The sequence below is a fragment of the Phalacrocorax aristotelis genome, chromosome 3 (genome assembly GCF_949628215.1).
Source record: "Phalacrocorax aristotelis chromosome 3, bGulAri2.1, whole genome shotgun sequence".
Lineage (NCBI taxonomy): Eukaryota > Metazoa > Chordata > Aves > Suliformes > Phalacrocoracidae > Phalacrocorax > Phalacrocorax aristotelis.
Window position 1 is genome coordinate 90,754,290 of NC_134278.1, and position 134,344 is coordinate 90,888,633.

At 45.0% G+C, this 134,344-nt stretch overlaps 4 protein-coding genes across 4 annotated transcripts in view; all 4 read right to left on the reverse strand.

Annotated features, from left to right (window-relative positions):
- LOC142055627 (myelin and lymphocyte protein-like) overlaps window positions 1-5,606 on the reverse strand; it is a 38,098-nt gene extending 32,492 nt beyond the window's left edge. Inside the window, exons 1-3 of the mRNA XM_075089744.1 lie at window positions 5,520-5,606; window positions 1,920-2,087; window positions 1,604-1,738 (exon numbers count right to left, since the gene is read on the reverse strand). Of these exons, the coding sequence (XP_074945845.1) occupies window positions 1,604-1,738; window positions 1,920-2,087; window positions 5,520-5,606 (390 nt within the window). The remainder of the gene's footprint in view (window positions 1-1,603; window positions 1,739-1,919; window positions 2,088-5,519) is intronic.
- Window positions 5,607-5,950: 344 nt separating this feature from the next.
- On the reverse strand, window positions 5,951-54,676 carry LOC142055629 (myelin and lymphocyte protein-like). Its single transcript, XM_075089745.1, has 4 exons — window positions 54,590-54,676; window positions 50,990-51,157; window positions 50,674-50,808; window positions 5,951-5,956 (listed from the first exon to the last, which is right to left on the reverse strand). Exons 1-4 carry the CDS (start codon window positions 54,674-54,676, stop codon window positions 5,951-5,953), a joined length of 396 nt encoding a protein of 131 aa, XP_074945846.1.
- Window positions 54,677-61,395: 6,719 nt separating this feature from the next.
- LOC142055630 (myelin and lymphocyte protein-like) lies at window positions 61,396-97,975 on the reverse strand. Its single transcript, XM_075089746.1, has 5 exons — window positions 97,889-97,975; window positions 94,289-94,456; window positions 93,973-94,107; window positions 61,703-61,828; window positions 61,396-61,422 (listed from the first exon to the last, which is right to left on the reverse strand). The coding sequence occupies exons 1-5, from the start codon at window positions 97,973-97,975 to the stop codon at window positions 61,396-61,398; spliced, it is 543 nt and encodes a 180-aa protein (XP_074945847.1).
- Window positions 97,976-125,053: 27,078 nt separating this feature from the next.
- LOC142055631 (myelin and lymphocyte protein-like) lies at window positions 125,054-129,406 on the reverse strand. Its single transcript, XM_075089747.1, has 4 exons — window positions 129,320-129,406; window positions 125,719-125,886; window positions 125,403-125,537; window positions 125,054-125,149 (listed from the first exon to the last, which is right to left on the reverse strand). The coding sequence occupies exons 1-4, from the start codon at window positions 129,404-129,406 to the stop codon at window positions 125,054-125,056; spliced, it is 486 nt and encodes a 161-aa protein (XP_074945848.1).
- Window positions 129,407-134,344: the final 4,938 nt, after the last annotated feature.

Sequence of the window (134,344 nt, forward strand, 5' to 3'; positions counted from 1 at the left end):
ACAAAACACTTGAAAGCCAAAACAGTCTTTGTAGGTGCTACTTTGTTTATTTGTCTTTGAAAGAAATACGTGGCCCTTTGAATATGTTATCCACACCAATTCAACTCAATTTGTTGAAATTCAAACTCTAAATCTAAAACATATAAAAATCCTAAATAAAAAACCATAGCGCTATGCTCATAATTTTTCAAAGATGCTTTTTCAGCATCTTTTGCTCAAAATATTTGTCTTCCAATTATATTCCGTTCTTATCTCTTGGAAGTTATACAGCACTTTTTTCACTTCAGTGCAATTCAGTTAGCTTATACCCTAAAAATTCTTCACTCCTGCTAACAAAATTCACGGTGCAACGGGAGATACAGGCTGTCCATGTGCAATGCTAGGTGCCTTGGGCAGCGGTCCTCAGAAACAGGACAAACGGACAGTGCCCAAGCCTATGAGGGATGAGCAGGAGAGGAAGAGGCATCTAATTAGACTTACTTGAAGATCCAAGTGTGATCTTCAAACACAAACTTTCTTCCGCAAATGAATGTCTAAGACTGGGTTTCCTTTCTGTTAAACAAAACAAAAAAGAAAAAAAGAAAAAGAAAAAGAAAAGAGACAGAAACCGTACTTGGCTTCAGTAAAGGCTAACAGCAGAGCTGTCATAGACCTGATGAGGAACACAGGAGATTGGGGTGGGATTCATCTGACTAAGCATGGATGTCTCTAATGTAGACACCCATGTCTGAGCCAGCCTCGGTCCCATATTTAGGCAACCGAGAGTTCGTCAATATAACCAGTGAGTTCAAGGTACTCCCTCACCCCCGAAACAGCTCCCACAACGGCCAGGAGAGAAATGGCAGATTCACCTGTTCAAGCTGTTCCACTTCTGATCAGCGATGGGACCAGTCACTGGAGCAGACAAGGGGGGCGCCCCCCCATCTGCAGCCCACAGCTCCTGAAGGTTGTCTAAGGAGACCCGTAGATTCGGTTTTCACCTCTTCTGAATCACAAATACCGAGGGATTTACCCCAGGCAGAGGAGCCCCAGCGGGATCCGCCGCCTGCGCTGGGTCCGTTGACCCAACTGGCAGGGACCGGTCAAAAACTGCCACAGGGGGGACCCAGGCGTTCCGATGCACGCGGAGGGGGCTGGGCTATGCAAATGAGGGAACCCCCCAGCAGCCGCTTCCCCCCTGCTGCCAGCCGCCAGACCTCACAGCACCAGCTGCTACAACACACCAAGCCTTCACAGGGTGACGCCTCTCTGTGCTCAACTCCGGGATGCAAGCTTCGAGGTTAGCGCGGGCTTCAGCCTGGGCACGGCATCCTCGCTCACGGAGGGCGACATGCGCGTGCTCATTTCCCTCTGAAAGAGTTAAAAATAACATTAGAAACCCTCAAGCTGACACAACAACATCTTCAACTCGTTTAAACTAGACACAGGAGATGTTTCTGTGATCCTAGTTTTTAAGAACAAAAATACATGCTTTTTTGAGCCTTCAGCCGTTTTAAAAACCATTAGGTGCTGCCACCTCCTGCACATCAGCCCTCCTGCATTGCTTTGCCCTCTCCTGCTGCGTTGCTTTGCCCTCTCCTTCCCCTGCTTGCCAGGCACTCACCACAGCAGCAACGTTCTCCGGGTAGACGGTCATCATCACGGCGTTGGCAGGACCAAAGCTGATATAGGTGGAGTAGGCTTCCAACACGGCCATACTGAGGTAGAACAGAGATGCTGTCTCCTGGCAGATGACAGCCTAAGAACCAAGGATGACACAGTCATTCCCAGGAGGGAGCACACTGCAAAGGGGGGAAAAAAGGAACCCACACAAGCAAGCCCCAGCCGGCAATTTGGTGTGCAGTAGCAGCAAAGGAGACCATTGTATACCAGTGGTACCAGGGAGGGGAGAGGCCCTGAGGTTTGTCCCATCCACTTACCAAGGTGACCCAGGAGCTACTGCCCCCATGTGCACCGCAGATGTAGAGGCACAGGAGGGTGATGGACATGACAAAGCAGAACACAGAGACAAACATCACCCAGCCTTGCAGCATGGGTAACTGGACCTTCGAGGATGCCACCAGGATCCAGACAAGGCCCCCAAAGATCTGCAAGTGAAAGTGGGAGAGAAAGCAAGCATGGGGCAAATCGGCTTATCCAGGGCAGAGCCAAAGGCCACGCACACCTCTGGCGCTAGCACTGCACATGGCAATAGCCCAGGGATACCTCTGAGTTCTTCCCAGCCTCCACTTGAAACTGGGTATTTAGCTGGGAGCACCTGCCTCTGATCTTGACCCAAAAAAAGCCTGCCTGTGGCCCTGCCTCCTGGTGTCACTGCCATTCATGCCCTCCCCACATCAGTGTGCTCAGGAGGCTGGTTCAGACATTTCTGAAGGCTGGTGTCGATGAACAGGGAAGCTTATCCCAGTAGGGCATGTTTGCTTCACACCCAGTGTGGCAGATACCTGAAAGGAGTGCTGTCAAAGGCAGCTCAGCTGCACAAACAGCACAGACATGGCCTTAATGAAGGCCACGTGAAAATGTTACCCTGAAAGGAGAGAGAACAAGCTGAAGAGAGGTAATACCGCCAGTTTTACTCTCTGGTAGGGGAAATAAGGTTGGGGCTCCCAGCTTCTCCTGGGAAGGAGGACTTGTATTGCTGCTCCAGCTATTTGGGTCTTCCTTCGCTGGCTACACCAGAGCTGCACAATGCACCAGCTGCTGCTCCAGTCGCAGGTGGGACCCCATTCTTCTCACCCAGGCTTGGGAGTTTGCCTTGGGTTTTTTGGTGGGATGGGGAACGCAAGGACAGCTACATCTAGGCTCTACCTTTTCTCCACCAGCAGATTCCTACACCAGAGGATGAGAGCACAATGTCCAATGCTGCAGAGTGTTGAGCTGCAAACGGTGTCTTTGCACTACAACACACTCAGCAGCTTTTCTCTGCCTCAAATCAGCCCAGTTGTTTCTTGAACCTGTGCAAAGTTTAGTCTATGCAGCATCCTATGATGAGGAGTTTCTCGGCTGAACGCACACTGCGTGGAGACTGGTGCTGCTGTGGGGACCTATCCCTCATCACTGGCTGGTCTTGGGCTCGCAGGCAAATCTCCAGAGGTAAGACAGCCTCACTGACTCTAAGAGCATTCTGATCGCCAGTGTATCCCAGGCCAGCCTTTGCCACCATCCAAGTGCCAACTCATACAGATCACGGCATTTCCATTTCCTTGGAGGCTTTTTGCAAGTGGAGAAAAACGTTTCTGATTTACAATACTCAGAAAATGTTACATCATTTGTGTCACCCACATTTGTAGGAAAGTTCATTGGTTACATTACACAAATTGATACATTAAATCAAGGATGCGGTTGAGACCTTGCAAATATCTGAGTGCAAATAGGTTGGCCAAAGTGCTGCTGTTTTGCTGCCTCTAATAACAACCAAAGACTGACACTTGAAAACTAATCCAGTCCCTGTAATAAATCGTGCAATGACACCATGAGTGCGTTGCAGCTAAAGGTCCTGGAGAAAACCTCACCGCTGCTCCATTCAAATCCAACACAAGTGGGGTGAGATAAGAGGTTGGGGGAAGAAGTATCACTTCTCATTTCTTACCACTCCCCAACTCTCCTTTCTGCAGGATGCGATTTCTCACTCAGACAAGTATGTTTGCGTGGTTTGATTACTGGCTTTGGTTCAGAAGAGTCATAGAAATGAGGAAAGGGTCAAGAGGCTTCCAATAAACACACAGCAGGTTGGGGACAACAGTCTAAGGAAAAAAAAGTCTTTTAAATAGCCTTTACAAAGCAAACATATCTGCTTTCAGCTCGTTTCAGCTTTTCCACGTAGGCCTGGCTATCCAGATATGCAGAAGACTCTTCAAATGAAATAGATTACAAGAATGAAACCCAGCCTCACAGAATAAAAATGGTAGCTCTTAATCAGCACACCCCGATGTGGCAATCGTATGAGCTGCGGGCAGGACCTTCTGGCTTTTTCGCATCTGTCTTAGCAATTGAAATGACAAATATTTTTGTGGTTACCATATTAGTCCACTGAAGGCAACCTTGGATTCCGCTACGGACTGAGAAACTCTTTGTCCTTCTGAATGCTGTGATATGAGGCAGCTGCCCCTTTTGTACACAGAGATAATACAGCTGGACGACCTAGAGTCATAACGCCTCCAGAGATGGAGAAATCCAGTTATGCAACATTCTTCTTTCCCAGGTGGTTCCTTAGCCTTTAGGATGCACATTTCCAGATCTTACCCAAACCAAAGGATAGGGTGCTTATTTTCGTCTCATTAAGCAAGCTGCCTTGCCAAATCCCCTGGAGAAAGGGATTACAAACAGTTCAAGGCACAGCCACTACCGTAATATGCTGATGCCAACAGCATGTTCAGCACCAGGACCACCGTAACCCAGTGGTAGAGGTGGCTGGCAAGTGTCTGCCCCACCAGAACCTCCACAGGGACTTTGTACCCACCTTCATGCAGCTGCAGGAAACCTAGACCATGCTCTCAGGCCCTGGGCAGAGACCAAGTCCCCAGAGCGTATTTGGAGGAGCTGAGGCAAACTTCTCCTTATACATCAGTAACGCCTGCTTTACTCCAATTCTTCTTTGCTCGACAGCTAGGAGAATGAAGTAAGTGCTGTAAATCCCAGGAGTGTGGACTGACTTGGGTGGCAAGGAAGGATTTGGTCACAAAGGGCAAAGTTGAAGTTTTAGCATTAAGTGATCTGAGTGCCATTCTACAACCCTCAGCCAAGCCCCTCAGTGCTGGATGAAAGTACTCAGGCTTTGGAACAAGCCTCTCAAACTGTTGTGAGAAGAGCAGGCTTCATGGGCAGAAGACACAGGAAAAAGACTTTAGTTGAAACTTTCCATCTTCTAGTCAGTGCTCGCAGCAACTGCTTTTAATCACCTGTGCCAAACCTATTAAGGTTATGATCTTCTCCTGCTTAAGGAAACTACAATATGGGAAGAAGTTATAAGGTGTTTGTTCACTCTTTGCTCACCCACTGTTGCCCACACACCCAGGTCCAGCGCTCTGTGTCTTCAGCTCGGGAACACTGCAGCTGAGCAGAACGGCTTCAGCAGCCTTGAGTCTTTGCTGCTGTGAACAATTACTTCAGCTTGCCTTTAGCCCCTGCTTTAAGCAAACCGTTTATCTTCTGCCTGTTTCAGCTGCTAAAATCATCTTCCAATTAATTAATCGGCTCAAATTGGCAACCTACTTTAAACCTACCAGCAACCCCTTCCATTTTGTTAGGCAGGAGATTACAAAATGTTTACAGATACACCACAAAAATCCCTTGCAGACTAAAGGAGAGCTTCAGAGCTCCCAGCTCAGGGCTTGTGCTTTTCTCTGAGAGTGAGCTAGGCATCAGGGGCTGCCCTCAGACCCCTACGTCTCAGAGACCTGGCACGGGTCCTGAACCACATGCTTTGTATGAGGTCTCATCCCTCAGGCACCTGCAGCATGAAGCGTGCTGGATGCCCTGCAAACAGGATCTGCCCTCCCCAGGAAGAAGCCAGAACTCACGATTTCAGGAATGAAGAGCACATCTGGAAAAGTTGTCAGAACAGCCAGGCCGCTGGGCAAAGAAGTGGTGGAAGTTGCTGAGGACATTGTGAGCCTCTCCCACGGTGACTGTCAGCTGCTCTGGCTCTAGCTGCTGGAGGTAGCTGCCAAATGCAACCTTCTTCCTTCCCTCCCTCTTTTCCTTCCTTCTGTCCCTCCCCTTCTTCCTGCTCTTCCTCCTGCCCTCACTCCTTCCTGTTGGCAGATGAAGAAAGCTGTGAATGGCACGGGTGTGGCCAAACCCTGTGACCAGGGGCTACTTGGTGGCTGATGGGAGCCACATGGGAGGTTTTCAGGAGATGTGAGGAGCCCTGAGGCATTTTGAGCACAGCTGTCTGTACACAAGCTGAGCGTGCAGGGCAAGTCCCTGGGTGGTGGTGGGTGGCACTGCCTTATACCTGAGGGCAGTAGGGAAGACCTGTACACATCCAGACAGGCAACCTCTCATCCCCTTTATTTGCACAGTAAATCAGCTTGTCCGCCACCCACATGAGCTGTCCACAGCAGCTGCCACAAGGGCAGCTGGTGGACAGGGCAAGACAGGACATGACAGCTACTGGCAAAGAGCAGGGCTGAGAAACCTCTCACAGATGGACATGCGTCCCAAGTGAAGGGCAGCTGAATTGCAGGATGAACCACTTCTATCATCTCAGAGGGAGATTGGATATGCCAAGGTAAGAAAAATGACATAAAATAATGAGATTTCCCAAGCCATTTGGCTTTTTCCATGACATCAATCCCTTGGCAGCCCTTTCACAGCCACACCAACACTGGAGCTCTGTACTAGCCTAGCCTCCCAGTGGACCCAACGCTCTCTCTCACTCTCACTACAGCCCAGCTTTGCAATTAAAATCTTCCAGCAATTCCTCCCACACAAAAGGTGCCCTGAATACCAACTACCGCTGGTCCTCACCTTCCCTTGGCAGCCCTTTCACAACCACACCAACGCTGGGCCTCTGTGCTTGCTTTGCCATGTAAGTGGCAACCTTGCCAGAGCCCAGCAACAAAGTGGACACTCACCTGCTAGGGCTCCAACAAATAAATGACCGGGACTGAAACCTGTTGACAGTTCATCACTGCGCAACCCTGGAAGCGTGCATTTTAAATCAGCTTCAGTAAAATGTCTCTTAGATTTGTAAATCGTTAGGAAGAACAAACATTGCATAATGCAGGTGAAGTGCTTGGAAATGTTCTGACTTAAATGTTGTTGACATGTAAAATTGTCTGAAACCTCAAAATTGAATGTTACGGTTAAAAAAGGAGGAGAGAATTGTTGGGGTTTTCCTTGCTGAAGAGTAGTAGTGCTGTGTTAATTTTTAAGGAGAATTTCATACTGAAGGGGCTAAGATTGTAAACCTTTGAAAAGCCCACTCGTGATTTGCATTTTGGATTTGTTTTGAAATCTAAAAATTATTAATATTTTAGCGCTCTGTGTTTGTTTTTTTCTCTTGAGCTGTGGAGTTGTTTAGGACACTTGATGTAGTATATGTACATAGATCTGTCTTGTTCTTTTGTGTAATTCTTTTTGTAAGGTATTACGCTTACTTGTTACAAGTACAGTAATCAAGTACTCCATACAAAGTCTCAGATGATTTTTTTAGCAAGGTTGATAGGCAATACCTTCTGGGTTTACAGTTTCTCTTGCAGTATATATCTGTGGTGTAATTAACTTCTGACATTTAACATTTTGGCATAGTACACATATGGCTGTAGTTCATCATAGGTGCCTCTTTATTGAGAAACGAAACCTTTTCTGAGCCTGAAAGGTCGTAGCTTTATGTTGAATACGCATAGGAAGTTTGGAATAGAGATCAATGTTTGGAATAATGACCAAGTAAAAGAGCAGTGAAAAGGTAATCACTTTGTGGTTGTATTTATTGCTTGTATTTATTTTTCAGTGACTTCAGTTCCTCTGTCTGAGGTAATGTGAAGGTCTCCTCTCATTTGGATGCTACTGGAGTCCAATAAAATTACTCAGCCAGCGGAGTGCATGGAAACCACCTCTCTGTGCAGAGGAGTTGTGTGTTGTGCAGTTTATAGGGTGGGGCAGAAACATGATCTGCTGTGACTGTCCTCACTTCAGAATTGCAAATGAATAGCAGCACTGCTTAACGCCTCATGTGGCTTTTTGGAATACCGCTGCCTTTACATGCAGGCTAGCGCGCATATACCGTCTTCCTTTCTGCATCAGTTCAGAGGTGCAGGGAACTTACAAAAATCTGCTACTGTAAAGTGGCAAACATTATTACTCTGCATATGCTAGACTGACAGCACTGTCACCTATCTGGCCTTCTGGTGGAATGTACAACAGTGGGACATCACCTCAAAAACACCGTTGGGAATTCCGTTAACCTGGGAGGTAGATCCTGATGCAAATTACTAATTTCACTCTTCCATGACAGACAGCAGAGCAGCTTAACAGAGCATAGGGAAACTTCTGGCCATTAATAATCAATGAAGGGAAACCGTGAAGGTACTGAATAAGTGCAGTCCTTCTCCTGTCCTGCCCAGTCCAAAGATAACATGAAGCCTTTGTACCTCAAATACTTCTAAGTTTTGTGTGCCCAGTTTGTCCATAGTTGGCATCTACCAGACACGGCTGCATCCAATGATGACAGCTTTTAATTCTCTGCATTTTACACACTTATGTGGATGCGCACGGGTAGTTTAGGCATGTTGAAAGTTAACTCCTTACGGCCTTGTCAATGAGAATTCTTGATTCTCTTTTAATAAGCACATCTTTATTCTTACCGAATCTGTGTTAAATTTCACCTTTTCAAACTAATGAAGCTTCATTTTTATTTTTAAGTCCTCTTGCAAGCAGCTTGACAGATTTTTCTAATCTAATAAACTGAATGCGAAGCCGGAGCGACCTCCTAACATCATTCTGTTACTACTTATGCAATCGAGGAGAGAGCTGCAACGTGCCACTTGGAGTATGGATCCAGTTGTTGCCCCGGCGCCACTCAGTGATGTGTTCTAGCTGAAGTGGGGAATAAAACAAGTGGATTTGGGGGTTACTTTTTTCCTTTGCTCTAGTCAGCCATGTATTTGTTGAAATTAGAAACCTATTTCTGTCGACAGATTCTCTGAGCTAGCAGATAATGATGTCTGGGGTTTTATAGCAGTGATAAGAAATAATGCTAAAAGGATACACAACTGTAGGCTTTAATTTTTTTTTCCTTAAAGGCTATTGTTTCTATCTGTACTGAGCAATAGAATACAACACGGATGCCGAATACATGAAAAGGAACATTAGAAGTTGTCACCTCATCTGATCATGAAGAAAATGTTTGTAGTACTTGCATTACAAAGAGGATAGCTTCTGATGCCTCTGCTGAGGGGAAGAAGGGACACAAGCCAATGTCCTAGGCAAGTCAAATTGTTTTGGTCTGATTTTGAAAAAGACAGCTAGTATTGTTACTTGAAGCATTAGATTTGTCTAAATAGCTCTGGGCCTTACAACTGTCCTACGTTCTCCCTGACACACTGAATCCTTGAGAACTGAGTGGCTTTTAGATCGTAAAATATTTGGGCAAATTCTTAATTATAACCCATTTCTGACAGGAACGTAAAGTATGCTGAAAATTGGACTCGTGTTCTTTAGCAGTTCACATTTTCTTTAATTGCAGACAACAACAGGTAGCAGAAAGGGAAAAAAAAAGAAGAGAAGCAGCGCAGCAACGAAAGAAAATGGGGGAAGAAGCCCAAAGGCTAATGAAAGAAGAAGAAAACAAAACTGATGTAGAAGTGTCCGGACACAAGCCAGGCATCAGTGGCACAGTGCCAATGAAAAAGAGAATTTCAGCTCTACAACATACATATTGGTATTGATTTAAGTATTTCTAGGGCTGCAGCATTTCTAGGACTCCAACTGTTTGGTTTCAGTACATTCTTCAAGGCATCTTGGAAGGCAGGGTTCTCTCCGAATATCTTCAACGACTAGTAGGTGGTTATTAAAGGAGAAAAAAAGCCTACAGAAAATCATGCCTTGATGGAATGAAGTTTCCTGCAATAGTCCTATTCCAGCACCCTTCTTTGCAGCAAAAGTGATTGAGCAAGGATGTTGACTGAAAGACATCCTTAATGAATAGTTCAAGCCTGGAGAAAAGAATGGAAATACCTAAGAGTGTGGTAAATCTCCTGTATTGTCTGTGCTTACCCGAAACATGTAATTAAACAGTTTTAAAGAACCCTTTGCTTCCTGCCTGATCGAGAATGTCTGCTTTTGCCTTTCCATAAAGGTATTTATAAATGTTTCACATTTTTCCATGGGAGATAATATTGACGCGTGAGAAGAAAATTACTTGTTAAAGGTGACCTACGGCTCTCAACGTACTCCTGGTAGAGTAGGCTCTGGTAGAGCACAAGTTACAGCTGAACACAAAAGTGGATTTCTTGTCACTTTGTCACTTGCAGCCCCTGTGCTACCATGCCCCTTTACAACACTACAGTGGTTAACAGCAGGGGCATCGCTACACAGCAGTGGTGCGTGCTGCTCCTTTCTTATGAAGGCTAATGTTGTGAACGTAGGGGAGCAATTCAATTGCTTACTTGTATTGGTAAATTTGTATTTCTAGCAGAAATTCTTCTACTTCCTACATTAAGGGGAAAAAAAAGTCTCACGCTGTATACTTGTTGCATAGGTAGTACAACTGAAAAAAAGGTGTCCTCCTGTGAATACATCTAAGTGTGAAAATTCTCAGTTCAGTTAACAGCACTTCTCAGGTTCCATTTTTGTACGCTTACTGTATGTATTTACAGTGGGATTCCTCTCAGAAAAGCGTGCAAGGTAAATAGGCAGTAGAAGACAACAGTACTTTAATGAAGAAGAAAAGTTAATGTCTGCTGGAGGGCAAGGTGTGTGGGAGGAGGAGGGTCCATGTGGTTATTAGGTGCAGCTCAGAACTTCAGTGAATACCTCCTGCATCTTCTGCTGTGCGGATGCTATTATCCCTGAATTCATGGGCTGTCTTGTGGCAGATGAGTGAGGACAGCAAATCCTGTGCCTGAGACAGGTTCCCTGTGTATCCAGGGTCCTGTGAAGTTGTAACAGAATGGGAAGGGGCAGGGGGACTAGACCACCTCTGCCTCGAAAAATAGAATTTTTAACTAAGTTAACAATGTGAAATAGGTGCAAATAGATGTTATTTATTAAAAATAACAAAACATTGGCTAGTGAAGAAGTTAGAAACAAAGCCCCTGACTGCGTCATGGGAATGCTCGTGTTTTTTGAGCCTTCAGCCGTTTTAAAAACGATTAGGTGCTGCCACCTCCTGCACATCAGCCCTCCTGCGTTGCTTTGCCCTCTCCTGTTGCGTACTCACACTGTTTTGCTGTTCTTCCCTCCATTTCCCTGCCTGTACTTGAGCACAACTGCTCTAGGAATTGCTCCCATCTACTCTACCAAGTCCTGACATAATGCCAGAAAGGGTACAGTGCTCTTGTAGGTAGCAGTCTGTATGTCAAAACAGCATGCATTGGTTTCATATGTTTTCCTGCGCTATAGTTGCTTGTGTTTGCAATGCCCCTTGTTCATTTGTCTGAAGGGTTTTGGAGGAAAATGCTCCCCTGTTCTGCTCATGTAGGACATAAATAAAACAGTGGTTCAATTTTAGCGCATTTCTAGCGGTTGGGATTTAGGTGAGGTAGTTGATTTGGGGGGGGAAAGAAGGCAAAATGAGGAAGTGATCAGAAGTGAAGAGCCTTGTGAGTGGGTGGACCTAAGTAAGCATGCAGGTGAATCTCTGGTGAGGCGGTGGGCAGTGCCTGTGCCTCGGTGTTTTCAGCAGCTGAGAGGCATGTTGGGTACCTCTTCAGCTGAATATTAAAGAAAGGCTTCTTTGAGCCTGGATTAGAAAGAGAAATGCATAATGGGATTATCAATAGGTGTTGCTTCAACCAGGGAAGGAGCCGCCTTGGTTCCTATGCTACCCTGTAAGCATGAATTCAAGCAGCCACCTGCTACCTGACCCTTAACCTATGCCCTGCTTGTCCTCCCCACCTGCACACTTTGAGGCAAGACTTCAATTTTTGCCTCAGTATGGTATGAACAATTTCTCAACTCAGAAAAAGGAGGAGGTTTTATTGAACTCTTTGGAGGCTAATGGTCCTCCCCTAGCTGCTCCATACAGCAGCAGCAGGATCCAGGTGAATCATGACTAAGAGTAAAGCCAAATATTAGATGGGGAAAAATCGAGATGGTACATTTGTCACAACAACTGGGATAGCCTCTGTGGATCGGGGAGCAAAGGCCAGTCCCACAAAGTCTGGGACGGGAGCATTTATCGTGGTACTTCAGGCCTCTTCTTTCAAAGGGTACCTTGAGCTGTCTACATGCTTGCAGGATGGAGGAAGAAAGGTGGCAGCTTGGAAGCGAGCTGTATTTCAGGTAGAGATCAGAGCACGGACTTCTATCAGGAATGTGACGGGAACTCTCTTGCTGAGCATAGTTAAATAACTTACGAGAGTTGAGCGGACAGAAGATTTTTAAGGGCAAGAAGCAATTTTGACGTTATTGTGGTGTTAGCGCCTTGTGTCTTAAACATGGACCATGTCCAAAACATGGTTTGAAATGAGTTCAGCCTATTGACATTTTAAATGTAAGTGTGGGTTCATACTGCTTTGTTGCCTGCCTGCTGCAAAAGACACCCACGTAGTCACAGGTGAATCTCTCTCCTAGAACTGAAGATCTAAACTAGTCCTTTAAACTATGCTCCATTTCACCGCCACTCAAAGCAAAGATCACTTAAACAATAGTGGCTGTTAAAGAGAAACCCAAAATTGTGATAAAGATGGTAAAATCACATATAAAATATTGCGCTCTCAGCCTTGAACAGACATGCTTTGAAGTAGCAATAAGGCATGTTGTGTCATGTGTTCCAGTCCCATCCCCTCCACCCGCCAACCTATTAATTTTGGCCCTTGTGCCCAGGTACTTAAAAGAAAAGCTTTTGAAAGTGACTTTGCAGCAACTATGTATTGCAGTAGTGTCATAAGGCAAGTCAAGTGGCCTGCAGGAACCCAACAAGGTAGGTGAGCATGGAAGAGGAAGTTGCTGGCAGAGGAAGCAAGGCGCTCTCGTGTTCTCATCTTTGTGAACTCTTGGAGCCTGTGTTACATCAACATGCCTGTTTGATTCCTCTTCCTTAGTGAAATGCTTAATGAACACTAGGGAATCTGTTGCAAACACAAGTAATTCAGAACCCAGGCATTACAAGGATGCAAAAGGTCTCTCTCTGAATTGCCTCTGTAAGCATTGGTGCATGTCACCCTCTTGAGTGTTGCAAATGCTCCCCACATGCTGGCCAACTATTCCTCCTTCCTTGTGGCTAATAACTCCATTCTTCCCCAAAGCGGCAGGGCAGCGCATGGCGTTGTCTGGCTTCACTAGGCTTCTTCTGCTCTGGGTTGCACAGAGAAATATTACACTTGCTTTGCTGGAGGGGAGAACAGGAAGCCAGTGAGGTTTAACCGGCCAGAGGTGTTGTTGAAAGGTTGGGTGGAGGCAGGCAAACACCGCTATGTCGCCTGTTGGTTAGCATTGCCATCCTCTGAACTATGCACGGATTTCAAGTTTTGGACAGGAAGAATTTGTGGTTTGATGGTCACAGTGGCATCTCGGTGGGCACACTGAGACTGCATGGCTCTCAGATTAATTAAACAAGGTATTCTGGACTTCTGTTAAATGCCGGGAAGACTGACACTCTCCTGGCAGCACAGAAATGAGCAGTTACAAGCTTCTGGAAGATTGCATTGAATTAAAGATTAGGCACTTGCATTTGTTAACTCAGCATGGGCGCAGTCATGCAGGTGGCATGTGTGTCCACAGACCAACTGGAGCCTTTTTCTCTGCCTGAGTGCTTATGCTTGGAGCTGTAATGAAGTTTTTCTCAGCAGAATTCTCTTCTTTGGGTCCTGATGGTTCCTTATGCCCTGATACAGTGCCTCCGCCAGCTCTGCCTGTGCCCAATAGCTCAGCTGAGACCGGCTATTTTATATGGCTTTGCTACAATAAAACACTCACACATTTACCATTTCTAACAGGCTTCATTGAACTTGTGATTATAAAGGTAATTTACAATGAAACAATTAAATAAACAATAAGCTAAAGCACAATACATTTCAAAGGGCTCATATGACTACAACATTCCAACACATTAAAACTTTAAAACAACATTAACACTCAAATTGTACCTACACCTATACTTATCTTTCTAACACGTTTCAAGACTCTCAACAAAGTACCTTTTTGGTTACAGTCCCTGTAAACACACAAGACCGGTGAAACACTCAAGCAATTGTACAACTGAGAAGAACACTACACAAGACAGGAACAAACAATGTGCTGGAAACTGCCTGGGGAATAGGGGGTTTACCTCTAAATTGAACTGACTCTTTGGACAACGAATGGATAACACTAGCATGCTCTCTGGAATACATGTGTGACATCCTTAGCGGGAACAAGCCTCCGTGTCACTCAACACTGTAATTTCACAAAAGCTTTAGGTTAGTGCTGCCTAAAGAAATAGCCCACCTTTCTCTGGCCGTTTGCTCCCGTGCACGTCTCACGCTACTCTTGAGCCAGTGCAAAGTGCTGGTATATTTGCCCAGTGAAGCAGCCAGGGAAACTCATTGAGCTTAACAAACAACAAATTAACATTCAGCAAACAAACATGAAAGAGAACTCACTGTATTCTCCTTGATCTCCCTGGTCATGTTCACTGTGCAGATATGTTGGCACCAGAAAGACACCAGCGCGGTGGGGTGGGGGGGTGGGAACATGGTGACTGGGAGCAGGAGGACTATTTCTGTAGGCAGCAGTACTCTCAAAAAACACCAGTTACAAACATCCTGTAGAAAGGCTTTACCTTTTCCATTCTGAAACAAGTAACATGTTTTCAAACCGATTTATAGGGCAAATCAAATAGTCAAGAGCAAAACGGTGGACTAGGACAGAACTGCAAAACAACGCTCTAGTACTGTAAATGAGATCTGTTCCTGCTCCATGAGTACTGAAAGGCCGCATGATAGTTGGTACAACAGGGGCTGCTACAGCCAGATCGCTGGCGAGTCTGCTGCTCCAGTATCTCTTCTTTATTCCTGTCTGAGAAACAGTATTGACGTACCCAAAGACTTCATCATCATGAGGTTCTGTAAAATCAAGTTCTTTCACAAAATGGTTTTCATTAACTCCGTGCTCCACCTTCCTGCATGGAGGTGTCACAGGAGACAAAAGGATGGTCGAGTTTGGCTCACCTGGAGTTAAGTCCACTACGATACCAGAATCACTGAGGCTTTCGAGAGAAATTGACCCAATTCCTTCAGTGAAGAAGGCGGGCTTAGAGGACAGGCATCTTGAGCTCTGAGCTCTGAACATGTTTTGAATAAACTGCTCCCCTTCTAGGCTATATGGCACCACATCAGTCTGGGTGGTCTGCTCCACCATCATGTTTCTGACTTTCTCCTCCTCCTCCTGGGAAAAAGTTAGTTTTTCATCCAGAACATTTTCAAGCATCTCTTGATTCACAGTAGAATTGGAGGGAGCTGGCTCACTCAACTCAGAGGTTGTGGTGGTCAAACTCTCTTCAAATAAATCAGTCCCGTTAGCTGTGTCCTCATGAAGAAACAGCCCACTATCTGCCAGCTCCTCCAGAGCTTGGTCCTCTGTGGTGGGGCTGTCTGGCATCGTGGTACACAACGGCTTGCCCTCAGAGTCACACGTGTACTCCGGGCGCTGCTCATCTCTCACAGAGCTCTTCAGGGCCATCTCCATGCTCGACACCAAAGATTCCAGTTTCTTGTTTTCAATGCTTATTTCTAGGAAGTATTTCTGAAATTTTTTGTCTTTCTCAGCCAAGCTGTTCTTCATGCTCTCAATAACTTGCTTGAGTTCTTTGATTTCCCTCCTTGCTTCCAAGAGGCTCAGCTCCATCTCCACATGATTACACTCGTCTTCGATCCAGTCTTCCTTCATACGTTCCACCTGAGCTTTGAGCTTTTCGATTTCTCTTTCCCTGGAGCAAAATAAAAATATCGTAACACTTCTGGTGACTGCCTAGTTAAAGAGTCAACGTGAGGCTCCACCTCACTGGGGTGGCTATGCTGCAAAGATGCTCCAAGGAAGAAGCAAATTCCTCCATGCATCATTTGCTGCCACCTCTGGGAGAACTGGCAGAGATGACAGCTGGCTGCCAAGACACACTGGCTGATTCCTAGCCGGAGTCACCAACCTTGCCACACAGCCAGCAGCCTTGTGGGCTATGCTGTGGTCCTGGACACTTTGAGGTGAAAGTGGTGGCCTCTGGGTTAGGTCCAACCAGTACAGCGCTTGACATCTCATCTACTGCCTCACCCTGGAGGAAATGACAAACAGCTGCCTGGATGTGTCCCCTGTGCCTGCCAGCAGCTCGTCACGTATAGCCAGAGCCAACAGTGGCCTCAGACAGCAGGATGGCTCAGGGCTGCAGGCACCTGGCTTGCTTTGCACCCGGCTTGCTTTGCACCCCCCCAGCCCAGCATGGATCCAGAGGCTTCTGCCTTCACTTGCAAGCAAGTGGGGAGAAGGGCCCCCTGCGTGAGATCCAGCCCTCACAGGTACAGATGTCGGGCCACCCAAAGCAGGACCAAGGGGTCCCTGGGACTCTACCTTGGGGCTCCATTCAAACAACCCTTTGTGCCCGCTTGGGTTGTGTGTGCTGGAAAGCCAGTTCTCAGAGCACAGCTTTAGTAAAAGAGACAACATCTGTTGCTGTGTAACGTACATTGTTGCTTCTTCGCTTAGCATCCATACAAAGTGCTATTGCAAAAAAGTCCATATCTAAGCAACAAAACCACAAGCGGGCACACTAGTTTGTGTCAGAGCTTTTCTTTCATTAGGGGAAAAGGGGGACATTTGTCGTCATATTTTCTGAGTGAGGTGGAACTTTTTTTATGTATAAAAGGTCTCAGTGCTAAAGTAGGCTGGTGAAGAACTATCCTTTGAAAGTCTTCTATCGGGAAAGTTCAAAAAAAGGGAAAAAGAGACAGCCATATTTGTAACAAAAGTGCACGGTACATATTCACTGAGCACACAATGAAACCTTAAATACCTGAAAACAACCTAATCAGCCCGATCATATTTCAAATCTCTTAATGAAAACTTTACATGGTCAAGAAAAGAGTAAAAATGATCAGGACTCCCATCCCTTAATGCTCCTGAATAAATCTTGTCCAGTCTTATTTCTGAAGTGAAATATACCTTTCTGTAACTTTGCACTCGGATTCCTTCAGCTTTTTTTTCAAATGCCGTATTGTAACTTCTTTCTGCTGCAGAGGAGTCAAATACCGCTCCGGATTTTCTGGCTTAGTGCTGCAATTGTGACCACAAGAAATAGATTTCCCTGATCGCCTGAAAAGAAAAAAAACCATCACACCATCACATAACATCACTCCTACAGTTCTTCAGTCCTGGCAAAAAGGAACACATCCCATAGACTGATATGGCGCTTGACTCATTTTGGGCTCCTCAGTGTCCACACAAGTGACTCCCTCTGGCAAACCAAAGTACTTGAGAAAATGGCTGATTTGTGGCTATAGTACAAAATTTACTATTTATCATACTTGTTTTCAGTGCCATTACCTCAAATGAGACATTTAACTTTAAAACACCTAGCCATCTCCTCACCCAAAACGGTGCCCAAGAGCAGGCAGCTGGGCCATTGGCAAGGGCACCCAGCTGCAGACACAGCCAGGTAAGGAAGCGTACAGACTGAGTTCAGCTCCACATGTGAGTTAAGAAGCCGAGCACCCTGAAACCTACATTAATCCTGTCTAGCTTTAGGTGTGTATCTGACATGCTTGGCTGTTGAGTTGCCTGGGGTGGGAGGAAAGAGAGAGAAAGGGAGGGAGAGAAACAACAATTTCTTCTCTGCAATACCTGTCGCACACTCCCGCAAGTATTAGTTTTCTTCCCTGTAGAGGAAACTGCACACAGAGGTACCTAAGGCCGGGCAGGGTGAACTTTCACCCGAGCATACAATATTTTCTATACAACCCCACCCAACTCTCTCCAAAGGAGAAAGGACCTTTCTGTGAAAGAACCAGGAAAGCCACATGAGAACTGACAGCATAAAACCACGGAAAGGAGCCTGCCTTGGAGTGAAAACCAGCTACAAAGCGCTTTGACTAAAAGTAACCTTGAATTTTACAGTACTGAAACAGTAAAACTTTTACATGGGATAGAGCACACTGTTGATTGTCGAGCCACCAATATGAAGAGTCACACCCATGCTGAGGAGCAACATGACCCCTTTGGCAAGCCAGACAACCAGCTGATGCCACATTTGAGTGCAGAGAAGGTAAGTCAGTGTGCTGAACACCAGGATGCTGAAATAAAGACTTGCCTCGTCACTTGGCTGCTGTCACTTCCTTTGTTTGAGCCTGAGTTGCTTCTGCTGGCTAAAGAAGCCCCATAATTCTGACGGGTGTTCGCAGGACTCGGCTGGTTTTTGCTCAGTGTTGACAAAGGGGCCTTTTCACGGGAAGCAGGTGGGCTGGGTCTGGACTTGTTGGATAAGGATCCATTATTCTGACCATGAAGGCCACAACTGGAGGAGAACCAACATGGTTAAAGCATACTGGATTATCTTTATCACACAACTCATTATGTGTCTTATTTCACGCACAAAGTTGTCTACACACTAAAACAGGTAGATAACTGTGAGTGGCCGGGAAGAAAGTCCTGAAGTCATCAGCCACTGCACACTCTTTCACTGACTGTGGGGCTCTCAGTCTGAATTATGTGATCTAGGGAAACGGTGGCCATTTTCACGTTTCTCTGTGGCTAGCACGGTTCCCACTGACTCCACCAGATCATCCACCTTCCCTGAACCTCTGACTCCATTAAGTAATGAGAGGACTGCAGCCTGGGCTAGTGCCAAAAGAACCACGCTTCAGCCTTCCCTGGCCAGACCTGCAGAGAGATGCCTGCTCGTGGAGGTTTGCTCTAAGACTGCTTTCATGCTCCTTGGCAAGCAGCCTGAGGGATCACAGTGTGTGATGAAAACAGATTTGTTTGAGCCACTGTTCCTTTCTCTCTTTGGCATAGAGGGTGCTTCAGCTGCCACTGTCAACTATTCATAGAATCATAGAAGAGAACCATAGAATCATTAAGGTTGGAAAAGACCCCTAGGATCATCAAGTCCAACTGTCAACCCAACATCACCAAGTCTCCTAAACCATGCCCTGAGGTGCCACATCTACACATCTTTTAAGTACCTCCAGGAATGGCGACTCTGCCACCTCCCTGGGCAGCCTGTTCCAATGCCTGACCATTCATTTGCTTAGATATAGTTCAAAGCCCACTGTGAGCAGGCTGAAATAGTATTAAAATAGACAAAGAAAACCACAGATTTTTTTCTTCCTTCCTTCCATCCTTCCTTCCTTCCTTCCTTCCTTCCTTCCTTCCTTCCTTCCTTCCTTCCTTCCTTCCTTCCTTCCTTCCTTCCTTCCTTCCTTCCTTCCTTCCTTCCTTCCTTCCTTCCTTCCTTCCTTCCTTCCTTCCTTCCTTCCTTCCTTCCTTCCTTCCTTCCTTCCTTCCTTCCTTCCTTCCTTCCTTCCTTCCTTCCTTCCTCCCTTCCTCCCTTCCTTCCTTCCTTCCTTCCTTCCAGTTTCCCTCATACGTATCTACCTTTCTTTTCCCACTCTTTATTAAATAACCTGACTGTCGACTGTGGGCTTGAAAGCAACTGGTATCTGTGCTGCTGGCAACTGCCAAAGGACTGAGGTGCTCTGAGCACAGCTTCCCAAGGCGGGTTCCTCGCTTGCTCACTTGGTTTGTCTTCCTGCACTGCTACACTGCTACCTACATCCTCTCATGGAATTGGTTCTTCTAAACTGTAATGAACGGGCTGGTTTCAGAAAAGAAAAAGGCAAATCCAGCCAACCAAAGAGGCTTGAACATAAAAATTTAAATACCACAGCACTATGAAGCAAGAACTCTTCTCAAGATTCCCTAACTTGGTTTTGTCCCTCCTCTGAAAATGGAACAGTTTATAAGGAAGGTGGCTGCTGCAAACCTTCATCACACTGCTGTGGTTTGGGTGATTTTATAATTATTTTACAATGAAGTGCTGGACTGTGGTTTGTGACAACACTGAGATTTTTCAGAGGAAGTTGAGTCAAACAGTTAAAAGAGAACATATCGCAAAGGAGACCTCTCCTTCCACTTCGTACAGTACAGCATCAACTCTTGGGTGAGGCAGAATTCACATAGACTGTGCGTAACGCAGCAATGCAATTGAAGCAGCATTATTACAGAGGACTTCTGTCTAATTAAGTGGGTCAGGATGCTCTAATTTAAAGTTACATTTAAATGCACAGAAATACATGCAATGATACAGAATCTTACTGCAAGTAAGGTGATTTTAGGGCTTCATATTATACTTAGTATTTTTCACACACACACACACACACACACACCCCCGGCCAGTACCTTTACTGGTTAGATTTAATCTAGAGAGTGCTTAGGTAATGTTTATTTTTCTAACAGTCTCATGACACAGATAGGAAACCGCTCATTAAGCATCATTCTGCCAATCTCTGTGCACTGGGGCACACTCCGACCTCAGAGACATCTGTGTGACTTAAGCATAGAGGTATCCCACTGCCAGTCCCGGCCTGGCCTACCTGCCAGCACTTCCACAAAGGGCAGGAAACCCGTCCTGTCAATCTGAACTCTTTCCACCTACTCCAAAAAATGTAACCAGCAGGGATTTTGTGGGTGGAGCACAATGTGCGCTGCTCCACCCAAATGTCCTCACCCTTGCATTCACAAGCTCTCTGGATTTGCACTTCACAAATGATAGGGAGAAATCTTACAGAAATCTTTCTTGAAAGGTTTGTTTAGATAGATAACTCATTTATATATTTTTTTTTATTTGCATATAGTTTTAGTTACAGAAAGGTTGGGCAAGGGTGTTGAATACAAAAGCATCAAAGGCAATATTGTCTACTTCTTCCTACAAAAAATAAGGTCATGACCTGGAAAGGGACATGCCAAGCTGACAGTTTATTACAAAGAGAAAACAGTGATAAGACCAAAAGGTTAAGGTTAACTTCTTAGAGGTACTGCTGTTAAGCAACATACACCCAGTTGTCTCCTCCTCCACTCCAGCTGAAGTCTTTTCTGTCTTACCTGAGGGTATCTCCCATACTTGTTATGAACAAACAACAAAAAAATACCTGTCGGCTGATCTGGCCTACTGACATGTTTTGGTCTCAAAAAATATAGCTTTTTTTTCCCCTTTCTCTTATTACAGTTCTCATCAGTGTAAGTGCTGCCCAAGAGCATAGTGTTAGCCAAATTGTTTCAAAACTCACACTAGTGGTATTTTATGTATTAGCTGCAAGACCTTACATAGTAGTCTCTCTCTGCACTAGCAACTCTCTCACTCTTCAGGAAAAATTGCTTTGCTTACTTGTGAGAAAAAGACCTTTTGCTTCCAGCAGCCGACACACGGGCTTCAGGCACTGAGGTACAGCCTGTGTTGCTTGAAGAGCTAAAATTGGTTTTAACCCCTGGAAAAGAAAGGGGACGAGTAAAAACACAGTGGAAATCATAACTCAAAGGCTGTTTTAAAAATGACGATGAACAACAGGCATCATCCCTTTGCCCATCCTGTGTGAATTTTAGCAGTTGCATGAATTTTCCAACATCCCTGATGTCAAGCACGTGATTTGTTCTGGATTTGCAACATTTCTTCAGAAGTGGCACTTAAACAAGAGCAGAGAAAAACCATTTGGACACAAACCCCTCACACTAAAGAAGCCCTTTTAGGACACGGCTAGGAACATTTGTTGTGACAACCTGTTTGTTTTCTTACAGCTGTCAATATATTTAATAAATTTAAAATTTATTGAATTAAATTAAGTACATTAATTAAAGCCTTAAAATATCTCTAAGCATTCTAAATATTTTAGATTGAAGATTGTCTTTGTTCAGTCTGAGAGAAAGGCTTTCTTTAATGTTTTGATTTGGTCAACAACAATGATGACAGGATTACAGGGCACTGTTTATGAAGGAAGATTAAGGGAATACAATTTGTGTATTCTAATCAGTCCGGCAACACTCTATCATGGGGAGGAGGAATACAGCTGGAAAACTGTAAAGAAAACCATTTAACAGCAACACAGGATTCTGGCTATGATGCATGTTATGTCATGAAAAATTACTTTAAATAAAAACGGATGTTTGGTGGAAGTGCTCATAGTAGAATGTAGCTGGAGTATGTTCAGAATATTTTAACCAGGGCATCAGAAAACTATTTTCAACATTGGCATAAATAATACAGATTGTAAATTACAAGCAGAGCACCAAGAAAAAAAAAAAAATCTCCTAAGAGAAGATTTATAATGGCCTTTCCATAGGCACAGTATTTCCTTCCGTACAGGTGAAGTGGGCTGAAAAACACGGAAAACAGCCAGAAAGAGCAGAACACTTGCTGCAGTAGATACACAAATTGCAAAGCCTGCTCCAGCTTGACCTCACACATATTTTAAAACAAATACTTAAGAGCGTGCAGTGTGTATAGCATCGGTTTCTCTTATTTGACTCATATTCCATAACGAATGAGCAGAAGAGAGAAAAAAAGCTTCTTAAATATAAAAAAGACTTTTTTTTTTTTTTTTACTAAAGATCACAGCTCTTGCCATCTTCCATACCTGCCTCAACTCTGACCTCTAAACCTCAGTGCCCTTCTTACGCCAGGAGCTCAGCTATCTTTTCCAGATGGAGGAGGAGCATGTCCCCACAGTCCCCAGGAGACCTGCATCTCTATCAAAGAGCATTTGGCACTAAAAGGTGAATTGGCTGGCACAGGTCTCACCTTGTCCAACAGCCCAGCAGCTGAGGCGCTCCCTGCAAAAGTCCCATATCTGCATCCCCTACTTACTCAGATTTGCAGTTGGAGCCATGGTTTTCTCACGGACCACGTGCAAGGCTGAGCTTGAGGTTGCAGGCGTCCTGAGGCGAGAATCTCCCTTTAACAGTTGGCGTCCCACTTTCAGGAGATCTGGAGTGGTATCAGGACAATTAATGGGCCAGAGAGAGAGAGAGAGAGAGAGAAGAGTTATGGTGTGCCTGCTGGGTACTTGGCTTCAAACCCCCAGTACAAGAGTAACTAGATTATACAAAGTGGAAGAGCTTCCCTGGGAGCAGACTCCCTGCATCCCCTCAGCCTGCTCAGCGGCCTGCTACTAGGGCACTCGTCTCCTTTGTGCTCAAGTCCAGCCTCCAAAAGAGGCAAACAGATCTAAGTAGAAGTTTCTTTTCCCTTTACTGAACTAAGTAACAGGCATCTCCTTTTAATGTTCTTTTCCTTTGTGAGGAAGGACATAAGCACCTAAGTGCGCAAGATTTGTGCCCGAGACCCTGAATTGTAGGTGGCCTGTGCCACCAGCCCAGAGCTGAGCAGATCATTGCTTAGGACAGATGGGATTCAGGCTTTCGCCTTTTACTTGCCCATTCCTCCTTTGTAACTTGCTGACTTCTTTTCGGGATCCTCTATTATCTCTGTGATGTCTGGGTGCCTGCTGCAGCCCGAGAGTCTTCTGAACAAAAGGAGATATATGTCTTGAGGGGCCTCAGCCCAACCAAGCAACATCAACAATAATTTTTTAGAAAGGGTGGATCATGCAATCTGTGACATTTTTCTAGAACACTTTTATTTAACAGGAACTTGCAGATTTGGGTTCAAAAATACAAAACACTTGAAAGCCAAAACAGTCTTTGTAGGTGCTACTTTGTTTATTTGTCTTTGAAAGAAATACGTGGCCCTTTGAATATGTTATCCACACCAATTCAACTCAATTTGTTGAAATTCAAACTCTAAATCTAAAACATATAAAAACCCTAAATAAAAAACCATAGCGCTATGCTCATAATTTTTCAAAGATGCTTTTTCAGCATCTTTTGCTCAAAATATTTCTCTTCCAATTATATTCCGTTCTTATCTCTTGGAAGTTATACAGCACTTTTTTCACTTCAGTGCAATTCAGTTAGCTTATACCCTAAAAATTCTTCACTCCTGCTAACAAAATTCACGGTGCAACGGGAGATACAGGCTGTCCATGTGAAATGCTAGGTGCCTTGGGCAGCGGTCCTCAGAAACAGGACAAACGGACAGTGCCCAAGCCTATGAGGGATGAGCAGGAGAGGAAGAGGCATCTAATTAGACTTACTTGAAGATCCAAGTGTGATCTTCAAACACAAACTTTCTTCCGCAAATGAATGTCTAAGACTGGGTTTCCTTTCTGTTAAACAAAACAAAAAAGAAAAAAAGAAAAAGAAAAAGAAAAGAGACAGAAACCGTACTTGGCTTCAGTAAAGGCTAACAGCAGAGCTGTCATAGACCTGATGAGGAACACAGGAGATTGGGGTGGGATTCATCTGACTAAGCATGGATGTCTCTAATGTAGACACCCATGTCTGAGCCAGCCTCGGTCCCATATTTAGGCAACCGAGAGTTCGTCAATATAACCAGTGAGTTCAAGGTACTCCCTCACCCCCGAAACAGCTCCCACAACGGCCAGGAGAGAAATGGCAGATTCACCTGTTCAAGCTGTTCCACTTCTGACCAGCAATGGGACCAGTCACTGGAGCAGACAAGGGGGGCGCCCCCCCATCTGCAGCCCACAGCTCCTGAAGGTTGTCTAAGGAGACCCGTAGATTCGGTTTTCACCTCTTCTGAATCACAAATACCGAGGGATTTACCCCAGGCAGAGGAGCCCCAGCGGGATCCGCCGCCTGCGCTGGGTCCGTTGACCCAACTGGCAGGGACCGGTCAAAAACTGCCACAGGGGGGACCCAGGCGTTCCGATGCACGCGGAGGGGGCTGGGCTATGCAAATGAGGGAACCCCCCAGCAGCCGCTTCCCCCCTGCTGCCAGCCGCCAGACCTCACAGCACCAGCTGCTACAACACACCAAGCCTTCACAGGGTGACGCCTCTCTGTGCTCAACTCCGGGATGCAAGCTTCGAGGTTAGCGCGGGCTTCAGCCTGGGCACGGCATCCTCGCTCACGGAGGGCGACATGCGCGTGCTCATTTCCCTCTGAAAGAGTTAAAAATAACATTAGAAACCCTCAAGCTGACACAACAACATCTTCAACTCGTTTAAACTAGACACAGGAGATGTTTCTGTGATCCTAGTTTTTAAGAACAAAAATACATGCTTTTTTGAGCCTTCAGCCGTTTTCATGCTGACTGTACTCCAGCAGTGCTTATTGAGAATGAAATCCATGTGCAGAAAAAGTAAGGATCTCCCTTAGCTGCCTGTGTCTGGGTACCTATTGGTGCTCAGTTAATATCTGGAAGTGTCTTAGACTGGAATCATTTTTGTGTAGTAATGGAGGGCTGTGTTCCGTTAAGTAACGGGGAAGACTATATCCTGTGACCTTTTCTCTGGTGGCTTGGTATTTATGTGTAGCAGTTGAAATAAGCCCAATATGGCTTCCTGGAAACCAAAGCGTTCTGGAAGACAGTGCTGAGCAGTAGGCTACTAGTGCCTGCAAAGTTCCTGTAGTCTCTTTCTTCCCCACTCCCCAGCAGATTCTGGGCTGAGATGCACCCAAATTTTCCAGGCAGTGATCAACATAGTGGACGATAAAATGGATTTTACTTTAAACTGGATTTTCAGTTTTTGAAGTTAGTTAGAACTTGGTTGCTTCTGCAAATTGTAGATACCTATCTGCACCTTTAGACTTTCTAAATGCCAGCGAATTTATTTTTTTTCCCAACAGGAACAGTCAAGCTAAATGCTCTTTGGCTGAATAAGCAGCACTGTATAAAATGTCTCGTGTGTGAAAATGTTTTTTGTACATTTATAATCGTGTTGAAGTAAAAGAATAGTATGAAGTCGTTCTTCTTACAGTTATTCAGTAGGTCTACAGTAAGTAAAAACAGGCTGGAATAAGAAGGTCTGCTAAGAGTGTGCTAACAGTGATTATAATTAGTGTTCTGTTAACCAGTGAGTTGGGTTTTTCCGGGCATAAATTGTGTTAGGAATGCAAAGCAAGGCTCACATCAGGAATGAATACTTCCCTGGTTTAAACAGCTTGCATCATTCCATCCAAACTCCGCTCAAATTCTTGCTTTGGAACCCAGAAAGAATGAGTCACATGTGGCTGTAGTTCATCATAGGTGCCTCTTTATTGAGAAACGAAACCTTTTCTGAGCCTGAAAGGTCGTAGCTTTATGTTGAATACGCATAGGAAGTTTGGAATAGAGATCAATGTTTGGAATAATGACCAAGTAAAAGAGCAGTGAAAAGGTAACCACTTTGTGGTTGTATTTATTGCTTGTATTTATTTTTCAGTGACTTCAGTTCCTCTGTCTGAGGTAATGTGAAGGTCTCCTCTCATTTGGATGCTACTGGAGTCCAATAAAATTACTCAGCCAGCGGAGTGCATGGAAACCACCTCTCTGTGCAGAGGAGTTGTGTGTTGTGCAGTTTATAGGGTGGGGCAGAAACATGATCTGCTGTGACTGTCCTCACTTCAGAATTGCAAATGAATAGCAGCACTGCTTAACGCCTCATGTGGCTTTTTGGAATACCGCTGCCTTTACATGCAGGCTAGCGCGCATATACCGTCTTCCTTTCTGCATCAGTTCAGAGGTGCAGGGAACTTACAAAAATCTGCTACTGTAAAGTGGCAAACATTATTACTCTGCATATGCTAGACTGACAGCACTGTCACCTATCTGGCCTTCTGGTGGAATGTACAACAGTGGGACATCACCTCAAAAACACCGTTGGGAATTCCGTTAACCTGGGAGGTAGATCCTGATGCAAATTACTAATTTCACTCTTCCATGACAGACAGCAGAGCAGCTTAACAGAGCATAGGGAAACTTCTGGCCATTAATAATCAATGAAGGGAAACCATGAAGGTACTGAATAAGTGCAGTCCCTCTCCTGTCCTGCCCAGTCCAAAGATAACATGAAGCCCTTGTACCTCAAATACTTCTAAGTTTTGTGTGCCCAGTTTGTCCATAGTTGGCATCTACCAGACACGGCTGCATCCAATGATGACAGCTTTTAATTCTCTGCATTTTACACACTTATGTGGATGCGCACGGGTAGTTTAGGCATGTTGAAAGTTAACTCCTTACGGCCTTGTCAATGAGAATTCTTGATTCTCTTTTAATAAGCACATCTTTATTCTTACCGAATCTGTGTTAAATTTCACCTTTTCAAACTAATGAAGCTTCATTTTTATTTTTAAGTCCTCTTGCAAGCAGCTTGACAGATTTTTCTAATCTAATAAACTGAATGCGAAGCCGGAGCGACCTCCTAACATCATTCTGTTACTACTTATGCAATCGAGGAGAGAGCTGCAACGTGTCACTTGGAGTATGGATCCAGTTGTTGCCCCAGCGCCACTCAGTGATGTGTTCTAGCTGAAGTGGGGAATAAAACAAGTGGATTTGGGGGTTACTTTTTTCCTTTGCTCTAGTCAGCCATGTATTTGTTGAAATTAGAAACCTATTTCTGTCGACAGATTCTCTGAGCTAGCAGGTAACGATGTCTGGGGCTTTATAGCAGTGATAAGAAATAATGCTAAAGGATACACAACTGTAGGCTTTAATTTTTTTTTCCTTAAAGGCTATTGTTTCTATCTGTACTGAGCAATAGAATACAACACGGATGCCGAATACATGAAAAGGAACATTAGAAGTTGTCATCTCATCTGATCATGAAGAAAATGTTTGTAGTACTTGCATTACAAAGAGGATAGCTTCTGATGCCTCTGCTGAGGGGAAGGAGGGACACAAGCCAATGTCCTAGGCAAGTCAAATTGTTTTGGTCTGATTTTGAAAAAGACAGCTAGTATTGTTACTTGAAGCATTAGATTTGTCTAAATAGCTCTGGGCCTTACAACTGTCCTACGTTCTCCCTGACACACTGAATCCTTGAGAACTGAGTGGCTTTTAGATCGTAAAATATTTGGGCAAATTCTTAATTATAACCCATTTCTGACAGGAACGTAAAGTATGCTGAAATTTGGACTCGTGTTCTTTAGCAGTTCACATTTTCTTTAATTGCAGACAACAACAGGTAGCAGAAAGGGAAAAAAAAAGAAGAGAAGCAGCGCAGCAACGAAAGAAAATGGGGGAAGAAGCCCAAAGGCTAATGAAAGAAGAAGAAAACAAAACTGATGTAGAAGTGTCCGGACACAAGCCAGGCATCAGTGGCACAGTGCCAATGAAAAAGAGAATTTCAGCTCTACAACATACATATTGGTATTGATTGAAGTATTTCTAGGGCTGCAGCATTTCTAGGACTCCAACTGTTTGGTTTCAGTACATTCTTCAGGGCATCTTGGAAGGCAGGGTTCTCTCCGAATATCTTCAACGACTAGTAGGTGGTTATTAAAGGAGAAAAAAAGCCCACCGAAAATCATGCCTTGATGGAATGAAGTTTCCTGCAATAGTCCTATTCCAGCACCCTTCTTTGCAGCAAAAGTGATTGAGCAAGGATGTTGATTGAAAGACATTCTTAATGAATAGTTCAAGCCTAGAGAAAAGAATGGAAATACCTAAGACTGTGGTAAATCTCCTGTATTGTCTATGCTTACCCGAAACATGTAATTAAACAGTTTTAAAGAACCCTTTGCTTCCTGCCTGATCGAGAATGTCTGCTTTTGCCTTTCCATAAAGGTATTTATAAATGTTTCACATTTTTCCATGGGAGATAATATTGACGCGTGCAGAAGAAAATTACTTGTTAAAGGTGACCTACGGCTCTCAACGTACTCCTGGTAGAGTACGCTCTGGTAGAGCACAAGTTACAGCTGAACACAAAAGTGGATTTCTTGTCACTTTGTCACTTGCAGCCCCTGTGCTACCATGCCCCTTTACAACACTACAGTGGTTAACAGCAGGGGCATCGCTACACAGCAGTGGTGCGTGCTGCTCCTTTCTTATGAAGGCTAATGTTGTGAATGTAGGGGAGCAATTCAATTGCTTACTTGTATTGGTAAATTTGTATTTCTAGCAGAAATTCTTCTACTTCCTACATTAAGGGGAAAAAAAAGTCTCACGCTGTATACTTGTTGCGTAGGTAGTACAACTGAAAAAAAGGTGTCCTCCTGTGAATACATCTAAGTGTGAAAATTCTCAGTTCAGTTAACAGCACTTCTCAGGTTCCATTTTTGTACACTTACTGTATGTATTTACAGTGGGATTCCTCTCAGAAAAGCGTGCAAGGTAAATAGGCAGTAGAAGACAACAGTACTTTAATGAAGAAGAAAAGTTAATGTCTGGTGGAGGGCAAGGTGTGTGGGAGGAGGAGGGTCCATGTGGTTATTAGGTGCAGCTCAGAACTTCAGTGAATACCTCCTGCATCTTCTGCTGTGCGGATGCTATTATCCCTGAATTCATGGGCTGTCTTGTGGCAGATGAGTGAGGACAGCAAATCCTGTGCCTGAGACGGGTTCCCTGTGTATCCAGGGTCCTGTGAAGTTGTAACAGAATGGGAAGGGGCGGGGGGACTAGATCACCTCTGCCTCGAAAAATAGAATTTTTAACTAAGTTAACAATGTGAAATAGGTGCAAATAGATGTTATTTATTAAAAATAACAAAACATTGGCTAGTGAAGAAGTTAGAAACAAAGCCCCTGACTGCGTCATGAGAATGCTCGTGGTTTTTGAGCCTTCAGCCGTTTTAAAAACGATTAGGTGCTGCCACCTCCTGCACATCAGCCCTCCTGCGTTGCTTTGCCCTCTCCTGCTGCGTACTCACACTGTTTTGCTGTTCTTCCCTCCATTTCCCTGCCTGTACTTGAGCACAACTGCTCTAGGAATTGCTCCCATCTACTCTACCAAGTCTTGACATAATGCCAGAAAGGGTACAGTGCTCTCGTAGGTAGCAGTCTGTATGTCAAAACAGCATGCATTGGTTTCATATGTTTTCCTGCGCTATAGTTGCTTGTGTTTGCAATGTCCCATGTTCATTTGTCTGAAGGGTTTTGGAGGAAAATGCTCCCCTGTTCTGCTCATGTAGGACATAAATAAAACAGTGGTTCAATTTTAGCGCATTTCTAGCGGTTGGGATTTAGGTGAGGTAGTTGATTTGGGGGGGGAAAGAAGGCAAAATGAGGAAGTGATCAGAAGTGAAGAGCCTTGTGAGTGGGTGGACCTAAGTAAGCATGCAGGTGAATCTCTGGTGAGGCGGTGGGCAGTGCCTGTGCCTCGGTGTTTTCAGCAGCTGAGAGGCATGTTGGGTACCTCTTCAGCTGAATATTAAAGAAAGGCTTCTTTGAGCCTGGATTAGAAAGAGAAATGCATAATGGGATTATCAATAGGTGTTGCTTCAACCAGGGAAGGAGCCGCCTTGGTTCCTATGCTACCCTGTAAGCATGAATTCAAGCAGCCACCTGCTACCTGACCCTTAACCTATGCCCTGCTTGTCCTCCCCACCTGCACACTTTGAGGCAAGACTTCAATTCTTGCCTCAGTATGGTATGAACAATTTCTCAACTCAGAAAAAGGAGGAGGTTTTATTGAACTCTTTGGAGGCTAATGGTCCTCCCCTAGCTGCTCCATACAGCAGCAGCAGGATCCAGGTGAATCATGACTAAGAGTAAAGCCAAATATTAGATGGGGAAAAATCAAGATGGTACATTTGTCACAACAACTGGGATAGCCTCTGTGGATCGGGGAGCAAAGGCCAGTCCCACAAAGTCTGGGACTGGAGCATTTATCGTGGTACTTCAGGCCTCTTCTTACAAAGGGTACCTTGAGCTGTCTACATGCTTGCAGGATGGAGGAGGAAAGGCGGCAGCTTGGAAGCGAGCTGTATTTCAGGTAGAGATCAGAGCACGGACTTCTATCAGGAATGTGACGGGAACTCTCTTGCTGAGCATAGTTAAATAACTTATGAGAGTTGAGCGGACAGAAGATTTTTAAGGGCAAGAAGCAATTTTGACGTTATTGTGGTGTTAGCGCCTTGTGTCTTAAACATGGACCATGTCCAAAACATGGTTTGAAATGAGTTCAGCCTATTGACATTTTAAATGTAAGTGTGGGTTCATACTGCTTTGTTGCCTGCCTGCTGCAAAAGACACCCACGTAGTCACAGGTGAATCTCTCTCCTAGAACTGAAGATCTAAACTAGTCCTTTAAACTATGCTCCATTTCACCGCCACTCAAAGCAAAGATCACTTAAACAATAGTGGCTGTTAAAGAGAAACCCAAAATTGTGATAAAGATGGTAAAATCACATATAAAATATTGCGCTCTCAGCCTTGAACAGACATGCTTTGAAGTAGCAATAAGGCATGTTGTGTCATGTGTTCCAGTCCCATCCCCTCCACCCGCCAACCTATTAATTTTGGCCCTTGTGCCCAGGTACTTAAAAGAAAAGCTTTTGAAAGTGACTTTGCAGCAACTATGTATTGCAGTAGTGTCATAAGGCAAGTCAAGTGGCCTGCAGGAACCCAACAAGGTAGGTGAGCATGGAAGAGGAAGTTGCTGGCAGAGGAAGCAAGGCGCTCTCGTGTTCTCATCTTTGTGAACTCTTGGAGCCTGTGTTACATCAACATGCCTGTTTGATTCCTCTTCCTTAGTGAAATGCTTAATGAACACTAGGGAATCTGTTGCAAACACAAGTAATTCAGAACCCAGGCATTACAAGGATGCAAAAGGTCTCTCTCTGAATTGCCTCTGTAAGCATTGGTGCATGTCACCCTCTTGAGTGTTGCAAATGCTCCCCACATGCTGGCCAACTATTCCTCCTTCCTTGTGGCTAATAACTCCATTCTTCCCCAAAGCGGCAGGGCAGCGCATGGCGTTGTCTGGCTTCACTAGGCTTCTTCTGCTCTGGGTTGCACAGAGAAATATTACACTTGCTTTGCTGGAGGGGAGAACAGGAAGTCAGTGAGGTTTAACCGGCCAGAGGTGTTGTTGAAAGGTTGGGTGGAGACAGGCAAACACCGCTATGTCGCCTGTTGGTTAGCATTGCCATCCTCTGAACTATGCACGGATTTCAAGTTTTGGACAGGAAGAATTTGTGGTTTGATGGTCACAGTGGCATCTCGGTGGGCACACTGAGACTGCATGGCTCTCAGATTAATTAAACAAGGTATTCTGGACTTCTGTTAAATGCCGGGAAGACTGACACTCTCCTGGCAGCACAGAAATGAGCAGTTACAAGCTTCTGGAAGATTGCATTGAATTAAAGATTAGGCACTTGCATTTGTTAACTCAGCATGGGCGCAGTCATGCAGGTGGCATGTGTGTCCACAGACCAACTGGAGCCTTTTTCTCTGCCTGAGTGCTTATGCTTGGAGCTGTAATGAAGTTTTTCTCAGCAGAATTCTCTTCTTTGGGTCCTGATGGTTCCTTATGCCCTGATACAGTGCCTCCGCCAGCTCTGCCTGTGCCCAATAGCTCAGCTGAGACCGGCTATTTTATATGGCTTTGCTACAATAAAACACTCACACATTTACCATTTCTAACAGGCTTCATTGAACTTGTGATTATAAAGGTAATTTACAATGAAACAATTAAATAAACAATAAGCTAAAGCACAATACATTTCAAAGGGCTCATATGACTACAACATTCCAACACATTAAAACTTTAAAACAACATTAACACTCAAATTGTACCTACACCTATACTTATCTTTCTAACACGTTTCAAGACTCTCAACAAAGTACCTTTTTGGTTACAGTCCCTGTAAACACACAAGACCGGTGAAACACTCAAGCAATTGTACAACTGAGAAGAACACTACACAAGACAGGAACAAACAATGTGCTGGAAACTGCCTGGGGAATAGGGGGTTTACCTCTAAATTGAACTGACTCTTTGGACAACGAATGGATAACACTAGCATGCTCTCTGGAATACATGTGTGACATCCTTAGCGGGAACAAGCCTCCGTGTCACTCAACACTGTAATTTCACAAAAGCTTTAGGTTAGTGCTGCCTAAAGAAATAGCCCACCTTTCTCTGGCCGTTTGCTCCCGTGCACGTCTCACGCTACTCTTGAGCCAGTGCAAAGTGCTGGTATATTTGCCCAGTGAAGCAGCCAGGGAAACTCATTGAGCTTAACAAACAACAAATTAACATTCAGCAAACAAACATGAAAGAGAACTCACTGTATTCTCCTTGATCTCCCTGGTCATGTTCACTGTGCAGATATGTTGGCACCAGAAAGACACCAGCACGGTGGGGTGGGGGGGTGGGGAACATGGTGACTGGGAGCAGGAGGACTATTTCTGTAGGCAGCAGTACTCTCAAAAAACACCAGTTACAAACATCCTGTAGAAAGGCTTTACCTTTTCCATTCTGAAACAAGTAACATGTTTTCAAACCGATTTATAGGGCAAATCAAATAGTCAAGAGCAAAACGGTGGACTAGGACAGAACTGCAAAACAACGCTCTAGTACTGTAAATGAGATCTGTTCCTGCTCCATGAGTACTGAAAGGCCGCATGATAGTTGGTACGACAGGGGCTGCTACAGCCAGATCGCTGGCGAGTCTGCTGCTCCAGTATCTCTTCTTTATTCCTGTCTGAGAAACAGTATTGACGTACCCAAAGACTTCATCATCATGAGGTTCTGTAAAATCAAGTTCTTCCACAAAATGGTCTTCATTAACTCCGTGCTCCACTTTCCTGCATGGAGGTGTCACAGGAGACAAAAGGATGGTCGAGTTTGGCTCACCTGGAGTTAAGTCCACTACGATACCAGAATCACTGAGGCTTTCGAGAGAAATTGACCCAATTCCTTCAGTGAAGAAGGCGGGCTTAGAGGACAGGCATCTTGAGCTCTGAGCTCTGAACATGTTTTGAATGAACTGCTCCCCTTCTAGGCTATATGGCACCACATCAGTCTGGGTGGTCTGCTCCACCATCATGTTTCTGACTTTCTCCTCCTCCTCCTGGGAAAAAGTTAGTTTTTCATCCAGAACATTTTCAAGCATCTCTTGATTCACAGTAGAATTGGAGGGAGCTGGCTCACTCAACTCAGAGGTTGTGGTGGTCAAACTCTCTTCAAATAAATCAGTCCCGTTAGCTGTGTCCTCATGAAGAAACAGCCCACTATCTGCCAGCTCCTCCAGAGCTTGGTCCTCTGTGGTGGGGCTGTCTGGCATCGTGGTACACAACGGCTTGCCCTCAGAGTCACACGTGTACTCCGGGCGCTGCTCATCTCTCACAGAGCTCTTCAGGGCCATCTCCATGCTCGACACCAAAGATTCCAGTTTCTTGTTTTCAATGCTTATTTCTAGGAAGTATTTCTGAAATTTTTTGTCTTTCTCAGCCAAGCTGTTCTTCATGCTCTCAATAACTTGCTTGAGTTCTTTAATTTCCCTCCTTGCTTCCAAGAGGCTCAGCTCCATCTCCACATGATTACACTCATCTTCGATCCAGTCTTCCTTCATACGTTCCACCTGAGCTTTGAGCTTTTCGATTTCTCTTTCCCTGGAGCAAAATAAAAATATCGTAACACTTCTGGTGACTGCCTAGTTAAAGAGTCAACGTGAGGCTCCACCTCACTGGGGTGGCTATGCTGCAAAGATGCTCCAAGGAAGAAGCAAATTCCTCCATGCATCATTTGCTGCCACCTCTGGGAGAACTGGCAGAGATGACAGCTGGCTGCCAAGACACACTGGCTGATTCCTAGCCGGAGTCACCAACCTTGCCACACAGCCAGCAGCCTTGTGGGCTATGCTGTGGTCCTGGACACTTTGAGGTGAAAGTGGTGGCCTCTGGGTTAGGTCCAACCAGTACAGCGCTTGACATCTCATCTACTGCCTCACCCTGGAGGAAATGACAAACAGCTGCCTGGATGTGTCCCCTGTGCCTGCCAGCAGCTCGTCACGTATAGCCAGAGCCAACAGTGGCCTCAGACAGCAGGATGGCTCAGGGCTGCAGGCACCTGGCTTGCTTTGCACCCGGCTTGCTTTGCACCCCCCCAGCCCAGCATGGATCCAGAGGCTTCTGCCTTCACTTGCAAGCAAGTGGGGAGAAGGGCCCCCTGCGTGAGATCCAGCCCTCACAGGTACAGATGTCGGGCCACCCAAAGCAGGACCAAGGGGTCCCTGGGACTCTACCTTGGGGCTCCATTCAAACAACCCTTTGTGCCCGCTTGGGTTGTGTGTGCTGGAAAGCCAGTTCTCAGAGCACAGCTTTAGTAAAAGAGACAACATCTGTTGCTGTGTAACGTACATTGTTGCTTCTTCGCTTAGCATCCATACAAAGTGCTATTGCAAAAAAGTCCATATCTAAGCAACAAAACCACAAGCGGGCACACTAGTTTGTGTCAGAGCTTTTCTTTCATTAGGGGAAAAGGGGGACATTTTTGGTCGTATTTTCTGAGTGAGGTGGAACTTTTTTTATGTATAAAAGGTGTCAGTGCTAAAGTAGGCTGGTGAAGAACTATCCTTTGAAAGTCTTCTATCGGGAAAGTTCAAAAAAAGGGAAAAAGAGACAGCCATATTTGTAACGAAAGTGCACGGTACATATTCACTGAGCACACAATGAAACCTTAAATACCTGAAAACAACCTAATCAGCCCGATCATATTTCAAATCTCTTAATGAAAACTTTACATGGTCAAGAAAAGAGTACAAATGATCAGGACTCCCATCCCTTAATGCTCCTGAATAAATCTTGTCCAGTCTTATTTCTGAAGTGAAATATACCTTTCTGTAACTTTGCACTCGGATTCCTTCAGCTTTTTTTTCAAATGCCGTATTGTAACTTCTTTCTGCTGCAGAGGAGTCAAATACCGCTCCGGATTTTCTGGCTTAGTGCTGCAATTGTGACCACAAGAAATAGATTTCCCTGATCGCCTGAAAAGAAAAAAAACCATCACACCATCACATAACATCACTCCTACAGTTCTTCAGTCCTGGCAAAAAGGAACACATCCCATAGACTGATATGGCGCTTGACTCATTTTGGGCTCCTCAGTGTCCACACAAGTGACTCCCTCTGGCAAACCAAAGTACTTGAGAAAATGGCTGATTTGTGGCTATAGTACAAAATTTACTATTTATCATACTTGTTTTCAGTGCCATTACCTCAAATGAGACATTTAACTTTAAAACACCTAGCCATCTCCTCACCCAAAACGGTGCCCAAGAGCAGGCAGCTGGGCCATTGGCAAGGGCACCCAGCTGCAGACACAGCCAGGTAAGGAAGCGTACAGACTGAGTTCAGCTCCACATGTGAGTTAAGAAGCCGAGCACCCTGAAACCTACATTAATCCTGTCTAGCTTTAGGTGTGTATCTGACATGCTTGGCTGTTGAGTTGCCTGGGGTGGGAGGAAAGAGAGAGAAAGGGAGGGAGAGAAACAACAATTTCTTCTCTGCAATACCTGTCGCACGCTCCCGCAGGTATTAGTTTTCTTCCCTGTAGAGGAAACTGCACACAGAGGTACCTAAGGCCAGGCAGGGTGAATTTTCACCCGAGCATACAATATTTTCTATACAACCCCACCCAACTCTCTCCAAAGGAGAAAGGACCTTTCTGTGAAAGAACCAGGAAAGCCACATGAGAACTGACAGCATAAAACCACGGAAAGGAGCCTGCCTTGGAGTGAAAACCAGCTACAAAGCGCTTTGACTAAAAGTAACCTTGAATTTTACAGTACTGAAACAGTAAAACTTTTACATGGGATAGAGCACACTGTTGATTGTCGAGCCACCAATATGAAGAGTCACACCCATGCTGAGGAGCAACACGACCCCTTTGGCAAGCCAGACAACCAGCTGATGCCACATTTGAGTGCAGAGAAGGTAAGTCAGTGTGCTGAACACCAGGATGCTGAAATAAAGACTTGCCTCGTCACTTGGCTGCTGTCACTTCCTTTGTTTGAGCCTGAGTTGCTTCTGCTGGCTAAAGAAGCCCCATAATTCTGACGGGTGTTCGCAGGACTCGGCTGGTTTTTGCTCAGTGTTGACAAAGGGGCCTTTTCACGGGAAGCAGGTGGGCTGGGTCTGGACTTGTTGGATAAGGATCCATTATTCTGACCGTGAAGGCCACAACTGGAGGAGAACCAACATGGTTAAAGCATACTGGATTATCTTTATCACACAACTCATTATGTGTCTTATTTCACGCACAAAGTTGTCTACACACTAAAACAGGTAGATAACTGTGAGTGGCCGGGAAGAAAGTCCTGAAGTCATCAGCCACTGCACACTCTTTCACTGACTGTGGGGCTCTCAGTCTGAATTATGTGATCTAGGGAAACGGTGGCCATTTTCACGTTTCTCTGTGGCTAGCACGGTTCCCACTGACTCCACCAGATCATCCACCTTCCCTGAACCTCTGACTCCATTAAGTAATGAGAGGACTGCAGCCTGGGCTAGTGCCAAAAGAACCACGCTTCAGCCTTCCCTGGCCAGACCTGCAGAGAGATGCCTGCTCGTGGAGGTTTGCTCTAAGACTGCTTTCATGCTCCTTGGCAAGCAGCCTGAGGGATCACAGTGTGTGATGAAAACAGATTTGTTTGAGCCACTGTTCCTTTCTCTCTTTGGCATAGAGGGTGCTTCAGCTGCCACTGTCAACTATTCATAGAATCATAGAAGAGAACCATAGAATCATTAAGGTTGGAAAAGACCCCTAGGATCATCAAGTCCAACTGTCAACCCAACATCACCAAGTCTCCTAAACCATGCCCTGAGGTGCCACATCTACACATCTTTTAAGTACCTCCAGGAATGGCGACTCTGCCACCTCCCTGGGCAGCCTGTTCCAATGCCTGACCATTCATTTGCTTAGATATAGTTCAAAGCCTACTGTGAGCAGGCTGAAATAGTATTAAAATAGACAAAGAAAACCACAGATTTTTTTCTTCCTTCCTTCCTTCCTTCCTTCCTTCCTTCCTTCCTTCCTTCCTTCCTTCCTTCCTTCCTTCCTTCCTTCCTTCCTTCCTTCCTTCCTTCCTTCCTTCCTTCCTTCCTTCCTTCCTTCCTTCCTTCCTTCCTTCCAGTTTCCCTCCTACGTATCTACCTTTCTTTTCCCACTCTTTATTAAATAACCTGACTGTCGACTGTGGGCTTGAAAGCAACTGGTATCTGTGCTGCTGGCAACTGCCAAAGGACTGAGGTGCTCTGAGCACAGCTTCCCAAGGCGGGTTCCTCGCTTGCTCACTTGGTTTGTCTTCCTGCACTGCTACACTGCTACCTACATCCTCTCATGGAATTGGTTCTTCTAAACTGTAATGAACGGGCTGGTTTCAGAAAAGAAAAAGGCAAATCCAGCCAACCAAAGAGGCTTGAACATAAAAATTTAAATACCACAGCACTATGAAGCAAGAACTCTTCTCAAGATTCCCTAACTTGGTTTTGTCCCTCCTCTGAAAATGGAACAGTTTATAAGGAAGGTGGCTGCTGCAAACCTTCATCACACTGCTGTGGTTTGGGTGATTTTATAATTATTTTACAATGAAGTGCTGGACTGTGGTTTGTGACAACACTGAGATTTTTCAGAGGAAGTTGAGTCAAACAGTTAAAAGAGAACATATCGCAAAGGAGACCTCTCCTTCCACTTCGTACAGTACAGCATCAACTCTTGGGTGAGGCAGAATTCACATAGACTGTGCGTAACGCAGCAATGCAATTGAAGGAGCATTATTACAGAGGACTTCTGTCTAATTAAGTGGGTCAGGATGCTCTAATTTAAAGTTACATTTAAATGCACAGAAATACATGCAATGATACAGAATCTTACTGCAAGTAAGGTGATTTTAGGGCTTCATATTATACTTAGTATTTTTCACACACACACACACACACCCCCCGGCCAGTACCTTTACTGGTTAGATTTAATCTAGAGAGTGCTTAGGTAATGTTTATTTTTCTAACAGTCTCATGACACAGATAGGAAACTGCTCATTAAGCATCATTCTGCCAATCTCTGTGCACTGGGGCACACTCCGACCTCAGAGACATCTGTGTGACTTAAGCATAGAGGTATCCCACTGCCAGTCCCGGCCTGGCCTACCTGCCAGCACTTCCACAAAGGGCAGGAAACCCGTCCTGTCAATCTGAACTCTTTCCACCTACTCCAAAAAATGTAACCAGCAGGGATTTTGTGGGTGGAGCACAATGTGCGCTGCTCCACCCAAATGTCCTCACCCTCGCATTCACAAGCTCTCTGGATTTGCACTTCACAAATGATAGGGAGAAATCTTACAGAAATCTTTCTTGAAAGATTTGTTTAGATAGATAACTCATTTATATATTTTTTTTTATTTGCATATAGTTTTAGTTACAGAAAGGTTGGGCAAGGGTGTTGAATACAAAAGCATCAAAGGCAATATTGTCTACTTCTTCCTACAAAAAATAAGGTCATGACCTGGAAAGGGACATGCCAAGCTGACAGTTTATTACAAAGAGAAAACAGTGATAAGACCAAAAGGTTAAGGTTAACTTCTTAGAGGTACTGCTGTTAAGCAACATACACCCAGTTGTCTCCTCCTCCACTCCAGCTGAAGTCTTTTCTGTCTTACCTGAGGGTATCTCCCATACTTGTTATGAACAAACAACAAAAAAATACCTGTCGGCTGATCTGGCCTACTGACATGTTTTGGTCTCAAAAAATATAGCTTTTTTTTCCCCTTTCTCTTATTACAGTTCTCATCAGTGTAAGTGCTGCCCAAGAGCATAGTGTTAGCCAAATTGTTTCAAAACTCACACTAGTGGTATTTTATGTATTAGCTGCAAGACCTTACATAGTAGTCTCTCTCTGCACTAGCAACTCTCTCACTCTTCAGGAAAAATTGCTTTGCTTACTTGTGAGAAAAAGACCTTTTGCTTCCAGCAGCCGACACACGGGCTTCAGGCACTGAGGTACAGCCTGTGTTGCTTGAAGAGCTAAAATTGGTTTTAACCCCTGGAAAAGAAAGGGGACGAGTAAAAACACAGTGGAAATCATAACTCAAAGGCTGTTTTAAAAATGACGATGAACAACAGGCATCATCCCTTTGCCCATCCTGTGTGAATTTTAGCAGTTGCATGAATTTTCCAACATCCCTGATGTCAAGCACGTGATTTGTTCTGGATTTGCAACATTTCTTCAGAAGTGGCACTTAAACAAGAGCAGAGAAAAACCATTTGGACACAAACCCCTCACACTAAAGAAGCCCTTTTAGGACACGGCTAGGAACATTTGTTGTGACAACCTGTTTGCTTTCTTACAGCCGTCAATACAAGAATCAGGCTGCTCACACGGCTCCTGCAGCAGCACACAACTGTAACTGCAGATTTCGCTTGCTTTAAACCATATGAAAAGACTACGCGCTGGGGGAAAAGCCGCTTCCATTTTGGTTTCTGAGACGATGTACACATACATGCATATGTACATATAAATGTGTATAGGCTAATAGGGTATATGTGTCTGCGTATGTACACACATATGCAGGTTCTCGTGGCACACAGAAGGACAGTAAAGCAGCTCTAATAGCCTTAAATCAATCCAATAATCACGCGCGGCTCTCAAGTGCTTCTGGGGTGTTAAGCCATCTACCTGATTTCTGACTTTCTATGGATCACAGCTTTTATTTCCCAAGCCCTGGCATGTACAGGGAAAACCGCTTTCATTTTGCTACAAACAGTAGTAGGTAGAGCTACTAAGAAAGTCTTATCACCTGGAAAAATACCCACCCTAAAGTTAGGATTTTTTTCAGTCTGTCACTCAAATGGCAGATGTCCAAAGCCATATCTGGGCCTTACACTGCAAAGCCACAATATTGTACGATGACTTTAATCTGAGGGAAAGGAAATAACTTTCCAACATCCTTTAAACAGCTGGTCGGGGGGAGCATCTCTCACCTGAGAATTTCTGGGCGCCGTCTCACGCACAGACACCCCCAGCCAGCAGCTGCAGACTTTCCATGAACCCCATTTTTGCTATATTTTCCATGATGCATCTGCAGATACCATCATCCCCCACTGGGGTGGATAAACCTTCAGCTGCACAGTCTTTCTTAAATCCTTTGCAGAACTGATGGTGATGTGCACGGCTTGTACCCCAGTTGACTAGGTTTGTCGCTGTGACAATGTGATTGCGAAAGCTCACACATCTAAGTCCCAGAACAACCCACCTAAGCAGCATTAACCATGAAAGAGGCTGCCATTTCTCAAAAACCATTTCTTTTGTCTGAACTGGCTATAACACTTGTTTTGCCCTGATCTGAGACTCCCCTGACTAAGAGGATTGTCTTACCCACCATTTCCCACAAAGGATACCACATATTGAGTCATCAGCTTAAGCGGTATCTCAGTTGAAATTCATTCATACCTATATTTCCATGCTGCAGCCACTCAGTGTCACAGTGCTGGCAGGCAAGACAACTTGGCACTATGCTCTGATGGAAACGCTCATGCCACGCGTAGTGGCATCCAACACTGAGAGGCCCGTCACTCTGGCCCCAGCCCACCTTGCAGCAGGCTACAAGCAGCAGCACACCCACTCCCTAGGAGCAGAGCTGTGCACCGCTCTGTGCAACGGGAAGAACAACACAGTGATGGCCAGCAAAGTACTGCAACGTTTTCCAGGATTGCTTCTTGCCTGCAAGACACTGGAGTGAAATAGTGCAGTGTCAAGTGCTGTCCCTGCACTTTATTGCTCAGTGGGCAACGGCACTGAGCTAAGAGAGTGCTGCAAACAGCATCATGCTTTCTGCACTGCCTTTTAGCCTCCTTGCTGCCCTGACAGCACCACTACAGTCACCTAGCTCTAGCTGACATGGAGGGGAGAGGGGAGCCTGCAACCCCACGACTGCATGCTGTGCTGCCCATGACGAGGAGTGCAGGCAGTGCCAGCTGGCACAACCCAGGCAGAGGCAGAAAAGGCAGTGACGGTAGGTCAGACGTGTGTGCACATCTGCCCCATGGGTTGGAGGACCACTGCTTAGGAGCTAACACCGTCCTGCCACAGCACTGCAATTGGCTGGGCAAGGTAGAACAGCTTAGGTATACTTGGTCTGCCAGGACAGTATGCAACCGCATCACATACGTACGTATGTATATGGAGCCAGTATATACATTTCTTACACAGATCCACACAATAACCATACATGCATGCCTGGAGTATAGCATCCCAGTCTGCTATTTATAGCCATTACAGATGGTTGGATACCTTGTGGCATGGTCTTCTGGCCTCAAAAGTCAAATTTTGCTTGCACTTGAGCATGTAATATTTTTCCTTCTATAAGAATAAAGCTCAAACTTTCCTGTGTGCATTTGATTGTCCATGTGCTATCTAAATGGTAAGGTTACAACATAGAAAAAAGGAAGAAGTGTCAGTAATACCTGTGACAGGAACACTGACAGCTGAGCAGAACTGGATTCCTAAAACTCAGGATGCATCTGAGTTTAGTAAATCTTTTAAGCTAATTTAGTCTTTTTGTGTAAGTCTTTCTTATTTGCAACTTCACCACTCTTTCATAGCTGCCAAAGTATAGAAACCACAGAACTACCTATCTTCTGACTCCATAAACATGACCTCTTAATATATATCTATGTGTGTGTATATATAGATATAAAAATCATTCTTGATGCTAGGTTTGCATATAGTCACCCAGTGAATCAGAGCTGTAAATGAAACAGCGCTGACAGAGACAGCTTGTCCTCAGAATGTAAAACACTTCAATTTGCTGAGCTTCCGTGCCTTCAAAAGCATCCTGTTACACAGCAAAGAGACGAAAACACAAAATAATATAAGTTCACCACTCCAGTGCAGCTGCTAGAGGAATAAGTAGCATGCTGTCCCTGTAGATAGCTTTATTTAGAGACCCCAAGGGAAGAGAGGGGGCCTGACTGCATAAGAACTTCCAGCAAAGCCATTAGAAACAGCTGGAAAAGTAGAGATAATTCAGTTGTAATGCCCTTTATTGAAAGAATCTGTATTTTTAAAAGACTAAGTTTAATTTATCTTAAAACTTTTAACTCACAGCTACATCTCCAGTTTCAATCTTTAACAGCGTAAGCAGTAATATTTCCAGGAAACATTAATGCTACTTCTTTTCTATTTAATACGGGGTTGTTCCTGCAAGATTGTTTTTGTACACCACAAGCAATCTAGGAAAGAAAACCAGACTGCTCACATGCACGAGCAAATGTAAGAAAAAGAAGCTGCACAGAAGTGATGAAGTCTTGCTTCAGCATTTCCGGCTTTTCTTCAGATAACACCCTTTAAAAAATGACCCATGTTGAGGGCAAAGGCTGCCAGCAGGGAATGTACTCAATTCACAGTGTCAAGCTCAGCTGACAGCGTGTTTTTGTTCCAGTCCCTGGCCTTTGACTTACTATGTGATTTACTATTACTATACATGAGACTCTCGCCTTGCACTTTGCTATAAATTTCACATCCAACAGTAACTGTGTAAATGCAGAGATAATCCTGGGAGCAAGGATCAGGACTCTCCTCCACGTAGACTGCTCTATTCTTTGTGTGACAGAGAAGCTGCTCCCATGTGCTCTGCTGCTGCCCATGTCCGACAGATACCCTCTACTACCACGAGGTCTAAAGCCAGTGGAGGAAGCTGATGATGCTCTGTAGGTTGCAGTGGTTGAGAACTCTTGTGAGAGGTGTGGATTTGAACTCCTTTGGTCTAAGGAGGGCACTGAACTCAGATCTTTTCCCCGAGCTCTACTTGCTCAGCTGCCACACAAAACAGGGTGGGTGGTAGCACCAGTGCTGGCCGTAGTTCAAAGCAATGAAACGTGCTGGTTGCTGGCACTCACAGAGGTGGTCTGGCTCTGGTACAGAGGTTCAGAGTGAATGTGAGGCACGTGAATGGGCGCAAGCAGGGTACAAGTAGGTGGCCAAATCTGGGAGACGGGCATGCCTCTCTGGCCTCTCCTGTGGACTGGGAGAGGTGTGTTCCTGCCTGGCATGCTCTCTGCTGTGAATCTTGGATTGTAGTACCTAACCACCCCCTCTTATTTTGTATGCAGTTTAGTCATCAAGCTCAGACTTGCAAGTTGTGCTCCCAGAATGACAGTGAGAACCTGAGCACAGCAATGCCTGGCATCAGCATCCCCTCCCCTATCCCACTGCGCTGGCCAAAGAAGCTATCACTTATCACTCTTGGGTGGACATCTACCTGACTGCTTGCCTGTGCCCTCTCATCAGACAGATCTGTTAATCATGTTGCAGCTGATTGCACAGCGCAGTAACAGCTGATAAATTGGCAGCTGGCAAACATGCAGTCAGAGAAGACGTGGAGCAAAACTTTCAGTGTGGGTGACCATCAACTGTTCAAACCTGCTGGGTGAGGGGACTTCCAGCTCAATACCAGGCAGAAGACTTTGGGGAAGAACTTCAACGCAGATCCTGCTTCCCTGCATTTAGATCTAAACTTGATTTTACTTGATCCCCTCAATTCATACTGCTGGTTGTGTGATCTAAACTAATTATGCATCTTGATTTTTGCTCATCTAGTTCACCTACTTTTCTTACTTTGGAAGAAAGTTTGTTATCAAATAACCAAAATTTATCTCATTAAGCAGTTTTCCAATCTCATCTAAATACTATAGCTTTGGTAGTAATCTGAACTGCATTCATGCAAAGTATAAGCACTGCAGATCTCAAAATAAATATGGAATGTGGCTTGTGTATGCTGTGAAACCACAGTCGGTCAAGCTCATCTCTAAAAACAGTCACTACAAACTAATTACTGAGATTGGCTGAGAGCCATCATGTAGACTCTGCATATCACTGTATCCTGAGCCAGCATTTTTCTTCATTGTTTTTAATTCATGGATTTGCAGAGCAGCCACGAGCAGATGTTGGAACAGACAAAGAGCATTACAAGGTGTTTTTTTTTCCTGCTTTATATACCTTACAGAGATTCTTCGTACGGAAATTAGCCTGACCTAATTATTTTTTGTGATTCTATATGCAGTTTGAGCTCTTCTAACACCACTTTAGAACAGCTGCCAGCAATTTTCCCTTCTCATCCTGAAATGACCTTTGTTGTGGGAACACATGTTCACGGAGAAGAGAACAGTCTGGACAACTTATCTTTCTGTTCAAACCAAAAGGCTCTTTCGATCAGAGATGGAAGGATGCTACTTTGCTACTCCAACCTCATTAGAAACATTGAGACTGGAGGTTCAAGAAATACCAATAGATGTATAACATGATACTCAACTTGTATATGACAGTTTTGGAAAAACCGCCGTGATGTGTAAATCCACCTACGGACAAGTCTTTAATAAGGAAGCATGTGGTGTCACCTCAGGAGTTTTCTCATATGCCTGGCAGTACTACCTGGTCTGCTTGAATAGAAATGAATAGGCTGGTCAGAAGTACTTTTAGAAGCTGGAAAACACCATCTTTGGCAGGGATGACTTAACAGGACACAGGAAGGGAGTGAACTCGGTCATAGACTAGGTCAACATCCCAGCCGTCCCGTTATGTTGGTGGCAGAAGTTTAACAAAGGGCTTTCAGAGGCCTCTTCAACACATCTCCTAAATCTGGTTCCAATGCACAAGGAGGAGAGAGGCTGGCTGGTGCACAGCAACAAACCCCGCAGGCATGCATTCACAGCAGCAAATGCTGCAGGTATGTGTCCACAGCATATATGCGAACGCATGAATTCACATGCTAAACCTGATTCAGCTGAAAGCTTTTGCACAATCACCCTTAATATAAGGCACATGGTTTTCATTCTAATGTGCATAAAACATTTTAAATCAGTTTTACATGTTTTCAACAGGGAAGAGAAAACCACCAGAATGAGAAACATATCCGAGAGGTAACTAACTAAGCAGCCCTGCAATCCCAGGATCAAAAGCAAAATTTGTCATAAAGCTAGTCAAACATTTACTGTAACGCACACCTTGAAATTATTACAGAAAACTAATAGAGATCAAGTGCCATCTACTGAAACGAACAGTAAAACCCTACCCAGTATATCGATTGGTTGCCTAAACTATATTTCTATAGTTATAAAGAAAGACAAGGTGGGTCTCAAAGCAATGAATGTCAAGTTACGACTGCTGTCATTTGCTTGTTTTTCCCCCCAGTAGCACTCTTAGCATTAAGGAACACTAAGGACAGACATGAAGCCTGTGCTTTTTCAGCCTATTAATCCTTGAGGGTTTGCGGTCACACCGTATTCTGCCAACTTTAGCAAAGACTCACAGCCTGCCAGGTGCCCAGACTTCGAAAGCCAACAACTTCCTATTACTTAGAGAATTTCAGAAGGGAGGAACAGACGACCTGTAATGAAATGCCTCAACATGGAAGCAAGAGAAGGCTTGTAATCCAAATAAAATACAAAACAAACTCTGCAGAATTTTCATTTCCTTTAAACACAACTTACATAACAGTACACCTAAGATACGGTATTATAAGGTACATCTACTGTTTTGTTACAACACATTAAAAGTAATACATTTCAAGCTCCTTGGGGAAGCGATGTCCACCTTGCAGCGGCTGGAGCAGGATTTATGAAAGGATGCCAGGGCCCCAGCTCCACGGGGGGAATTTTGGAAGTAGCACTCTCCCTATCTGCCACCTCACTTGAGAAATCCCGCTCTCAATCAGCAGAGTGTCTCAGCTATGTGAAACTCTTGTTTCTGGGCATGCCTAGAAGCAGGTCAGCTTTAAAAGAGCTCGGTGCCTGGCTCCTCTCCAAAGACAAGGCTGGGTGTTTCACACTACACAGAAGACATCAGGGTCCACACAAAAGCAGCCCAAGGAAAGCTCTCTTCTGCTCTCTGCTTTACTGGAGAAAGGATCCACCTGGGATTTGCAGGGCCAGATTTAGCTTTGAACTGGGAGGAGGCTGCACATCATCTCCCCATCACACCACCTGGGACACGCACTGCGTCCAGCTGTAAGAACCAGGGGAGGAGATGGGGTTCCTGTCCTCTCAGCTTATCAGGGCCTTCTCCAGCTCCTCCACAGATTCACCCAGTTTAGGGTGCCTGCACGTCTTTGTCACCCGTTGCTACATACATAGTGGAATCCAAACAGGCCTGAATTTCCCACAGCTCCCCTGCCTCCATCAGGAGACCCTGCCTAACCCCTGCACCCAACACACCTGAGAAAAGTAAGTTCTACAATCTAGAGTTTTGGGCAAAGTTGGGCAACCTCTGTCTAGTTGCTCTATCAGATGCTGGGTTTTATTTTCTTTTCATAATTGTGGTTTATTTATTGGAACAGGGACTGGGCATGCATTTCCCCCTTCTTCCAGGCTCTTCCTAATCTCGGAATCATAACGACAGGTGAGGACCAAAAGAGATTGAAGGCATCTAAAACACAGCTTCCCCAGGATTTATATAGCTAGGTACGTAAAAGCAAGCAAATGTTCAAAATGCCACCGCTATCTGCAAAGTCCTGCTTAGTTGTTTATGGCTGAGTTTCCACTGTTGAGCCCATTAACCACCAACTTCCCCAATGTCCATATACCACAGTGAAACCAAATCAGTCAGATTTGCATGGCTAAGATAAAGACGTTCCCTTAGCTTTCTATGCCTGCATACAAATACAGATATATAAACAGAAGGAATATAGAGACATATCCACTCAACACTGCTCAAAAAGGATTAAAAGATGTCACTCTAAAGCACAAAAAAAAAAATTTCTGAGTGATTTGGTCACCAAAAAACAAAGTTCAGAGAACACTGAAACTATTTCTGATTTTAATTCAAACATGGCCAGATAGTGGAAAAACAGAATTTTCTACTTTCTGTCTGAAATGATGCTTAAATTTTGAGAACTGTCAAATTCCTTTCCTCTTTTAAAAAAGGGGTACAAATATTTTGATATTTTTATTGCTTTAATTTAACTAATTCCTAATTAAAACTAAATCCTTTCCGTTTTTTAATTTTTAAAATTTTACATTTAAAATATAAAATTAAATAAATTAATTTAATTAAATAAATTTAAAATATAAAATTTAAAATTGAAAAATAAATTTAAAATTTATTGAATTAAATTAAGTACATTAATTAAAGCCTTAAAATATCTCTAAGCATTCTAAATATTTTAGATTGAAGATTGTCTTTGTTCAGTCTAGAGAAAGGCTTTCTTTAATGTTTTGATTTGGTCAACAACAATGATGACAGGATTACAGGGCACTGTTTATGAAGGAAGATTAAGGGAATACAATTTGTGTATTCTAATCAGTCTGGCAACACTCTATCATGGGGAGGAGGAATACAGCTGGAAAACTGTAAAGAAAACCATTTAACAGCAACACAGGATTCTGGCTTTTGCTGCATTTGCTGCAGTAGATACACAAACTGCAAAGCCTGCTCCAGCTTGACCTCACACATATTTTAAAACAAATACTTAAGAGCGTGCAGTGTGTGTAGCATCGGTTTCTCTTATTTGACTCATATTCCATAACGAATGAGCAGAAGAGAGAAAAAAAGCTTCTTAAATATAAAAAAGACTTTTTTTTTTTTTTACTAAAGATCACAGCTCTTGCCATCTTCCATACCTGCCTCAACTCTGACCTCTAAACCTCAGTGCCCTTCTTACGCCAGGAGCTCAGCCATCTTTTCCAGATGGAGGAGGAGCATGTCCCCACAGTCCCCAGGAGACCTGCATCTCTATCAAAAGGCATTTGGCACTAAAAGGTGAATTGGCTGGCACAGGTGTCACCTTGTCCAACAGCCCAGCGGCTGAGGCGCTCCCTGCAAAAGTCCCATATCTGCATCCCCTACTTACTCAGATTTGCAGTTGGAGCCGTGGTTTTCTCACGGACCACGCGCGAGGCTGAGCTTGAGGTTGCAGGCGTCCTGAGGCGAGAATCTCCCTTTAACAGTTGGTGTCCCACTTTCAGGAGATCTGGAGTGGTATCAGGACAATTAATGGGCCAGAGAGAGAGAGAGAGAGAGAGAAGAGTTATGGTGTGCCTGCTGGGTACTTGGCTTCAAACCCCCAGTACAAGAGTAACTAGATTATACAAAGTGGAAGAGCTTCCCTGGGAGCAGACTCCCTGCATCCCCTCAGCCTGCTCAGCGGCCTGCTACTAGGGCACTCGTCTCCTTTGTGCTCAAGTCCAGCCTCCAAAAGAGGCAAACAGATCTAAGTAGAAGTTTCTTTTCCCTTTACTGAACTAAGTAACAGGCATCTCCTTTTAATGTTCTTTTCCTTTGTCAGGAAGGACATAAGCACCTAAGTGCGCAAGATTTGTGCCCGAGACCCTGAATTGTAGGTGGCCTGTGCCACCAGCCCAGAGCTGAGCAGATCATTGCTTAGGACAGATGGGATTCAGGCTTTCGCCTTTTACTTGCCCATTCCTCCTTTGTAACTTGCTGACTTCTTTTCGGGATCCTCTATTATCTCTGTGATGTCTGGGTGCCTGCTGCAGCCCGAGAGTCTTCTGAACAAAAGGAGATATATGTCTTGAGGGGCCTCAGCCCAACCACGTCCCTACTAAGCAACATCAACAATAATTTTTTAGAAAGGGTGGATCATACAATCTGTGACATTTTTCTAGAACACTTTAATTTAACAGGAACTTGCAGATTTGGGTTCAAAAATACAAAACTCTTGAAAGCCAAAACAGTCTTTGTAGGTGCTACTTTGTTTATTTGTCTTTGAAAGAAATACGTGGCCCTTTGAATATGTTATCCACACCAATTCAACTCAATTTGTTGAAATTCAAACTCTAAATCTAAAACATATAAAAATCCTAAATAAAAAACCATAGCGCTATGCTCATAATTTTTCAAAGATGCTTTTTCAGCATCTTTTGCTCAAAATATTTCTCTTCCAATTATATTCCGTTCTTATCTCTTGGAAGTTATACAGCACTTTTTTCACTTCAGTGCAATTCAGTTAGCTTATACCCTAAAAATTCTTCACTCCTGCTAACAAAATTCACGGTGCAACGGGAGATACAGGCTGTCCATGTGCAATGCTAGGTGCCTTGGGCAGCGGTCCTCAGAAACAGGACAAACGGACAGTGCCCAAGCCTATGAGGGATGAACAGGAGAGGAAGAGGCATCTAATTAGACTTACTTGAAGATCCAAGCGTGATCTTCAAACACAAACTTTCTTCCGCAAATGAATGTCTAAGACTGGGTTTCCTTTCTGTAAAACAAAACAAAACAAAAAAAAAAAAAAGAAAAAGAAAAGAGACAGAAACCGTACTTGGCTTCAGGAAAGGCTAACAGCAGAGCTGTCATAGACCTGATGAGGAACACAGGAGATTGGGGTGGGATTCATCTGACTAAGCATGGATGTCTCTAATGTAGACACCCATGTCTGAGCCAGCCTCGGTCCCATATTTAGGCAACCGAGAGTTCGTCAATATAACCAGTGAGTTCAAGGTACTCCCTCACCCCCGAAACAGCTCCCACAACGGCCAGGAGAGAAATGGCAGATTCACCTGTTCAAGCTGTTCCACTTCTGATCAGCGATGGGACCAGTCACTGGAGCAGACAAGGGGGGCGCCCCCCCATCTGCAGCCCACAGCTCCTGAAGGTTGTCTAAGGAGACCCGTAGATTCGGTTTTCACCTCTTCTGAATCACAAATACCGAGGGATTTACCCCAGGCAGAGGAGCCCCAGCGGGATCCGCCGCCTGCGCTGGGTCCGTTGACCCAACTGGCAGGGACCGGTCAAAAACTGCCACAGGGGGGACCCAGGCGTTCCGATGCACGCGGAGGGGGCTGGGCTATGCAAATGAGGGAACCCCCCAGCAGCCGCTTCCCCCCTGCTGCCAGCCGCCAGACCTCACAGCACCAGCTGCTACAACACACCAAGCCTTCACAGGGTGACGCCTCTCTGTGCTCAACTCCGGGATGCAAGCTTCGAGGTTAGCGCGGGCTTCAGCCTGGGCACGGCATCCTCGCTCACGGAGGGCGACATGCGCGTGCTCATTTCCCTCTGAAAGTTAAAAATAACATTAGAAACCCTCAAGCTGACACAACAACATCTTCAACTCGTTTAAACTAGACACAGGAGATGTTTCTGTGATCCTAGTTTTTAAGAACAAAAATACATGCTTTTTTGAGCCTTCAGCCGTTTTAAAAACCATTAGGTGCTGCCACCTCCTGCACATCAGCCCTCCTGCATTGCTTTGCCCTCTCCTGCTGCGTTGCTTTGCCCTCTCCTTCCCCTGCTTGCCAGGCACTCACCACAGCAGCAACGTTCTCCGGGTAGACGGTCATCATCACGGCGTTGGCAGGACCAAAGCTGATATAGGTGGAGTAGGCTTCCAACACGGCCATACTGAGGTAGAACAGAGATGCTGTCTCCTGGCAGATGACAGCCTAAGAACCAAGGATGACACAGTCATTCCCAGGAGGGAGCACACTGCAAAGGGGGGAAAAAAGGAACCCACACAAGCAAGCCCCAGCCGGCAATTTGGTGTGCAGTAGCAGCAAAGGAGACCATTGTATACCAGTGGTACCAGGGAGGGGAGAGGCCCTGAGGTTTGTCCCATCCACTTACCAAGGTGACCCAGGAGCTACTGCCCCCATGTGCACCGCAGATGTAGAGGCACAGGAGGGTGATGGACATGACAAAGCAGAACACAGAGACAAACATCACCCAGCCTTGCAGCATGGGTAACTGGACCTTCGAGGATGCCACCAGGATCCAGACAAGGCCCCCAAAGATCTGCAAGTGAAAGTGGGAGAGAAAGCAAGCATGGGGTAAATCGGCTTATCCAGGGCAGAGCCAAAGGCCACGCACACCTCTGGCGCTAGCACTGCACATGGCAATAGCCCAGGGATACCTCTGAGTTCTTCCCAGCCTCCACTTGAAACTGGGTATTTAGCTGGGAGCACCTGCCTCTGATCTTGACCCAAAAAAAGCCTGCCTGTGGCCCTGCCTCCTGGTGTCACTGCCATTCATGCCCTCCCCACATCAGTGTGCTCAGGAGGCTGGTTCAGACATTTCTGAAGGCTGGTGTCGATGAACAGGGAAGCTTATCCCAGTAGGGCATGTTTGCTTCACACCCAGTGTGGCAGATACCTGAAAGGAGTGCTGTCAAAGGCAGCTCAGCTGCACAAACAGCACAGACATGGCCTTAATGAAGGCCACGTGAAAATGTTACCCTGAAAGGAGAGAGAACAAGCTGAAGAGAGGTAATACCGCCAGTTTTACTCTCTGGTAGGGGAAATAAGGTTGGGGCTCCCAGCTTCTCCTGGGAAGGAGGACTTGTATTGCTGCTCCAGCTATTTGGGTCTTCCTTCGCTGGCTACACCAGAGCTGCACAATGCACCAGCTGCTGCTCCAGTCGCAGGTGGGACCCCATTCTTCTCACCCAGGCTTGGGAGTTTGCCTTGGGTTTTTTGGTGGGATGGGGAACGCAAGGACAGCTACATCTAGGCTCTACCTTTTCTCCACCAGCAGATTCCTACACCAGAGGATGAGAGCACAATGTCCAGTGCTGCAGAGTGTTGAGCTGCAAACGGTGTCTTTGCACTACAACACACTCAGCAGCTTTTCTCTGCCTCAAATCAGCCCAGTTGTTTCTTGAACCTGTGCAAAGTTTAGTCTATGCAGCATCCTATGATGAGGAGTTTCTCGGCTGAACGCACACTGCGTGGAGACTGGTGCTGCTGTGGGGACCTATCCCTCATCACTGGCTGGTCTTGGGCTCGCAGGCAAATCTCCAGAGGTAAGACAGCCTCACTGACTCTAAGAGCATTCTGATCGCCAGTGTATCCCAGGCCAGCCTTTGCCACCATCCAAGTGCCAACTCATACAGATCACGGCATTTCCATTTCCTTGGAGGCTTTTTGCAAGTGGAGAAAAACGTTTCTGATTTACAATACTCAGAAAACGTTACATCATTTGTGTCACCCACATTTGTAGGAAAGTTCATTGGTTACATTACACAAATTGATACATTAAATCAAGGATGCGGTTGAGACCTTGCAAATATCTGAGTGCAAATAGGTTGTCCAAAGTGCTGCTGTTTTGCTGCCTCTAATAACAACCAAAGACTGACACTTGAAAACTAATCCAGTCCCTGTAATAAATCGTGCAATGACACCATGAGTGCGTTGCAGCTAAAGGTCCTGGAGAAAACCTCACCGCTGCTCCATTAAAATCCAACACAAGTGGGGTGAGATAAGAGGTTGGGGGAAGAAGTATCACTTCTCATTTCTTACCACTCCCCAACTCTCCTTTCTGCAGGATGCGATTTCTCACTCAGACAAGTATGTTTGTGTGGTTTGATTACTGGCTTTGGTTCAGAAGAGTCATAGAAATGAGGAAAGGGTCAAGAGGCTTCCAATAAACACACAGCAGGTTGGGGACAACAGTCTAAGGAAAAAAAAGTCTTTTAAATAGCCTTTACAAAGCGAACATATCTGCTTTCAGCTCGTTTCAGCTTTTCCACGTAGGCCTGGCTATCCAGATATGCAGAAGACTCTTCAAATGAAATAGATTACAAGAATGAAACCCAGCCTCACAGAATAAAAATGGTAGCTCTTAATCAGCACACCCCGATGTGGCAATCGTATGAGCTGCGGGCAGGACCTTCTGGCTTTTTCGCATCTGTCTTAGCAATTGAAATGACAAATATTTTTGTGGTTACCGTATTAGTCCACTGAAGGCAACCTTGGATTCCGCTACGGACTGAGAAACTCTTTGTCCTTCTGAATGCTGTGATATGAGGCAGCTGCCCCTTTTGTACACAGAGATAATACAGCTGGACGACCTAGAGTCATAACGCCTCCAGAGATGGAGAAATCCAGTTATGCAACATTCTTCTTTCCCAGGTGGTTCCTTAGCCTTTAGGATGCACATTTCCAGATCTTACCCAAACCAAAGGATAGGGTGCTTATTTTCGTCTCATTAAGCAAGCTGCCTTGCCAAATCCCCTGGAGAAAGGGATTACAAACAGTTCAAGGCACAGCCACTACCGTAATATGCTGATGCCAACAGCATGTTCAGCACCAGGACCACCGTAACCCAGTGGTAGAGGTGGCTGGCAAGTGTCTGCCCCACCAGAACCTCCACAGGGACTTTGTACCCACCTTCATGCAGCTGCAGGAAACCTAGACCATGCTCTCAGGCCCTGGGCAGAGACCAAGTCCCCAGAGCGTATTTGGAGGAGCTGAGGCAAACTTCTCCTTATACATCAGTAACGCCTGCTTTACTCCAATTCTTCTTTGCTCGACAGCTAGGAGAATGAAGTAAGTGCTGTAAATCCCAGGAGTGTGGACTGACTTGGGTGGCAAGGAAGGATTTGGTCACAAAGGGCAAAGTTGAAGTTTTAGCATTAAGTGATCTGAGTGCCATTCTACAACCCTCAGCCAAGCCCCTCAGTGCTGGATGAAAGTACTCAGGCTTTGGAACAAGCCTCTCAAACTGTTGTGAGAAGAGCAGGCTTCATGGGCAGAAGACACAGGAAAAAGACTTTAGTTGAAACTTTCCATCTTCTAGTCAGTGCTCGCAGCAACTGCTTTTAATCACCTGTGCCAAACCTATTAAGATTATGATCTTCTCCTGCTTAAGGGAACTACAATATGGGAAGAAGTTATAAGGTGTTTGTTCACTCTTTGCTCACCCACTGTTGCCCACGCACCCAGGTCCAGCGCTCTGTGTCTTCAGCTCGGGAACACTGCAGCTGAGCAGAACGGCTTCAGCAGCCTTGAGTCTTTGCTGCTGTGAACAATTACTTCAGCTTGCCTTTAGCCCCTGCTTTAAGCAAACCGTTTATCTTCTGCCTGTTTCAGCTGCTAAAATCATCTTCCAATTAATTAATCGGCTCAAATTGGCAACCTACTTTAAACCTACCAGCAACCCCTTCCATTTTGTTAGGCAGGAGATTACAAAATGTTTACAGATACACCACAAAAATCCCCTGCAGACTAAAGGAGAGCTTCAGAGCTCCCAGCTCAGGGCTTGTGCTTTTCTCTGAGAGTGATCTAGGCACCAGGGGCTGCCCTCAGACCCCTATGGCTCAGAGACCTGGCACGGGTCCTGAACCACATGCTTTGTATGAGGTCTCATCCCTCAGGCACCTGCAGCATGAAGCGTGCTGGATGCCCTGCAAACAGGATCTGCCCTCCCCAGGAAGAAGCCAGAACTCACGATTTCAGGAATGAAGAGCACATCTGGAAAAGTTGTCAGAACAGCCAGGCCGCTGGGCAAAGAAGTGGTGGAAGTTGCTGAGGACATTGTGAGCCTCTCCCACGGTGACTGTCAGCTGCTCTGGCTCTAGCTGCTGGAGGTAGCTGCCAAATGCAACCTTCTTCCCTCCCTCTTTTCCTTCCTTCTGTCCCTCCCCTTCTTCCTGCTCTTCCTCCTGCCCTCACTCCTTCCTGTTGGCAGATGAAGAAAGCTGTGAATGGCACAGGTGTGGCCAAACCCTGTGACCAGGGGCTACTTGGTGGCTGATGGGAGCCACATGGGAGGTTTTCAGGAGATGTGAGGAGCCCTGAGGCATTTTGAGCACAGCTGTCTGTACACAAGCTGAGCATGTAGGGCAAGTCCCTGGGTGGTGGTGGGTAGCACTGCCTTATATCTGAGGGCAGTAGGGAAGACCTGTACACATCCAGACAGGCAACCTCTCATCCCCTTTATTTGCACAGTAAATCAGCTTGTCCGCCACCCACATGAGCTGTCCACAGCAGCTGCCACAAGGGCAGCTGGTGGACAGGGCAAGACAGGACATGACAGCTACTGGCAAAGAGCAGGGCTGAGAAACCTCTCACAGATGGACATGCGGTCCCAAGACAAGGGCAGTTGAATCGCAGGATGAACCACTTCTATCATCTCAGAGGGAGACTGGATATGCCAAGGTAAGAAAAATGACATAAAATAATGAGATTTCCCAAGCCATTTGGCTTTTTCCATGACATCAATCCCTTGGCAGCCCTTTCACAGCCACACCAACACTGGAGCTCTGTACTAGCCTAGCCTCCCAGTGGACCCAACGCTCTCTCTCACTCTCACCACAGCCCAGCTTTGCAATTAAAATCTTCCAGCGATTCCTTCCACACAAAAGGTGCCCTGAATACCAACTACCGCTGGTCCTCACCTTCCCTTGGCAGCCCTTTCACAACCACACCAACGCTGGGCCTCTCTGCTTGCTTTGCCATGTAAGTGGCAACCTTGCCAGAGCCCAGCAACAAAGTGGACACTCACCTGCTAGGGCTCCAACAAATAAATGACCGGGACCGAAACCTGTTGACAGTTCATCACTGCGCAACCCTGGAAGAGTGCATCTTCTTGGTTTTTTGGGGGTATTTTAAATCAGCTTCAGTAAAATGTCTCTTAGATTTGTAAATCTTTAGGAAGAACAAACATTGCATAATGCAGGTGAAGTGCTTGGAAATGTTCTGACTTAAATGTTGTTGACATGTAAAATTGTCTGAAACCTCAAAATTGAATGTTACGGTTAAAAAAGGAGGAGAGAATTGTTGGGGTTTTCCTTGCTGAAGAGTAGTAGTGCTGTGTTAATTTTTAAGGAGAATTTCATACTGAAGGGGCTAAGATTGTAAACCTTTGAAAAGCCCACTCGTGATTTGCATTTTGGATTTGTTTTGAAATCTAAAAATCATTAATATTTTAGCTCTCTGTCTTTGCTTTTTTCTCTTGAGCTGCGGAGTTGTTTAGGACACTTGATGTAGTATATGTACATAGATCTGTCTTGTTCTTTTGTGTAATTCTTTTTGTAAGGTATTACGCTTACTTGTTACAAGTACAGTAATCAAGTACTCCATACAAAGTCTCAGATGATTTTTTTTCGCAAGGTTGATAGGCAATACCTTCTGGGTTTACAGTTTCTCTTGCAGTATATATCCGTGGTGTAATTAACTTCTGACATTTAACATTTCGGCATAGTACTTGGCACGCCTGCCTCTGTTCTCAGCAGACGGTAGTAAGGAACTGATCTGTAGTCTCTTAATGCTAGAAGACTGCCTCTTGGTCTACAAAATGATCTGAAGATTTCAGACAGCTAAATGGGGGACAAAGTCTCCCCAAACCCTCCGGAGTGTTAATGCTGACTGTACTCCAGCAGTGCTTATTGAGAATGAAATCCATGTGCAGAAAAAGTAAGGATCTCCCTTAGCTGCCTGTGTCTGGGTACCTATTGGTGCTCAGTTAATATCTGGAAGTGTCTTAGACTGGAATCATTTTTGTGTAGAAATGGAGGGCTGTGTTCCGTTAAGTAACAGGGAAGACTATATCCTGTGACCTTTTCTCTGGTGGCTTGGTATTTATGTGTAGCAGTTGAAATAAGCCCAATACGGCTTCCTGGAAACCAAAGCGTTCTGGAAGACAGTGCTGAGCAGTAGGCTACTAGTGCCTGCAAAGTTCCTGTAGTCTCTTTCTTCCCCACTCCCCAGCAGATTCTGGGCTGAGATGCACCCAAATTTTCCAGGCAGTGATCAACATAGTGGACGATAAAATGGGATTTTCCTTTAAACTGGATTTTCAGTTAATTGAATTTAGTTAGAACTTGGTTGCTTCTGCAAATTGTAGATACCTATCTGCACCTTTAGACTTTCTAAATGCCAACGAATTTATTTTTTTTCCCAACAGGAACAGTCAAGCTAAATGCTCTTTGGCTGAATAAGCAGCACTGTATAAAATGTCTCGTGTGTGAAAATGTTTTTTGTACATTGTAGGGGAATAGACAGGGATCGGCGACCGGAAGATCACGGGCTGTGACGGAAAGGTAGACTCCTCCCCATAGGAGTGGCAGGAACAGGAAGCGCAAGAGCTATATAAGCGTGTGACGCAGCTAAATAAACGGACATTTTGTATCCATCATATTGATGTCTGTGCATCACTGTCCCCAGGGTGGGTAGAGCCCTGTGTCCCGGAGATATGCGGCCCAAGATAAGTTCTCCCATAGAAGCGTACAGCAACAAGTGAGGACCCCGACGTGATCGGCGGGGCGGCATGGCAAGTTCGCCGGGGGGAAAAGATAGCTTGGGGCACGCACGGGTGGGACGGGGAGCCGCAGGACGGCGGGCGCGCCATGGAATCAGTCGTAAAGGTACTGAAGGGATTGGGGAAGGAATATGGAACTTCGATTTCGAAGGCGCCTACCTCAAAGGCCATCCAATGGATGATTACGTGGGGGCTCATACGGAGTCCCGCAGACATATTTAATAAAGATAATTGGGTGAGAATTAAAGAGGAGTCAGCCGAAAGGGCTATGATGAGAAAACGCCAGTACATACAGCTCTGAGAAAGATACTGATACAAAAATTCGCGGATACTATCTTTCAAAGTCCGAACCTCCCCGTAAGAGGAAGCGGAGTATCCAGAAAGTTCCCGAAATAAAACTCAATAGTAACAAAGTCACTATTAAGCAGGCATCCTTTATTACAGCGCTGGGCAGCACTGGGGATTGATCCACCATGAGTGCTCCAGTGATTCAGTAAACTTCTAAAGATTTTATACTATAAAGTCATACATATTAATGAGATTCACCAGGATTCATTAACATATGTAAAAGCTCAAGCTGCATGCATAGTTGTCCTTTTAGTGGTCTTTGGGAGTCCTCCAGTGGTCTCTGATGGTCTTCCTCACCTATCCGCTGGCTGAACTTTGGGTTTCCTTTGCCCATATATAGTCATTGAATGAGCTCCTCGGTCCTTTAGCCTTGGACTGTCACAAGGGGTTGATTTAAACTAGTTCCTCGAGTGCTTATCTCGGCACTGATGTCCTGAGTCTCTGTTATCAATGAATTTACGAGCTTATTCACTATCTTTTTAATCCTGTCTGGCACCAAGTTGCATTCTTCAAAACCCTGAAACTATCTTTGCAAGGGAGGAAACCACAAGAGAACAAGGATGCTTACAATAAGGACTAAGTCAAGGACTGTCAGGGGTTTAGTTCTTTCATTCCCCCCTTTTCTTTAAGCTTTGTAAATTCCTTTACAAAGGTTCTAAATTTTCATATTTCATTATCTTAGGTAAAGCCCAAACTCTTATTGCCAATTTCTTTAGCTTATACCACAAACAGTAATTGACGACACTTAGTATAATAACAAATGCTAACAATATCAAAAGCGGGTGAACTAAAATATTCAAAGTTTTCTCTGCAGAGGGTGAGTACCCTGAAAAGATATCCCACCAATGGTGGGCAGTATCAGATTCAATTTGACTCGACAGTCCGACAAGCTTGTCTCCAGTTATTATTGTTTTAATAATAGATTCAGCTAATGTTTTGTTTCGTTTTCCTAAATGTTCTTGAAGTTTCTGTGATTGATTCAAGATTTCATTTAATTTCTTCAGAGATAAACTTGCATGACTTAAATTTAAGCTCTCATAATGCCAAAACATTGCTACTTGTTCTTCTGTATATGCAAAAAATGAATAGGTTTGTCCATGCCAAGTTAAATGGGTTATGTTCTTGAGACATCCTATGAATGGGGTAGTTACATTGTATTGTTCAACTACTGATCGATTGTTAGTTACTAAGCACACATATCTGGCATTAACTTCTACAAACATTTCGAACACATTAGGAGACAAGATCGTCCATTTACAATTGTTAACAGAGTGTTCTAATAAGCAGGGTTCATATATTCGAGATTGTTGTCCACGCAAGATTCCATCAGAGGTGGTTTCACAAAGATCTAAATCGTATGTTTTGTTATTGTTCCCAATATACTTCCCTTGGAATTCTGGTAACCAATATTCTGGGTTCCCTTGATTCAAAAAGAGGGTTGGCAGAATTAAATATTTACACATTACTTAGGGGTCAGTTATATTATAGTATACTAATTTTCCTGCACACCATCTATCATAACACTGCACAAATTGTGAATAGGCTTTTATCCAGTGTCTAGGTAAAACCCATTGTCCAAATAATTTTCTCCACATAAACTCATTATTACTCATCAAGTAGGACTGCACCTTATTCTTTTGTTCTAATTGCCACATGACTTGTAGAGTACAGACAGTCCAGTCCACAAATTTTGTCAAATTTTTAAGTGATTGTATCTGGGTAATTATACTCTTATTAAAGAGATATAAGGACTCTTTATCATATTCTAAATTCTGTATCTGAGGATTAAAGGTGGTTGGCATCCATTCAGCCTAAATCTTGATTGCTTGAGCTACATCGAATCCTGCGGTTCCAACTTTACTCCTTAAAGTTTCCAAATCTACTGAATTTAGTAGTCCTAACCCAGTTCCTGCATCTCCGAGTAAAGTATCATACCAAGCTCGTTTTACTTTGCAGGGAGGGGTGGCTGGAAAAGATATGTTAAAGAACAACATATGCTTTTGCCTTATCTTTGCCACATTCTTACAAGTGGATGGTAATCTAATTAATTGGTCCTGATTCACTGCAGGTCGTGGATTCAACAATGTTAAGGAGACTGCCACCCCAGCAGTTCTATTAATGCTTCCATTTGTACACATTAGTGTATCCCAGTTACCAGTTTTCCAAGTATGTGTCTCCTTTATGGGGGTGTTATTTTGAAGAAAGCACTTCTTCATCTGCAGTGGAGGCCCTATCCCTTTGATTGCACAACATTTTAAGGCAACATTCGTTATCACAGTGACATCTGTCAAATTTGAACATAATACAAAGGTCATTCCATGCCATCCCGTCAATTTATCACTCCTAGTATAGGGTTCCCACAAAGAGCAGTTTTCAGCAAACTGAACTAACGTATTGGTGTTATTTCCCCAAATCCACCAGAGACTATCAACAGATTCGCTTCTTTTCTTCAGGGGCCAACTGGGAGTAAATGTACTTATTAATTCAAGACAACAACATAGCAATATTAATGTTAGTTTCGGGTCAGCCTTATAGACGTGGGTCCTACGGGTTGGGACTTCCATGGTCCTTCAGGTGCCTTTTTAATTCTGGAATAGTGGATCCAAGCAGCGTGCTTCTCAAGCTTGACCGCAGTGTAAGTCGTAGGCAGAACTTGAAAAGGGCCGCTCCACTTCTCTTCGAGAGGATCACCTGGGTGGGATCTTGTCCTTGATATATAGTCTGAAAGGGTCTCCCATATAGAATTTCAAAAGGACTCAGTTTTTCCTTAGTTCTTGGCTTGACTCGGAGCCTTAGTAACGCAATAGGGAGGGCTTGATCCCACCTTAAATTCATCTCCTGGCAGATTTTGCTCAATTGTGTCTTTATTAAATGATTTATCTTTTCTACTTGCCCACTTGCTTGCGGGCGATAAGTTGTGTGTAATTTCCAATTAATTTCTAAAAATTTACTAACTTGTTGAACTACTTGTGCCACAAAGTGTGGTCCCCTATCAGAGGAGATCACTTCTGGCACGCCGAATCTGGGAACAATTTCTCTCAATAAGGCTTTTGTTACTTCTCGGGCTTTATTTGTTCTGCAGGGGAAAGCTTCAGGCCATCCGGAAAAGCTATCAGTTAATACTAATAGATATCTGTACCCCCCTTTTCTAGGGAGTTCCGTGAAGTCTATCTGCCAGTTCTGGCCTGGAACATTCCCTTTACCAATACTTCCAAATTTCACCCGATTCTCTACCTTTGGGTTATTCTTTAAGCATATTTCGCATCTATCAACTATAGTTTTTATAGTTTGAAACAAATTTCTAGCTATCATCTGCTTGGTGAGGGAATTGTACAAAGCTTCAGTTCCCCAATGAGTTTTATCATGTTCTGTTTTTATTAATTTCCATAATATTCTGAAGGGAACTACTATTTTGTTATCTTTTAACATTGCCCATCCTGTCGGGCCAATTTCAGCCTTTAAATCAGTAATTAACTTCTGATCCTTTTTATCATATTCAACTATCTCAGGTAGTGGCAAAGATTTTTCAGGAATTATGCCTCATACCTCACCTTGTTCCGCAGCTTGCCTTGCCTCATGATCAGCTAATTTATTTCCCACTTCCCTGTCAGTGTTACCTTTCTGATGTCCTTTGCAGTGCATAATTGCTACTGCCGACGGAAGTTGTACAGCATCTAGAAGTCGCAAAATTATATCAGCATGTTTTATGTCTTTCCCTTGAGCGGTTAAAAGTCCTCGCTCTTTCCAAATTGCCCCATGGGCATGAACTACACCAAAGGCATATTTTGAGTCTGTCCAGATATTTACTCGCAAACCTTCAGCAAGCTCTAATGCTCTTACTAAAGCGATTATTTCGGCCCGTTGTGCAGATGTGCCCTTAGGGAGTGACTTTGCTTCCACTACTTGGTCTGTGGTGGTCACCGCATATCCTGCCATTCAAACTCCATTCCTTACAAAACTGCTCCCATCAATATACCAAGTGTGGTCAGCCTCCTCCAGCGGCTCCTCCTTCAAGTCGGGCCTACTCGCATACACAGTCTCAATGGTTTCTATGCAGTCATGCACGACAGTCTCCATTTCCTGTTTATCAGTTAAAAAGGAAGCAGGATTGATAATAGTGGATGTGACAATTTCTATATCATCCTGTTCCATCAAAACTGATTGATATTTCAAGAATCTTGATGGCGAGAGCCAGTGTCCCCCTTTTTGTTCTAAAACGGAGGTTACAGTGTGGGAAGTGTGCACAATCATCTTCTGTCCCAATGCGAATTTTCGGGCTTCTTGGATAATCAAGACCACGGCAGCTACTGCCCGAAGGCATCCTGGCCATCCTTTGCTTACTTCATCCAATTGTTTGGAGAAGTATGCAACAGCTCGTTTATAAGGACCCAATTTCTGGGCCAAAATTCCCAAAGCCACTCCTTGTCTTTCATACGAGAACAGCCAAAAGGGCTTAGTTACATCGGGCAGGCCCAAAGCTGGAGCCCTCATTAGTTCCAATTTCAGTTCTTTGAATGCCCGCCTGGCTTCCATCTGTCCATATTAATTGTGTCAAGCTATTTTTCAACAGTTCATACAAAGGTTTAACCAGAAGTCCATAATTATAGATCCATAATCGGCACCAACCTGTCATTCCCAGAAAGGTTGAAGTTCTTTTACCATGGTTGGTTCTGGAGTCCTGCAAATGGCTTCTTTCCAGTCATTCCCGAGCTGTCTCTGTCCCTTAGAAATCACGAATCCCAAGTATATTACTTCTTTCTTCAAGATCTGGGCTTTCTGTAATGAGACTCGGTAGCCACTTAGTCCAAGAAAGTTTAGCAAACTCACAGTCCATTCTTTACATTCTTCATCCTTTTCTGTGGCTATCAAAATATCATCTACATACTGTAAAAGAGTACCATTTCCTGGAGGTCCTTCCCAGGCCTCTAATTCTTTAGCTAATTGATTTCCAAAGATCGTGGGGCTGTTTTTAAATCCTTGAGGTAACACTGTCCAGGTTAGTTGGGTTTTTCGTCCCGAGTCAGGGTTTTCCCATTCAAAGGCAAATAAATTGCGGCTTTCAGGGGCCAAGGTGAGGCAAAAGAATGCATCTTTCAGATCTAATACTGTGAACCATTCATAAGTTTCTTTTAAATTAGTTAGTAAGGTGTATGGGTTTGCCACTACCGGATATAGATCTTCAACTATCTTATTTATTGCCCGCAGGTCTTGTACCAATCGATATGTTTTGCCATCAGGCTTTTTGATAGGCAAAATACGAGTGTTATACTCTGAAGAGCATTCAATCAATAATCCAAATCTTATGAATTCCTCTATAATACTTTTCACTCCTCGCCTGTCCTCTAATTTCAGGGGATATTGCCTTACTTTGACAGGCTGTGCCCCCACTTTGAGTTTAACAACAACCAATTCTGCATTTTTGGCCTTTCCAGGGATTCCTGATGCCCATACTCCTGGATATACCTGGTCTTTTATTTCCTGTATAATTTCCTGTCCCCTAACCTGTGGTTCAGTGAGGGTCAAACTTAAAATTTCAATGTGGTTTTCTTCTGGTATTTTAAATTCAATTTCCCCTTCATTAAATTTTATTTCAGCATTCAATTGTTCTAATAAGTCTCTTCCCAAAAGTGGTCTAGGAGCTTCAGGCAGGTAGAGAAATTTGTGAATCCCTACACTTTTCCCAATTTTGAATTTCAAGGGTTTCAAAAAGAAAGCTTTCTCGACCTGTCCGGTTGCTCCCACAATATTAACATTTTGTTTACTTATGGGCAGTAACTCCTGATTTAATACTGAAAATGTGGCATCTGTATCTACTAGAAATTCTACAGGTTTTTCTTCTTTCCCTAGCTGTATTTTTACCAAGGGTTCCGCTAGGGAAGATTCCCCTGGTCTCCATCAACTTTCTTCCGTGCTGGCAACTGTCACTGGTTTGCTCAATCTTGGGCAATCCTTCTTCCAATGCCCCATTTGCTTACAATAAGAGCATTGATCTCTCAAGAGGGGTTGATTTCTTCTGGGTGGGGCACTTACACCACTTCTTACAACTCCTCTCCCCTCATTAGTGTTGTTTATCTGACCCCCTGTGGTGCGCAAGGCAGCCACTGTAGCATTAGCAATTGTTCTGCCCATCATTCTCTCCTTCTGACTGTCTCTGTTCCGATACACTTGCCAAGCAGTCTCCAGCAATTTTTCTAAATCTCTTGCATCTGTTCCTTGCACTTTCTGTAACTTTCTCCTGATATCATCCGCCGACTGTCCCAAAAACAGGAATATCAACTGACCCTTCCCCTCCTGGGAGGTAGGGTCTAAAGGAGTATATTTCTGCATTCCTTCTTTTAACCGATTCAAAAAATCAGTAGGAGATTCCTTTTTATCTTGTTTTATTTCGTACAATTTAGACCAATTTACTGGTTTTGGGACAGCATTTCTTATTCCATAAGCAATCCATTCCCTGTACCTCACTAATAATTCCCTGGCTCCTGTTTGGTTGGGGTCCCAGCCAGGATTGGTAACTGGAACATGATTATCCACCGTTCCTGGCAGGGTTCCAGCCAAAACCAGAGCCTGTACCTGGGCTCTGGCTGCTCTCACAACCATCTGCTTCTCCGACTCACTAAACACCACATCCAACATTGCATCCACATCCTCCCAATCAGGGTCCTGAGTTTTCACAATCAATTCAAATCCTTTAGCAACCTTTTCAGGATCGTCCCGATAATTCCCTGCAGTAATTCGCCAGCCGTCCAAGTCTGCTAAAGTAAAAGGCACTTTGATTCTAACAGGTCCTCCCACTCCCATCGCCTGCCTTAGAGGGGCCTATATAATAGGTCCCATTTTACTCCGAGTTCTGGCAGTGATGGGAGAAAATCCGATATCAGTTTCTTCCCTGACTCCTGCCTCCGATTCTTTAACCCCGACTGCACCAGCATCTCCTTCCCTATCACCTTCTTTCTCTGGCAGAGGCAAATAATCCTCCAGCCTTTCATTCTGTGAGCCAACTTTTAAACATCTCTGTCCAATGCTACACGCCGAACAACACCTCTTTAATTTTGTCTTTTGCTTATTTTTCTCTTTTTCTATCGCCAGAACCATAGGGTCCTGGGGTGTTAGATTGATTCCACATTCTTTCTGCCATTCAGGGTGATTTCGCAGGGTGAAAAACATATCGGCATAACCCACTTCATCCCATTTTCCTTCACGGCGTAGAAATAAAATGAGTTGTAACAAAGTATTATACTTTAAAGTTCCATTAAAAGGCCATTTTTCTCCTTCATCTAGCTTATATAAAGGCCACCACTGATTACAATATTTTATCAAGGTTTTACGATCCACACTACCTCCAGGTGTTCCCCGATATCTTTCCAGTGGGCCAAAATGCAGCCCAAAGGGCTCTTTTTCAGAACTCCACCCTGTTGGTTCCCCATTCTTAAACTTATACTACCCAAAGACAAAGACAAAGACAAAGGCTAGGGTATAAACACCACACACAATTAACAATTACAGCACAGACACAATAACCACTACTACCTCCCACTGATAACAAATGCCAGCATAAGCTGGTCAGAAACTTGCAAATACGCATATACCAAACATATAGCGTATATCACATACGCATATGTAAACCAAAATCAAATACAAATGCACAAACAAACGACCATACCAATCAATTGATCAATACAACCATGCAACGTAGTAACCAAGTGATTAATACAAATCGTACATGCAATTGTATGCTACCCTGTGGGGTTCTCACGAACTGCGACTGATGGGTAGCTTCAAATGACCGGTCCCCAAAACCAAAAAGAATGTCTTATTCTTACCAGAGGTCCTTGTCTGCCCCCGCACGGATCCGCCGAATCGGGGAGTCCCTCCAGAGAATTCTCCGGGGCCGGTCAAGGGAGTCTCCGACTCAGGGGGTCCTGCAGCCAGACAGAGATGGTCCCATCTGGGTCGCCAAACTGATACAAAAATTCGCGGATACTATCTTTCAAAGTCCGAACCTCCCCGTAAGAGGAAGCGGAGTATCCAGAAAGTTCCCGAAATAAAACTCAATAGTAACAAAGTCACTATTAAGCAGGCATCCTTTATTACAGCGCTGGGCAGCACTGGGGATTGATCCACCACGAGTGCTCCAGTGATTCAGTAAACTTCTAAAGATTATATACTATAAAGTCATACATATTAATGAGATTCACGAGGATTCATTAACATATGTAAAAGCTCAAGCTGCATGCATAGTTGTCCTTTTAGTGGTCTTTGGGAGTCCTCCAGTGGTCTCTGATGGTCTTCCTCACCTATCCGCTGGCTGAACTTTGGGTTTCCTTTGCCCATATATAGTCATTGAATGAGCTCCTCGGTCCTTTAGCCTTGGACTGTCACAAGGGGTTGATTTAAACTAGTTCCTCGAGTGCTTATCTCGGCACTGATGTCCTGAGTCTCTGTTATCAATGAATTTACGAGCTTATTCACTATCTTTTTAATCCTGTCTGGCACCAAGTTGCATTCTTCAAAACCCTGAAACTATCTTTGCAAGGGAGGAAACCACAAGAGAACAAGGATGCTTACAATAAGGACTAAGTCAAGGACTGTCAGGGGTTTAGTTCTTTCAATACACCGGTTACTATTGAAAGCTCGGGATGATCAGGAGACGTGGCGGCAGGCGCGGCTGTGCCTGCACGGTGCTACAGGCGACAGTAGCCCGGAAATAGACCCAGGATCGGCAGTGGGGACGCAGACAGGGGCAAGCATCGCGGGGGATGCGGAAGAAGCGGAGAGTTCGGACGGAGTAGCCTGGCTAACTACTCAGTCTGAGGCTCCCAAAGAGGTGGATCGGGAAGCGGCGGTGTTCCCTGTTGAGCCAGCAGGACCTTTGGAATGCCCCCCGCCCCCCGCATACCCCTGGGACGATTTGGCACAGGCGCGGGGAGGGTGACGTGCCAGCGGACGCAGCGGGAGTGACGGAGCGGAAGGAGAAAGATGACCAGCGCCGGAAGCAGCGCCGGAAGCAGCGCTGGCAGCGGCACCGCCCTCTGCCCGACCCTCGAGACTGGCTGCCGGGGCAACCCTTGAGATGGGAGTCGGACGAGGAGGAGGATTGGGGTGCCTGGAGGGGAGGACAGGGGGGGTATAGATCAACCTCGAGTAGCAGCGAATGAGAAGTTGGGGGAGAAACCGATGCCCACATGTGGGAAGACGGGGCAGATCGCCTGCAGCGCGCAAAAAAGAGGCATAAGGCAGCGGGGCCTCGGAGGACCAATCAGAAGGAGGGAAGAGAGGGACCGCCAAAAGGGGAGGTCCGGAGCGCTGCAGCTCCGGAGGGGTCCGCGGAGGACGTGCTGCGGCCGCTGCAGCAGGCTATGCGCGCACTAGGGGAAGTAACTGGGAGGCAGACAGGACTCTTAACGAAGGGGGCGCCCCAGCGACAGTCGAGTTACCTAACTGGCGGCTGATAGCCAGAGATTGTAGCCTCGATGGAGTAAGGATAGAGATGCCCGGGATATTCCCTGTCCGGATAGCTCCTGGAGGAGGGGCAGGGAGCTGCAAGCGGTAACGGAGAGTTCCCGCAGAGCGTATAGCAAAGTGGGCAGGTATGAAAAAAAAGCGGAACCTTGGCAAAAGATACAGCAAGGACTAGCAGAGCCGTTTACAACGTTTTGTGACAGGTTGCAGAAGGCTATTATAGAATCAGAATTGCCACAAGCAGCCAAGGAGGCAGTCCTTATGGATTGCCTCCGAAATCAAGCAAATCCGCAAACACAAGATGTCCTCCGCACCCTGGCGGTGGGGGCATCATTGGGTCAAACCATCAGGCATGTCTTGCGCCAGGAGGCGTTGAATCAGCATGGCGGTGTGGGAGCGCACATCTGCCAGAACCCTGACTGTGGAAGCGAATAAAGGGTGATGGTGCAAGCGGCCGGGGTGGGGCCGAGATGTCACTTGTGTGGACAGCAAGGGCACTTTAAAGCTGGGTGCCTGCTAGCGGAAAGGGGGGGGACGTAATGGAGGAGGAGCGCGCCCAGTAGGGAGGTGCTGGGTGTGTGGGAAGCCAGGACATCTGGCAAGAGATTGTCCAACTACAAAGCCGGGAAACGGCCAAAGGAGGGCGAAGCGAGGGGGATTCGCACCTCCTGTGAGTCAAATGGCCCCCATCATGGTGCCAGTGCCAGGAGCTTGGCCCACCATAGCGGGCCAAGGGGGAGTGAACCTTCAGGCAGGGGAGCAGAACCAGCAAGATTTGCAGGTTACAGCCCCCACGTGGCCTTGGTCATAGGCTGTGACGAGAGACCCATGGCGGCGGTGATGATTACCCCGCAAGAGCCGAGTTGCCCGGCACGGATATGCCTGGGAATGTTAATGGATACCGGGGCAGATGTCACAGTGATGCCACTCGAACGGTGGCCACCAACTTGGCCCCTTGCCATGGGAAAACGTATAATAGGGGTAGGAGGAAAACAACAGATGAGGACTAGTACTTGCCCTGTAAAATTCGAAGTCATGGACGAGGAGGCAGGGAAGCTCCTCACGGCCGTAGTGACCATACTAGTAGCAGATGGGGTAGCAAGCCCCTTGTTGGGGCAAGACGCCCTTGCCCAGATGGGGATCGGGTTGAAAAATTTAGCATAAGGGCCACTGCCTCAGAGGGGCTTCGTCACCACAGGTTAGTGTGGAAAACCGAACAGCCTGTCTGGGTGGAGCAGTGGCCCCTGACAACAGAGAAAACAGAGGCTGTAAGAGCTATAGTAAAACGAGAGCATGAAGCAGGGCACCTAGAGCCCTCGATGAGCCCATGGAACACCCCTATATTTGCTATAAAAAAGAAAGATAAAAACCAATGGAGGATGCTGCATGACCTTAGAGCAGTAAATCAGCAAATGGAGGACATGGGGCCTCTCCAACCTGGCCTACCAGATCTGAGTGCTGTCCCGAAAGGATGGCGAGTCATTGTTTTAGATCTCAAAGACTGCTTCTTCAGTATTGCACTACATCCAGATGATAGAAAGAGATTTGCCTTTACTCTGCCCGCGGCGAACCGCGCAGAACCAGGTAGTAGATGGCAGTGGAGAGTACTTTTGCAGGGGATGAAAAATTCTCCAGCGATCTGCCAGAGGTATGTGGCTTCTGCATTGCAGCAAGTAAGGCAACAGTATCAGGAGAGAATCTACATGATCCACTACATGGATGACGTCCTCATAGCTGTGCCCACCGAGGCATTGTGTGAACAAGTTTTTCAGACACCCAAAGGGGCCTTGCGGGACAGGGCCTCAAGGTAGCTGAGGCAAAGGTACAGCGAGGACCAGTGTGTGGATTTCTGGGTGCTAGAATACAAGGTGATTGCATACAAGCTCAGCCTATTAAACTTACACCTAAGGTTAAAAATTTACACGATGTACAGAAGCTGGTAGGAGCACTGCAGTGGTTGCGGACATTCGTGCGCATCACCGGTGAGGAGATGCAACCTTTCTATGCGTTGCTGAAAGGGACCGACCCATGGGAGCCCAGGAGTTTAGACCCAGAGGCAGTCGAGCAGTTGCAGACGATAGAACGTCGAATGCAAAAGGAAGGAGTATGGCGGTGGGACCCTCAGGAGGAATTAATTGCAGGTTGGATTCTGACCGCCGGTGGAGGATTAGGATTGCTATATCAAATACGGACAGGGGAAGAAAAGCCACTGCGATGGGTATATCAGAAGGTTCCCAAGGATGCGTTCTCCACAAAAGTCAAGGTAGCCGGGGGAATGATTTGGCGTCTGCGACGGGAGAGCAAGGGAATCTTTGGGAAGGAGCCAGATAAGCTCACAGTGCCGTGGAATGGGGAGAAATGGCGGAAGGTGGTAGAGAGTGAAGAGGATATACAATTGGCAGTATACTCATACCCAGGGAAAATCGTCACAGGCACGGTACAGAGGTGGGCCGAGACAGCCAAAGTGGTGGATTTGAGTGTGGATAGTAGAGTTTTGGATACCCCTCACCCAGGACCAACATATTTCACAGACGCTTCCTCGAAGACGAACAGAGCGGCGGTAGCGTGGAAAGAAGAGAATAGTTGGATGCGCCAGACGTATGAGGAGCAGGGTAAAGGTGTGCAGTGGCTAGAAGCGAAAGCGCTAGAGATGGCCCTGCGAAAGGATATAGATCGGCATATAAATGTGTGCACGGACTCCTTATATGTGTATAAACTATTCATGTCCATGAAACGAGAGGGTGTACCACACACGGAAATTGCCTTGATGCTAGAGGTTGCTTTATCGCAGCGAGGAGCAACTGTGACAGTAATTCACATTCGCAGTCATCAGATGGGGATTGGACCACTGATTGAGGGGAATCGCATGGCTGATGAGGCAGCCGCGGGAGTCTGGACATTGATGGAGGCAAAGAAACTGCATGAAAAACTGCACCTGGGTGCTAAAGCCTTGGCAAAGGAGTGTGGCATCTCAATAAGAGCAGCAAGAGAAGTAGTAGCCACCTGTCCTTACTGTCAGCACTCGCCATTGTGGGAGGCAGGAGTCAACCCTCGAGGACTGGAAGCAAATGCCATCTGGCAGACTGACTTTACTGAATGTCCACAGTTGGCCCCCGGACGGCACCTGGCGATTACAATTGATACATATAGTGGAGTCATCATGGCTACTCAGCATCGGAAGCAGACCGCAACGCAGTTGACTGCGCATTGGACCACGGTAATGGCGTGGCTTGGAAAGCCCACCGAGATAAAAACAGACAATGGACCACGCTTTTGGGCTTGAAGTACCGAAGAATGGTGTAAAGCTTGGAATATTGTATTAAAACACGGCATTGCTTACAATAGCACGGGGCAGGCAATAGTTGAACGCGCTCATCGCACCTTGAAAGCAAAAATAATACAGCTTGGGGAGGGGGAGGGGATTAAGGGAGCTATACCCATAGCAGCTCAGCAAACTATTTTAATGCGTGCATCATGTTCGCTTAATCATTTTATACGTGGGCAGGAGCAAGTTACAGCAGTGGAGAAGCACTTTGGCAAAGGTCAAGCAGGCGAGCGCTATCCGCAGGTACGAGTAAGGTTCCCAGGCAGTGAGCAATGGGAGAGAGGATGGAAACTGAGATGCCTGGGGAGGGGCTACGCCGCGGTTGAGAATGAAGGGCGCATAGAATGGGTGCCTGCAAAGTGTGTGAAAGCAGAACTGTGCAAGGATGTACAATGAATAATCCCTTTCTGAGTTGTCTCTTTGCAGGGTCTGCAGACATGGATCCTCATGCTAGCCGTACCATTGGGAAAAGAAATGAGCTCCTTGACAAGATCGCAAGCAATATTGCAACGAGAGCGACACTGGGAAAGGGCGGCAAAAGAGAGATATGAACTGGGACTGGATAGTAATAATTGGGGGGATCTTGTTATGTGTAGTAACCATGGTTACTTGTGGGCTGCCATTGTTATGCTGTGTTATAAGACAAATCAAAGAGCGCCTGCAAGAGTTACATGAATATAGACCTGACCGCAATATGTATCCGCTTACGCAAGTAGCTTTGTAGAACTTTTAGCAGCATGGGGAGGGGGAGATGTAGGGGAATAGACAGGGATCGGCGACCGGAAGATCACGGGCTGTGACGGAAAGGTAGACTCCTCCCCATAGGAGTGGCAGGAACAGGAAGCGCAAGAGCTATATAAGCGTGTGACGCAGCTAAATAAACGGACATTTTGTATCCATCATATTGATGTCTGTGCATCACTGTCCCCAGGGTGGGTAGAGCCCTGTGTCCCGGAGATATGCAGCCCAAGATAAGTTCTCCCGTAGAAGCGTACAGCTACAGTGGTTATTAGGTGCAGCTCAGAACTTCAGTGAATACCTCCTGTATCTTCTGCTGTGCGGATGCTATTATCCCTGAATTCATGGGCTGTCTTGTGGCAGATGAGCGAGGACAGCAAATCCTGTGCCTGAGACGGGTTCCGTGTTTATCCAGGGTCCTGTGAAGTTGTAACAGAATGGGAAGGGGCGGGGGGACTAGATCACCTCTGCCTCGAAAAATAGAATTTTTAACTAAGTTGTAAGACACAAGTTCTGCTTAAAAGAGAAGTACTTGAGAAAGTAAAGACAGTAAGACTTACTCTGAATGGCCTTTGTCATGGAGAAAAGTTTTAAAAAATATTTAGTATGCTTGTCATGCTGCTTAAAATCTTGCAGAGACCAACTGATTTGACAGCAATTTTTAGACATTAAAGAAGTCATTGAGAAATGTGAAATTTTAAAATACCTTTTAGAAAGCAACAATATACACTTTTGTGTGTATCTTCTGCGCAAGTGTTCTGGCTGGAGCAGAATCGATGACTGCAGTCTGTCCAGACTGAACAGCAGTATGGCAAGCAAATCTGCTCCTAGTACACACCTCTAAAGTATCTGATGGTGGATTGGAGATAAGAAGAAAGTCTGTGAATAAGCTTTAATAGCAATCCGCGTCTGTCCTTTTAACCACACCGATGAAGCAAGGAGGCTCATGTCATAATTCTTTCCCTATTGCTGACACAGGGCAGGGAAACCTAATACCTGTTGCCTAGTTTAGGTTGGAAGCAACATCGCATCTTTCTAAAAAAATTAGTTTAGTGCTTACTATTGCTATTTCTGAGACAATGTAAAATAGGTGCAAATAGATGTTATTTATTAAAAATAACAAAACATTGGCTAGTTAAGAAGTTAGAAACAAAGCCCCTGACTGCGTCATGAGAATGCTCGTGTTTTTTGAGCCTTCAGCCGTTTTAAAAACGATTAGGTGCTGCCACCTCCTGCACATCAGCCCTCCTGCGTTGCTTTGCCCTCTCCTGCTGCGTACTCACACTGTTTTGCTGTTCTTCCCTCCATTTCCCTGCCTGTACTTGAGCACAACTGCTCTAGGAATTGCTCCCATCTACTCTACCAAGTCCTGACATAATGCCAGAAAGGGTACAGTGCTCTCGTAGGTAGCAGTCTGTATGTCAAAACAGCATGCATTGGTTTCATATGTTTTCCTGCGCTATAGTTGCTTGTGTTTGCAATGCCCCATGTTCATTTGTCTGAAGGGTTTTGGAGGAAAATGCTCCCCTGTTCTGCTCATGTAGGACATAAATAAAACAGTGGTTCAATTTTAGCGCATTTCTAGCGGTTGGGATTTAGGTGAGGTAGTTGATTTGGGGGGGGAAAGAAGGCAAAATGAGGAAGTGATCAGAAGTGAAGAAGAGCCTTGTGAGTGGGTGGACCTAAGTAAGCATGCAGGTGAATCTCTGGTGAGGCGGTGGGCAGTGCCTGTGCCTCGGTGTTTTCAGCAGCTGAGAGGCATGTTGGGTACCTCTTCAGCTGAATATTAAAGAAAGGCTTCTTTGAGCCTGGATTAGAAAGAGAAATGCATAATGGGATTATCAATAGGTGTTGCTTCGACCAGGGAAGGAGCCGCCTTGGTTCCTATGCTACCCTGTAAGCATGAATTCAAGCAGCCACCTGCTACCTGACCCTTAACCTATGCCCTGCTTGTCCTCCCCACCTGCACACTTTGAGGCAAGACTTCAATTCTTGCCTCAGTATGGTATGAACAATTTCTCAACTCAGAAAAAGGAGGAGGTTTTGTTGAACTCTTTGGAGGCTAATGGTCCTCCCCTAGCTGCTCCATACAGCAGCAGCAGGATCCAGGTGAATCATGACTAAGAGTAAAGCCAAATATTAGATGGGGAAAAATCAAGATGGTACATTTGTCACAACAACTGGGATAGCCTCTGTGGATCGGGGAGCAAAGGCCAGTCCCACAAAGTCTGGGACTGGAGCATTTATCGTGGTACTTCAGGCCTCTTTTTACAAAGGGTACCTTGAGCTGTCTACATGCTTGCAGGATGGAGGAGGAAAGGTGGCAGCTTGGAAGCGAGCTGTATTTCAGGTAGAGATCAGAGCACGGACTTCTATCAGGAATGTGACGGGAACTCTCTTGCTGAGCATAGTTAAATAACTTACGAGAGTTGAGCGGACAGAAGATTTTTAAGGGCAAGAAGCAATTTTGACGTTATTCTGGTGTTAGCGCCTTGTGTCTTAAACATGGACCATGTCCAAAACATGGTTTGAAATGAGTTCAGCCTATTGACATTTTAAATGTAAGTGTAGGTTCATACTGCTTTGTTGCCTGCCTGCTGCAAAAGACACCCACGTAGTCACAGGTGAATCTCTCTCCTAGAACTGAAGATCTAAACTAGTCCTCTAAACTATGCTCCATTTCACCACCACTCAAAGCAAAGATCACTTAAACAATAGTGGCTGTTAAAGAGAAACCCAAAATTGTGATAAAGATGGTAAAATCACATATAAAATATTGTGCTCTCAGCCTTGAACAGACATGCTTTGAAGTAGCAATAAGGCATGTTGTGTCATGTGTTCCAGTCCCATCCCCTCCACCCGCCAACCTATTAATTTTGGCCCTTGTGCCCAGGTACTTAAAAGAAAAGCTTTTGAAAGTGACTTTGCAGCAACTATGTATTGCAGTAGTGTCATAAGGCAAGTCAAGTGGCCTGCAGGAACCCAACAAGGTAGGTGAGCGTGGAAGAGGAAGTTGCTGGCAGAGGAAGCAAGACGCTCTCATGTTCTCATCTTTGTGAACTCTTGGAGCCTGTGTTACATCAACATGCCTGTTTGATTCCTCTTCCTTAGTGAAATGCTTAATGAACACTAGGGAATCTGTTGCAAACACAAGTAATTCAGAACCCAGGCATTACAAGGATGCAAAAGGTCTCGCTCTGAATTGCCTCTGTAAGCATTGGTGCATGTCACCCTCTTGAGTGTTGCAAATGCTCCCCACATGCTGGCCAACTATTCCTCCTTCCTTGTGGCTAATAACTCCATTCTTCCCCAAAGCGGCAGGGCAGTGCATGGCGTTGTCTGGCTTCACTAGGCTTCTTCTGCTCTGGGTTGCACAGAGAAATATTACACTTGCTTTGCTGGAAGCCAGTGAGGTTTAACCGGCCAGAGGTGTTGTTGAAAGGTTGGGTGGAGGCAGGCAAACACCGCTATGTCGCCTGTTGGTTAGCATTGCCCTCCTCTGAACTATGCACGGATTTCAAGTTTTGGACAGGAAGAATTTGTGGTTTGATGGTCACAGTGGCATCTCGGTGGGCACACTGAGACTGCATGGCTCTCAGATTAATTAAACAAGGTATTCTGGACTTCTGTTAAATGCCGGGAAGACTGACACTCTCCTGGCAGCACAGAAATGAGCAGTTACAAGCTTCTGGAAGATTGCATTGAATTAAAGATTAGGCACTTGCATTTGTTAACTCAGCATGGGTGCAGTCATGCAGGTGGCATGTGTGTCCACCAACCAACTGGAGCCTTTTTCTCTGCCTGAGTGCTTATGCTTGGAGCTGTAATGAAGTTTTTCTCAGCAGAATTCTCTTCTTTGGGTCCTGATGGTTCCTTATGCCCTGATACAGTGCCTCCGCCAGCTCTGCCTGTGCCCAATAGCTCAGCTGAGACCGGCTATTTTATATGGCTTTGCTACAATAAAACACTCACACATTTACCATTTCTAACAGGCTTCATTGAACTTGTATTATAAAGGTAATTTACAATGAAACAATTAAATAAACAATAAGCTAAAGCACAATACATTTCAAAGGGCTCATATGACTACAACATTCCAACACATTAAAACTTTAAAACAACATTAACACTCAAAGTGTACCTACACCTATACTTATCTTTCTAACACGTTTCAAGACTCTCAACAAAGTACCTTTTTGGTTACAGTCCCTGTAAACACACAAGACCGGTGAAACACTCAAGCAATTGTACAACTGAGAAGAACACTACACAAGACAGGAACAAACAATGTGCTGGAAACTGCCTGGGGAATAGGGGGTTTACCTCTAAATTGAACTGACTCTTTGGACAACGAATGGATAACACTAGCATGCTCTCTGGAATACATGTGTGACATCCTTAGCGGGAACAAGCCTCCGTGTCACTCAACACTGTAATTTCACAAAAGCTTTAGGTTAGTGCTGCCTAAAGAAATAGCCCACCTTTCTCTGGCCGTTTGCTCCCGTGCATGTCTCACGCTACTCTTGAGCCAGTGCAAAGTGCTGGTATATTTGCCCAGTGAAGCAGCCAGGGAAACTCATTGAGCTTAACAAACAACAAATTAACATTCAGCAAACAAACATGAAAGAGAACTCACTGTATTCTCCTTGATCTCCCTGGTCATGTTCACTGTGCAGATATGTTGGCACCAGAAAGACACCAGCACGGTGGGGTGGGGGGGTGGGGAACATGGTGACTGGGAGCAGGAGGACTATTTCTGTAGGCAGCAGTACTCTCAAAAAACACCAGTTACAAACATCCTGTAGAAAGGCTTTACCTTTTCCATTCTGAAACAAGTAACATGTTTTCAAACCGATTTATAGGGCAAATCAAACAGTCAAGAGCAAAACGGTGGACTAGGACAGAACTGCAAAACAATGGTCTAGTACTGTAAATGAGATCTGTTCCTGCTCCATGAGTACTGAAAGGCCGCATGATAGTTGGTACAACAGGGGCTGCTACAGCCAGATCGCTGGCAAGTCTGCTGCTCCAGTATCTCTTCTTTATTCCTGTCTGAGAAACAGTATTGACGTACCCAAAGACTTCATCATCATGAGGTTCTGTAAAATCAAGTTCTTCCACAAAATGGTTTTCATTAACTCCGTGCTCCACCTTCCTGCATGGAGGTGTCACAGGAGACAAAAGGATGGTCGAGTTTGGCTCACCTGGAGTTAAGTCCGCTACGATACCAGAATCACTGAGGCTTTCAAGAGAAATTGACCCAATTCCTTCAGTGAAGAAGGCGAGCTTAGAGGACAGGCATCTTGAGCTCTGAGCTCTGAACATGTTTTGAATGAACTGCTCCCCTTCTAGGCTATATGGCACCACATCAGTCTGGATGGTCTGCTCCACCATCATGTTTCTGACTTTCTCCTCCTCCTCCTGGGAAAAAGTTAGTTTTTCATCCAGAACATTTTCAAGCATCTCTTGATTCACAGTAGAATTGGAGGGAGCTGGCTCACTCAACTCAGAGGTTGTGGTGGTCAAACTCTCTTCAAATAAATCAGTCCCGTTAGCTGTGTCCTCATGAAGAAACAGCCCACTATCTGCCAGCTCCTCCAGAGCTTGGTCCTCTGTGGTGGGGCTGTCTGGCATCGTGGTACACAACGGCTTGCCCTCAGAGTCACACGTGTACTCCGGGCGCTGCTCATCTCTCACAGAGCTCTTCAGGGCCATCTCCATGCTTGACACCAAAGATTCCAGTTTCTTGTTTTCAATGCTTATTTCTAGGAAGTATTTCTGAAATTTTTTGTCTTTCTCAGCCAAGCTGTTCTTCATGCTCTCAATAACTTGCTTGAGTTCTTTAATTTCCCTCCTTGCTTCCAAGAGGCTCAGCTCCATCTCCACATGATTACACTCGTCTTCAATCCAGTCTTCCTTCATACGTTCCACCTGAGCTTTGAGCTTTTCGATTTCTCTTTCCCTGGAGCAAAATAAAAATATCGTAACACTTCTGGTGACTGCCTAGTTAAAGAGTCAACGTGAGGCTCCACCTCACTGGGGTGGCTATGCTGCAAAGATGCTCCAAGGAAGAAGCAAATTCCTCCATGCATCATTTGCTGCCACCTCTGGGAGAACTGGCAGAGATGTCAGCTGGCTGCCAAGACACACTGGCTGATTCCTAGCTGGAGTCACCAACCTTGCCACACAGCCAGCAGCCTTGTGGGCTATGCTGTGGTCCTGGACACTTTGAGGTGAAAGTGGTGGCCTCTGGGTTAGGTCCAACCAGTACAGCGCTTAACATCTCATCTACTGCCTCACCCTGGAGGAAATGACAAACAGCTGCCTGGATGTGTCCCCTGTGCCTGCCAGCAGCTCGTCACGTATAGCCAGAGCCAACAGTGGCCTCAGACAGCAGGATGGCTCAGGGCTGCAGGCACCTGGCTTGCTTTGCACCCGGCTTGCTTTGCACCCCCCCAGCCCAGCATGGATCCAGAGGCTTCTGCCTTCACTTGCAAGCAAGTGGGGAGAAGGGCCCCCTGCGTGAGATCCAGCCCTCACAGGTACAGATGTCAGGCCACCCAAAGCAGACCAAGGGGTCGCTGGGACTCTACCTTGGGGCTCCATTCAAACAACCCTTTGTGCCCGCTTGGGTTGTGTGTGCTGGAAAGCCAGTTCTCAGAGCACAGCTTTAGTAAAAGAGACAACATCTTTTGCTGTGTAATGTACATTGTTGCTTCTTCGCTTAGCATCCATACAAAGTGCTATTGCAAAAAAGTCCATATCTAAGCAACAAAACCACAAGCGGGCACACTAGTTTGTGTCAGAGCTTTTCTTTCATTAGGGGAAAAGGGGGACATTTGTCGTCATATTTTCTGAGTGAGGTGGAACTTTTTTTATGTATAAAAGGTCTCAGTGCTAAAGTAGGCTGGTGAAGAACTATCCTTTGAAAGTCTTCTATCGGGAAAGTTCAAAAAAAGGGAAAAAGAGACAGCCATATTTGTAACGAAAGTGCACGGTACATATTCACTGAGCACACAATGAAACCTTAAATACCTGAAAACAACCTAATCAGCCCGATCATATTTCAAATCTCTTAATGAAAACTTTACATGGTCAAGAAAAGAGTACAAATGATCAGGACTCCCATCCCTTAATGCTCCTGAATAAATCTTGTCCAGTCTTATTTCTGAAGTGAAATATACCTTTCTGTAACTTTGCACTCGGATTCCTTCAGCTTTTTTTTCAAATGCCGTATTGTAACTTCTTTCTGCTGCAGAGGAGTCAAATACCGCTCCGGATTTTCTGGCTTAGTGCTGCAATTGTGACCACAAGAAATAGATTTCCCTGATCGCCTGAAAAGAAAAAAACCATCACACCATCACATAACATCACTCCTACAGTTCTTCAGTCCTGGCAAAAAGGAACACATCCCATAGACTGATATGGCGCTTGACTCATTTTGGGCTCCTCAGTGTCCACACAAGTGACTCCCTCTGGCAAACCAAAGTACTTGAGAAAATGGCTGATTTGTGGCTATAGTACAAAATTTACTATTTATCATACTTGTTTTCAGTGCCATTACCTCAAATGAGACATTTAACTTTAAAACACCTAGCCATCTCCTCACCCAAAACGGTGCCCAAGAGCAGGCAGCTGGGCCATTGGCAAGGGCACCCAGCTGCAGACACAGCCAGGTAAGGAAGCGTACAGACTGAGTTCAGCTCCACATGTGAGTTAAGAAGCCGAGCACCCTGAAACCTACATTAATCCTGTCTAGCTTTAGGTGTGTATCTGACATGCTTGGCTGTTGAGTTGCCTGGGGTGGGAGGAAAGAGAGAGAAAGGGAGGGAGAGAAACAACAATTTCTTCTCTGCAATACCTGTCGCACGCTCCCGCAGGTATTAGTTTTCTTCCCTGTAGAGGAAACTGCACGCAGAGGTACCTAAGGCCGGGCAGGGTGAATTATTCACCCGAGCATACAATATTTTCTATACAACCCCACCCAACTCTCTCCAAAGGAGAAAGGACCTTTCTGTGAAAGAACCAGGAAAGCCACATGAGAACTGACAGCATAAAACCACGGAAAGGAGCCTGCCTTGGAGTGAAAACCAGCTACAAAGTGCTTTGACTAAAAGTAACCTTGAATTTTACAGTACTGAAACAGTAAAACTTTTACATGGGATAGAGCACACTGTTGATTGTCGAGCCACCAATATGAAGAGTCACACCCATGCTGAGGAGCAACACGACCCCTTTGGCAAGCCAGACAACCAGCTGATGCCACATTTGAGTGCAGAGAAGGTAAGTCAGTGTGCTGAACACCAGGATGCTGAAATAAAGACTTGCCTCGTCACTTGGCTGCTGTCACTTCCTTTGTTTGAGCCTGAGTTGCTTCTGCTGGCTAAAGAAGCCCCATAATTCTGACGGGTGTTCGCAGGACTCGGCTGGTTTTTGCTCAGTGTTGACAAAGGGGCCTTTTCACGGGAAGCAGGTGGGCTGGGTCTGGACTTGTTGGATAAGGATCCATTATTCTGACCATGAAGGCCACAACTGGAGGAGAACCAACATGGTTAAAGCATACTGGATTATCTTTATCACACAACTCATTATGTGTCTTATTTCACGCACAAAGTTGTCTACACACTAAAACAGGTAGATAACTGTGAGTGGCCGGGAAGAAAGTCCTGAAGTCATCAGCCACTGCACACTCTTTCACTGACTGTGGGGCTCTCAGTCTGAATTATGTGATCTAGGGAAACGGTGGCCATTTTCACGTTTCTCTGTGGCTAGCACGGTTCCCACTGACTCCACCAGATCATCCACCTTCCCTGAACCTCTGACTCCATTAAGTAATGAGAGGACTGCAGCCTGGGCTAGTGCCAAAAGAACCACGCTTCAGCCTTCCCTGGCCAGACCTGCAGAGAGATGCCTGCTCGTGGAGGTTTGCTCTAAGACTGCTTTCATGCTCCTTGGCAAGCAGCCTGAGGGATCACAGTGTGTGATGAAAACAGATTTGTTTGAGCCACTGTTCCTTTCTCTCTTTGGCATAGAGGGTGCTTCAGCTGCCACTGTCAACTATTCATAGAATCATAGAAGAGAACCATAGAATCATTAAGGTTGGAAAAGACCCCTAGGATCATCAAGTCCAACTGTCAACCCAACATCACCAAGTCTCCTAAACCATGCCCTGAGGTGCCACATCTACACATCTTTTAAGTACCTCCAGGAACGGCGACTCTGCCACCTCCCTGGGCAGCCTGTTCCAATGCCTGACCATTCATTTGCTTAGATATAGTTCAAAGCCTACTGTGAGCAGGCTGAAATAGTATTAAAATAGACAAAGAAAACCACAGATTTTTTTCTTCCTTCCTTCCTTCCTTCCTTCCTTCCTTCCTTCCTTCCTTCCTTCCTTCCTTCCTTCCTTCCTTCCTTCCTTCCTTCCTTCCTTCCTTCCTTCCTTCCTTCCTTCCTTCCTTCCTTCCTTCCTTCCTTCCTTCCTTCCTTCCTTCCTCCCTTCCTCCCTTCCTCCCTTCCTTCCTTCCTTCCTTCCTTCCTTCCTTCCAGTTTCCCTCATACGTATCTACCTTTCTTTTCCCACTCTTTATTAAATAACCTGACTGTCGACTGTGGGCTTGAAAGCAACTGGTATCTGTGCTGCTGGCAACTGCCAAAGGACTGAGGTGCTCTGAGCACAGCTTCCCAAGGCGGGTTCCTCGCTTGCTCACTTGGTTTGTCTTCCTGCACTGCTACACTGCTACCTACATCCTCTCATGGAATTGGTTCTTCTAAACTGTAATGAACGGGCTGGTTTCAGAAAAGAAAAAGGCAAATCCAGCCAACCAAAGAGGCTTGAACATAAAAATTTAAATACCACAGCACTATGAAGCAAGAACTCTTCTCAAGATTCCCTAACTTGGTTTTGTCCCTCCTCTGAAAATGGAACAGTTTATAAGGAAGGTGGCTGCTGCAAACCTTCATCACACTGCTGTGGTTTGGGTGATTTTATAATTATTTTACAATGAAGTGCTGGACTGTGGTTTGTGACAACACTGAGATTTTTCAGAGGAAGTTGAGTCAAACAGTTAAAAGAGAACATATCGCAAAGGAGACCTCTCCTTCCACTTCGTACAGTACAGCATCAACTCTTGGGTGAGGCAGAATTCACATAGACTGTGCGTAACGCAGCAATGCAATTGAAGGAGCATTATTACAGAGGACTTCTGTCTAATTAAGTGGGTCAGGATGCTCTAATTTAAAGTTACATTTAAATGCACAGAAATACATGCAATGATACAGAATCTTACTGCAAGTAAGGTGATTTTAGGGCTTCATATTATACTTAGTATTTTTCACACACACACACACACACACACACACCCGGCCAGTACCTTTACTGGTTAGATTTAATCTAGAGAGTGCTTAGGTAATGTTTATTTTTCTAACAGTCTCATGACACAGATAGGAAACTGCTCATTAAGCATCATTCTGCCAATCTCTGTGCACTGGGGCACACTCCGACCTCAGAGACATCTGTGTGACTTAAGCATAGAGGTATCCCACTGCCAGTCCCGGCCTACCTGCCAGCACTTCCACAAAGGGCAGGAAACCCGTCCTGTCAATCTGAACTCTTTCCACCTACTCCAAAAAATGTAACCAGCAGGGATTTTGTGGGTGGAGCACAATGTGCGCTGCTCCACCCAAATGTCCTCACCCTCGCATTCACAAGCTCTCTGGATTTGCACTTCACAAATGATAGGGAGAAATCTTACAGAAATCTTTCTTGAAAGATTTGTTTAGATAGATAACTCATTTATATATTTTTTTTTATTTGCATATAGTTTTAGTTACAGAAAGGTTGGGCAAGGGTGTTGAATACAAAAGCATCAAAGGCAATATTGTCTACTTCTTCCTACAAAAAATAAGGTCATGACCTGGAAAGGGACATGCCAAGCTGACAGTTTATTACAAAGAGAAAACAGTGATAAGACCAAAAGGTTAAGGTTAACTTCTTAGAGGTACTGCTGTTAAGCAACATACACCCAGTTGTCTCCTCCTCCACTCCAGCTGAAGTCTTTTCTATCTTACCTGAGGGTATCTCCCATACTTGTTATGAACAAACAACAAAAAAATACCTGTCGGCTGATCTGGCCTACTGACATGTTTTGGTCTCAAAAAATATAGCTTTTTTTTCCCCTTTCTCATATTACAGTTCTCATCAGTGTAAGTGCTGCCCAAGAGCATAGTGTTAGCCAAATTGTTTCAAAACTCACACTAGTGGTATTTTATGTATTAGCTGCAAGGCCTTACATAGTAGTCTCTCTCTGCACTAGCAACTCTCTCACTCTTCAGGAAAAATTGCTTTGCTTACTTGTGAGAAAAAGACCTTTTGCTTCCAGCAGCCGACACATGGGCTTCAGGCACTGAGGTACAGCCTGTGTTGCTTGAAGAGCTAAAATTGGTTTTAACCCCTGGAAAAGAAAGGGGACGAGTAAAAACACAGTGGAAATCATAACTCAAAGGCTGTTTTAAAAATGACGATGAACAACAGGCATCATCCCTTTGCCCATCCTGTGTGAATTTTAGCAGTTGCATGAATTTTCCAACATCCCTGATGTCAAGCACGTGATTTGTTCTGGATTTGCAACATTTCTTCAGAAGTGGCACTTAAACAAGAGCAGAGAAAAACCATTTGGACACAAACCCCTCACACTAAAGAAGCCCTTTTAGGACACGGCTAGGAACATTTGTTGTGACAACCTGTTTGCTTTCTTACAGCCGTCAATACAAGAATCAGGCTGCTCACACAGCTCCTGCAGCAGCACACAACTGTAACTGCAGATTTCGCTTGCTTTAAACCATATGAAAAGACTACGCGCTGGGGGAAAAGCCGCTTCCATTTTGGTTTCTGAGACGATGTACACATACATGCATATGTACATATAAATGTGTATAGGCTAATAGGGTATATGTGTCTGCGTATGTACACACATATGCAGGTTCTCGTGGCACACAGAAGGACAGTAAAGCAGCTCTAATAGCCTTAAATCAATCCAATAATCACGTGCGGCTCTCAAGTGCTTCTGGGGTGTTAAGCCATCTACCTGATTTCTGACTTTCTATGGATCACAGCTTTTATTTCCCAAGCCCTGGCATGTACAGGGAAAACCGCTTTCATTTTGCTACAAACAGTAGTAGGTAGAGCTACTAAGAAAGTCTTATCACCTGGAAAAATACCCACCCTAAAGTTAGGATTTTTTTCAGTCTGTCACTCAAATGGCAGATGTCCAAAGCCATATCTGGGCCTTACACTGCAAAGCCACAATATTGTACGATGACTTTAATCTGAGGGAATGGAAATAACTTTCCAACATCCTTTAAACAGCTGGTCGGGGGGAGCATCTCTCACCTGAGAATTTCTGGGCGCCGTCTCACGCACAGACACCCCCAGCCAGCAGCTGCAGACTTACCATGAACCCCATTTTTGCTATATTTTCCATGATGCATCTGCAGATACCATCATCCCCCACTGGGGTGGATAAACCTTCAGCTGCACAGTCTTTCTTAAATCCTTTGCAGAACTGATGGTGATGTGCACGGCTTGTACCCCAGTTGACTAGGTTTGTCGCTGTGACAATGTGATTGCGAAAGCTCACACATCTAAGTCCCAGAACAACCCACCTAAGCAGCATTAACCATGAAAGAGGCTGCCATTTCTCAAAATGCCACGCGTAGTGGCATCCAACTCTGAGAGGCCCGTCACTCTGGCCCCAGCCCACCTTGCAGCAGGCTACAAGCAGCAGCACACCCACTCCCTAGGAGCAGAGCTGTGCACCGCTCTGTGCAACGGGAAGAACAACACAGTGATGGCCAGCAAAGTACTGCAACGTTTTCCAGGATTGCTTCTTGCCTGCAAGACACTGGAGTGAAATAGTGCAGTATCAAGTGCTGTCCCTGCACTTTATTGCTCAGTGGGCAACGGCACTGAGCTAAGAGAGTGCTGCAAACAGCATCATGCTTTCTGCACTGCCTTTTAGCCTCCTTGCTGCCCTGACAGCACCACTACAGTCACCTAGCTCTAGCTGACATGGAGGGGAGAGGGGAGCCTGCAACCCCACGACTGCATGCTGTGCTGCCCATGACGAGGAGTGCAGGCAGTGCCAGCTGGCACAACCCAGGCAGAGGCAGAAAAGGCAGTGACGGTACGCCAGACGTGTGTGCACATCTGCCCCATGGGTTGGAGGACCACTGCTTAGGGAGCTAACACCGTCCTGCCACAGCACTGCAATTGGCTGGGCAAGGTAGAACAGCTTAGGTATACTTGGTCTGCCAGGACAGTATGCAACCACATCACATACGTACGTATGTATATGGAGCCGGTATATACATTTCTTACACAGATCCACACAATAACCATACATGCATGCCTGGAGTATAGCATCCCAGTCTGCTATTTATAGCCATTACAGATGGTTGGATACCTTGTGGCATGGTCTTCTGGCCTCAAAAGTCAAATTTTGCTTGCACTTGAGCATGTAATATTTTTCCTTCTATAAGAATAAAGCTCAAACTTTCCTGTGTGCATTTGATTGTCCATGTGCTATCTAAATGGTAAGGTTACAACATAGAAAAAAGGAAGAAGTGTCAGTAATACCTGTGACAGGAACACTGACAGCTGAGCAGAACTGGATTCCTAAAACTCAGGATGCACCTGAGTTTAGTAAATCTTTTAAGCTAATTTAGTCTTTTTGTGTAAGTCTTTCTTATTTGCAACTTCACCACTCTTTCATAGCTGCCAAAGTATAGAAACCACAGAACTACCTATCTTCTGACTCCATAAACATGACCTCTTAATATATATCTATGTGTGTGTATATATAGATATAAAAATCATTCTTGATGCTAGGTTTGCATATAGTCACCCAGTGAATCAGAGCTGTAAATGAAACAGCGCTGACAGAGACAGCTTGTCCTCAGAATGTAAAACACTTCAATTTGCTGAGCTTCCGTGCCTTCAAAAGCATCCTGTTACACAGCAAAGAGACGAAAACACAAAATAATATAAGTTCACCACTCCAGTGCAGCTGCTAGAGGAATAAGTAGCATGCTGTCCCTGTAGATAGCTTTATTTAGAGACCCCAAGGGAAGAGAGGGGGCCTGACTGCATACGAACTTCCAGCAAAGCCATTAGAAACAGCTGGAAAAGTAGAGATAATTCAGTTGTAATGCCCTTTATTGAAAGAATCTGTATTTTTAAAAGACTAAGTTTAATTTATCTTAAAACTTTTAACTCACAGCTACATCTCCAGTTTCAATCTTTAACAGCATTAGCAGTAATATTTCCAGGAAACATTAATGCTACTTCTTTTCTATTTAATATGGGGTTGTTCCTGCAAGATTGTTTTTGTACACCACAAGCAATCTAGGAAAGAAAACCAGACTGCTCACATGCACGAGCAAATGTAAGAAAAAGAAGCTGCTCAGAAGTGATGAAGTCTTGCTTCAGCATTTCCGGCTTTTCTTCAGATAACACCCTTTAAAAAATGACCCATGTTGAGGGCAAAGGCTGCCAGCAGGGAATGTACTCAATTCACAGTGTCAAGCTCAGCTGACAGCGTGTTTTTGTTCCAGTCCCTGGCCTTTGACTTACTATGTGATTTACTATTACTATACATGAGACTCTTGCCTTGCACTTTGCTATAAATTTCACATCCAACAGTAACTGCGTAAATGCAGATATAATCCTGGGAGCAAGGATCAGGACTCTCCTCCACGTAGACTGCTCTATTCTTTGTGTGACAGAGAAGCTGCTCCCATGTGCTCTGCCGCTGCCCATGTCCGACAGATACCCTCTACTACCACGAGGTCTAAAGCCAGTGGAGGAAGCTGATGATGCTCTGTAGGTTGCAGTGGTTGAGAACTCTTGTGAGAGGTGTGGATTTGAACTCCTTTGGTCTAAGGAGGGCACTGAACTCAGATCTTTTCCCCGAGCTCTACTTGCTCAGCTGCCACACAAAACAGGGTGGGTGGTAGCACCAGTGCTGGCCGTAGTTCAAAGCAATGAAACGTGCTGGTTGCTGGCACTCACAGAGGTGGTCTGGCTCTGGTACAGAGGTTCAGAGTGAATGTGAGGCACGTGCATGGGCGCAAGCAGGGTACAAGTAGGTGGCCAAATCTGGGAGACGGGCACGCCTCTCTGGCCTCTCCTGTGGACTGGGAGAGGTGTGTTCCTGCCTGGCATGCTCTCTGCTGTGAATCTTGGATTGTAGTACCTAACCACCCCCTCTTATTTTATATGCAGTTTAGTCATCAAGCTCAGACTTGCAAGTTGTGCTCCCAGAATGACAGTGAGAACCTGAGCACAGCAATGCCTGGCATCAGCATCCCCTCCCCTATCCCACTGCGCTGGCCAAAGAAGCTATCACTTATCACTCTTGGGTGGACATCTACCTGACTGCTTGCCTGTGCTCTCTCATCAGACAGATCTGTTAATCATATTGCAGCTGATTGCACAGCGCAGTAACAGCTGATAAATTGGCAGCTGGCAAACATGCAGTCAGAGAAGACGTGGAGCAACACTTTCAGTGTGGGTGACCATCAACTGTTCAAACCTGCTGGGTGAGGGGACTTCCAGCTCAATACCAGGCAGAAGACTTTGGGGAAGAACTTCAACGCAGATCCTGCTTCCCTGCATTTAGATCTAAACTTGATTTTACTTGATCCCCTCAATTCATAGTGCTGGTTGTGTGACCTAAACTAATTATGTATCTTGATTTTTGCTCATCTAGTTCACCTACTTTTCTTACTTTGGAAGAAAGTTTGTTATCAAATAATCAAAATTTATCTCATTAAGCAGTTTTCCAATCTCATCTAAATACTATAGCTTTGGTAGTAATCTGAACTGCATTCATGCAAAGTATAAGCACTGCAGATCTCAAAATAAATATGGAATGTGGCTTGTGCATGCTGTGAAACCACAGTCAGTCAAGCTCATCTCTAAAAACAGTCACTACAAACTAATTACTGAGATTGGCTGAGAGCCATCATGTAGACTCTGCATATCACTGTATCCTGAGCCAGCATTTTTCTTCATTGTTTTTAATTCATGGATTTGCAGAGCAGCCACGAGCAGATGTTGAAACAGACAAAGAGCATTACATAGTGGTTTTTTTTCCTGCTTTATGTACCTTACAGAGATTCTTCGTACGGAAATTAGCCTGACCTAATTATTTTTTGTGATTCTATATGCAGTTTGAGCTCTTCTAACACCACTTTAGAACAGCTGCCAGCAATTTTCCCTTCTCATCCTGAAATGACCTTTGTTGGGGGAACACATGTTCACGGAGAAGAGAACAGTCTGGACAACTTATCTTTCTGTTCAAACCAAAAGGCTCTTTCGATCAGAGATGGAAGGATGCTACTTTGCTACTCCAACCTCATTAGAAACATTGAGACTGGAGGTTCAAGAAATACCAACAGATGTATAACATGATACTCAACTTGTATATGACAGTTTTGGAAAAACCTCCGTGATGTGTAAATCCACCTACGGACAAGTCTTTAATAAGGAAGCATGTGGTGTCACCTCAGGAGTTTTCTCATATGCCTGGCAGTACTACCTGGTCTGCTTGAATAGAAATGAATAGGCTGGTCAGAAGTACTTTTAGAAGCTGGAAAACACCATCTTTGGCAGGGATGACTTAACAGGACACAGAAAGGGAGTGAACTCAGTCATAGACTAGGTCAACATCCCAGCCGTTCCGTTATGTTGGTGGCAGAAGTTTAACAAAGGGCTTTCAGAGGCCTCTTCAACACATCTCCTAAATCTGGTTCCAATGCACAAGCAGGAGAGAGGCTGGCTGGTGCACAGCAACAAACCCCGCAGGCATGCATTCACAGCAGCAAATGCTGCAGGTATGTGTCCACAGCATATATGCAAACGCATGAAATCACATGCTAAACCTGATTCAGCTGAAAGCTTTTGCACAATCACCCTTAATATAAGGCACATGGTTTTCATTCTAATGTGCATAAAACATTTTAAATCAGTCTTACATGTTTTCAACAGGGAAGAGAAAACCACCAGAATGAGAAACATATCTGAGAGGTAACTAACTAAGCAGCCCTGCAATCCCAGGATCAAAAGCAAAATTTGTCATAAAGCTAGTCAAACATTTACTGTAACGCACACCTTGAAATTATTACAAAAAACTAATAGAGATCAAGTGCCATCTACTGAAACGAACAGTAAAACCCTACCCAGTATATTGATTGGTTGCCTAAACTATATTTCTATAGTTATAAAGAAAGACAAGGTGGGTCTCAAAGCAATGAATGTCAAGTTACGACTGCTGTCATTTGCTTGTTTTTCCCCCCAGTAGCACTCTTAGCATTAAGGAACACTAAGGACAGACATGAAGCCTGTGCTTTTTCAGCCTATTAATCCTTGAGGGTTTGCGGTCACACCGTATTCTGCCAACTTTAGCAAAGACTCACAGCGTGCCAGGTGCCCAGACTTCGAAAGCCAACAACTTCCTATTACTTAGAGAATTTCAGAAGGGAGGAACAGACGACCTGTAATGAAATGCCTCAACATGGAAGCAAGACAAGGCTTGTAATCCAAATAAAATACAAAACAAACTCTGCAGAATTTTCATTTCCTTTAAACACAACTTACATAACAGTACACCTAAGATACGGTATTATAAGGTACATCTACTGTTTTGTTACAACACATTAAAAGTAATATATTTCAAGCTCCTTGGGGAAGCGATGTCCACCTTGCAGTGGCTGGAGCAGGATTTATGAAAGGATGCCAGGGCCCCAGCTCCACGGGGGGAATTTTGGAAGTAGCACTCTCCCTATCTGCCACCTCACTTGAGAAATCCCGCTCTCAATCAGCAGAGTGTCTCAGCTATGTGAAACTCTTGTTTCTGGGCATGCCTAGAAGCAGGTCAGCTTTAAAAGAGCTCGGTGCCTGGCTCCTCTCCAAAGACAAGGCTGGGTGTTTCACACTACACAGAAGACATCAGGGTCCACACAAAAGCAGCCCAAGGAAAGCTCTCTTCTGCTCTCTGCTTTACTGGAGAAAGGATCCACCTGGGATTTGCAGGGCCAGATTTAGCTTTGAACTGGGAGGAGGCTGCACATCATCTCCCCATCACACCACCTGGGACACGCACTGCGTCCAGCTGTAAGAACCAGGGGAGGAGATGGGGTTCCTGTCCTCTCAGCTTATCAGGGCCTTCTCCAGCTCCTCCACAGATTCACCCAGTTTAGGGTGCCTGCACGTCTTTGTCACCCGTTGCTACATACATAGTGGAATCCAAACAGGCCTGAATTTCCCACCGCTCCCCTGCCTCCATCAGGAGACCCTGCCTAACCCCTGCACCCAACACACCTGAGAAAAGTAAGTTCTACAATCTAGAGTTTTGGGCAAAGTTGGGCAACCTCTGTCTAGTTGCTCTATCAGATGCTGGCTTTTATTTTCTTTTCATAATTGTGGTTTATTTATTGGAACAGGGACTGGGCATGCATTTCCCCCTTCTTCCAGGCTCTTCCTAATCTCGGAATCATAACGACAGGTGAGGACCAAGAGAGATTGAAGGCATCTAAAACACAGCTTCCCCAGGATTTATATAGCTAGGTACGTAAAAGCAAGCAAATGTTCAAAATGCCACCGCTATCTGCAAAGTCCTGCTTAGTTGTTTATGGCTGAGTTTCCACTGTTGAGCCCATTAACCACCAACTTCCCCAATGTCCATATACCACAGTGAAACCAAATCAGTCAGATTTGCATGGCTAAGATAAAGACGTTCCCTTAGCTTTCTATGCCTGCATACAAATACAGATATATAAACAGAAGGAATATAGAGACATATCCACTCAACACTGCTCAAAAAGGATTAAAAGATGTCACTCTAAAGCACAAAAAAAAAAATTCTGAGTGATTTGGTCACCAAAAAACAAAGTTCAGAGAACACTGAAACTATTTCTGATTTTAATTCAAACATGGCCAGATAGTGGAAAAACAGAATTTTCTACTTTCTGTCTGAAATGATGCTTAAATTTTGAGAACTGTCAAATTCCTTTCTTCTTTTAAAAAAGGGGTACAAATATTTTCATGTTTTTATTGCTTTAATTTAACTAATTCCTAATTAAAACTAAATCCTTTCCGTTTTTTAATTTTTAAAATTTTACATTTAAAATATAAAATTAAATAAATTAATTTAATTAAATAAATTTAAAATATAAAATTTAAAATTTAAAAATAAATTTAAAATTTATTGAATTAAATTAAGTACATTAATTAAAGCCTTAAAATATCTCTAAGCATTCTAAATATTTTAGATTGAAGATTGTCTTTGTTCAGTCTAGAGAAAGGCTTTCTTTAATGTTTTGATTTGGTCAACAACAATGATGACAGGATTACAGGGCACTGTTTATGAAGGAAGATTAAGGGAATACAACTTGTGTATTCTAATCAGTCTGGCAACACTCTATCATGGGGAGGAGGAATACAGCTGGAAAACTGTAAAGAAAACCATTTAACAGCAACACAGGATTCTGGCTATGATGCATGTTATGTCATGAAAAATTACTTTAAATAAAAACGGATGTTTGGTGGAAGTGCTCATAGTAGAATGTAGCTGGAGGATGTTCAGAATATTTTAACCAGGGCATCAGAAAACTATTTTCAACATTGGCATAAATAATACAGATTGTAAATTACAAGCAGAGCACCAAGAAAAAAAAAAATCTCCTAAGAGAAGATTTATAATGGCCTTTCCATAGGCACAGTATTTCCTTCCGTACAGGTGAAGCGGGCTGAAAACCATGGAAAACAGCCAGAAAGAGCAGAACACTTGCTGCAGTAGATACACAAATTGCAAAGCCTGCTCCAGCTTGACCTCACACATATTTTAAAACACTTAAGAGCGTGCAGTGTGTGTAGCATCGGTTTCTCTTATTTGACTCATATTCCATAACGAATGAGCAGAAGAGAGAAAAAAAGCTTCTTAAATATAAAAAAGACTTTTTTTTTTTCACTAAAGATCACAGCTCTTGCCATCTTCCATACCTGCCTCAACTCTGACCTCTAAACCTCAGTGCCCTTCTTACGCCAGGAGCTCAGCCATCTTTTCCAGATGGAGGAGGAGCATGTCCCCACAGTCCCCAGGAGACCTGCATCTCTATCAAAAGGCATTTGGCACTAAAAGGTGAATTGGCTGGCACAGGTCTCACCTTGTCCAACAGCCCAGCGGCTGAGGCGCTCCCTGCAAAAGTCCCATATCTGCATCCCCTACTTACTCAGATTTGCAGTTGGAGCCGTGGCTTTCTCACGGACCACGCGCGAGGCTGAGCTTGAGGTTGCAGGCGTCCTGAGGCGAGAATCTCCCTTTAACAGTTGGCGTCCCACTTTCAGGAGATCTGGAGTGGTATCAGGACAATTAATGGGCCAGAGAGAGAGAGAGAGAGAGAGAGGAGAGTTATGGTGTGCCTGCTGGGTACTTGGCTTCAAACCCCCAGTACAAGAGTAACTAGATTATACAAAGTGGAAGAGCTTCCCTGGGAGCAGACTCCCTGCATCCCCTCAGCCTGCTCAGCGGCCTGCTACTAGGGCACTCGTCTCCTTTGTGCTCAAGTCCAGCCTCCAAAAGAGGCAAACAGATCTAAGTAGAAGTTTCTTTTCCCTTTACTGAACTAAGTAACAGGCACCTCCTTTTAATGTTCTTTTCCTTTGTGAGGAAGGACATAAGCACCTAAGTGCGCAAGATTTGTGCCCGAGACCCTGAATTGTAGGTGGCCTGTGCCACCAGCCCAGAGCTGAGCAGATCATTGCTTAGGACAGATGGGATTCAGGCTTTCGCCTTTTACTTGCCCATTCCTCCTTTGTAACTTGCTGACTTCTTTTCGGGATCCTCTATTATCTCTGTGATGTCTGGGTGCCTGCTGCAGCCCGAGAGTCTTCTGAACAAAAGGAGATATATGTCTTGAGGGGCCTCAGCCCAACCAAGCAACATCAACAATAATTTTTTAGAAAGGGTGGATCATACAATCTGTGACATTTTTCTAGAACACTTTTATTTAACAGGAACTTGCAGATTTGGGTTCAAAAATACAAAACACTTGAAAGCCAAAACAGTCTTTGTAGGTGCTACTTTGTTTATTTGTCTTTGAAAGAAATACGTGGCCCTTTGAATATGTTATCCACACCAATTCAACTCAATTTGTTGAAATTCAAACTCTAAATCTAAAACATATAAAAACCCTAAATAAAAAACCATAGCGCTATGCTCATAATTTTTCAAAGATGCTTTTTCAGCATCTTTTGCTGAAAATATTTCTCTTCAAATTATATTCCGTTCTTATCTCTTGGAAGTTATACAGCACTTTTTTCACTTCAGTGCAATTCAGTTAGCTTATACCCTAAAAATTCTTCACTCCTGCTAACAAAATTCACGGTGCAACGGGAGATACAGGCTGTCCATGTGAAATGCTAGGTGCCTTGGGCAGCGGTCCTCAGAAACAGGACAAACGGACAGTGCCCAAGCCTATGAGGGATGAGCAGGAGAGGAAGAGGCATCTAATTAGACTTACTTGAAGATCCAAGTGTGATCTTCAAACACAAACTTTCTTCCGCAAATGAATGTCTAAGACTGGGTTTCCTTTCTGTTAAACAAAACAAAAAAGAAAAAAAGAAAAAGAAAAAGAAAAGAGACAGAAACCGTACTTGGCTTCAGTAAAGGCTAACAGCAGAGCTGTCATAGACCTGATGAGGAACACAGGAGATTGGGGTGGGATTCATCTGACTAAGCATGGATGTCTCTAATGTAGACACCCATGTCTGAGCCAGCCTCGGTCCCATATTTAGGCAACCGAGAGTTCGTCAATATAACCAGTGAGTTCAAGGTACTCCCTCACCCCCGAAACAGCTCCCACAACGGCCAGGAGAGAAATGGCAGATTCACCTGTTCAAGCTGTTCCACTTCTGATCAGCGATGGGACCAGTCACTGGAGCAGACAAGGGGGGCGCTCCCCCATCTGCAGCCCACAGCTCCTGAAGGTTGTCTAAGGAGACCCGTAGATTCGGTTTTCACCTCTTCTGAATCACAAATACCGAGGGATTTACCCCAGGCAGAGGAGCCCCAGCGGGATCCGCCGCCTGCGCTGGGTCCGTTGACCCAACTGGCAGGGACCGGTCAAAAACTGCCACAGGGGGGACCCAGGCGTTCCGATGCACGCGGAGGGGGCTGGGCTATGCAAATGAGGGAACCCCCCAGCAGCCGCTTCCCCCCTGCTGCCAGCCGCCAGACCTCACAGCACCAGCTGCTACAACACACCAAGCCTTCACAGGGTGACGCCTCTCTGTGCTCAACTCCGGGATGCAAGCTTCGAGGTTAGCGCGGGCTTCAGCCTGGGCACGGCATCCTCGCTCACGGAGGGCGACATGTGCGTGCTCATTTCCCTCTGAAAGAGTTAAAAATAACATTAGAAACCCTCAAGCTGACACAACAACATCTTCAACTCGTTTAAACTAGACACAGGAGATGTTTCTGTGATCCTAGTTTTTAAGAACAAAAATACATGCTTTTTTGAGCCTTCAGCCGTTTTAAAAACCATTAGGTGCTGCCACCTCCTGCACATCAGCCCTTCTGCATTGCTTTGCCCTCTCCTGCTGCGTTGCTTTGCCCTCTCCTTCCCCTGCTTGCCAGGCACTCACCACAGCAGCAACGTTCTCCGGGTAGACGGTCATCATCACGGCGTTGGCAGGACCAAAGCTGATATAGGTGGAGTAGGCTTCCAACACGGCCATACTGAGGTAGAACAGAGATGCTGTCTCCTGGCAGATGACAGCCTAAGAACCAAGGATGACACAGTCATTCCCAGGAGGGAGCACACTGCAAAGGGGGGAAAAAAGGAACCCACACAAGCAAGCCCCAGCCTGCAATTTGGTGTGCAGTAGCAGCAAAGGAGACCATTGTATACCAGTGGTACCAGGGAGGGGAGAGGCCCTGAGGTTTGTCCCATCCACTTACCAAGGTGACCCAGGAGCTACTGCCCCCATGTGCACCGCAGATGTAGAGGCACAGGAGGGTGATGGACATGACAAAGCAGAACACAGAGACAAACATCACCCAGCCTTGCAGCATGGGTAACTGGACCTTCGAGGATGCCACCAGGATCCAGACAAGGCCCCCAAAGATCTGCAAGTGAAAGTGGGAGAGAAAGCAAGCATGGGGCAAATCGGCTTATCCAGGGCAGAGCCAAAGGCCACGCACACCTCTGGCGCTAGCACTGCACATGGCAATAGCCCAGGGATACCTCTGAGTTCTTCCCAGCCTCCACTTGAAACTGGGTATTTAGCTGGGAGCACCTGCCTCTGATCTTGACCCAAAAAAAGCCTGCCTGTGGCCCTGCCTCCTGGTGTCACTGCCATTCATGCCCTCCCCACATCAGTGTGCTCAGGAGGCTGGTTCAGACATTTCTGAAGGCTGGTGTCGATGAACAGGGAAGCTTATCCCAGTAGGGCATGTTTGCTTCACACCCAGTGTGGCAGATACCTGAAAGGAGTGCTGTCAAAGGCAGCTCAGCTGCACAAACAGCACAGACATGGCCTTAATGAAGGCCACGTGAAAATGTTACCCTGAAAGGAGAGAGAACAAGCTGAAGAGAGGTAATACCGCCAGTTTTACTCTCTGGTAGGGGAAATAAGGTTGGGGCTCCCAGCTTCTCCTGGGAAGGAGGACTTGTATTGCTGCTCCAGCTATTTGGGTCTTCCTTCGCTGGCTACACCAGAGCTGCACAATGCACCAGCTGCTGCTCCAGTCGCAGGTGGGACCCCATTCTTCTCACCCAGGCTTGGGAGTTTGCCTTGGGTTTTTTGGTGGGACGGGGAACGCAAGGACAGCTACATCTAGGCTCTACCTTTTCTCCACCAGCAGATTCCTACACCAGAGGATGAGAGCACAATGTCCAATGCTGCAGAGTGTTGAGCTGCAAACGGTGTCTTTGCACTACAACACACTCAGCAGCTTTTCTCTGCCTCAAATCAGCCCAGTTGTTTCTTGAACCTGTGCAAAGTTTAGTCTATGCAGCATCCTATGATGAGGAGTTTCTCGGCTGAACGCACACTGCGTGGAGACTGGTGCTGCTGTGGGGACCTATCCCTCATCACTGGCTGGTCTTGGGCTCGCAGGCAAATCTCCAGAGGTAAGACAGCCTCACTGACTCTAAGAGCATTCTGATCGCCAGTGTATCCCAGGCCAGCCTTTGCCACCATCCAAGTGCCAACTCATACAGATCACGGCATTTCCATTTCCTTGGAGGCTTTTTGCAAGTGGAGAAAAACGTTTCTGATTTACAATACTCAGAAAACGTTACATCATTTGTGTCACCCACATTTGTAGGAAAGTTCATTGGTTACATTACACAAATTGATACATTAAATCAAGGATGCAGTTGAGACCTTGCAAATATCTGAGTGCAAATAGGTTGTCCAAAGTGCTGCTGTTTTGCTGCCTCTAATAACAACCAAAGACTGACACTTGAAAACTAATCCAGTCCCTGTAATAAATCGTGCAATGACACCATGAGTGCGTTGCAGCTAAAGGTCCTGGAGAAAACCTCACCGCTGCTCCATTAAAATCCAACACAAGTGGGGTGAGATAAGAGGTTGGGGGAAGAAGTATCACTTCTCATTTCTTACCACTCCCCAACTCTCCTTTCTGCAGGATGCGATTTCTCACTCAGACAAGTATGTTTGCGTGGTTTGATTACTGGCTTTGGTTCAGAAGAGTCATAAAACTGAGGAAAGGGTCAAGAGGCTTCCAATAAACACACAGCAGGTTGGGGACAACAGTCTAAGGAAAAAAAAGTCTTTTAAATAGCCTTTACAAAGCAAACATATCTGCTTTCAGCTCGTTTCAGCTTTTCCACGTAGGCCTGGCTATCCAGATATGCAGAAGACTCTTCAAATGAAATAGATTACAAGAATGAAACCCAGCCTCACAGAATAAAAATGGTAGCTCTTAATCAGCACACCCCGATGTGGCAATCGTATGAGCTGCGGGCAGGACCTTCTGGCTTTTTCGCATCTGTCTTAGCAATTGAAATGACAAATATTTTTGTGGTTACCATATTAGTCCACTGCAGGCAACCTTGGATTCCGCTACGGACTGAGAAACTCTTTGTCCTTCTGAATGCTGTGATATGAGGCAGCTGCCCCTTTTGTACACAGAGATAATACAGCTGGACGACCTAGAGTCATAACGCCTCCAGAGATGGAGAAATCCAGTTATGCAACATTCTTCTTTCCCAGGTGGTTCCTTAGCCTTTAGGATGCACATTTCCAGATCTTACCCAAACCAAAGGATAGGGTGCTTATTTTCGTCTCATTAAGCAAGCTGCCTTGCCAAATCCCCTGGAGAAAGGGATTACAAACAGTTCAAGGCACAGCCACTACTGTAATATGCTGATGCCAACAGCATGTTCAGCACCAGGACCACCGTAACCCAGTGGTAGAGGTGGCTGGCAAGTGTCTGCCCCACCAGAACCTCCACAGGGACTTTGTACCCACCTTCATGCAGCTGCAGGAAACCTAGACCATGCTCTCAGGCCCTGGGCAGAGACCAAGTCCCCAGAGCGTATTTGGAGGAGCTGAGGCAAACTTCTCCTTATACATCAGTAACGCCTGCTTTACTCCAATTCTTCTTTGCTCGACAGCTAGGAGAATGAAGTAAGTGCTGTAAATCCCAGGAGTGTGGACTGACTTGGGTGGCAAGGAAGGATTTGGTCACAAAGGGCAAAGTTGAAGTTTTAGCATTAAGTGATCTGAGTGCCATTCTACAACCCTCAGCCAAGCCCCTCAGTGCTGGATGAAAGTACTCAGGCTTTGGAACAAGCCTCTCAAACTGTTGTGAGAAGAGCAGGCTTCATGAGCAGAAGACACAGGAAAAAGACTTTAGTTGAAACTTTCCATCTTCTAGTCAGTGCTCGCAGCAACTGCTTTTAATCACCTGTGCCAAACCTATTAAGATTATGATCTTCTCCTGCTTAAGGAAACTACAATATGGGAAGAAGTTATAAGGTGTTTGTTCACTCTTTGCTCACCCACTGTTGCCCACGCACCCAGGTCCAGCGCTCTGTGTCTTCAGCTCGGGAACACTGCAGCTGAGCAGAATGGCTTCAGCAGCCTTGAGTCTTTGCTGCTGTGAACAATTACTTCAGCTTGCCTTTAGCCCCTGCTTTAAGCAAACCGTTTATCTTCTGCCTGTTTCAGCTGCTAAAATCATCTTCCAATTAATTAATCGGCTCAAATTGGCAACCTACTTTAAACCTACCAGCAACCCCTTCCATTTTGTTAGGCAGGAGATTACAAAATGTTTACAGATACACCACAAAAATCCCTTGCAGACTAAAGGAGAGCTTCAGAGCTCCCAGCTCAGGGCTTGTGCTTTTCTCTGAGAGTGAGCTAGGCATCAGGGGCTGCCCTCAGACCCCTACGTCTCAGAGACCTGGCACGGGTCCTGAACCACATGCTTTGTATGAGGTCTCATCCCTCAGGCACCTGCAGCATGAAGCGTGCTGGATGCCCTGCAAACAGGATCTGCCCTCCCCAGGAAGAAGCCAGAACTCACGATTTCAGGAATGAAGAGCACATCTGGAAAAGTTGTCAGAACAGCCAGGCCGCTGGGCAAAGAAGTGGTGGAAGTTGCTGAGGACATTGTGAGCCTCTCCCACGGTGACTGTCAGCTGCTCTGGCTCTAGCTGCTGGAGGTAGCTGCCAAATGCAACCTTCTTCCTTCCCTCCCTCTTTTCCTTCCTTCTGTCCCTCCCCTTCTTCCTGCTCTTCCTCCTGCCCTCACTCCTTCCTGTTGGCAGATGAAGAAAGCTGTGAATGGCACGGGTGTGGCCAAACCCTGTGACCAGGGGCTACTTGGTGGCTGATGGGAGCCACATGGAAGGTTTTCAGGAGATGTGAGGAGCCCTGAGGCATTTTGAGCACAGCTGTCTGTACACAAGCTGAGCGTGCAGGGCAAGTCCCTGGGTGGTGGTGGGTGGCACTGCCTTATACCTGAGGGCAGTAGGGAAGACCTGTACACATCCAGACAGGCAACCTCTCATCCCCTTTATTTGCACAGTAAATCAGCTTGTCCGCCACCCACATGAACTGTCCACAGCAGCTGCCACAAGGGCAGCTGGTGGACAGGGCAAGACAGGACATGACAGCTACTGGCAAAGAGCAGGGCTGAGAAACCTCTCACAGATGGACATGCGTCCCAAGACAAGGGCAGCTGAATTGCAGGATGAACCACTTCTATCATCTCAGAGGGAGATTGGATATGCCAAGGTAAGAAAAATGACATAAAATAATGAGATTTCCCAAGCCATTTGGCTTTTTCCATGACATCAATCCCTTGGCAGCCCTTTCACAGCCACACCAACACTGGAGCTCTGTACTAGCCTAGCCTCCCAGTGGACCCAACGCTCTCTCTCACTCTCACTACAGCCCAGCTTTGCAATTAAAATCTTCCAGCAATTCCTCCCACACAAAAGGTGCCCTGAATACCAACTACCGCTGGTCCTCACCTTCCCTTGGCAGCCCTTTCACAACCACACCAACGCTGGGCCTCTGTGCTTGCTTTGCCATGTAAGTGGCAACCTTGCCAGAGCCCAGCAACAAAGTGGACACTCACCTGCTAGGGCTCCAACAAATAAATGACCGGGACTGAAACCTGTTGACAGTTCATCACTGCGCAACCCTGGAAGCGTGCATTTTAAATCAGCTTCAGTAAAATGTCTCTTAGATTTGTAAATCGTTAGGAAGAACAAACATTGCATAATGCAGGTGAAGTGCTTGGAAATGTTCTGACTTAAATGTTGTTGACATGTAAAATTGTCTGAAACCTCAAAATTGAATGTTACGGTTAAAAAAGGAGGAGAGAATTGTTGGGGTTTTCCTTGCTGAAGAGTAGTAGTGCTGTGTTAATTTTTAAGGAGAATTTCATACTGAAGGGGCTAAGATTGTAAACCTTTGAAAAGCCCACTCATGATTTGCATTTTGGATTTGTTTTGAAATCTAAAAATTATTAATATTTTAGCGCTCTGTCTTTGCTTTTTTCTCTTGAGCTGCGGAGTTGTTTAGGACACTTGATGTAGTATATGTACATAGATCTGTCTTGTTCTTTTGTGTAATTCTTTTTGTAAGGTATTACGCTTACTTGTTACAAGTACAGTAATCAAGTACTCCATACAAAGTCTCAGATGATTTTTTTAGCAAGGTTGATAGGCAATACCTTCTGGGTTTACAGTTTCTCTTGCAGTATATATCTGTGGTGTAATTAACTTCTGACATTTAACATTTTGGCATAGTACACATATGGCTGTAGTTCATCATAGGTGCCTCTTTATTGAGAAACGAAACCTTTTCTGAGCCTGAAAGGTCGTAGCTTTATGTTGAATACGCATAGGAAGTTTGGAATAGAGATCAATGTTTGGAATAATGACCAAGTAAAAGAGCAGTGAAAAGGTAATCACTTTGTGGTTGTATTTATTGCTTGTATTTATTTTTCAGTGACTTCAGTTCCTCTGTCTGAGGTAATGTGAAGGTCTCCTCTCATTTGGATGCTACTGGAGTCCAATAAAATTACTCAGCCAGCGGAGTGCATGGAAACCACCTCTCTGTGCAGAGGAGTTGTGTGTTGTGCAGTTTATAGGGTGGGGCAGAAACATGATCTGCTGTGACTGTCCTCACTTCAGAATTGCAAATGAATAGCAGCACTGCTTAACGCCTCATGTGGCTTTTTGGAATACCGCTGCCTTTACATGCAGGCTAGTGCGCATATACCGTCTTCCTTTCTGCATCAGTTCAGAGGTGCAGGGAACTTACAAAAATCTGCTACTGTAAAGTGGCAAACATTATTACTCTGCATATGCTAGACTGACAGCACTGTCACCTATCTGGCCTTCTGGTGGAATGTACAACAGTGGGACATCACCTCAAAAACACCGTTGGGAATTCCGTTAACCTGGGAGGTAGATCCTGATGCAAATTACTAATTTCACTCTTCCATGACAGACAGCAGAGCAGCTTAACAGAGCATAGGGAAACTTCTGGCCATTAATAATCAATGAAGGGAAACCGTGAAGGTACTGAATAAGTGCAGTCCCTCTCCTGTCCTGCCCAGTCCAAAGATAACATGAAGCCCTTGTACCTCAAATACTTCTAAGTTTTGTGTGCCCAGTTTGTCCATAGTTGGCATCTACCAGACACGGCTGCATCCAATGATGACAGCTTTTAATTCTCTGCATTTTACACACTTATGTGGATGCGCACGGGTAGTTTAGGCATGTTGAAAGTTAACTCCTTACGGCCTTGTCAATGAGAATTCTTGATTCTCTTTTAATAAGCACATCTTTATTCTTACCGAATCTGTGTTAAATTTCACCTTTTCAAACTAATGAAGCTTCATTTTTATTTTTAAGTCCTCTTGCAAGCAGCTTGACAGATTTTTCTAATCTAATAAACTGAATGCGAAGCCGGAGCGACCTCCTAACATCATTCTGTTACTACTTATGCAATCGAGGAGAGAGCTGCAACGTGTCACTTGGAGTATGGATCCAGTTGTTGCCCCAGCGCCACTCAGTGATGTGTTCTAGCTGAAGTGGGGAATAAAACAAGTGGATTTGGGGGTTACTTTTTTCCTTTGCTCTAGTCAGCCATGTATTTGTTGAAATTAGAAACCTATTTCTGTCGACAGATTCTCTGAGCTAGCAGGTAACGATGTCTGGGGCTTTATAGCAGTGATAAGAAATAATGCTAAAGGATACACAACTGTAGGCTTTAATTTTTTTTTCCTTAAAGGCTATTGTTTCTATCTGTACTGAGCAATAGAATACAACACGGATGCCGAATACATGAAAAGGAACATTAGAAGTTGTCATCTCATCTGATCATGAAGAAAATGTTTGTAGTACTTGCATTACAAAGAGGATAGCTTCTGATGCCTCTGCTGAGGGGAAGGAGGGACACAAGCCAATGTCCTAGGCAAGTCAAATTGTTTTGGTCTGATTTTGAAAAAGACAGCTAGTATTGTTACTTGAAGCATTAGATTTGTCTAAATAGCTCTGGGCCTTACAACTGTCCTACGTTCTCACTGACACACTGAATCCTTGAGAACTGAGTGGCTTTTAGATCGTAAAATATTTGGGCAAATTCTTAATTATAACCCATTTCTGACAGGAACGTAAAGTATGCTGAAATTTGGACTCGTGTTCTTTAGCAGTTCACATTTTCTTTAATTGCAGACAACAACAGGTAGCAGAAAGGGAAAAAAAAAGAAGAGAAGCAGCGCAGCAACGAAAGAAAATGGGGGAAGAAGCCCAAAGGCTAATGAAAGAAGAAGAAAACAAAACTGATGTAGAAGTGTCCGGACACAAACCAGGCATCAGTGGCACAGTGCCAATGAAAAAGAGAATTTCAGCTCTACAACATACATATTGGTATTGATTTAAGTATTTCTAGGGCTGCAGCATTTCTAGGACTCCAACTGTTTGGTTTCAGTACATTCTTCAGGGCATCTTGGAAGGCAGGGTTCTCTCCGAATATCTTCAACGACTAGTAGGTGGTTATTAAAGGAGAAAAAAAGCCCACAGAAAATCATGCCTTGATGGAATGAAGTTTCCTGCAATAGTCCTATTCCAGCACCCTTCTTTGCAGCAAAAGTGATTGAGCAAGGATGTTGACTGAAAGACATCCTTAATGAATAGTTCAAGCCTGGAGAAAAGAATGGAAATACCTAAGAGTGTGGTAAATCTCCTGTATTGTCTATGCTTACCCGAAACATGTAATTAAACAGTTTTAAAGAACCCTTTGCTTCCTGCCTGATCGAGAATGTCTGCTTTTGCCTTTCCATAAAGGTATTTATAAATGTTTCACATTTTTCCATGGGAGATAATATTGACGCGTGCAGAAGAAAATTACTTGTTAAAGGTGACCTACGGCTCTCAACGTACTCCTGGTAGAGTACGCTCTGGTAGAGCACAAGTTACAGCTGAACACAAAAGTGGATTTCTTGTCACTTTGTCACTTGCAGCCCCTGTGCTACCATGCCCCTTTACAACACTACAGTGGTTAACAGCAGGGGCATCGCTACACAGCAGTGGTGCGTGCTGCTCCTTTCTTATGAAGGCTAATGTTGTGAACGTAGGGGAGCAATTCAATTGCTTACTTGTATTGGTAAATTTGTATTTCTAGCAGAAATTCTTCTACTTCCTACATTAAGGGGAAAAAAAAGTCTCACGCTGTATACTTGTTGCATAGGTAGTACAACTGAAAAAAAGGTGTCCTCCTGTGAATACATCTAAGTGTGAAAATTCTCAGTTCAGTTAACAGCACTTCTCAGGTTCCATTTTTGTACACTTACTGTATGTATTTACAGTGGGATTCCTCTCAGAAAAGCGTGCAAGGTAAATAGGCAGTAGAAGACAACAGTAGTTTAATGAAGAAGAAAAGTTAATGTCTGCTGGAGGGCAAGGTGTGTGGGAGGAGGAGGGTCCATGTGGTTATTATGTGCAGCTCAGAACTTCAGTGAATACCTCCTGCATCTTCTGCTGTGCGGATGCTATTATCCCTGAATTCATGGGCTGTCTTGTGGCAGATGAGTGAGGACAGCAAATCCTGTGCCTGAGACGGGTTCCCTGTGTATCCAGGGTCCTGTGAAGTTGTAACAGAATGGGAGGGGGCGGGGGGACTAGATCACCTCTGCGTCGAAAAATAGAATTTTTAACTAAGTTGTAAGACACAAGTTCTGCTTAAAAGAGAAGTACTTGAGAAAGTAAAGACAGTAAGGCTTACTCTGAATGGCCTTTGTCATGGAGAAAAGTTTTAAAAAATATTTAGTATGCTTGTCATGCTGCTTAAAATCTTGCAGAGACCAACTGATTTGACAGCAATTTTTAGACATTAGTCATTGAGAAATGTGAAATTTTAAAATACCTTTTAGAAAGCAACAATATGCACTTTTGTGTGTATCTTCTGCGCAAGTGTTCTGGCTGGAGTAGAATCGATGACTACAGTCTGTCCAGACTGAACAGCAGTATGGCAAGCAAATCTGCTCCTAGTACACACCTCTAAAGTATCTGATGGTGGATTGGAGATAAGAAGAAAGTCTGTGAATAAGCTTTAATAGCAATCCGCGTCTGTCCTTTTAACCACACTGATGAAGCAAGGAGGCACATGTCGTAATTCTTTCCCTATTGCTGACACAGGGCAGGGAAACCTAATACCTGTTGCCTAGTTTAGGTTGGAAGCGACATCGCATCTTTCTAAAAAAATTAGTTAAGTGCTTACTATTGCTATTTCTGAGACAATGTAAAATAGGTGCAAATAGATGTTATTTATTAAAAATAACAAAACATTGGCTAGTTAAGAAGTTAGAAACAAAGCCCCTGACTGCGTCATGAGAATGCTCGTGTTTTTTGAGCCTTCAGCCGTTTTAAAAACGATTAGGTGCTGCCACCTCCTGCACATCAGCCCTCCTGCATTGCTTTGCCCTCTCCTGCTGCGTACTCACACTGTTTTGCTGTTCTTCCCTCCATTTCCCTGCCTGTACTTGAGCACAACTGCTCTAGGAATTGCTCCCATCTACTCTACCAAGTCCTGACATAATGCCAGAAAGGGTACAGTGCTCTCGTAGCTAGTAGTCTGTATGTCAAAACAGCATGCATTGGTTTCATATGTTTTCCTGCGCTATAGTTGCTTGTGTTTGCAATGCCCCATGTTCATTTGTCTGAAGGGTTTTTAGGAAAATGCTCCCCTGTTCTGCTCATGTAGGACATAAATAAAACAGTGGTTCAATTTTAGCGCATTTCTAGCGGTTGGGATTTAGGTGAGGTAGTTGATTTGGGGGGGGAAAGAAGGCAAAATGAGGAAGTGATCAGAAGTGAAGAAGAGCCTTGTGAGTGGGTGGACCTAAGTAAGCATGCAGGTGGATCTCTGGTGAGGCGGTGGGCAGTGCCTGTGCCTCGGTGTTTTCAGCAGCTGAGAGGCATGTTGGGTACCTCTTCAGCTGAATATTAAAGAAAGGCTTCTTTGAGCCTGGATTAGAAAGAGAAATAGAGAAATGCATAATGGGATTATCAATAGGTGTTGCTTCAACCAGGGAAGGAGCCGCCTTGGTTCCTATGCTACCCTGTAAGCATGAATTCAAGCAGCCACCTGCTACCTGACCCTTAACCTATGCCCTGCTTGTCCTCCCCACCTGCACACTTTGAGGCAAGACTTCAATTCTTGCCTCAGTATGGTATGAACAATTTCTCAACTCAGAAAAAGGAGGAGGTTTTATTGAACTCTTTGGAGGCTAATGGTCCTCCCCTAGCTGCTCCATACAGCAGCAGCAGGATCCAGGTGAATCATGACTAAGAGTAAAGCCAAATATTAGATGGGGAAAAATCAAGATGGTATATTTGTCACAACAACTGGGATATCCTCTGTGGATCGGGGAGCAAAGGCCAGTCCCACAAAGTCTGGGACTGGAGCATTTATCGTGGTACTTCAGGCCTCTTCTTTCAAAGGGTACCTTGAGCTGTCTACATGCTTGCAGGATGGAGGAGGAAAGGTGGCAGCTTGGAAGCGAGCTGTATTTCAGGTAGAGATCAGAGCACGGACTTCTATCAGGAATGTGACGGGAACTCTCTTGCTGAGCATAGTTAAATAACTTACGAGAGTTGAGCGGACAGAAGAATTTTAAGGGCAAGAAGCAATTTTGACGTTATTCTGGTGTTAGCGCCTTGTGTCTTAAACATGGACCATGTCCAAAACATGGTTTGAAATGAGTTCAGCCTATTGACATTTTAAATGTAAGTGTAGGTTCATACTGCTTTGTTGCCTGCTTGCTGCAAAAGACACCCACGTAGTCACAGGTGAATCTCTCTCCTAGAACTGAAGATCTAAACTAGTCCTCTAAACTATGCTCCATTTCACCACCACTCAAAGCAAAGATCACTTAAACAATAGTGGCTGTTAAAGAGAAACCCAAAATTGTGATAAAGATGGTAAAATCCCATATAAAATATTGCGCTCTCAGCCTTGAACAGACATGCTTTGAAGTAGCAATAAGGCATGTTGTGTCATGTGTTCCAGTCCCATCCCCTCCACCCGCCAACCTATTAATTTTGGCCCTTGTGCCCAGGTACTTAAAAGAAAAGCTTTTGAAAGTGACTTTGCAGCAACTATGTATTGCAGTAGTGTCATAAGGCAAGTCAAGTGGCCTGCAGGAACCCAACAAGGTAGGTGAGCGTGGAAGAGGAAGTTGCTGGCAGAGGAAGCAAGGCGCTCTCGTGTTCTCATCTTTGTGAACTCTTGGAGCCTGTGTTACATCAACATGCCTGTTTGATTCCTCTTCCTTAGTGAAATGCTTAATGAACACTAGGGAATCTGTTGCAAACACAAGTAATTCAGAACCCAGGCATTACAAGGATGCAAAAGGTCTCTCTCTGAATTGCCTCTGTAAGCATTGGTGCATGTCACCCTCTTGAGTGTTGCAAATGCTCCCCACATGCTGGCCAACTATTCCTCCTTCCTTGTGGCTAATAACTCCATTCTTCCCCAAAGCGGCAGGGCAGCGCATGGCGTTGTCTGGCTTCACTAGGCTTCTTCTGCTCTGGGTTGCACAGAGAAATATTACACTTGCTTTGCTGGGAGCCAGTGAGGTTTAACCGGCCAGAGGTGTTGTTGAAAGGTTGGGTGGAGGCAGGCAAACACCGCTATGTCGCCTGTTGGTTAGCATTGCCCTCCTCTGAACTATGCACGGATTTCAAGTTTTGGACAGGAAGAATTTGTGGTTTGATGGTCACAGTGGCATCTCGGTGGGCACACTGAGACTACATGGCTCTCAGATTAATTAAACAAGGTATTCTGGACTTCTGTTAAATGCCGGGAAGACTGACACTCTCCTGGCAGCACAGAAATGAGCAGTTACAAGCTTCTGGAAGATTGCATTGAATTAAAGATTAGGCACTTGCATTTGTTAACTCAGCATGGGTGCAGTCATGCAGGTGGCATGTGTGTCCACAGACCAACTGGAGCCTTTTTCTCTGCCTGAGTGCTTATGCTTGGAGCTGTAATGAAGTTTTTCTCAGCAGAATTCTCTTCTTTGGGTCCTGATGGTTCCTTATGCCCTGATACAGTGCCTCCGCCAGCTCTGCCTGTGCCCAATAGCTCAGCTGAGACCGGCTATTTTATATGGCTTTGCTACAATAAAACACTCACACATTTACCATTTCTAACAGGCTTCATTGAACTTGTGATTATAAAGGTAATTTACAATGAAACAATTAAATAAACAATAAGCTAAAGCACAATACATTTCAAAGGGCTCATATGACTACAACATTCCAACACATTAAAACTTTAAAACAACATTAACACTCAAATTGTACCTACACCTATACTTATCTTTCTAACACGTTTCAAGACTCTCAACAAAGTACCTTTTTGGTTACAGTCCCTGTAAACACACAAGACCGGTGAAACACTCAAGCAATTGTACAACTGAGAAGAACACTACACAAGACAGGAACAAACAATGTGCTGGAAACTGCCTGGGGAATAGGGGGTTTACCTCTAAATTGAACTGACTCTTTGGACAACGAATGGATAACACTAGCATGCTCTCTGGAATACATGTGTGACATCCTTAGCGGGAACAAGCCTCCGTGTCACTCAACACTGTAATTTCACAAAAGCTTTAGGTTAGTGCTGCCTAAAGAAATAGCCCACTTTTCTCTGGCCGTTTGCTCCCGTGCACGTCTCATGCTACTCTTGAGCCAGTGCAAAGTGCTGGTATATTTGCCCAGTGAAGCAGCCAGGGAAACTCACTGAGCTTAACAAACAACAAATTAACATTCAGCAAACAAACATGAAAGAGAACTCACTGTATTCTCCTTGATCTCCCTGGTCATGTTCACTGTGCAGATATGTTGGCACCAGAAAGACACCAGCACGGTGGGGTGGGGGGGTGGGGAACATGGTGACTGGGAGCAGGAGGACTATTTCTGTAGGCAGCAGTACTCTCAAAAAACGCCAGTTACAGACATCCTGTAGAAAGGCTTTACCTTTTCCATTCTGAAACAAGTAACATGTTTTCAAACCGATTTATAGGGCAAATCAAATAGTCAAGAGCAAAACGGTGGACTAGGACAGAACTGCAAAACAACGCTCTAGTACTGTAAATGAGATCTGTTCCTGCTCCATGAGTACTGAAAGGCCGCATGATAGTTGGTACAACAGGGGCTGCTACAGCCAGATCGCTGGCGAGTCTGCTGCTCCAGTATCTCTTCTTTATTCCTGTCTGAGAAACAGTATTGACGTACCCAAAGACTTCATCATCATGAGGTTCTGTAAAATCAAGTTCTTCCACAAAATGGTTTTCATTAACTCCGTGCTCCACCTTCCTGCATGGAGGTGTCACAGGAGACAAAAGGATGGTCGAGTTTGGCTCACCTGGAGTTAAGTCCGCTACGATACCAGAATCACTGAGGCTTTCAAGAGAAATTGACCCAATTCCTTCAGTGAAGAAGGCGGGCTTAGAGGACAGGCATCTTGAGCTCTGAGCTCTGAACATGTTTTGAATGAACTGCTCCCCTTCTAGGCTATATGGCACCACATCAGTCTGGATGGTCTGCTCCACCATCATGTTTCTGACTTTCTCCTCCTCCTCCTGGGAAAAAGTTAGTTTTTCATCCAGAACATTTTCAAGCATCTCTTGATTCACAGTAGAATTGGAGGGAGCTGGCTCACTCAACTCAGAGGTTGTGGTGGTCAAACTCTCTTCAAATAAATCAGTCCCGTTAGCTGTGTCCTCATGAAGAAACAGCCCACTATCTGCCAGCTCCTCCAGAGCTTGGTCCTCTGTGGTGGGGCTGTCTGGCATCGTGGTACACAACGGCTTGCCCTCAGAGTCACACGTGTACTCCGGGCGCTGCTCATCTCTCACAGAGCTCTTCAGGGCCATCTCCATGCTCGACACCAAAGATTCCAGTTTCTTGTTTTCAATGCTTATTTCTAGGAAGTATTTCTGAAATTTTTTGTCTTTCTCAGCCAAGCTGTTCTTCATGCTCTCAATAACTTGCTTGAGTTCTTTAATTTCCCTCCTTGCTTCCAAGAGGCTCAGCTCCATCTCCACATGATTACACTCGTCTTCGATCCAGTCTTCCTTCATACGTTCCACCTGAGCTTTGAGCTTTTCGATTTCTCTTTCCCTGGAGCAAAATAAAAATATCGTAACACTTCTGGTGACTGACTAGTTAAAGAGTCAACGTGAGGCTCCACCTCACTGGGGTGGCTATGCTGCAAAGATGCTCCAAGGAAGAAGCAAATTCCTCCATGCATCATTTGCTGCCACCTCTGGGAGAACTGGCAGAGATGTCAGCTGGCTGCCAAGACACACTGGCTGATTCCTAGCTGGAGTCACCAACCTTGCCACACAGCCAGCAGCCTTGTGGGCTATGCTGTGTTCCTGGACACTTTGAGGTGAAAGTGGTGGCCTCTGGGTTAGGTCCAACCAGTACAGCGCTTAACATCTCATCTACTGCCTCACCCTGGAGGAAATGACAAACAGCTGCCTGGATGTGTCCCCTGTGCCTGCCAGCAGCTCGTCACGTATAGCCAGAGCCAACAGTGGCCTCAGACAGCAGGATGGCTCAGGGCTGCAGGCACCTGGCTTGCTTTGCACCCGGCTTGCTTTGCACCCCCCCAGCCCAGCATGGATCCAGAGGCTTCTGCCTTCACTTGCAAGCAAGTGGGGAGAAGGGCCCCCTGCGTGAGATCCAGCCCTCACAGGTACAGATGTCGGGCCACCCAAAGCAGGACCAAGGGGTCCCTGGGACTCTACCTTGGGGCTCCATTCAAACAACCCTTTGTGCCCGCTTGGGTTGTGTGTGCTGGAAAGCCAGTTCTCAGAGCACAGCTTTAGTAAAAGAGACAACATCTGTTGCTGTGTAATGTACATTGTTGCTTCTTCGCTTAGCATCCATACAAAGTGCTATTGCAAAAAAGTCCATATCTAAGCAACAAAACCACAAGCGGGCACACTAGTTTGTGTCAGAGCTTTTCTTTCATTAGGGGAAAAGGGGGACATTTGTCGTCGTATTTTCTGAGTGAGGTGGAACTTTTTTTATGTATAAAAGGTCTCAGTGCTAAAGTAGGCTGGTGAAGAACTATCCTTTGAAAGTCTTCTATCGGGAAAGTTCAAAAAAAGGGAAAAAGAGACAGCCATATTTGTAACAAAAGTGCACGGTACATATTCACTGAGCACACAATGAAACCTTAAATACCTGAAAACAACCTAATCAGCCCGATCATATTTCAAATCTCTTAATGAAAACTTTACATGGTCAAGAAAAGAGTACAAATGATCAGGACTCCCATCCCTTAATGCTCCTGAATAAATCTTGTCCAGTCTTATTTCTGAAGTGAAATATACCTTTCTGTAACTTTGCACTCGGATTCCTTCAGCTTTATTTTCAAATGCCGTATTGTAACTTCTTTCTGCTGCAGAGGAGTCAAATACCGCTCTGGATTTTCTGGCTTAGTGCTGCAATTGTGACCACAAGAAATAGATTTCCCTGATCGCCTGAAAAGAAAAAAACCGTCACACCATCACATAACATCACTCCTACAGTTCTTCAGTCCTGGCAAAAAGGAACACATCCCATAGACTGATATGGCGCTTGACTCATTTTGAGCTCCTCAGTGTCCACACAAGTGACTCCCTCTGGCAAACCAAAGTACTTGAGAAAATGGCTGATTTGTGGCTATAGTACAAAATTTACTATTTATCATACTTGTTTTCAGTGCCATTACCTCAAATGAGACATTTAACTTTAAAACACCTAGCCATCTCCTCACCCAAAACGGTGCCCAAGAGCAGGCAGCTGGGCCATTGGCAAGGGCACCCAGCTGCAGACACAGCCAGGTAAGGAAGCGTACAGACTGAGTTCAGCTCCACATGTGAGTTAAGAAGCCGAGCACCCTGAAACCTACATTAATCCTGTCTAGCTTTAGGTGTGTATCTGACATGCTTGGCTGTTGAGTTGCCTGGGGTGGGAGGAAAGAGAGAGAAAGGGAGGGAGAGAAACAACAATTTCTTCTCTGCAATACGTGTCGCACGCTCCCGCAGGTATTAGTTTTCTTCCCTGTAGAGGAAACTGCACGCAGAGGTACCTAAGGCCGGGCAGGGTGAATTTTCACCCGAGCATACAATATTTTCTATACAACCCCACCCAACTCTCTCCAAAGGAGAAAGGACCTTTCTGTGAAAGAACCAGGAAAGCCACATGAGAACTGACAGCATAAAACCATGGAAAGGAGCCTGCCTTGGAGTGAAAACCAGCTACAAAGCGCTTTGACTAAAAGTAACCTTGAATTTTACAGTACTGAAACAGTAAAACTTTTACATGGGATAGAGCACACTGTTGATTGTCGAGCCACCAATATGAAGAGTCACACCCATGCTGAGGAGCAACACGACCCCTTTGGCAAGCCAGACAACCAGCTGATGCCACATTTGAGTGCAGAGAAGGTAAGTCAGTGTGCTGAACACCAGGATGCTGAAATAAAGACTTGCCTCGTCACTTGGCTGCTGTCACTTCCTTTGTTTGAGCCTGAGTTGCTTCTGCTGGCTAAAGAAGCCCCATAATTCTGACGGGTGTTCGCAGGACTCGGCTGGTTTTTGCTCAGTGTTGACAAAGGGGCCTTTTCACGGGAAGCAGGTGGGCTGGGTCTGGACTTGTTGGATAAGGATCCATTATTCTGACCATGAAGGCCACAACTGGAGGAGAACCAACATGGTTAAAGCATACTGGATTATCTTTATCACACAACTCATTATGTGTCTTATTTCACGCACAAAGTTGTCTACACACTAAAACAGGTAGATAACTGTGAGTGGCCGGGAAGAAAGTCCTGAAGTCATCAGCCACTGCACACTCTTTCACTGACTGTGGGGCTCTCAGTCTGAATTATGTGATCTAGGGAAACGGTGGCCATTTCCACAGTTTCTCTGTGGCTAGCACGGTTCCCACTGACTCCACCAGATCATCCACATTCCCTGAACCTCTGACTCCATTAAGTAATGAGAGGACTGCAGCCTGGGCTAGTGCCAAAAGAACCACGCTTCAGCCTTCCCTGGCCAGACCTGCAGAGAGATGCCTGCTCGTGGAGGTTTGCTCTAAGACTGCTTTCATGCTCCTTGGCAAGCAGCCTGAGGGATCACAGTGTGTGATGAAAACAGATTTGTTTGAGCCACTGTTCCTTTCTCTCTTTGGCATAGAGGGTGCTTCAGCTGCCACTGTCAACTATTCATAGAATCATAGAAGAGAACCATAGAATCATTAAGGTTGGAAAAGACCCCTAGGATCATCAAGTCCAACTGTCAACCCAACATCACCAAGTCTCCTAAACCATGCCCTGAGGTGCCACATCTACACATCTTTTAAGTACCTCCAGGAATGGCGACTCTACCACCTCCCTGGGCAGCCTGTTCCAATGCCTGACCGTTCATTTGCTTAGATATAGTTCAAAGCCTACTGTGAGCAGGCTGAAATAGTATTAAAATAGACAAAGAAAACCACAGATTTTTTTCTTCCTTCCTTCCTTCCTTCCTTCCTTCCTTCCTTCCTTCCTTCCTTCCTTCCTTCCTTCCTTCCTTCCTTCCTTCCTTCCTTCCTTCCTTCCTTCCTTCCTTCCTTCCTTCCTTCCTTCCTTCCTTCCTTCCTTTCCTTCCTTCCCTCCTTCCTTCCCTCCTTCCTTTCCTTCCTTCCTTCCTTCCTTCCTTCCTTCCTTCCTTCCTTCCTTCCTTCCTTCCTTCCTTCCTTCCTTCCTTCCTTCCTTCCTTCCTTCCTTCCTTCCTTCCTTCCTTTCCTTCCTTCCTTCCTTCCTTCCTTCCTTCCTTCCTTCCTTCCTTCCTTCCTTCCTTCCTTCCTTCCTTCCTTCCTTCCTTCCTTCCTTCCTTCCTTCCTTCCTTCCTTCCTTCCTTCCTTCCCTTCCTTCCCTCCTTCCTTCCCTCCCTCCTTCCTTCCTTCCTTCCTTCCTTCCTTCCTTCCTTCCTTCCTTCCTTCCTTCCTTCCTTCCTTCCTTCCTTCCTTCCTTCCTTCCTTCCTTCCTTCCAGTTTCCCTCATACGTATCTACTTTTCTTTTCCCACTCTTTATTAAATAACCTGACTGTCGACTGTGGGCTTGAAAGCAACTGGTATCTGTGCTGCTGGCAACTGCCAAATACCACAGCACTATGAAGCAAGAACTCTTCTCAAGATTCCCTAACGTGGTTTCGTCCCTCCTCTGAAAATGGAACAGTTTATAAGGAAGGTGGCTGCTGCAAACCTTCATCACACTGCTGTGGTTTGGGTGATTTTATAATTATTTTACAACGAAGTGCTGGACTGTGGTTTGTGACAACACTGAGATTTTTCAGAGGAAGTTGAGTCAAACAGTTAAAAGAGAACATATCGCAAAGGAGACCTCTCCTTCCACTTCGTACAGTACAGCATCAACTCTTGGGTGAGGCAGAATTCACATAGACTGTGCGTAACGCAGCAATGCAATTGAAGGAGCATTATTACAGAGGCCTTCTGTCTAATTAAGTGGGTCAGGATGCTCTAATTTAAAGTTACATTTAAATGCACAGAAATACATGCAATGATACAGAATCTTACTGAAAGTAAGGTGATTTTAGGGCTTCATATTATACTTAGTATTTTTCACACACACACACACACACACCCCCGGCTAGTACCTTTACTGGTTAGATTTAATCTAGAGAGTGCTTAGGTAATGTTTATTTTTCTAACAGTCTCATGACACAGATAGGAAACCGCTCATTAAGCATCATTCTGCCAATCTCTGTGCACTGGGGCACACTCCGACCTCAGAGACATCTGTGTGACTTAAGCATAGAGGTATCCCACTGCCAGTCCCGGCCTGCCTGCCAGCACTTCCACAAAGGGCAGGAAACCCGTCCTGTCAATCTGAACTCTTTCCACCTACTCCAAAAAATGTAACCAGCAGGGATTTTGTGGGTGGAGCACAATGTGCGCTGCTCCACCCAAATGTCCTCACCCTTGCATTCACAAGCTCTCTGGATTTGCACTTCACAAATGATAGGGAGGAATCTTACAGAAATCTTTCTTGAAAGATTTGTTTAGATAGATAACTCATTTATATATTTTTTTTTATTTGCATATAGTTTTAGTTACAGAAAGGTTGGGCAAGGGTGTTGAATACAAAAGCATCAAAGGCAATATTGTCTACTTCTTCCTACAAAAAATAAGGTCATGACCTGGAAAGGGACATGCCAAGCTGACAGTTTATTACAAAGAGAAAACAGTGATAAGACCAAAAGGTTAAGGTTAACTTCTTAGAGGTACTGCTGTTAAGCAACATACACCCAGTTGTCTCCTCCTCCACTCCAGCTGAAGTCTTTTCTGTCTTACCTGAGGGTATCTCCCATACTTGTTATGAACAAACAACAAAAAAATACCTGTCGGCTGATCTGGCCTGCTGACATGTTTTGGTCTCAAAAAATATAGCTTTTTTTTCCCCTTTCTCATATTACAGTTCTCATCAGTGTAAGTGCTGCCCAAGAGCATAGTGTTAGCCAAATTGTTTCAAAACTCACACTAGTGGTATTTTATGTATTAGCTGCAAGGCCTTACATAGTAGTCTCTCTCTGCACTAGCAACTCTCTCACTCTTCAGGAAAAATTGCTTTGCTTACTTGTGAGAAAAAGACCTTTTGCTTCCAGCAGCCGACACACGGGCTTCAGGCACTGAGGTACAGCCTGTGTTGCTTGAAGAGCTAAAATTGGTTTTAACCCCTGGAAAAGAAAAGGGATGAGTAAAAACACAGTGGAAATCATAACTCAAAGGCTGTTTTAAAAATGACGATGAACAACAGGCATCATCCCTTTGCCCATCCTGTGTGAATTTTAGCAGTTGCATGAATTTTCCAACATCCCTGATGTCAAGCACGTGATTTGTTCTGGATTTGCAACATTTCTTCAGAAGTGGCACTTAAACAAGAGCAGAGAAAAACCATTTGGACACAAACCCCTCACACTAAAGAAGCCCTTTTAGGACACGGCTAGGAACATTTGTTGTGACAACCTGTTTGCTTTCTTACAGCCGTCAATACAAGAATCAGGCTGCTCACACGGCTCCTGCAGCAGCACACAACTGTAACTGTAGATTTTGCTTGCTTTAAACCATATGAAAAGACTACGCGCTGGGGGAAAAGCCGCTTCCATTTTGGTTTCTGAGACGATGTACACATACATGCATATGTACATATAAATGTGTATAGGCTAATAGGGTATATGTGTCTGCGTATGTACACACATATGCAGGTTCTCGTGGCACACAGAAGGACAGTAAAGCAGCTCTAATAGCCTTAAATCAATCCAATAATCACGTGCGGCTCTCAAGTGCTTCTGGGGTGTTAAGCCATCTACCTGATTTCTGACTTTCTATGGATCACAGCTTTTATTTCCCAAGCCCTGGCATGTACAGGGAAAACCGCTTTCATTTTGCTACAATCAGTAGTAGGTAGAGCTACTAAGAAAGTCTTATCACCTGGAAAAATACCCACCCTAAAGTTAGGATTTTTTTCAGTCTGTCACTCAAATGGCAGATGTCCAAAGCCATATCTGGGCCTTACACTGCAAAGCCACAATATTGTACGATGACTGTAATCTGAGGGAATGGAAATAACTTTCCCTCATCCTTTAAACAGCTGGTCGGGGGGAGCATCTCTCACCTGAGAATTTCTGGGCACCGTCTCACGCACAGACACCCCCAGCCAGCAGCTGCAGACTTACCATGAACCCCATTTTTGCTATATTTTCCATGATGCATCTGCAGATACCATCATCCCCCACTGGGGTGGATAAACCTTCAGCTGCACAGTCTTTCTTAAATCCTTTGCAGAACTGATGGTGATGTGCACGGCTTGTACCCCAGTTGACTAGGTTTGTCGCTGTGACAATGTGATTGCGAAAGCTCACACATCTAAGTCCCAGAACAACCCACCTAAGCAGCATTAACCATGAAAGAGGCTGCCATTTCTCAAAATGCCACGCGTAGTGGCATCCAACTCTGAGAGGCCCGTCACTCTGGCCCCAGCCCACCTTGCAGCAGGCTACAAGCAGCAGCACACCCACTCCCTAGGAGCAGAGCTGTGCACCGCTCTGTGCAACGGGAAGAACAACACAGTGATGGCCAGCAAAGTACTGCAACGTTTTCCAGGATTGCTTCTTGCCTGCAAGACACTGGAGTGAAATAGTGCAGTATCAAGCGCTGTCCCTGCACTTTATTGCTCAGTGGGCAACGGCACTGAGCTAAGAGAGTGCTGCAAACAGCATCATGCTTTCTGCACTGCCTTTTAGCCTCCTTGCTGCCCTGACAGCACCACTACAGTCACCTAGCTCTAGCTGACATGGAGGGGAGAGGGGAGCCTGCAACCCCACGACTGCATGCTGTGCTGCCCATGACGAGGAGTGCAGGCAGTGCCAGCTGGCACAACCCAGGCAGAGGCAGAAAAGGCAGTGACGGTACGCCAGACGTGTGTGCACATCTGCCCCATGGGTTGGAGGACCACTGCTTAGGGAGCTAACACCGTCCTGCCACAGCACTGCAATTGGCTGGGCAAGGTAGAACAGCTTAAGTATACTTGGTCTGCCAGGACAGTATGCAACCGCATCACATACGTACGTATGTATATGGAGCCAGTATATACATTTCTTACACAAATCCACACAATAACCATACATGCATGCCTGGATTATAGCATCCCAGTCTGCTATTTATAGCCATTACAGATGGTTGGATACCTTGTGGCATGGTCTTCTGGCCTCAAAAGTCAAATTTTGCTTGCACTTGAGCATGTAATATTTTTCCTTCTATAAGAATAAAGCTCAAACTTTCCTGCGTGCATTTGATTGTCCATGTGCTATCTAAATGGTAAGGTTACAACATAGAAAAAAGGAAGAAGTGTCAGTAATACCTGTGACAGGAACACTGACAGCTGAGCAGAACTGGATTCCTAAAACTCAGGATGCACCTGAGTTTAGTAAATCTTTTAAGCTAATTTAGTCTTTTTGTGTAAGCCTTTCTTATTTGCAACTTCACCACTCTTTCATAGCTGCCAAAGTATAGAAACCACAGAACTACCTATCTTCTGACTCCATAAACATGACCTCTTAATATATATCTGTGTGTGTGTATATATAGATATAAAAATAATTCTTGATGCTAGGTTTGCATATAGTCACCCAGTGAATCAGAGCTGTAAATGAAACAGCGCTGACAGAGACAGCTTGTCCTCAGAATGTAAAACACTTCAATTTGCTGAGCTTCCGTGCCTTCAAAAGCATCCTGTTACACAGCAAAGAGACGAAAACACAAAATAATATAAGTTCACCACTCCAGTGCAGCTGCTAGAGGAATAAGTAGCATGCTGTCCCTGTAGATAGCTTTATTTAGAGACCCCAAGGGAAGAGAGGGGGCCTGACTGCATAAGAACTTCCAGCAAAGCCATTAGAAACAGCTGGAAAAGTAGAGATAATTCAGTTGTAATGCCCTTTATTGAAAGAATCTGTATTTTTACAAGACTAAGTTTAATTTATCTTAAAACTTTTAACTCACAGCTACATCTCCAGTTTCAATCTTTAACAGCATAAGCAGTAATATTTCCAGGAAACATTAATGCTACTTCTTTTCTATTTAATATGGGGTTGTTCCTGCAAGATTGTTTTTGTACACCACAAGCAATCTAGGAAAGAAAACCAGACTGCTCACATGCACAAGCAAATGTAAGAAAAAGAAGCTGCTCAGAAGTGATGAAGTCTTGCTTCAGCATTTCCGGCTTTTCTTCAGATAACACCCTTTAAAAAATGACCCATGTTGAGGGCAAAGGCTGCCAGCAGGGAATGTACTCAATTCACAGTGTCAAGCTCAGCTGACAGCGTGTTTTTGTTCCAGTCCCTGGCCTTTGACTTACTATGTGATTTACTATTACTATACATGAGACTCTTGCCTTGCACTTTGCTATAAATTTCACATCCAACAGTAACTGCGTAAATGCAGATATAATCCTGGGAGCAAGGATCAGGACTCTCCTCCACGTAGACTGCTCTATTCTTTGTGTGACAGAGAAGCTGCTCCCATGTGCTCTGCCGCTGCCCATGTCCGACAGATACCCTCTACTACCACGAGGTCTAAAGCCAGTGGAGGAAGCTGATGATGCTCTGTAGGTTGCAGTGGTTGAGAACTCTTGTGAGAGGTGTGGATTTGAACTCCTTCCGTCTAAGGAGGGCACTGAACTCAGATCTTTTCCCCGAGCTCTACTTGCTCAGCTGCCACACAAAACAGGGTGGGTGGTAGCACCAGTGCTGGCCATAGTTCAAAGCAATGAAACGTGCTGGTTGCTGGCACTCACAGAGGTGGTCTGGCTCTGGTACAGAGGTTCAGAGTGAATGTGAGGCACGTGCATGGGCGCAAGCAGGGTACAAGTAGGTGGCCAAATCTGGGAGACGGGCACGCCTCTCTGGCCTCTCCTGTGGACTGGGAGAGGTGCGTTCCTGCCTGGCATGCTCTCTGCTGTGAATCTTGGATTGTAGTACCTAACCACCCCCTCTTATTTTATATGCAGTTTAGTCATCAAGCTCAGACTTGCAAGTTGTGCTCCCAGAATGACAGTGAGAACCTGAGCACAGCAATGCCTGGCATCAGCATCCCCTCCCCTACCCCACTGCGCTGGCCAAAGAAGCTATCACTTATCACTTTTGGGTGGACATCTACCTGACTGCTTGCCTGTGCCCTCTCATCAGACAGATCTGTTAATCATGTTGCAGCTGATTGCACAGCGCAGTAACAGCTGATAAATTGGCAGCTGGCAAACATGCAGTCAGAGAAGACGTGGAGCAAAACTTTCAGTGTGGGTGACCATCAACTGTTCAAACCTGCTGGGTGAGGAGACTTCCAGCTCAATACCAGGCAGAAGACTTTGGGGAAGAACTTCAACGCAGATCCTGCTTCCCTGCATTTAGATCTAAACTTGATTTTACTTGATCCCCTCAATTCATACTGCTGGTTGTGTGACCTAAACTAATTATGTATCTTGATTTTTGCTCATCTAGTTCACCCACTTTTCTTACTTTGGAAGAAAGTTTGTTATCAAATAATCAAAATTTATCTCATTAAGCAGTTTTCCAATCTCATCTAAATACTATAGCTTTGGTAGTAATCTGAACTGCATTCATGCAAAGTATAAGCACTGCAGATCTCAAAATAAATATGGAATGTGGCTTGTGTATGCTGTGAAACCACAGTCAGTCAAGCTCATCTCTAAAAACAGTCACTACAAACTAATTACTGAGATTGGCTGAGAGCCATCATGTAGACTCTGCATATCACTGTATCCTGAGCCAGCATTTTTCTTCATTGGTTTTAATTCATGGATTTGCAGAGCAGCCACGAGCAGATGTTGAAACAGACAAAGAGCATTACAAGGTGGGGTTTTTTTCCTGCTTTATATACCCTACAGAGATTCTTCGTACGGAAATTAGCCTGACCTAATTATTTTTTGTGATTCTATATGCAGTTTGAGCTCTTCTAACACCACTTTAGAACAGCTGCCAGCAATTTTCCCTTCTCATCCTGAAATGACCTTTGTTGGGGGAACACATGTTCACGGAGAAGAGAACAGTCTGGACAACTTATCTTTCTGTTCAAACCAAAAGGCTCTTTCGATCAGAGATGGAAGGATGCTACTTTGCTACTCCAACCTCATTAGAAACATTGAGACTGGAGGTTCAAGAAATACCAATAGATGTATAACATGATACTCAACTTGTATATGACAGTTTTGGAAAAACCTCCGTGATGTGTAAATCCACCTACGGACAAGTCTTTAATAAGGAAGCATGTGGTGTCACCTCAGGAGTTTTCTCATATGCCTGGCAGTACTACCTGGTGTGCTTGAATAGAAATGAATAGGCTGGTCAGAAGTACTTTTAGAAGCTGGAAAACACCATCTTTGGCAGGGATGACTTAACAGGACACAGAAAGGGAGTGAACTCCGTCATAGACTAGGTCAACATCCCAGCCGTCCCGTTACGTTGGTGGCAGAAGTTTAACAAAGGGCTTTCAGAGGCCTCTTCAACACATCTCCTAAATCTGGTTCCAATGCACAAGGAGGAGAGAGGCTGGCTGGTGCACAGCAACAAACCCCGCAGGCATGCATTCACAGCAGCAAATGCTGCAGGTATGTGTCCACAGCATATATGCAAACGCATGAAATCACATGCTAAACCTGATTCAGCTGAAAGCTTTTGCACAATCACCCTTAATATAAGGCACATGGTTTTCATTCTAATGTGCATAAAACATTTTAAATCAGTCTTACATGTTTTCAACAGGGAAGAGAAAACCACCAGAATGAGAAACATATCTGAGAGGTAACTAACTAAGCAGCCCTGCAATCCCAGGATCAAAAGCAAAATTTGTCATAAAGCTAGTCAAACATTTACTGTAACGCACACCTTGAAATTATTACAAAAAACTAATAGAGATCAAGTGCCATCTACTGAAACGAACAGTAAAACCCTACCCAGTATATTGATTGGTTGCCTAAACTATATTTCTATAGTTATAAAGAAAGACAAGGTGGGTCTCAAAGCAATGAATGTCAAGTTACGACTGCTGTCATTTGCTTGTTTTTCCCCCCAGTAGCACTCTTAGCATTAAGGAACACTAAGGACAGACATGAAGCCTGTGCTTTTTCAGCCTATTAATCCTTGAGGGTTTGCGGTCACACCGTATTCTGCCAACTTGAGCAAAGACTCACAGCCTGCCAGGTGCCCAGACTTCGAAAGCCAACAACTTCCTATTACTTAGAGAATTTCAGAAGGGAGGAACAGACGACCTGTAATGAAATGCCTCAACATGGAAGCAAGACAAGGCTTGTAATCCAAATAAAATACAAAACAAACTCTGCAGAATTTTCATTTCCTTTAAACACAACTTACATAACAGTACACCTAAGATACGGTATTATAAGGTACATCTACTGTTTTGTTACAACACATTAAAAGTAATACATTTCAAGCTCCTTGGGGAAGCGATGTCCACCTTGCAGCGGCTGGAGCAGGATTTATGAAAGGATGCCAGGGCCCCAGCTCCACAGGGGGAATTTTGGAAGTAGCGCTCTCCCTATCTGCCACCTCACTTGAGAAATCCCGCTCTCAATCAGCAGAGTGTCTCAGCTATGTGAAACTCTTGTTTCTGGGCATACCTAGAAGCAGGTCAGCTTTAAAAGAGCTCGGTGCCTGGCTCCTCTCCAAAGACCAGGCTGGGTGTTTCACACTGCACAAAAGACATCAGGGTCCACACAAAAGCAGCCCAAGGAAAGCTCTCTTCTGCTCTCTGCTTTACTGGAGAAAGGATCCACCTGGGATTTGCAGGGCCAGATTTAGCTTTGAACTGGGAGGAGGCTGCACATCATCTCCCCATCACACCACCTGGGACACGCACTGCGTCCAGCTGTAAGAACCAGGGGAGGAGATGGGGTTCCTGTCCTCTCAGCTTATCAGGGCCTTCTCCAGCTCCTCCACAGATTCACCCAGTTTAGGGTGCCTGCACGTCTTTGTCACCCGTTGCTACATACATAGTGGAATCCAAACAGGCCTGAATTTCCCACCGCTCCCCTGCCTCCATCAGGAGACCCTGCCTAACCCCTGCACCCAACACACCTGAGAAAAGTAAGTTCTACAATCTAGAGTTTTGGGCAAAGTTGGGCAACCTCTGCCTAGTTGCTCTATCAGATGCTGGCTTTTATTTTCTTTTCATAATTGTGGTTTATTTATTGGAACAGGGACTGGGCATGCATTTCCCCCTTCTTCCAGGCTCTTCCTAATCTCGGAATCATAACGACAGGTGAGGACCAAGAGAGATTGAAGGCATCTAAAACACAGCTTCCCCAGGATTTATATAGCTAGGTACGTAAAAGCAAGCAAATGTTCAAAATGCCACCGCTATCTGCAAAGTCCTGCTTAGTTGTTTATGGCTGAGTTTCCACTGTTGAGCCCATTAACCACCAACTTCCCCAATGTCCATATACCACAGTGAAACCAAATCAGTCAGATTTGCATGGCTAAGATAAAGACGTTCCCTTAGCTTTCTATGCCCGCATACAAATACAGATATATAAACAGAAGGAATATAGAGACATATCCACTCAACACTGCTCAAAAAGGATTAAAAGATGTCACTCTAAAGCACAAAAAAAAAAAATTCTGAGTGATTTGGTCACCAAAAAACAAAGTTCAGAGAACACTGAAACTATTTCTGATTTTAATTCAAACATGGCCAGATAGTGGAAAAACAGAATTTTCTACTTTCTGTCTGAAATGATGCTTTAATTTTGATAACTGTCAAATTCCTTTCTTCTTTTAAAAAAGGGGTACAAATATTTTGATATTTTTATTGCTTTAATTTAACTAATTCTTAATTAAAACTAAATCCTTTCCATTTTTTTAATTTTTAAAATTTTACATTTAAAATATAAAATTAAATAAATTAATTTAATTAAATAAATTTAAAATATAAATTTTAAAATTTAAAAATAAATTTAAAATTTATTGAATTAAATTAAGTACATTAATTAAAGCCTTAAAATATCTCTAAGCATTCTAAATATTTTAGATTGAAGATTGTCTTTGTTCAGTCTGAGAGAAAGGCTTTCTTTAATGTTTTGATTTGGTCAACAACAATGATGACAGGATTACAGGGCACTGTTTATGAAGGAAGATTAAGGGAATACAACTTGTGTATTCTAATCAGTCTGGCAACACTCTCTCATGGGGAGGAGGAATACAGCTGGAAAACTGTAAAGAAAACCATTTAACAGCAACACAGGATTCTGGCTATGATGCATGTTATGTCATGAAAAATTACTTTAAATAAAAACGGATGTTTGGTGGAAGTGCTCATAGTAGAATGTAGCTGGAGTATGTTCAGAATATTTTAACCAGGGCATCAGAAAACTATTTTCAACATTGGCATAAATAATACAGACTGTAAATTACAAGCAGAGCACCAAGAAAAAAAAAAAATCTCCTAAGAGAAGATTTATAATGGCCTTTCCATAGGCACAGTATTTCCTTCCGTACAGGTGAAGCGGGCTGAAAACCATGGAAAACAGCCAGAAAGAGCAGAACACTTGCTGCAGTAGATACACAAATTGCAAAGCCTGCTCCAGCTTGACCTCACACATATTTTAAAACAAATACTTAAGAGCGTGAAGTGTGTGTAGCATCGGTTTCTCTTATTTGACTCATATTCCATAACGAATGAGCAGAAGAGAGAAAAAAAGCTTCTTAAATATAAAAAAGACTTTTTTTTTTTTTTTTCACTAAAGATCACAGCTCTTGCCATCTTCCATACCTGCCTCAACTCTGACCTCTAAACCTCAGTGCCCTTCTTACGCCAGGAGCTCAGCCATCTTTTCCAGATGGAGGAGGAGCATGTCCCCACAGTCCCCAGGAGACCTGCATCTCTATCAAAAGGCATTTGGCACTAAAAGGTGAATTGGCTGGCACAGGTCTCACCTTGTCCAACAGCCCAGCGGCTGAGGCGCTCCCTGCAAAAGTCCCATATCTGCATCCCCTACTTACTCAGATTTGCAGTTGGAGCCATGGCTTTCTCACGGACCACGTGCAAGGCTGAGCTTGAGGTTGCAGGCGTCCTGAGGCGAGAATCTCCCTTTAACAGTTGGCGTCCCACTTTCAGGAGATCTGGAGTGGTATCAGGACAATTAATGGGCCAGAGAGAGAGAGAGAGAGAGAGAGAGAAGAGTTATGGTGTGCCTGCTGGGTACTTGGCTTCAAACCCCCAGTACAAGAGTAACTAGATTATACAAAGTGGAAGAGCTTCCCTGGGAGCAGACTCCCTGCATCCCCTCAGCCTGCTCAGCGGCCTGCTACTAGGGCACTCGTCTCCTTTGTGCTCAAGTCCAGCCTCCAAAAGAGGCAAACAGACCTAAGTAGAAGTTTCTTTTCCCTTTACTGAACTAAGTAACAGGCACCTCCTTTTAATGTTCTTTTCCTTTGTGAGGAAGGACATAAGCACCTAAGTGCGCAAGATTTGTGCCCGAGACCCTGAATTGTAGGTGGCCTGTGCCACCAGCCCAGAGCTGAGCAGATCATTGCTTAGGACAGATGGGATTCAGGCTTTCGCCTTTTACTTGCCCATTCCTCCTTTGTAACTTGCTGACTTCTTTTCAGGATCCTCTATTATCTCTGTGATGTCTGGGTGCCTGCTGCAGCCCGAGAGTCTTCTGAACAAAAGGAGATATATGTCTTGAGGGGCCTCAGCCCAACCACGTCCCTACTAAGCAACATCAACAATAATTTTTTAGAAAGGGTGGATCATACAATCTGTGACATTTTTTAGAACACTTTAATTTAACAGGAACTTGCAGATTTGGGTTCAAAAATACAAAACGCTTGAAAGCCAAAACAGTCTTTGTAGGTGCTACTTTGTTTATTCGTCTTTGAAAGAAATACGTGGCCCTTTGAATATGTTATCCACACCAATTCAACTCAATTTGTTGAAATTCAAACTCTAAATCTAAAACATATAAAAATCCTAAATAAAAAACCATAGCGCTGTGCTCATAATTTTTCAAAGATGCTTTTTCAGCATCTTTTGCTCAAAATATTTGTCTTCCAATTATATTCCGTTCTTATCTCTTGGAAGTTATACAGCACTTTTTTCACTTCAGTGCAATTCAGTTAGCTTATACCCTAAAAATTCTTCACTCCTGCTAACAAAATTCACGGTGCAACGGGAGATACAGGCTGTCCATGTGCAATGCTAGGTGCCTTGGGCAGCGGTCCTCAGAAACAGGACAAACGGACAGTGCCCAAGCCTATGAGGGATGAACAGGAGAGGAAGAGGCATCTAATTAGACTTACTTGAAGATCCAAGCGTGATCTTCAAACACAAACTTTCTTCCGCAAATGAATGTCTAAGACTGGGTTTCCTTTCTGTTAAACAAAACAAAACAAAAAAAAGAAAAAGAAAAAGAAAAGAGACAGAAACCGTACTTGGCTTCAGTAAAGGCTAACAGCAGAGCTATCATAGACCTGATGAGGAACACAGGAGATTGGGGTGGGATTCATCTGACTAAGCATGGATGTCTCTAATGTAGACACCCATGTCTGAGCCAGCCTCGGTCCCATATTTAGGCAACCGAGAGTTCGTCAATATAACCAGTGAGTTCAAGGTACTCCCTCACCCCCGAAACAGCTCCCACAACGGCCAGGAGAGAAATGGCAGATTCACCTGTTCAAGCTGTTCCACTTCTGACCAGCAATGGGACCAGTCACTGGAGCAGACAAGGGGGGCGCCCCCCCATCTGCAGCCCACAGCTCCTGAAGGTTGTCTAAGGAGACCCGTAGATTTGGTTTTCACCTCTTCTGAATCACAAATACCGAGGGATTTACCCCAGGCAGAGGAGCCCCAGCGGGATCCGCCGCCTGCGCTGGGTCCGTTGACCCAACTGGCAGGGACCGGTCAAAAACTGCCACAGGGGGGACCCAGGCGTTCCGATGCACGCGGAGGGGGCTGGGCTATGCAAATGAGGGAACCCCCCAGCAGCCGCTTCCCCCCTGCTGCCAGCCGCCAGACCTCACAGCACCAGCTGCTACAACACACCAAGCCTTCACAGGGTGACGCCTCTCTGTGCTCAACTCCGGGATCCAAGCTTCGAGGTTAGCGCGGGCTTCAGCCTGGGCACGGCATCCTCGCTCACGGAGGGCGACATGCGCGTGCTCATTTCCCTCTGAAAGAGTTAAAAATAACATTAGAAACCCTCAAGCTGACACAACAACATCTTCAACTCGTTTAAACTAGACACAGGAGATGTTTCTGTGATCCTAGTTTTTAAGAACAAAAATACATGCTTTTTTGAGCCTTCAGCCATTTTAAAAACCATTAGGTGCTGCCACCTCCTGCACATCAGCCCTTCTGCATTGCTTTGCCCTCTCCTGCTGCGTTGCTTTGCCCTCTCCTTCCCCTGCTTGCCAGGCACTCACCACAGCAGCAACGTTCTCCTGGTAGACGGTCATCATCACGGCGTTGGCAGGACCAAAGCTGATATAGGTGGAGTAGGCTTCCAACACGGCCATACTGAGGTAGAACAGAGATGCTGTCTCCTGGCAGATGACAGCCTAAGAACCAAGGATGACACAGTCATTCCCAGGAGGGAGCACACTGCAAAGGGGGGAAAAAAGGAACCCACACAAGCAAGCCCCAGCCTGCAATTTGGTGTGCAGTAGCAGCAAAGGAGACAATTGTATACCAGTGGTACCAGGGAGGGGAGAGGCCCTGAGGTTTGTCCCATCCACTTACCAAGGTGACCCAGGAGCTACTGCCCCCATGTGCACCGCAGATGTAGAGGCACAGGAGGGTGATGGACATGACAAAGCAGAACACAGAGACAAACATCACCCAGCCTTGCAGCACGGGTAACTGGACCTTCGAGGATGCCACCAGGATCCAGACAAGGCCCCCAAAGATCTGCAAGTGAAAGTGGGAGAGAAAGCAAGCATGGGGTAAATCGGCTTATCCAGGGCAGAGCCAAAGGCCACGCACACCTCTGGCGCTAGCACTGCACATGGCAATAGCCCAGGGATACCTCTGAGTTCTTCCCAGCCTCCACTTGAAACTGGGTATTTAGCTGGGAGCACCTGCCTCTGATCTTGACCCAAAAAAAGCCTGCCTGTGGCCCTGCCTCCTGGTGTCACTGCCATTCATGCCCTCCCCACATCAGTGTGCTCAGGAGGCTGGTTCAGACATTTCTGAAGGCTGGTGTCGATGAACAGGGAAGCTTATCCCAGTAGGGCATGTTTGCTTCACACCCAGTGTGGCAGATACCTGAAAGGAGTGCTGTCAAAGGCAGCTCAGCTGCACAAACAGCACAGACATGGCCTTAATGAAGGCCACGTGAAAATGTTACCCTGAAAGGAGAGAGAACAAGCTGAAGAGAGGTAATACCGCCAGTTTTACTCTCTGGTAGGGGAAATAAGGTTGGGGCTCCCAGCTTCTCCTGGGAAGGAGGACTTGTATTGCTGCTCCAGCTATTTGGGTCTTCCTTCGCTGGCTACACCAGAGCTGCACAATGCACCAGCTGCTGCTCCAGTAGCAGGTGGGACCCCATTCTTCTCACCCAGGCTTGGGAGTTTGCCTTGGGTTTTTTGGTGGGATGGGGAACACAAGGACAGCTACATCTAGGCTCTACCTTTTCTCCATCAGCAGATTCCTACACCAGAGGATGAGAGCACAATGTCCAATGCTGCAGAGTGTTGAGCTGCAAACGGTGTCTTTGCACTACAACACACTCAGCAGCTTTTCTCTGCCTCAAATCAGCCCAGTTGTTTCTTGAACCTGTGCAAAGTTTAGTCTATGCAGCATCCTATGATGAGGAGTTTCTCGGCTGAACGCACACTGCGTGGAGACTGGTGCTGCTGTGGGGACCTATCCCTCATCACTGGCTGGTCTTGGGCTCGCAGGCAAATCTCCAGAGGTAAGACAGCCTCACTGACTCTAAGAGCATTCTGATCGCCAGTGTATCCCAGGCCAGCCTTTGCCACCATCCAAGTGCCAACTCATACAGATCACGGCATTTCCATTTCCTTGGAGGCTTTTTGCAAGTGGAGAAAAACGTTTCTGATTTACAATACTCAGAAAATGTTACATCATTTGTGTCACCCACATTTGTAGGAAAGTTCATTGGTTACATTACACAAATTGATACATTAAATCAAGGATGCGGTTGAGACCTTGCAAATATCTGAGTGCAAATAGGTTGGCCAAAGTGCTGCTGTTTTGCTGCCTCTAATAACAACCAAAGACTGACACTTGAAAACTAATCCAGTCCCTGTAATAAATCGTGCAATGACACCATGAGTGCGTTGCAGCTAAAGGTCCTGGAGAAAACCTCACCGCTGCTCCATTAAAATCCAACACAAGTGGGGTGAGATAAGAGGTTGGGGGAAGAAGTATCACTTCTCATTTCTTACCACTCCCCAACTCTCCTTTCTGCAGGATGCGATTTCTCACTCAGACAAGTATGTTTGTGTGGTTTGATTACTGGCTTTGGTTCAGAAGAGTCATAAAACTGAGGAAAGGGTCAAGAGGCTTCCAATAAACACACAGCAGGTTGGGGACAACAGTCTAAGGAAAAAAAAAGTCTTTTAAATAGCCTTTACAAAGCAAACATATCTGCTTTCAGCTCGTTTCAGCTTTTCCACGTAGGCCTGGCTATCCAGATATGCAGAAGACTCTTCAAATGAAATAGATTACAAGAATGAAACCCAGCCTCACAGAATAAAAATGGTAGCTCTTAATCAGCGCACCCCGATGTGGCAATCGTATGAGCTGCGGGCAGGACCTTCTGGCTTTTTCGCATCTGTCTTAGCAATTGAAATGACAAATATTTTTGTGGGTACCATATTAGTCCACTGAAGGCAACCTTGGATTCCGCTACGGACTGAGAAACTCTTTGTCCTTCTGAATGCTGTGATATGAGGCAGCTGCCCCTTTTGTACACAGAGATAATACAGCTGGACGACCTAGAGTCATAACGCCTCCAGAGATGGAGAAATCCAGTTATGCAACATTCTTCTTTCCCAGGTGGTTCCTTAGGCTTTAGGATGCACATTTCCAGATCTTACCCAAACCAAAGGATAGGGTGCTTATTTTCGTCTCATTAAGCAAGCTGCCTTGCCAAATCCCCTGGAGAAAGGGATTACAAACAGTTCAAGGCACAGCCACTACCGTAATATGCTGATGCCAACAGCATGTTCAGCACCAGGACCACCGTAACCCAGTGGTAGAGGTGGCTGGCAAGTGTCTGCCCCACCAGAACCTCCACAGGGACTTTGTACCCACCTTCATGCAGCTGCAGGAAACCTAGACCATGCTCTCAGGCCCTGGGCAGAGACCAAGTGCCCAGAGCGTATTTGGAGGAGCTGAGGCAAACTTCTCCTTATACATCAGTAACGCCTGCTTTACTCCAATTCTTCTTTGCTCGACAGCTAGGAGAATGAAGTAAGTGCTGTAAATCCCAGGAGTGTGGACTGACTTGGGTGGCAAGGAAGGATTTGGTCACAAAGGGCAAAGTTGAAGTTTTAGCATTAAGTGATCTGAGTGCCATTCTACAACCCTCAGCCAAGCCCCTCAGTGCTGGATGAAAGTACTCAGGCTTTGGAACAAGCCTCTCAAACTGTTGTGAGAAGAGCAGGCTTCATGGGCAGAAGACACAGGAAAAAGACTTTAGTTGAAACTTTCCATCTTCTAGTCAGTGCTCGCAGCAACTGCTTTTAATCACCTGTGCCAAACCTATTAAGATTATGATCTTCTCCTGCTTAAGGGAACTACAATATGGGAAGAAGTTATAAGGTGTTTGTTCACTCTTTGCTCACCCACTGTTGCCCACGCACCCAGGTCCAGCGCTCTGTGTCTTCAGCTCGGGAACACTGCAGCTGAGCAGAACGGCTTCAGCAGCCTTGAGTCTTTGCTGCTGTGAACAATTACTTCAGCTTGCCTTTAGCCCCTGCTTTAAGCAAACCGTTTATCTTCTGCCTGTTTCAGCTGCTAAAATCATCTTCCAATTAATTAATCGGCTCAAATTGGCAACCTACTTTAAACCTACCAGCAACCCCTTCCATTTTGTTAGGCAGGAGATTACAAAATGTTTACAGATACACCACAAAAATCCCCTGCAGACTAAAGGAGAGCTTCAGAGCTCCCAGCTCAGGGCTTGTGCTTTTCTCTGAGAGTGATCTAGGCACCAGGGGCTGCCCTCAGACCCCTATGGCTCAGAGACCTGGCACGGGTCCTGAACCACATGCTTTGTATGAGGTCTCATCCCTCAGGCACCTGCAGCATGAAGCGTGCTGGATGCCCTGCAAACAGGATCTGCCCTCCCCAGGAAGAAGCCAGAACTCACGATTTCAGGAATGAAGAGCACATCTGGAAAAGTTGTCAGAACAGCCAGGCCGCTGGGCAAAGAAGTGGTGGAAGTTGCTGAGGACATTGTGAGCCTCTCCCACGGTGACTGTCAGCTGCTCTGGCTCTAGCTGCTGGAGGTAGCTGCCAAATGCAACCTTCTTCCCTCCCTCTTTTCCTTCCTTCTGTCCCTCCCCTTCTTCCTGCTCTTCCTCCTGCCCTCACTCCTTCCTGTTGGCAGATGAAGAAAGCTGTGAATGGCACAGGTGTGGCCAAACCCTGTGACCAGGGGCTACTTGGTGGCTGATGGGAGCCACATGGGAGGTTTTCAGGAGATGTGAGGAGCCCTGAGGCATTTTGAGCACAGCTGTCTGTACACAAGCTGAGCGTGCAGGGCAAGTCCCTGGGTGGTGGTGGGTGGCACTGCCTTATACCTGAGGGCAGTAGGGAAGACCTGTACACATCCAGACAGGCAACCTCTCATCCCCTTTATTTGCACAGTAAATCAGCTTGTCCGCCACCCACATGAACTGTCCACAGCAGCTGCCACAAGGGCAGCTGGTGGACAGGGCAAGACAGGACATGACAGCTACTGGCAAAGAGCAGGGCTGAGAAACCTCTCACAGATGGACATGTGTCCCAAGACAAGGGCAGCTGAATTGCAGGATGAACCACTTCTATCATCTCAGAGGGAGATTGGATATGCCAAGGTAAGAAAAATGACATAAAATAAAGAGATTTCCCAAGCCATTTGGCTTTTTCCATGACATCAATCCCTTGGCAGCCCTTTCACAACCACACCAACGCTGGGCCTCTCTGCTTGCTTTGCCATGTAAGTGGCAACCTTGCCAGAGCCCAGCAACAAAGTGGACACTCACCTGCTAGGGCTCCAACAAATAAATGACCGGGACTGAAACCTGTTGACAGTTCATCACTGCGCAACCCTGGAAGAGTGCATCTTCTTGGTTTTTTGGGGGTATTTTAAATCAGCTTCAGTAAAATGTCTCTTAGATTTGTAAATCTTTAGGAAGAACAAACATTGCATAATGCAGGTGAAGTGCTTGGAAATGTTCTGACTTAAATGTTGTTGACATGTAAAATTGTCTGAAACCTCAAAATTGAATGTTACGGTTAAAAAAGGAGGAGAGAATTGTTGGGGTTTTCCTTGCTGAAGAGTAGTAGTGCTGTGTTAATTTTTAAGGACAATTTCATACTGAAGGGGCTAAGATTGTAAACCTTTGAAAAGCCCGCTCGTGATTTGCATTTTGGATTTGTTTTGAAATCTAAAAATCATTAATATTTTAGCTCTCTGTCTTTGCTTTTTTCTCTTGAGCTGCGGAGTTTTTTAGGACACTTGATGTAGTATATGTACATAGATCTGTCTTGTTCTTTTGTGTAATTCTTTTTGTAAGGTATTACGCTTACTTGTTACAAGTACAGTAATCAAGTACTCCATACAAAGTCTCAGATGATTTTTTTTCGCAAGGTTGATAGGCAATACCTTCTGGGTTTACAGTTTCTCTTGCAGTATATATCCGTGGTGTAATTAACTTCTGACATTTAACATTTCGGCATAGTACTTGGCAGGCCTGCCTCTGTTCTCAGCAGACGGTAGTAAGGAACTGATCTGTAGTCTCTTAATGCTAGAAGACTGCCTCTTGGTCTACAAAATGATCTGAAGATTTCAGACAGCTAAATGGGGGACAAAGTCTCCCCAAACCCTCCGGAGTGTTAATGCTGCCTGTACTCCAGCAGTGCTTATTGAGAATGAAATCCATGTGCAGAAAAAGTAAGGATCTCCCTTAGCTGCCTGTGTCTGGGTACCTATTGGTGCTCAGTTAATATCTGGAAGTGTCTTAGACTGGAATCATTTTTGTGTAGTAATGGAGGGCTGTGTTCCGTTAAGTAACAGGGAAGACTATATCCTGTGACCTTTTCTCTGGTGGCTTGGTATTTATGTGTAGCAGTTGAAATAAGCCCAATACGGCTTCCTGGAAACCAAAGCGTTCTGGAAGACAGTGCTGAGCAGTAGGCTACTAGTGCCTGCAAAGTTCCTGTAGTCTCTTTCTTCCCCACTCCCCAGCAGATTCTGGGCTGAGATGCACCCAAATTTTCCAGGCAGTGATCAACATAGTGGACGATAAAATGGGATTTTCCTTTAAACTGGATTTTCAGTTAATTGAATTTAGTTAGAACTTGGTTGCTTCTGCAAATTGTAGATACCTATCTGCACCTTTAGACTTTCTAAATGCCAACGAATTAATTTTTTTTCCCAACAGGAACAGTCAAGCTAAATGCTCTTTGGCTGAATAAGCAGCACTGTATAAAATGTCTCGTGTGTGAAAATGTTTTTTGTACATTGTAGGGGAATAGACAGGGATCGGCGACCGGAAGATCACGGGCTGTGACGGAAAGGTAGACTCCTCCCCATAGGAGTGGCAGGAACAGGAAGCTCAAGAGCTATATAAGCGTGTGACGCAGCTAAATAAACGGACATTTTGTATCCATCATATTGATGTCTGTGCATCACTGTCCCCAGGGTGGGTAGAGCCCTGTGTCCCGGAGATATGCGGCCCAAGATAAGTTCTCCCATAGAAGCGTACAGCAACAAGTGGGGACCCCGACGTGATCGGCGGGGCGGCATGGCAAGTTCGCCGGGGGGAAAAGATAGCTTGGGGCACGCAGGGGTGGGACGGGGAGCCGCAGGACGGCGGGCGCGCCATGGAATCAGTCGTAAAGGTACTGAAGGGACTGGGGAAGGAATATGGAACTTCGATTTCGAAGGCGCCTACCTCAAAGGCCATCCAATGGATGATTACGTGGGGGCTCATACGGAGTCCCGCAGACATATTTAATAAAGATAATTGGGTGAGAATTAAAGAGGAGTCAGCCGAAAGGGCTATGATGAGAAAACGCCAGTACATACAGCTCTGAGAAAGATACTGATACAAAAATTCGCGGATACTATCTTTCAAAGTCCGAACCTCCCCGTAAGAGGAAGCGGAGTATCCAGAAAGTTCCCGAAATAAAACTCAATAGTAACAAAGTCACTATTAAGCAGGCATCCTTTATTACAGCGCTGGGCAGCACTGGGGATTGATCCACCATGAGTGCTCCAGTGATTCAGTAAACTTCTAAAGATTTTATACTATAAAGTCATACATATTAATGAGATTCACCAGGATTCATTAACATATGTAAAAGCTCAAGCTGCACGCATAGTTGTCCTTTTAGTGGTCTTTGGGAGTCCTCCAGTGGTCTCTGATGGTCTTCCTCACCTGTCCGCTGGCTGAACTTTGGGTTTCCTTTGCCCATATATAGTCATTGAATGAGCTCCTCGGTCCTTTAGCCTTGGACTGTCACAAGGGGTTGATTTAAACTAGTTCCTCGAGTGCTTATCTCGGCACTGATGTCCTGAGTCTCTGTTATCAATGAATTTACGAGCTTATTCACTATCTTTTTAATCCTGTCTGGCACCAAGTTGCATTCTTCAAAACCCTGAAACTATCTTTGCAAGGGAGGAAACCACAAGAGAACAAGGATGCTTACAATAAGGACTAAGTCAAGGACTGTCAGGGGTTTAGTTCTTTCATTCCCCCCTTTTCTTTAAGCTTTGTAAATTCCTTTACAAAGGTTCTAAATTTTCATATTTCATTATCTTAGGTAAAGCCCAAACTCTTATTGCCAATTTCTTTAGCTTATACCACAAACAGTAATTGACGACACTTAGTATAATAACAAATGCTAACAATATCAAAAGCGGGTGAACTAAAATATTCAAAGTTTTCTCTGCAGAGGGTGAGTACCCTGAAAAGATATCCCACCAATGGTGGGCAGTATCAGATTCACTTTGACTCGACAGTCCAACAAGCTTGTCTCCAGTTATTATTGTTTTAATAATAGATTCAGCTAATGTTTTGTTTCGTTTTCCTAAATGTTCTTGAAGTTTCTGTGATTGATTCAAGATTTCATTTAATTTCTTCAGAGATAAACTTGCATGACTTAAATTTAAGCTCTCATAATGCCAAAACATTGCTACTTGTTCTTCTGTATATGCAAAAAATGAATAGGTTTGTCCATGCCAAGTTAAATGGGTTATGTTCTTGAGACATCCTATGAATGGGGTAGTTACATTGTATTGTTCAACTACTGATCGATTGTTAGTTACTAAGCACACATATCTGGCATTAACTTCTACAAACATTTCGAACACATTAGGAGACAAGATCGTCCATTTACAATTGTTAACAGAGTGTTCTAATAAGCAGGGTTCATATACTCGAGATTGTTGTCCACGCAAGATTCCATCAGAGGTGGTTTCACAAAGATCTAAATCGTATGTTTTGTTATTGTTCCCAATATACTTCCCTTGGAATTCTGGTAACCAATATTCTGGGTTCCCTTGATTCAAAAAGAGGGTTGGCAGAATTAAATATTTACACATTACTTAGGGGTCAGTTATATTATAGTATACTAATTTTCCTGCACACCATCTATCATAACACTGCACAAATTGTGAATAGGCTTTTATCCAGTGTCTAGGTAAAACCCATTGTCCAAATAATTTTCTCCACATAAACTCATTATTACTCATCAAGTAGGACTGCACCTTATTCTTTTGTTCTAATTGCCACATGACTTGTAGAGTACAGACAGTCCAGTCCACAAATTTTGTCAAATTTTTAAGTGATTGTATCTGGGTAATTATACTCTTATTAAAGAGATATAAGGACTCTTTATCATATTCTAAATTCTGTATCTGAGGATTAAAGGTGGTTGGCATCCATTCAGCCTAAATCTTGATTGCTTGAGCTACATCGAATCCTGCGGTTCCAACTTTACTCCTTAAAGTTTCCAAATCTACTGAATTTAGTAGTCCTAACCCAGTTCCTGCATCTCCGAGTAAAGTATCATACCAAGCTCGTTTTACTTTGCAGGGAGGGGTGGCTGGAAAAGATATGTTAAAGAACAACATATGCTTTTGCCTTATCTTTGCCACATTCTTACAAGTGGATGGTAATCTAAT

Bases quoted from the DNA above. Each gene is read 5' to 3' on its own strand.
- LOC142055629 (XM_075089745.1), bottom strand. From the start codon at position 54,676: ATGTCCTCAGCAACTTCCACCACTTCTTTGCCCAGCGGCCTGGCTGTT. The intron at 51,158-54,589 runs GTGAGTTCTGGC...TTTCACTTGCAG, and splicing joins TGCTCTTCATTCCTGAAATC to ATCTTTGGGGGCCTTGTCTG. The intron at 50,809-50,989 runs GTAAGTGGATGG...CTTGGTTCTTAG, and splicing joins GTAGCTCCTGGGTCACCTTG to GCTGTCATCTGCCAGGAGAC.
- LOC142055630 (XM_075089746.1), bottom strand. From the start codon at position 97,975: ATGTCCTCAGCAACTTCCACCACTTCTTTGCCCAGCGGCCTGGCTGTT. The intron at 94,457-97,888 runs GTGAGTTCTGGC...TTTCACTTGCAG, and splicing joins TGCTCTTCATTCCTGAAATC to ATCTTTGGGGGCCTTGTCTG. The intron at 61,829-93,972 runs GTGAGTGCCTGG...ACTGATAAACAG, and splicing joins CGGAGAACGTTGCTGCTGTG to GAAATGGAGACTGTCGTGCA.
- LOC142055631 (XM_075089747.1), bottom strand. From the start codon at position 129,406: ATGTCCTCAGCAACTTCCACCACTTCTTTGCCCAGCGGCCTGGCTGTT. The intron at 125,887-129,319 runs GTGAGTTCTGGC...TTTCACTTGCAG, and splicing joins TGCTCTTCATTCCTGAAATC to ATCTTTGGGGGCCTTGTCTG. The intron at 125,538-125,718 runs GTAAGTGGATGG...CTTGGTTCTTAG, and splicing joins GTAGCTCCTGGGTCACCTTG to GCTGTCATCTGCCAGGAGAC.